Here is a 121896-nt window from a genome sequence, read left to right as displayed (position 1 = left end):
AAAAGAAAACAGAACCAAGTGTAAGCCAGAGACAGAATGGAAGGAACAGAAATTTTAACTGCATATGGGTATTTATGAGGTAAGAAACTTTCTTTCTGCTTGGTTATGACTTCTTCAAGAGCTAGAATCACTTTTTGACTTGTTGCTCACATGTAGTGCCACGCTTTCCAGAAATACTAATGGAGAACTGGTTCCCAGGAAAGTGTCTTCCAGACATATGAAGTCGGTTGTATGGCAAATTGGCAATTTTGGTCAGATACAGGCTGGTTCCGGCCTTCTGAGGAGGCTGATTCTGTCTTTTCTGGAGTATGCTAAGCCAGGCATGTCTGGTGCCTGCCTGCCAGGTAAGCGCCCTCCCATGCCAACTGCCACCTCCATCTCACGGGTGGGTCCTTCCTCCTTCATGGCTCGATGCGGAGGCCTGCTTCCTGAGGACCACTGCACAGCCATGCACAATGAGCCAGGCCTTCCAGTCCCTGTCCTGGCATCTGCCATCATCTCTGCAACAACCGTAGAGTTCATTCGATTCCGGAGGCCAGGCCTTGTCTAATGGAACCAATAAACCGGATGTCTTTAACCAGAATGATCCAAATGCCAAAGTTTTCCAACGTAACTCATCTGCGTTATATGACCTTAGTATTATAATGTTCCATTGAGTATAGTTAGACCTTGTTAAAAATTGAGGCTGTGTGGTGTGAGGAGACAACGTGACTGACATAAAGAAACTGGTAAGGGGATCCCTGGGTGGCTCAGTGGTTTAGCGCCTGCCTTTGGTCCAGGGCGTGATCCTGGAGTCCCGGGATCGAGTCCCGCTCGGGCTCCCTGCATGGAGCCTGCTTCTCCCTCTGCCTGTGTCTCTGCCTCTCTCTCTCTACTTCTATCATGAATAAATAAAATCTTAAAAAAGAAAGAAAGAAAGAAACTCCTAAGAAGGCAGCAGCCTATACAAACAAAAACTCACCCAAGTTCCCTCCTCTGAAGGCTTAACCTGACCTTCTGAATATCACCAGTCTCTGGTGACCTAAACCACATGAAGCTCAGTACATTTGGTCAAATAGAGCTTTCTTTGGAAAAACTTCTAGATTTTTGTTGGTGTTTTATTTTTCACAAGGGTCGGGAAACTCCTTGTTCTGTTTTTGCCATTTAGACCCTGCGGCAGAACCATCCCACAGGGCAGTGGTGCACCATGGCAACAGGCCCCGGTGGAAAGGTCTCACTGGCCATGCCATGCAGAGTTGCCCACCTGCCTCCCAGCCTCTGCTGAGAGCCACTTCTTGCCCCTCCCCCCCCCCGCCAGGCACCACCAGCAGCCAGATACTACAGGAGCCAATCTAGGGCCAACCTGAGGGCCTTCAAGCCCACAGGGCTACTGGAGCCAGGTGGATTTTAACTGGAGCTCTCCACAAGGCCCTTGGCCTCACATCTGTGCAACAAGGTCTCACCAGTTGCAGGTTTTCCTATTTAGTACTCCGGGTCACTTTGTCCTCACTTTGTCCTCCTTTTGGAAGGACAGAAACTCTTCCCAACCTTTGCAGGGGCTTCCCTAGAAAGTCCTATCTGTTGAGCATTTATCTGAAAACAGTTGGTTACTACTTAAAACCCAGAGCGTTGAAATGGGCTAAGTCCCTCTAATTACTTGGTCACGCGAAGTCACCCACCCACCATCCCACAGTGGCTGTGTGTGTGAATGTGGATGATAAGGCCAACTGGGAGAAATGGGAAGGAATCCCATTTGGAAGGCAGGCTGGACTGTGTTCCGGGGCAGAGCCACCTAGAATGACTGTGCTTTACAGGGCCAGGGGATCAGTATCTATTTCTAGTAGTTGGGACTTAACTGAATTTCAGGGCGCCTGGGTGGCTCAAGTCAGTTAAGCATCGGCCTTTGGTTCAGGTCATGATCCCAAGGTCCTGGGATCGAGCCCCAGGTCTGGCTTCTTGCTGAGCAGGGAGTCTGCTTTTTCCCTCTGCCTCTGCCCCTGTTGGTGTGCTTTCTCTCTCTCTGTCAAATAAATAAATAAATAAATAAAATCTTTAAAAAAAGGGAGACTTGACTGAATTTCTTTTTTAAACTGCTCAGAAGCACAGGATGCTAAGGACAGTTTAAGATCATACACACCAAATGATCTAACAAGAAGTTGAGTCTTAAAAGAGTGGCCCGTACTGTTGTCCCTGTCATTGTAAAGAAACTCACATACTAACAAAGAATCAGCATCTAAATAGACTTTTATTTATTTTTTTTACTTATTTAGACAGAAAAGAAAATTCATCAGCTTTCATCAGAGTCTCCCTAAGTGTTGGAAACACATTAGACTCAGAAAGAGTGGACCTTGTAGAAAAGCATCACAAATTAAAAATATATTTCTCCATGTGGTAAAAGTGCTTTCAATCCAATTAAAGGACAGGCAAAGGTGTTCTGAAACACAATTGAAAATGTGGCCTACAATCCGTGGCATCGAATTCAAACCACAGGGCGAGGTGGGATCATCATGAACCTAGGATACAGAAATGACATGGAGTTCGGAGCATGCGGCCAGCAACACTTGGAATTCACTGAGTAGGAACAAGGAAGAAAGTCCCAAAGCCTGAGTAGAATAGATTTTGCCTTTGTGGAAAAAAAAAAATATGAGGGGGCTACATAAATTGGGGTGTGTGTGGGGGGATGGTGTAACTCCGGAAATCACGGTTTCGCGTCAGTGGGGGATGGTCAGAGCAGTGGGCCACCCGGGCCGAGGCCTCCCATGGACACAGGCGGACGGGCGTTCACAAGGGGCCCCCGATGTTGTGGGAAGTGAGCACGTGGCGTGCGGTCCTCAGTCCCCGGGGGAGCGAGCCCCCAGCCCCATGGCAGATCCCCGCCACCGGCCCCTCGCAGGGCTCCCAGGGTCTGGGGGCGCTCGGACAGACACTGCCGGGCCACCACACACGGGCAGGAGAGACTCAGCAAGTGCCGGCCCCAGACCTTTCGCGGTCTGCTCCAGCCACGCTACAGGTTTTTCAAAACAGTAATTCTGCCAATGGTGATGCCTGTGATGAAGCCAAAGGCCCACAGGCCCCCCCTCGATCCTTGATGGGGTGGAACCGCGTTTGTCCTGGAAGCGAGCTGCCCTCTCGGGTCCTGGCACAGTCACAGGCACACCGAACGGTGCTCATGCAAAAAGTCACGGATGGGGGTGGAGGGGATTGGGGGGGGATGGAAGAGAAGGGGCACATTTTCCTTTTACAGAAGATCTTAAGCAACAGTAAGAAAATAACCTGAAGATATATTTAAAAATAAAAAATAGCATCACACATCACTGCGGTTCTGTTGGCATCTTCCCTTGCCCCCACCCCGGCCACCAGCCAGAGAGATGAAACGAGTAGGACGCCTCGGTTACTAAGCAGGATGGCAACCGCTCTCCCGTTTCATCCCTGCATTCTACTGGCACCCAGTTTGTGTCTCTTGTTCCCAGGAGACCCGTTCTAAGCTGCTCACGAGAGGCAAGTGCCGGAGCGCGCTCTGGTCTCCTGTGCACACCTGGACCACCGTAGCGCTACCTGCTTGCTTCTGGTCACCTCTAGACATGGTACGAGATCGAACCAGGTTACAAATGTCTTTGTGTCTTTACAGAGCAGACATTCCTAGCAGAACATGGCCTGGCTCATCCTCTCCCCGGCGCCTCTGGCGGCGACGGCCTTCCCAGGTCCCCTGCGCCGAGGTGAGCTCCATGGGTGTCATGAGGATGCAGCACTCTGGCCTGCATGTGGAGTCTGGGTGCAGCACCCGTCCTGGCACTGGGTGGGTGGCTGCTTCTGGACAGAGGACGTGCTCTTCTTTGAAGGGGAACCGGGACAGCAGCCATCCTCTGACCAGGCCCACCCTGGTCCCTGTGGAGGCCTTGGGCACCCCTCGGGCTGGGCCCACCCCCGGGGCGCCCCAGGGCTCTGGCTGGGCAGGTCCGAACGGCAGGCTCTCTCCCTCCTCCGGCCTCCCGGACCCGGGCCTCACCTAAGCCTGGCCGCCTCGGCGTCAGTGGGCTGGGGAGGCTTCCTCCAGACCCAGCAGCTCCCTCACCAGTCTCTCGCCAAACTGCGCCCGGCTGTACCTCTTCACGTGGTAGGCATCTGACATTTTGTACAGGATGTACGCGTTGTTGATTGCGATGCTGATGGCGAACCAGAACACCTGCTGCCAGGTCTTGTTTGGTTTGTGAGAAATGAAATACCTAGGAGGGCAGAGGAATAAGAAAGGCTGATGCAGGTGGTTCATGGGAGCCCGGGTCAGGGGAGACGGTCCCCAAGGCCACCTCATGGTCGGTGCTGCTGCAGAGGAGCCCTGGGGGGTAGGAATTGGGCTGCGGGCCGGCTCCCGCTGAGGCCCTCTCACGGTGAACTTTACTTAAGACTAAGATGACGAAAACGATTCCTATCAGAGGATCAGGTGGGAGGTGGGTCACTGCTGGAACCAGGGGCCGGGCCCGCCATGGCGAGGTTCAGAAGCTCCAGGGTATAGGGCCTGAAGGGCCGCCCACCCTCCTCACCAAGGGCCCTCCTCAGATGCTGCGTCCCGCACACTGAACTGCTTCCACTTCCCAAGGGCAAGCGCACCTGCAGCTGCAGGCCTCTGCAATGCATCCGCCTCCTCGCCACCCCTCCTTCCCTTTAGATCCGGGACAGATGTCACCTCAGGGAGGCCTCTGTCCTGAGACTGAGGATGGTACCCCTCTAGGGCCAACCCCTGCATTGTGTCCTCCACCTGCATCTTCGTCTCTGCACCCACTGAGGACTGTTTGAGGATCAGTATCCTCACTGCCACCTGCACAGGGTGGACTCTAATGTGTCTACTAAATAAATGCAGATTTCTTTATAGCAACCGCATAGAGCCGCAGGTGCTGAGCACACAGCTGGCAGGCAATGAACATTTGCTCAAGGACTCCCTGTGGCATGGGGCTCCCCTGCGGACCCAGGCTGAGCACTCCAGGAAGAACCGGGTCCTTGGTTTTCTCTCTGCCATGAAGAAGCCCAGCAAATTCCCCTCCAGGTGGGCTGAATAAATGCCCACCTGTCTTTGGGGTTACTCCAACCTTGTTCTAGGTCCTAAGGCTCAACCCTAGCTGTTATTGGTCACACTCAATGTTACTAGCAGTCGCTTCTTGAGTTCCTGCCACGGTGAGTTCGGGTGCACATGGACGTGTGCACACTGCGGAGGCCACAGCCGCTGCAGGCATCCACAGTGCAAAGGATTATGTAACCTGTGCTGGAAAACTGGGCTCCGTGTGACGCCGCCTGGGACTGACGCTGCATGCTCTGCCACAGTGGGGGGACAAAGGGGAGGCTGGTCTGGCCGGGAGACAGAGGGTGCAGGCTCAGAGCCCAGTGAGTGGAAGGAAGGGCACCTCAGGGCAAGGCTGGCAGGGAAGGAGGCAGGGCGCCCAGCGGGGAGGGGGCTGCATGGGCGAGCGCCCAGATTTTGTCTCCCAGGGGCTTGCTCTGTCCCTTCTGTGACTGGGGGACGCGACCACCCCACCCAGCAGCCTGTAGCAGCCTGTAGTCCGCACTGGTGAGACTGCAGGCGCCCTCCTGTGGCTGCGAACTGCCTGTGCACTTACTTGCTGTACTTGTCATCGTATTTGCAGATGTAGCTGAGGTGAGCAGCGAACGCCTCCACGGCCAAGGGGCAGGGGATCTCCCCACTCTTCCTCTTGATGATCACTCCTGCGGAGAAGACAGAAGATCACACCCTGTTCTGAACGAAGGTGCCTATCTCCACCCTGCTTGGCCGTCCTGCCATAAAACGGGGAGCTGGGGGTGGGGAGTGGGGACGCAGAAGGTAGACACCGGTCCCTAAAAGCTTCAGAGGACTTGAGAACATATAGATGAGTGCCCAGGGCGCAGGGGCACTGCGGGCACGCGGGGCGACGACAGGCCCAAAGGTGGCTTTAAGTGGCACTGGGGAGAGTGTTGGACTGGTCAGGCCTTCGGAGAGCAAAGGGGAGACATGGGACTCATTCTCCCCTTCTCCTCCCTCCCCACAGGAAGGCTGCCGCTCAGGGAGTGCAGGGAGTCCTTTCGGCCTCCTTTGCCTGCCTCCATCACAGCCCAAGGGTGGAGTTACAGATGCAGAAGAGCGAGGAGCCACTTTCATGCTTCCCAGGACTTCTGGGGGGCTCTGAGGACCAAGGGATGGAAGGAGCCTTTTGCACTGGGCCACCCCTGAAGCTCTGCCCCCTGCCACCCCATGCTTTTCCTCTACTAAACGCAAACGGGAATGCGTCCAGGGCACTGCCTACTGACGGGTGTGAGGAACAGAAAGTGATGAACCAGCCCTCCTCACCCTGCTGCCCAAACCACTGCGGGACAACCTGTTTTCCAAGACCTGCCTCAGAGACCAAGAGCTGCCTTCCAGAGACGACACAGAAGACTTGGAAGAATGTGTTCTTCCAAGAAGCCTTGTGTGCTCAGGTGTAGTTGGGATTTACTACCATCTCTCACCAGCCTCCCCCTGCAGCATGATGTGATTACGAGAGCACCACCATTTTTTGATTTGTTTTGTTTTGTTTTAGAAGCATCAATCTAAAGAATTGTGAAGTTGGCACTACTTGAATGGATACAGCTGAAGCGCTGTGGCATGTCCCCTGCAAGCACAAGGGGCTCACCTACAGTGTCTCCCACCCTTTCACCGAGGGACCTGCAAGAGACAGGAGTGCAGAGATCCATCTGCACAGACTGAGCCCTGAACTGGGATCTTTCTCTTTCTTTTGGTCCCTGTCCCCAGTCATCCCCCCAGATATTGGGTTTTCACACAAAGAAATACCCTGAGAACTTGAGATTGGCAGGGCCCCAGGTGATGCATTTCCTAAAGCTCTTTGAGAGTCAGAGGACCTTGATGCCCAGGCTGGGGGCTTCCTCCTGTCCAGAGGGTTCTGGGACTCTGCTTGTTTGCGAATCCCCTCTCCATGAAAGATGCTCTACTGTCTGGGGATCCAGCCATACAGGCAGGGTGGGCCCATCCTACAGTCTCCAAGGAGGGCTGTTCCTCTTCAACAGAACCCCTGAGCATGCATGTTTCCAGTCCCTTATCTCAGCCACCCCTACCCCAGTCTAAGACCAATCAGGGAAACATCCTAGTCTCAAATGAGCCCAGGCCTGGGCAGGTTTCTTGGCTCTGCTTAAATTTATCCAAAATTACAGCTTTCTCAGAGTCTAAAGAGGCTCAGGCCCTATTAGGGCTCCATGGAAGCCATGGTGGATATGGGCACATCAGATCATCCCTATACAGAAATAGAGTTCCCAGATGCAGAGTGTGACTCGCTCTGAGTCACCCAGTCTCCAGTGAGTTGGGCTCACGTGTCAAGGACCTCAGAGTCAACCATGTCCCTGGTGCTCCCATAGCCTGCAGCTCTGGCCTCCTGGCCCCAGCACTGCCAAGGCCACAGTTCCTCAACTGCTGTGTCCCGTCTCCCCAACTGTGGGGGTCCTACCCTAGCCCTTCATTTCCTTCCCACCATTCTTATAGTCTTTAACTTACAATGAGGCTTTCTGCTGGACATCTCAGCAGAGTGGCTTCCAAACCTGGGTGTGCACTCACCTGCTTGAGCATTACCCCGATTTTATAAACCAGATCACCCTCCTCCCTGGTGATATTTTGGATTTTGAGATACTATTCCAGCTAGAAAGAGTAAGGTTGCTGCCCTAGAATATCCTTTTCTGAGGACCAAAAAGCTCGGGCACTGGACGTGTTGACAAGAGGTTGTCTGAGCTTTACTGGCTTTGCTGACTTCACCAGGACATGGCCCACAGGCGCCCTGGAAGGACCCTGCACATTTACAGCCATGCAAATCTCCGTGCATAGATGTACTCTATGTACATACCTCTGTGGCGCCATGAAAACTATCTGACCTGGTAGGAGAAACACATGCACTCACGCAGCAGTGGCAGTTCCGCCGACCGCCTCCCCAGGCTACGTGCGGCACGGCTGACATTCTTTCTGCCATCCTGTGAGTCTGAATGAATGAGCCAAGACCTGACCCAGTCCTACACACACATTCTGACGCCCATCAGTCTCAGGGAGTATGCACCCCAATTGGGCAAAGACTCTGGTAGGGAGATGACAGATCCAAGATGGATTTCTGAAGAAAAGCAGCAGGGTTTGGTTCTGCACACAGATGTCCCTGGCTATGTGATAGCAGGTAACTTTTCAGAAGACTGTGCACATGCTCACACTCTCTGAAAGAAGGGGCATCTTTCCTTAGAATCCAGAAGAAATAATAAGCCCATTCCTAAAATGTTCCTCACCAGTTATATATTTTCTAAAATTGGAAATTCTGTTCATCTTTTAGAAGTGTGTGTGTGTGTGTGTGTGTGTGTGTGTGTGTGTATTCACAGCAGGAGAGAGTATCAAGCTCAAAGGCATTCTTTATAGTATTTGAGACTTCATCCTCTGGGTGATATTTAAAATACAAGAAAAAGAAAGAATTTTTCTATAAAGGGTTCAGGCACAGAGACAGGGCTGCTTGGTCAAGCAACTCTTGCCACTTAAAAAAAAGTAAAAATCCAACTGATGGCTGGGGGTACTGTAAAGAGCACAAAAATCACACTGTAAGACAACCAACCAGGTGATCTAACACTCATCCAGCCCCTTGGACAGAACAGGCACTTTCAAAGCTCTTGTAAGAACAAAGAATATGATCGGCAGATCTTCCCATGCAGAATGAAAACCAACTTGTTAAATAAATAAAAGCACAAAAGAAAAACAAATACAGAAAAATACTTGCTATAGGCATAAAATTTGCTTTCAATAAGACAAGTGCCTCAAAGGACAAGGTGAACAAGAAGAAATCACGGAAAGTTGGCCAACAGATACACAAGGAGACACTCAACCTCATCAATAGTCATGCAATTCAGATTTAAAATTTTGTAGCATTTTCACCCACCAGATTGACAAATTTAGAAAAAAAAACAACAACAACAACAACATCTGTGTTGATAAACACAGGAGGAGTAACAGTCCCCTCCTAGCCTGTCATAGTGGTAAGGACGGTCTTTTGGCAACATGTCACTGAAAGCCTTCAAAGTGTTCAGACCCTCCGGGCCAGCCGTTCCACTCTCAGATTTATTTTCAGGAAGTGATCAAAGATGTACCCAAAAGTATGGAAATATTCACTACATCATTATTCATATTATGAAAAAATGGATCATTAATGGGGGGTGGAGGCAGAAAAATTATGACATTTAAAGAAAAATGAAATACTAATAAGGGGTTTTTAAAAATCATGGTTTTGAAATACATTGAAAAGCAAATATCTTCCCCTTCATTAAAAAAAAAAATACTCTGAGATGTGGACTAGTAAAAGGATTTCCCATAGGGATGAGAGGTGGACCACCCAGCCTGGGCTCTCCACACTGCCTCCCTGCCTCCAGGTGCTCCTGCTCCAGAGCAGGTCTGGCTCATGGGTGCCCATACCATCCACCCTGGGGGTACTTTCCAGAGGTGCTGCCAGAGGGGCCAGGGCATACTCCCTGGGGTTTTTAAGGGAGTCTAAGATTTGAGACTTTGTGATTTTTAAAAAAATATTTTATTTATTTGAGAGACAGGGAGAGAATGAGCATGAGCAGGGGTGTAGGGGGGCAGAGGTAGAAGTAGACTGACTGCTAAGCAGGGAACCCAATATGGGGCTCGATTCCAGGACCCTGAAATAGTGACCTGAGCCGAAGGCAGATGCTAACAGACTGAGCCACCCAGGCGCCCCAGGACTTTGTGGTTTATAATAGAGTACTTTAGAAATGGAAACTATAACCGAAGGAAACACAAATACCAAATTTTGGCCTATTTAAAAAAATCAACCCTACCCATTTTCTCTTTCTCATCAATAGCCTCCTTGCTGGTTCCCTTGGTGATGGATTTAAGGCTCCCAACCCTAGAGATTGGGGTTTTAAGGTTTTGCCATCTTAAACTGTATTGCATAATTTACAATTTGTCATGCACAATTTAGTGGGAGGCAGCTCCTACCCGAACAGCTCTTCCCGAACATTCTCCTGTGAATGCTTGCCCAGTCACAAGAGTCTAGAAGTTCATTTCAAACTCTTGCCTTCAGCTTGCAAGGTCAATTCCAAACATTTCTTCTAAGTGCCCTTCACACAGCCCTTCCTTGAGAAACTGGCAGCTTTCTGTAACTCTGTAAACCTAGGTCCCATAGGCTTGCATCCCTGGATTGTCATCTCTACTGACATGTAACATAACTTCAGTGTGTGTGCAGGGGGTCAGGGATGGGAATAAATGAATGGCAGGCATTAATTAAGCACACATTGCCCCCCATACATACACCTCACAGATACACACCACACACCCCAGACACACACACACACCACATATATATACATCACATACCACATGCACCACAGACACCACACACACACACACACACATACATACACACACATTATGCATGTACACACCACACACACACAGCCCATGCCCCACATACATGCCCCCCACACCACTCCCACACAACTGAGCCCCTTGCAATGTTCCTTCAGAAGTAAAGAGGAAAGATGTCCTAATATAAAGGAATAGCAGGGATTTTCAAATACACTATGTAACCGTAAATATTTTTGTAAAGTGCCCCATGGTCATTTCCAGCTCCCTTTTCAGCAGTTTAAAAATGTTTCAGCTGTAGTTGCTTTAACTATAGACTGCTGGCTAAGTAAATCCCTTTCTTAGGAGTGGATTTTAAACCCCAAGGAAAATTAAAGACAGAATCACCTGAACATCCAAAAAAAAAAAAAAAAAAACAATGGTTAACCTCTGAGGAAGACACTGAACTGATAAAACAGGTGACATTTTCCTGTCTTGTCAGAACAGATTCTTCAGGGAATCCTGGGTGATCAAGTGATCGAATACACGCCACTCTCGGCGGCCACGCACAAGCCGGGGCACCTGCCAATCCCGTGGTTGCGGCCTCGGCTGAGGATTCGGGGCTACCCGAGAGGAGAGCCGCACAAACCCCACGGCCCCACCGACACCCCGCGGGGCCCCACCTTGCTGCACGGGCGAGTAGGCATTGGTCAGGAAGCGGAAGTGCCCTTTGTTGTACCAGCAGATCAGAGACATGTTCCCCTTCATCTTGATGCGGTGCTGGCCCCGCGCCGGGGCGGTGGCCGGGTTGCTCAGCATGGACGGGGGCAGGCCGGTGCAGTCACTCTTCCTGGAGCTGAGCAGGCCGCAGCAGTAAATCTCTGCGGGGAGAGGGACACAAAGCTGCGGCCACACCGGCGGGGAGGCCCCGTGCTGAAAGGGTGCTGATGCTTGGGGGATGGGTCCTCTGAAGTCCCTGTAGAAGAGACTGTGGCAGTTTGGGGACCTGGATCCCAGACGTGCCGTCTCTCCCTCCCAGTACTTCCATATGTATCTTTACAATTACACGTGAGACCATCACGTGAGCCATCAGCAGTACCAACAGGGGTCTCGTCCTTAGAGCACCCACTATGTGCCAGGCACAGTGCTCAGCATGGGTACCCATCCTTCTATCTGCTTCTAGATACTTCTGCATTCAGGTCATCCTACCCACATTATAGGAGAGGAAGTGCAGCTCCAATAGGCCCCCAAGCTCACGGCTGGAAGGGCAAAGGCAGGGATTAAGCACAGGTCTGTCTGTTATCCAAGTCTGACCACACCATGACCCCTTAACACTCTTGCCAAGATTCAACCAGCCACGGGTCCAGCCCTCTGCTTGCACCCAGGAGCACCCAGAGGCAGTGTGCAAGACGGAGCCCCTGTCCCCTTGGAGGTAAGTTAAATGCAGAGGCAATAATCATTAAGCAATATGCATCCAGCCAGTGTCCTGCCTTTGAACATAAAGCCTCCCGAGGGAGGAGCAACAGTGTGGCCTTTGATGCACAGGAAGGTTCCGAGGCGGAGCAGGAGGGATGGTGAGCACAGTGTGGACAAGGAGGGCTCAGCAAATTCCACCCTGGGCTCAAGGCCTTTCCTGGTCCTCCCCAGCATGGGCCTGCCCCACTGAGTGGGCCACGGGGAGTCTGTTCCTCCCTGTAGCCAGGTCTGGTCTGGATGCCTGGAGGAGACGCGGAGCGGCACTTCTGCCTGAAGTGGCTGGGGACGGTCTCATCCCCAGGGTCTTGGGTCAAAGACTAAAGCTCACTGGAGACTGACACTGATTCATCATGTAACCTGTGCACATGCTTCCCTCATCCCTGCATCTCCACCCCCCCCAGACACCCTGAGGAGCTGCCTCCCTCAGGAGGTTCCCCTTGCTGCTCAAATGGTGCAGAGCAGGACCCCCTGGGTGGCACGGTCCAGTCTTGCTGCTCAAAATAAGAGCACTCTTGGCCACTCACACCTCTGCAGGAACTCCTCCAGCCACTCCAGTCTTGTTATTTAAAAATAAGAAACTATTTTTAGGGGATCCCTGGGTGGCTCAGCGGTTTGGCGCCTGCCTTTGGCCCGGGGCGTGATCCTGGAGTCCCAGGATCGAGTCCCGCGTCGGGCTCCCACATGGAGCCTGCTTCTCCCTCCTCCTATATCTCTGCCTCTCTTTCTCTCTATGTCTATCATAAATAAATAAATAAATAAATCTTAAAAAAAAAAAAAAAGAAACTATTTTTAAAACAGTGGAGAGGATTAGGCGAACAAGGTAAAGTATGTTTTAAGTCATCCACCCAGGGCTCAGCCATCAATACACATGACCAGCCAAAGAGCAGGTACATTTTTATAAGGGGGAAAAAGAAAATTCAAATAGCATCCAAACTTCATGAATCTGCCCCTTCATGAAAACAGCACTTCTTATATAAATGTCTTTTCTGGATGTCTTACAAAGTAGTCTCTGTACACCCACGGAGGGAGAGCCAGACTCTCCGCTACGATGCCCTTCCTCAATCCTGGCTGCCCATGGGAATCCCCTGGGGGGCATCAACCCACACCAGCGCAGCCAGAGTCCCTAGGGGCTGGTGCAAATAGCGTAGGGACAATTGAGAACCATGGCTCTGCACCCACACCGGGACTTGAATGAGCAGGCGAGTGGGGAAGGGAGCCCTGGCTCTCACCACACCCCCTAACATGGGAACCCATCATTCTCCCAAAGTGGCTGGTTAACACACATTAGCGCCAATTTTTTTCCAACTTGACTTCTACAGCCCCTCTTCATATAGTGTTCTCTCTCCACCCTGAGTTCTCCCCATAATTAAACACCAAGCCCAATGGGGCACTGGACCTTGCAGATGAGTAAGACACAGCAGAGCCAGCAGAGCACAGAGTCCAGGGGCTGCTTCCTCATCACTGTGGCTGAGGTCAAGGTCAGAAGCCCTTGGCTCCCCATTACTTGAGAGGATTCTGTTTTAAGGCCAGATGTCTGATCCGTTGCTAAGCAATAGGTCTGCAATTCCAGTGGCTGACATAGCAGACCAGAAGCTTTTTATGTTTCTCCCGAGTGAACAAGATATAAATCCCCAAAATGTAGGACAAAGCAAAAGATATGCAGCTTGCTCTCGGGCTCCCTGACTCAGTCCACATCTTCTAGAGCCCCCATTTCTGTCTTAGCCAGGCTTCCCAATCTTTCAACTGATGAACAAAGCACCTCAGCACCAAGGGATACTAAGAATTTTCTGAGGCCCGCTGCACTGCAGCCTGTATTCATCTACGTAATTCTCCGTGACATCCATGTCAACTGGAGAGGTCACATTATAGGTCTGAAGACTTCAGAGCCTTAGCAGGAGGAGTGTCTAGGTGCTACAGAGCAAATGTCTGTGTTCCCCTCAAATTCCTCTGCTGAAAGCCTAATGCCCAAGACCATGGGATGAGGAGGTGGGGCCTCTGGGAGGGGCCTGGGTCATAAGGGTGGAGCCCTCATGAATGGGAGCAGAGCCCTTATGGACAGGGACCCCAGAGAGCTCCCTGTAGCTTCTGGCATTTCAGGTCTGCAACCTGGAAGAGGCCCTCACCTGACCTACCTGGCGCCCTGATCTTGACTCCCAGCCTCCAGAGCTCTGAGGAATAAATGTCTGCTGCTGATTATAAGCTGCCCAGGCTATGGTATTTTGTTAGAACAGCCCGAATGGACTTAGCCACTAGAAGGCCCCTTCAATGGCCATGGTCTCTCAACCGTGCCCTGGGTAGAGCTTTGCACCAACATGCCACGCATGCCCCCCAGAGCTCAAGCCGGTGGCAGGTGTCCCTTCTGATCTCCAGTGCCCAGCAGGGTCCAGGCATGTGGCAGGATGAAACCATCATGTTCCCCCCTGGCCAAGCAGCCTATAGTGTGTGCTGGTTGCGATGCACCTGCACCCCCCAGACTCCCCTGCCATCAACTTCTCCAGGGGGCAGGGGCCACACTCAGGACCGGCTCACCACACAACAAACCTTGCTTTTCCAGCTCCTCAAACAAGGTCAGGCTGGTAATGCTGGGCCCCGTGAAGATGATGTAGTTCTTGCCAGCTGCGTTCCGGCACAGGCTTCGGGCCACCATGCTGTGGAGCTGAGGCTTATTCTTCAGTGCATCTAGCCCATCAGGACCCCCGCCTTCCTTCAGGTGGACATAAATCTTGAACAGAAATACAAAGGAATCACATGAGCTCATGGAATGTCAGGCTGGGGCCCGAGGTTTTAGAAAGCACAGGCTGCCCTCGCTGGGCCAATACTGGGTGCAAAAGCCACCTCTCCCATGAGCTGCTGGTTCTGCAGCCCTCCCACCCCATTGCCTCCTCAGCCTGTAGAGGCCATGGGGAACTCCCAAGGCCACCATGGAGCCCAGGCAGCTGGTGGCTTGGCAGAACTTTTCGGTTTAGAAACGTCAAGGTAGAGAAGAAAAGGGTCAAACTATTACAAGTAGCGAATCTGGCAGCTAAGGTCAACACAAACACATCCCCCAGTCTGGAGCTTTAATTTACATTAAATAAAAGTTTAAGGCCACCTCACCTGTAAGCTTGTCCATGTCCTTTCCATTTGAATACAGTTGTTGGTTTTTGGGGGGATGGGAGTGGGAGGAGCAGAGGGAGAGAATCTTAACCAGGCTATAAGCTCAGCACAGAGCCTGACATGGGGCTCGATCCCATGACTCCGAGATCATGACCTGAACTGAAACCAAGAGTTGGGCATTTAACCGACTGAGCCACCCAGACACCCCTGAACACAGCTTTCTAACACACAAAGTGCATCTGTATTTACTGTTGCCCTTTATTATTCAGAGTAGCCTTATACAGGCAGAAGAGAAGTCAGGAGCAGGGATTCAAAACTCCCCTGAGTTGCTAGGACCAGCAAAGAGGTTGTACTGGGATTAGCAAGCAAGTTTTACACTCTTTGTCCCAGGAACACCTTCCAGGAACATCACCAAAAGGGAAATCACCGGAAATGGGAATGGATTTGAGAAGAGTCCGGTCCACCCAATGACTGACCAAGTCGTGAAGAATTTGTCATATGGGTACTAACTACTGTTCTCCTTAAGGGATTGGAGTTCTTCTTGTGGAATGTTTTAGGTGCCTTTACGGCAGCATGTCGCAAGCTAATAGTGCTCGCCTGTGCCTGTCAGATGCCCCAGGGACAACAGACACTGGGTCGGCCATGAGGCTACCCCTGACTGTCCTCTGAGACACAGAACTGCAGGCCTGTCCATGCAGACAGCCAATGATGCTCTGCTGTGAAAAACCAACATGGCCCCGGAGAGGACCCAGGCCTGTCCACAATATCCGTCCTTGGTCAGATTACTTCAATCACATGCTAAATACCGTGTCTGATGTTCCTGAGGCAGATGAAGAATCGGTGAATGGGTCTAATTCCAAAAGCAGCTCATCTTCTGAGGGCTAATCCTGTCCCAAACACTCACCTGAGATGTCCTCAGGGAGGACCCTACTTTCTTGCAGCCTGGCAGGCAATGGCTTAATGATATAGAACATCTTTTACATAACGTGGCAGGACTCCATTTCGTTTTGGGATCTCTGTACCTTTCTCACCTCAATTCTCAGAAGAAATCTCTTTGACAGGGATAGAGAAGCCAAGCTTTGCCTGTGTCACACATCACACGTGATTTTGGCTGAGCCAGGACATTTCTCAGAACCTGTCTTCTCTCCTTCAGCAAAGCCCAATTCTTGTGGCCACTACCATGGGTTTCGCACCTAAGGCTGAGATTCATACCTACCTGAAACCCCATCGTACCCATGCTGGGCACTGTGCAGCCTGATATCCACCTTAGAGACAGTTTTGTCCCATGTGTCATTCAAAAGGAAATCCTCCATCCAAACCCCGGGTTCTCACCGGGGAATGGGGTGTGTGTTGTGGGAACCCCTCAGGCCCCAAACCTTGATGACACCCCAGGTGGTTTCCAAAGTCTTCCCTGAGGTATGGGGGCAGTCACTGGCACACTCAGCCCAAAGCAGGCAAAATTTAACAGGACCACATGTAAAATCCCACAACCAAGTTCAAAAAGTAACTGCGTCTGGTATAAGATGCAAGAAATGGGATTGAGCAAGAATAGTTCTAGAAAACAAACATGAAAGCCTTTGGAGATGGTCACTGGATGCCACGACCAGCCAAGTTAATAGGATCCTGGCTTGTTAATAATATGGGTGGTAGGACACCTGGGTGGCTCAGTTGGTTGGGCGTCTGCCTCTGGCTCAGATCTTGATCCTGGGGTCCTGGGATCGAGCCACACATCGGGCTCCCTGCTTGGTAGGAACCCGGTTTCTCCCTCTATGTGCTTGTTCTCTCTCTCTCTGTCAAATAAATAAATAAATGAAACCTTTAAAAAATAATAATAATCTGAGTGGTGACCATGTTATGCTTCTTTGGCCAAACCATGATCAGTTCTTCTGGATGCTACTCTTTACAAGGCACAAGGAGAGGTGTGCTGGGTTGGTGGAGCAGTCTGCTGGGTGGCCATCACAAACAGAAAGGTACTTGCTCCCAGTTCTGGAGGCTGGAAGTCTGAGATCAAGATGCTGCCAGGGCTGGTTTCCCCTGAGGCCTCTCTCCTTGACCTATAGATGGCTGTCCCTCTGTGTGTGTCTGTGTCCTAATCTCCTCTTCTTGGAAGGACACCAGTCATGTTAGATTAGGGCTGACCCCAATGACATCTTTTTAACCTTAATTAATTATCTCTTTAAAGGCCCTATCCTGTAGTACTGGAGGTTAAGACTAAAACACAAGAATTTAAGGGGCACAATTTGGCCCCTAACAGAGGGAGTGGCACTAAGCCTGGGGAAGGAGCATGGAAGGAGTCCAAGAACCTCTTCTTTTGGCAAGAGAGGTGTCTTGTAAAATGATCATTAAGATCTTCCTAAGGCAGAAGCATAGCGACTACATACAAATGGCTAGAAACACTGCGTTCAAGCATCAGAACCCCCACTAGCCCTCAGCACTACCCACAACTGAATGGGTGGCTCAGAGAGATGCAAGGCCAGGTTGAAGGTCTGCACAGCTAATGAGGGCTCAACAGCCACCAAAGTCCCTGTCAATGCTAAGATTCTGAGAGTTCCTCAACGCACTTTAGTGTTTAGCTGGGTCTGAGCTTCAGATGCAGGGGAAACATGTTGGCATCAGAGAGAACAGAGCTGCACACACGCCAACCTCAGATGCCCCAACAAAGCTGCACAGTAGGCAAGGCCCTCTCCTGAAAAGCGTGCAGCCCTCTTTTTTTTTTTTTTTAAAGATTTATTTATTTATTCATCAGAGACAGAGACAGAGTGAGAGAGACAGACAGACAGACAGACAGGCAGAGACATAGGCAGAGGGAGAAGCAGGCTCCACGCAGGGAGCCCAATGTGGGACTCAATCCTGGGACTCCAGGATCACTCCCCGGGCCAAAGGCAGGTGCTAAACTGCTGAGCCACCCAGGGATCCCCAGCATGCAGCCCTCTATTCGTGATGGGATGAGACTGGCGTGAGCAGGTCTGATCCTATGTCAGAACAACACTGCCCTGCTGCAGTTCTGACAGCAAAGGGTTCAGAAAACACTGACTCTCTCCTGGATCTTATAATAGCCTAGAGAGGATCACATGTTTCTAACAGGTTCTTGCCAGAGTGGCTTCCTGGCTGGAGCACTGCGTGAGCCAAAGACTCATCTATGCATTTTCAGCACTAAAGTTAGCCCTCTGGAAGGTGGATTGCCTGGGTTCCTGGCTAACAGGCTTCAAAGCATGACGCACCTTCAAAATGTCATCTCTTTGATTCCCAGACTAGATTCAGTTGCTCTGACCAACGTGCTCTCCCTTTGCTCTCTGGAAGTGCGCACATCGGTGGGGTGGGCCATGGGGTGGCACGCAGGGGCTGCATGGACCTGTCACAGTCCCCCTGGGGTGACACTCAGAATGGAACTAGAGTGCCTGACCAGGGGACAGAGAATCCCTCACACCTGCTGGAGGAACTGGCCACTTCTATTCATTGTGAGACAAGTACCGAAGCACAGAGGCAAGTAGCTGAAGGCAAGAGAGAACTTCCCAGCTCAGACGACCCCTGCCAGGGCAGACATGGCCAACACAGCAGCTCCCAATCACCAGCGATTTGCAACCCTTCCCAGGAACCAAAGCTCCATCCATTGAGATCACCTCAAAAAGCACCTACCCCACTTTCAGGGCCGCAGGTAAGGTGACGCATGCCACCATCAGTACAAATGTCCACATCCCTAGAAACTAGGTGGGGTCGGGGCTATGTGGGACTCTCATGGGTCGTCTGCTTCTGTGGACCCCTCTTAAATTGCATTCTACCAACTGCACTGTCATAAAGACAAATACATTAACATGATATATTAAAGCACTTTCTTCAACTTGAAAAGTGTTTGGTTTTCTTCTCTTCTGATTTAAAGGAAACAAAATCGTTTTCATAATTTCCCTGAAAGTGAAGTTGGTTTTCAACACTGTTCCTACTTTTAAGGGAGAGGTCAGATTCAGGCAGTAAGGCAAGAAACGGGTTCTAATTTGGAAAGAGGGACAAGAAAAGGCAGTGAGGAGGTGGTACTGGGAGGGGGTAGTGTGGAAAAGACACAAATCCAGCTGGGGCCAGGCTGAGTCTAGGGTGCCTGAGAGACACGCAAGCAGAAGCCACAGAGGAAGACCTATGTCGGCAGAGGTCAGGGATGAGGACACCTGGGTAACAGTCAACTGTACACAGGTGCAGTGCAATCCCCAGAGTGGCTGAGATGGATTCCTGGGGGTCACCAGCATCTGGAGCGTGGCCAGACAAGGAACTCCCAGGGAAATATGGAAAGGAAGGGTCAGGGAGGTAGGAAGAGAATGTGAAGAGAGAGGTAAAGAATAAAATGTGTAAATGATCCAGAAAGTCACACAATCTGGCTGAAAAAACCCTAGATGTGGGGTACCTAGGTGGCTCAGTGGTTGAGTGTCTGCTTTTGGCTCAGGTAGTGATCCCAGGGTCCCAGGATCGAGTACTGCATCAGGCTCCCCTCTGCCTATGTCTCTGCCTCTCTCTGTGTCTCTCATGAATAAATAAAATCTTAAAACAAATCAAACTCAGATCTGTTTTTGCTGCATGTCAGTCACCACGAGCTTAGTGGGTTAAACAAGACCCATTTATTAGCTTCCAGTTCTGTGGCTGGAAGTGCAGAAACGGCATGGGTGAGTTTCCCAAGGCTGCAAAGTGTCGGCAGGCCATGTGTCAGCTGGCGCTCGGGATCCTTTCGGGCTCATTCAAGTTGTTCCCTTCTGGCTGCAGGACTGGGCAGGGACTGTCCTCAGCTCCAAGAGGCCACCTGCGTCCCTTATAGTATGGCCCCTCCACCTCCAAAGTCTGAAGTGGAAACCCTCCCTCAGGTTGAATCCCTCCCTTCTATAGTCTCTTTGCCATGAAGGGCCTGTTCCTTTTAAAGGCTCGCCTAATTATGTCGGACCCACCCAGGAAAATTTCCTTTCTAAGATCAATGGATTTAGGACCATAATTTTACCCACGAAATCAAAATTCCTTTGCGGCAATGCCTGGATTCGTGTTTGAGTGAGTAAGTGGGAGAAGGTGTGTGCATACCAGGGGCAGGAACCTTGTGAGCGTCCTAGAGCCGTGCCTACTGCCTGCATATCGCTTCAACAACAGCATTTCTATGGATCTGAAGAATTCTAACACCATAGCTGATAGGTGGAGTGCTGGTGATGATGTCAGCTTGTTACTCGGAAAACAGACTGTTTTCAATGTACAATGTGTGTGGACCAACAGCAACACCATCTTCCCTCCACCCCAACCTCCCATATTGGTGAAAGTAGTAAGCTGGTATGGTCCTTTTTTTTTTTTGTTTAATATTTTATTTATTTATTCATGAGAGAGACAGAGAGAGAGACAGAGACACAGGCAGAGGGAGAAGCAGGTTCCATGCAAAAAGCCTGATGTGGGACTCGATCCTGGGTCTCCAGGATCACACCCTGGGCTGCAGGTGGCGCTAAACTGCTGTGCCACAGGGGCTGCCCTGGTACGGTGCTTTCTATAGGGCAATTCTGTAGCATGATGGAAATCTTAAACACGTGTATGCTATTGCACTGATGAATTCCACTTTTAGGGATTAAACCTAAGGGAACAATCAGAAATGCACTTAAGACCTCATATTTATATAACCATGTATCTCAGAAGTTCTTTTATAATGGCAAAAAAATTAACAACCACCTGGGGCTCCTGGGTGGCTCAGCTGGTTAGGCGTCCGACTTTTGATTTTGGCTCAGGTCATGATCTCAGGGTCATGAGACAACCCCGTATCAGGGTCCGCACTTGGCAGACTCTGCTTTTCTCCTCTCTCTGCCCCTCCCTGTGTTCTCTCACTCTCTTTCAAATAAATCTTAAAAAAAAAAAAAAATATATATATATATATAGCAGCAACCTAATTACCTCACATGAAAAGGAGGCTGATTAAAATTCCATCATACCTACCTACTTTTAAGTAGTGCAATTTTTTAAAAGATCATGATCTAGAAAAATTATTTAAGAATATAGTAAAAGGTTCACAATATCCTAAGTGCAATAACTGGATTATATATATATATATACATATTTTTTAAAGATTTTATTTATTTATTTATGAGAGACACAGAGAGACAGATATACAGGCAGAGGGAGAAGCAGGCTCCATCCATGCTAATGCATGCAGAGCCCAATGTGGGACTCAATCCCGGGACTCCAGGATCATACCCTAGGCCGAAGGCAGGCGCTAAACCGCTGAGCCATCCAGGGATCCCCAAAATAACTGGATTATAAAATGGTGTGTGTGTGTGTGTGTGTGTGTGTGTGTGTGTGTTTATATAGATAGATATGTTGACTCTATTCCCCAAGTAGCTATCTCTCTACATTGGAATTACAGATGTTTTGAAATGTTTGCTTTCAGATGCTAAACATAATACAATTTCATCACAAAATGACTAAACGTAATTACAAATGACCTTCCTTATCAGGAGTACTCCAGCACAGGTACATTTGGAACTTGCAGTATTTCTTTCCCAAGACAACCCCGATCTATGTAAGTGGCTGTTAAGAGATGCTGTGTTGGGAACACGTGTGCAGAGGATGATCACTCTCAGGAGGGGCCAGCCTCTCACTCTCCTGGGGGATATATGGTTCCCTCCAAGCCAGTGACATGCAGTCCTTACGGAGCCACCCTGGAGTTGCTGAGTCTGTGTGTGCACATGGGCCTGTCTGGGCACTGGCGTTTCCCCAAATTTTGTCCAGTCTCCTCCCAAGGAGAAGGCACTTGGGTCATTCCAGCACAGGAGCGGGGGAGAGGTATGGAATCAAAGGTCTTCACATTCTTATTAGGAAATCTGGAGGAAGACCGAGGCCACAAGTGACAGTCATCAAAGTCCAAGGGCGGTCCAAATTTGGGGCACTTGTTGCTATAAAATAATGAGTTTATTTTACTCTTTTGCTATATGCAATTTCTTAAGATATTTAAAGTACAACTAACATATAATACTACTATAATATTATATGTAACATACTATATATATTAGTTTCAGGTGTAATAATCATCCCAACAAGATGGTGTAGTCACCATCTGTCACCACAAAAAGTTATTGTAATATTTCTAACTATATTCCCTATGCTGTACTTTTTTCATCCCCATGATTTATTTTATAACTGGAAGTTTATACCCTTTATTTTTTATTTTTAAAAAGATTTTATTTATTCATGAGAGACAGAGAGAGAGAGGAAGAGAGACACAGGCAGAGGGAGAAGCAGGCTCCCTGCAGGGAGCCCGATGTGGGACTCGATTCCAGGACCCCGGGATCATGCCCTGCGCTGAAGGCAGATGCTCAACCACTGAGCCACCCAGGTGTCTCAGGTTTGTATCTTTTAATCCCCCTCACCTATTTCTCCTATCCCCCCAGCCCCCTCCCCTCTGGTGTGAGTTTATTTTTAAAGTGAATATAAAATAGGATCTACATTTAAATAAGTAACATAAAAAATTACTTCAAGAGTCCACAACATCAAAAAAAAAAAAAAAAGTCCACAACAAGGGGCACAATTTAGGAGGAACTGTTAGCCGGGCAGTCAGAACCTGGCCAAGGAGGGCTCAGCCTGACAGGTGCTGATGGTCGCCTTGGTCTAATATCCCACTGGTCTGGGTTGGCTTTGACTGAATTAGTTCAGCTGGTCAAAGATGTCAATTTGTACCCCTTAGCTAAATGAATAAATCTATGAATCTATGAATCTATGAAAAAATCATAGCCTCCAATAGAATCTTATCCCAACTCTACCATTGCTACAACTACAGCAGACACACAAACGAATTTTGAAAGCCTGCCCTAGGGATCAGTAATCCGAGAAAGGCAGCATTGCTGGACATTCACACACACGCTCACACTCTGTGCCGCTCACACTCTGTGCCGGGTGCTCTGTAAGAGCCTCAGGAAGACAGTGCTGAAGGAAACACCCTTCCCTTAGATGTGTAATTGCTGGCTGGTGTGCCTTCCAAAAAGTCCTGTCTCACCTTACACATATCTAGAGAGAGCATCCTTGCACTAAAACAGTCCCACAGGGCATCATCCACCCCTGGGGAATATGGAATTTGCTGCAGAAAACTTTACTATCTGAGCCACAAGCTTGTCTGACAAGTGTCTGTAGGGCAGAAAAATGTATCTTTTCATTGCCAAGCTTTACACTTTTCCTTAAAAAAAGTTTTTCTTGCTCCTATGATTTATTAACTTTTAAATATGTAGATTTGGAAGAATAGGAAGGAAAATTAATATACAGCATTACACTTTGCCCCAGAACATTACAATTAATGTTGCATATTTTTTGCTTAAAGATTTCTTATTTATTTATTCATGAGAGACACAGAGAGAGGCAGAGATACAAGCAGAGAGGGAGAAGCAGGCTCCCTGCGGGGAGCCCGATATGGGACTTGATCCCAGGACTCTGGAATCATGACCTGAGCCAATGGCAGACCCTCAACCACTGAGCCCCCCAGGTGCCCCATGTTGCATATTTTATACTGACATGACAACAGAACGTATCTTAGGAAATACAGATTATAATAGTAATCCCTGGGGGGACCTAGGCAACACACGACTATTAAAGCCCATTTCTGCAATGCTCCCAAGACCTGGAGAGGTGGGACCTAGCTCACCTGCCCCGCCCCACCCACCTTCTGGAAAGAACATTGATGACAGCTGCAGTAACGGCCAGATGAAGAACTCTTTAAATGCACCGACAGGGGATCCCTGGGTGGCTCAGCAGTTTAGCGACTGCCTTTGGCCCAGGGCATGATCCTGGAGTCCCGGGATCAACTCCCACGTCAGGCTCCCTGCATGGAGCCTGCTTCTCTGTCTGCCTGTGTCTCTGCCTCTCTCTCTGTGTCTCTCATGAACAAATAAATAAAATCTTAAAAAAAAAAAATGCACCGACAAAGCTGTCTCAAGCTGTCACTAGGGTTTTGGCACTCTTCCTGTCTCGAGGAAAATCAGGTTCAGAGATGCAGGTCTAGACCACTGGACCTACTTCTCTTTCAGAGCAGAATGGAACAGAGAATTTCCCTGTTTCTTTTTTTCTCTTTTTTTTTAATTTCCCTGTTTCTGTTGTGCCCGTCTGAGCAGGGCACCTCTGGGGACGGGGAAGTCACTCATCATCAGGACCTGTGATCCTCAACTCGAAGCAGGTGGACAGTGCAGGAAGCAAGTGGACGGTGGCATCCTCGCAGTGGGGAAGCAATGCGGGAGTGCAGGGTCTGAGCTCCCTGAAATTAGGCAGGTGAGCCCATGGTGATGTGGGAGGCTGTCTGCTAGGGCGTCTCAGGGGCGGCCACTTGTGAGAGCTGTAATGTGTAAGCAACGTTCACCTGCCACAAGAGGAACGGAGTATGCCACAAGGAGATGGTGAAGGCATCACATCGTGCTGGGCTCGGTGCGCGTGGGCTCTGCTGTTCACTAGCCAGTGAGATTTGGGGCAAGTTACTTAATTGCTCTGGGCTGTGGTTTCCTCATTTGCAAGGATCATTATACTCTATGTACCTCACAAGGCCATTGTCTGTGACACCTGTGCATGTAAAGGTGATTTTCTTTTAATAGCAAAGCTCTATGCCTAGGCTGTAGCCTCTAGACACACATGTGGCTGTTTTAATTTAATCAAAATTAAGTAAAATGAAAAATTCAAATCGTCAGTCATACCAGTTATATTTCAACACTTAGCAGTCACATGGGCTAGTGGTAATGGAAAGTTCTGGACACCACTGCTTTATGCCATCCTTGGCTTATGAACCCAATTATTTCCAGCAAAGTCTGCAAACCACCATCTCATCGCCATGCCGACTCCTGCCGCCAATCTTCTTTCACGTTGCCTCTTACCTTGCCCATGGGCCAGGGCAGGCTCATGTGCCATGGCTCTTCTCATCTCTAGCTAAACCTTCAGCAGGACTGACCCTGGCAAGAACCTTGCTTTTTTTCATTCCAAAGTTCCAATCTTGGTGAGGCGCGGCAGAGGGATGGGTGGCAGCATTCTGCGGGCTCTTGGCATCCACTCGCATCACAGCCGTTGTAGATTCTTAGTTCCCTGGGGAGAAGGCCAGGGTTCCATCTGGTCCAGTCAGTGCCTGACTCACTTAATACTTTACTGTCCCCTCTGAATCCCTCCGTGGTAAGGAGGGCTGGACACTTCCACTCTACAGACTGCAGACAGAATTAGTTCTCAGCTACTTGCTCCAAGACACTCAGAGATGATGTGACAGATGTCTTGTACCCCAGCCAACTCTATCCTGTGACATAACCACATCCAACATACCAGGATGGATGCCTGCGTCCCCACCATGTACAATTAAACAGATGGACGAAGGCCCCCCGTCCTGCCCAGGTTTTGACTCCATAAGCAAAATCCACTCTAGTTAATTAATCCCACTCTGATCCTCACATTTCAAGCTAATCCAGTTAGTTCTAGGTCAGGAGCAAAAGATTTCATTCACTTAGAATTTAAAAAAGATTAAAAATCAAATAAGGACAAACACCAGTGCCAATTCCTCAAGTTCTTTCCAACATAAAAAGTAGGTCTCAGATAAGGGAGACTGTGACAACTGGTGCTAAAACATCAATCAAACACCAACCATGATGGGTAAGAAATGGATACGTGGTTTGTCTACAGTGAGGAAAATTTGCTCACACAGCCCGGTGGTTAGGAGGGTGGGCTGTAGGGTGAGAAAGGCTGCATTTCATCCCAGCTCTGTCATGTCACTTTACGGCTGGCACTCTGGCCAGGAGGCTCCCCTCTCTGTGCCTCAGGTCCTCGCAGTGGAAAGGGCAGGAGCATTGCCTCCATCCTAACACTGCAGTGAGGAGAAAATGAGTAACGCATGGGAAATGCCCAAGCATGGAGCCTGGCACATAGCAGGCTCTCCACCGATGCCAATCTCCCTGTTCTGAACCCCAGACAAAGCTGTCGTGAATCCACAGGTCAGGCTGAAAGGAAGTGAGGTGCTTTTAGATCAGGTCCTCCCCCAAAAACATGGGGTGCAGGGACCCCATTTACAGAACCCCTCACAGATGCACACCTGGGCTCTGCCTGGACACACTGAGCGATGTGCAGGGGGTGGGAGCCGGGGGTCCTTTTGGCTGGGGAGTTTCCATCCTGAATTCTGGTTCCCGAAGCCCAACCACCTCCAAGTGAAGGTCAGTTCACTGAGCAGGAAACCAAGCCCTCCTTGGGGCTCTCCCGCCTGCCAACACTCCTCGCTGGGAACCGCAGGTCTCACACTATAGAGGCAGGTGGCCTAGTTCAACACATTCAAATAGGAGAGATCTGCTCCTTGACTAGGTTAGGATATATTTTTTTTAATTAGCAGACCCTCCCTCCACCCCCCAAAGAATCTCAGGGCTCTATGGTCACCATGGGTCAATATAACATCAACTAAACTGCTGGCCATTTTTTTCCCACCAGATTCTCAATCTTTCTGACATAGTAGAGGCAGAACAGTAAGTCTCTATAGAGACAGTCTCTCTCTGACCCCACAGAAATATCACAAGGCTTCCAAAATGAGCAAAGTTAATGTCTCAGACTAAGGAATCCCAACCTGTCAACAACAGGACTTTCCCCAGAAAGTGGAAGTCACATCTTCAGTATAAATCTCTCCTTTCAGTCTTCTCCAGCTGACAAGGGAGACCACAAAAGGCAGAGGTGGATCCGGTCCCCTTGGCTGGCCCCCTTTCTCAGAGGCCCTCTGCAAATGGCATGAGCTAGAGAGTATGTTGGGGCTGGAGACAGTTCTTGGCAGACCTGGGACACAGGACACAGTATATGCTCTTGAGCACACCATAAGCCTCTAATCTACAAACGGCAGTGGTTCTACCAAAAGAAGGCATGAGCTGTGGTCTCACAGGGTACAGAGCATTTAGAACCCAAGAAGTGACTACATCTCAGAATTTTCAGAGCCTCACTTAATATGACTCCCTGCCTGCTTATTCCACTGCTATGAGAGCCTGGGGTCAAAAAGTCCAAAGCCTCAAGATCTTCCATGAGACTGTTGGGAGACTGCTGGGAGTCCATGGCAGGGTGTGGGCACGGAGGGATAAATAGGCCTCCATTAGCCTTGAGGATTTTCTACTGCAGATATAAATATGCCACGATCCCCGATTCTTCTTAAATGGACATTTGAAAGGTGAGTCACAGAAATACTTTCCACGTACATGTCCAAGTCAGAGAGAACACCCCGAGCTGCGTGGTTATTTCTTCCTCCCTTCCTGAGAGGGCCCCAGGGAGCGGGACGCAGGCTACACACAGACCGCAGGACAAGGAGCCCGCTAGCCCTTTGGCCACTGCTTCTGCTCCACGGCCTCTCAGCCATGAGTCTTGGATAAATGACTTACTCTCTGGGAGCTTTGGCTTTTCCCTTGTGTACCGCTTAAAGGATTATACCAGGCTCAGTGGGTGCACCCAGGAGAGTGGGGGAGGGAGATGCTAGCTCCCGTTTCAGTGCCTGCTGCCACAGACGCTTTCTGCAGGGGTGCACCACATGCCCTATTCGGCACGCCTTGGGGAGCCTTTCTTAGCCCCAGGTGCCCTCCTGTGGCCTCATAACACTGTACATGCATTTCTAATGCTGCACCTGTCATACTGTATTTATGAATGGTTTTTAATATATCTGTCTCTCCTACAAGAACATTTACCTCTAAGCCAAATGTGGAGTGCAGGAAAACCTCTGCATAGAACCAACAGGAGGTGTGTGTACACACACACACACACACACACACACAATCACTTCTATCTGGAAGGATAGACATTTATTTTAAGAAATTGGCTCACATGATTATGGAGGCTCAGTAAGTCTAACAGGACAGGCTGGTGGGCTAGAGGCCCAGGAAAGAGTTACAGGTCAAATCCAAAGGCATTTTTCTGACAGATTTCTGTCTTCTTCCAGGTTCATCAGTTTTTTTCCTATTAAGGTCTTCAACTGATTAGATGAGGCCCATCCCTCACCTGCTTTACTCAAAGTCTACGGGTTTGTTAATCTCATCCCCCCCAAAAAACACCTTCATAGAAACATCAAGAATTGCATTTGATCGGGATCCCTGGGTGGCTCAGCAGTTTAGCGCCTGCCTTTGGCCCAGGGAGCAATCCTGGAGTCCCGGGATCGAGACCCACGTCAGGCTCCTGGCATGGAGCCTGCTCCTCCCTCTGCCTGTGTCTCTGCCTCTCTGCCTCTCTCTCTATCATGAATAAATAAATAAATCTTAAAAAAAAAAAAAAAGAATTGCATTTGACCAAATATCTGGGTCCTGTGGTCCAGCCAAACCAATAAACAAAATTAATTATCGCTATCTCGGAGCCTTGCTGATGTCGGAGGAGTGAAACCAGAAAGGCCAAGTCAGGAAGGGAGTCAAGTGGAGGAGGCACTCTCTGGCACCTCACATTCTGCAGAGCTGCCTGATGACAGAGTGCCCCGAGGACAACACAAGTGACTGACACTGCTGTCCCTGCATGGAGTACGAACAGATGGCCATGGGACTGAGGACTGCGAAGCACACCAACATCCTGGTCACTCAACTGTCTGTAACTGGGATTCCAAAGGCCCATGGCTGGAGACTGGGGTAAACCTGACAGTGATGGGGGGTGGGGGGGTGGAGGGAGTGGCACCTGGGTGGTGCAGTTGGTTGAGCACTGGCTCTTGGTTTCAGTTCAGGTCATGATCTCAGAGTCTTGAGATCAAGCCTCACCCCGGGCTTCTAACTTGGCAAGGAGTCTGCTGAAGTTTCTCTCTCCCTCTCCCTTTACCTGTGCTTGCTTGCACACTCTCTAAAATAAATAAATCAATCTAAAAGAAAAGAAAACCCAAAACAAAAAAACCTGACCAAGGAAAGCACGACAACCTTGGAGACAGTGCCAAAGCTCAACCAAACCAAGGTGCCAGGGATCTCACCTCCAAGCTCCAGCAGTATCCGCAGTGTGTGTGCAAAGTGCCTTTGCTCATGGGGAAGTCACTATTTCTACGTGATAGCGTATTATCCCCCAGCTAAGACATATGCTCCCAGATGCATGACACAGTGAAAAAATTCTAGAAATGGACAGTGGTATTGGCTGCACAACACTGTGCACAAACTTCATGCCACTGAACATTGAAAAATGGCTCAAACGGTAAATTTTACAAGCTATGCATATTTTGCCACAATAAAAAAAGATACGCTCCTTATTCCATTACCCACCTTCCTCTTATTACAGTTGACCAGACTGCAAAGACAAAGGGCCTGGGGCCTACAGCTGGCATCACAGAGCCACGTGAACGGGCCCATCGGATTGTCCTGCAGGCCCGAGCGCTGCAGGCCGGCATCTCCACTTGTGGAGTTACGGTCAACCGTTTGGTGCGTAGCACAACACCAAGACAGACATTTTGGACGGATGTTTAAGGTAAGCGGACATGCAGGACATCCACAGATGCCAAGTGGGAGCCCAGGGCCAGTGTTCTGAGGCAAGCCTCTGTAAGAGCTTGCCACAGCAAGGTTCTCAAGAGAGCTCTGAGGACAGACAAGGCAGAGACACTTCACAGCACGGGATGACACTGACAGGAGGGTCCACTGGCTCTCAGCAGCTCCCACAGCTGCTTTCTTCTGGAAGCTTTCACCCCTACCTCCTGCATGCCCAGAAACCCAGAAACGAGTGATATTAACCCTTGAACTTCCAGAATGAGTCAATTTAATCTCTCCTTCTACCTCCCTCCTATCACATCCCTCCCTACAGTCCTTTCCTGAGAAAATAACGAAAAATACCAGAGTTCTTCTAAACAACCACCATTATTATTATTATTTATTATTTTAAAGATTTTATTTATTTGAGAGAGAGAGAAAGTGAGTGCACCACAAATGGGAGGGGTAGAGGGTCTGCTGATCATGGACCCTGACGTGGGTCTCCAACCCACAACCTTGAGATCACAACCTCAGCCAAAACCAAGAGTCAACCGGCTGTGCCATCTGGGTGCCCCTATATTATTATTTCTGTCTAGCCGTCGGCTCCCCCTCCTCACCTAGATGTCCTGTGGAGAGAAACTCACCCCATTTAAGGCCCAGACAGGATGGGCTGGCTGCACTGAGCTCCTGATTCTCTCCCACTAACCTTTCCTGGCACCAGCAGGGAAATCACTCACCACAGTGATCAGTTTTTCCCCTCACTTATGCCTTTAACTACAATGTTTCTAGTGGAGCTAATCCTCAGCCTGACCATGCTTCAGAAGCGTGCAGCCCAGCCAACAAATGCTGAGTCTTGGCAGAATGAAATGGCAAAGCCGAAGCAAGACTGCAGTTTCTTCTAGAAACCCACCTATAAATCCACTGTTCCTTCAAGACATCGGCTCACTCTGTGCCTAAGTGACTAGAATAGAGCAGTCTGGACAGCTCTGCAGGCCCAAGCTGGTAGGCCCAGTTGTCTAGGTCAACATGTAATGAACTGCCATGGAAGCTTAGTGGCATGAGGAAAAGTTCCACAGCTCACGGGTTTTCAGACCTCAGGGATCCGGCCTGGACACTCTCTCATGGGCAGAGCAGATGAACCAAAGCAGAATCACGCACATGTCCCCTCTGATTTATGTATCACATCAGCTTGCATCCCCCACTGGCTGCAGCAAAACATGCAGCTGACCTTGGAAACGGATGGCTGGGCAGACTGCTCCAGAGAGAAAGAACCAGAATGGCCAAGGGCCTTTCATGCCAGAGGCTGGCCACAGTCTTCTGGAGGCTCAGCAGTCGGGCTTCTCTCCTGAAAAGTCACTTTGGAGAAGAATATATCTGACAAGCTAAAACGAAGACCATGTTCTTGGGCATACAAGCCCACACAATGTCTGCAAAGAAGGCACAAAGGTCCTGTGGTGACCTTCCCTGCCCGGCTGCCTGCCACAGGCCCCTTCCTTTTGACCAAGGAACAAAGGAGATAAACTGGGGCAGCCGAGAAAGTTCTTGCTCCACACTGTCATGGGGGAGCCTGTGGCTGAAGGGTAACCACTGCTGTTGTCCAGGCCACGGAATGACCAACCACTTTGGATTGGATCGGGCCAGCTCCGGTTTGGTTTCTAAATACAGACCCTCGTGCTGCAGGAAAGCCTCCTGGAATCACAGAGTTTTAGAAACAAAAGGAAAACTGGGACGCCTGGGTAGCTCAGTGGTTGAGCATCTGCCTTTGGCTCAGGGTGTGATCCTATGGTCCTCAGATCAAGGCCCACATCGGGCTCCCTGTGAGGAGCCTGCTTCTCCCTCTATGTCCCTGCCTCTCTGTTTCTCTCATGAATAAATAAATAAAATCTTAGACAAACAAACAATAGGAAGTTTCAAAATAGATGGGGATTTTACAGATTTTACAAAGTTGGGAAGAACTTGTACCCAAGGAGAGATCTGTGGCCTTGCCAGGTAATGGGCATGGTTTCTAGCTACTCAGTGCTTCCAGTAAAAGGAAGTGGTATAGACACACACAGAACCCACGTGTGAACATCTGTTCACAAGCCACATGGGCAGATGTCTGAGAAGGCAGGACTGTGTTTCTGCCTTCCAGTGCCTGGCACAATGCTTCAGTGAACAGGTACTAGGAAAGTACTTATTCAAAGGAGGACTGAATGTTCCTTAGGAAGGCTCATATAAAGTGAACCTCACCCTGCTGTCTCCAGTGAGTGTCACTGCAAAGGACAGTGGAGGCTGTGAAGGGACAGAGGGGCCCAGGCCTCAGGACCCAGGATTGATCCTGGGTCAATCCTGCTCTGGGAAAGGTCTGCTGTGGCAACTGCCTGAAGCCTGTGCTCAAGCTGACTCAGGTCTGGGGTCCAGCTGGAGCTCCTGGCCCAAGCCCAAGCTGAAGGTCCTACAGGCCTGCAGGGAGAGAATGGGATGGTCCTTCTTAGCAGACATGTTTGCCTGGAGCACATGCACTTCCTTGACTATGGCAAGGAGGTGCACAACCAAATCTTCTCACAACTTCTTCTCTGGCTCAGAGAGAAGGGAGTGCAAACCCCCTGTGCCTCAGATCTGAGGCAGCAGCCAGGCCAGGGCAGTGAGGCAGGGTCGGCTGTGACCGCAGGGCTGGCAGGCCTGACAGTCAGGAGAAGGTGTCCGGCGAGGAAAGCAGGACAAACCAGCCTGGGGCCCGGAGCTGTCACATAAGTGCCACATTGTTTGCCAACCCCCACCTTCTCCTTTTGTGCACTCTGCACCCCAGCTGATCCTGGCAGCTGAACTGACACTTTCCCTGCAGTGGAGCGTGGTCACTTCTGAAATACTCATCTGTGTCTCTTGGAGCAAAGCAGGGCCAGTGAGCAGGTGCCCAGCTGGCTCAGAGGGCTGGACTCCTGACGAAGGCTAACTTAACCAGCTGGCTGTTGGCAGCCTAGGAAGAAGGCTTCCTCGCTACACTATGGTGGGACAGAGACCTGGAAGGTCGGGGTGGGAGGGACCTTTTGGGACCACCACACAGCATGTCCTCAAGAGACATGGTAGTTGCCTCTCGGACCCACTCTTTTGGTAAAGCCTCGGCCAACATGGTCGGGGCCTTGATCGGTGTCTACTGTTGTTACTGAACCAGAAGGGCTGGACAGGACAGGAAGGGCTGGCCAGCTGCCCCAGTGTCCTCATGAGGAGGGAGCAGCTCAGGCCTGCACCTGCTGCAGCTTCTGGGGAAGGCTCAGGGAAAGGGTGAGTGAGCCAGCTCATCAGTTACCAAACGAGCCGAGTCCCTTGGACTGTCCTCCCTTGGCCTCCCTGGGCCCATCCGGGGCTCACCTGGATAATGAAGCCAGTGGAAGAACACTGCCTGACCCACAGGCTGAATTTCCGTTTTTTCCTCTTTCGGAGTTCCCGCTCCGTGCACGTGGCAATGAACACAGGGTCCTCGTCAATCAGGGGTTCGTGTAGCACCTGCCAGGAATGGAAAAAGCAGAGATGCTCATGGAAGGTAGCGTGAGTTTGGGGGGATGGATGTCATCAGATCTCTGCTCCAATGGAGTCTCTGCCTTTGAGCAGCTGTGTGACCTAAGTTACCTTACCTCTCTGATCCTGAGTCTCTTCATCTATAAAGGGTAATATCTATACCAGTGTTTTGGGGAGAATGAATTAAGAAACCGTATGCAAGGCACTTAGCCTGGGCCCTGACATATAGCAGGTATTCAGTAAATAGAAAATTAAAAGGTAATTTTATTTTTATTTTACTCATTTATAAAATACATATTTAATGTAGATACTTATATATTTTAAATATATTTATAGTTATCTCATTACATGTATAATAATTATTATTCTTAGTGGCTCAAGGTCCCCAGAGCAAACTCTCACTTGGTAGAGGGATCTCCAGGAGTCCTGACTTCTAGTAGGACATGCCCACCGTTTTCAGAAAAGACCTTTCTTTTTCTTTTTTTTTAAGATTTTATTTATTTATTCATGAGAGACACAGATAGAGAGGAAGAGACATAGGCAGAGGGAGAAGCAGGCTCCTGTGGGGAGCCCAATGCGGGACTTGATCCCAAGACCCAAGGATCACGATCTGAGCCGAAGGCAGATGCTCAACTACTGAGCCATGCGGGTGCCCCAGAAAAGACCTTTCTGATGGACAGCTCCAACTGCTAAAAAGTTCTTTCCCTCATATTTAATCTGAGCCTATTGATCTAATGTCTGTCCCTGTGAGAAACAAAGAAAAACACATACTATTTCTTTAGGTATTCAAGACTGCTCTCACACTGGTCCTCAACCTTTGTCCCCCAGGGCTGAACGATCTCTCCTTAAAATCCACCCCTGAAATGAACCCGGTGCCTTGTGGCCGTGCCCCATAACCCAGCCTCTGCTTTCTTCCACATTGTGTCCTTCCAGACACGGATTCCCAAGACAAACTGTAAACGTATTTCACCTATTTCAGTTTCTTTATAACATGGTTATAAGATGTTTTCAATGACAAGACTATAAAGTAAAAAGAATTGGCATAAAAAAATGGAGTGGGGGTGGTGGTCAAATTTTGTTTCTTCAAGCTAAAGCTTTTCTGGGGAGACTTTTGGGTAAATTTAGGAATCTGCTACACCTCTCCCCCCAAATCTTTCTCAAGCTTAATTACAAATTGGCATGTGTGTCTGAATTTCATTGAAATGAAGAATGTGGGAAATGATAGGATTCCAAGAACCATACCCAATGCCCTAGATGGGGGACCAGCAAACTGTGGTGGAGTCTGGCTCACCACCTGTTGTAAATAAAGTTTTACTGGGACCTGCCAGGTTCACTCACGTATTCTCAATGGCTGCTCCTGGGCTACAAGAGCACATTGTACAAGATGCAACAGAGACCCTATGGCCTATGAAGCCTACCACTGACCAGCTGGCCACTGACAGAAAGAGTGTGCCAACCCCTGCTCTCCACCAGTGCTTTTGGAACTCTAACAAACCAACCAGTCAGCCAAGATCTCACTAAAAGGTAAATTCTGCTCTAGTAGGTTTGGGGCAGGGCCCGAGCTTCTGCATATCCAACAAGCTCCCACGTGATGTCAGAACACTGTCTGACAAGGGCAGATTCAAGGACGGTACTTACCAGTTGTGATTTAGACAGTATCCTCCCACCCTTCCATTAATGCTACCCTGAATTCCATTAAAACAGCAGCAGCAAAAAAATAAAAAAATAAAAATAAAACAGCAGCAGCCTTGTAATGTTCAGCCTGGTCCCCAGACTGCTCTGCTGGTGGAAGCATGGGGACCTTTTTTTTTTTTTTTAAAGATTTTATTTACTTATTCATGGGAAACACAGAGAGAGCGAGAGAGGCAGAGACACAGGCAGAGGGAGAAGCAGGCTTCTTGCAGGGAGCCCGACATGGGACTCGATTCTGGGCCTCCAGGATCAGGCCCCAGGTGGAAGGCAGGCACTAAACCGCTGAGCCACCCAGGGTTCCCAAGCATGTGGACCTTAAACCTGCCTCCCCCGTCTGATGCTCGTGAAGGGGAGGGCTGGAGAAGTTGCCTAGCCACTGTGCCTTCCCTGGCCCTCATGCCTAGCTGACTCTGTGGATTCCTTATTTTTTTTTTAAATTTTTTAAATTTATTTATTCATGAGAGAGAGAGAGGCAGAGACACAGACAGAGGGCAAAGCAGGCTCCATGCAGGGAGCCCGACATGGGACTCGATCCCAGGTCTCCAGGATCAGGCCCTGAGCTGAAGGTGGCGCTAAACCGCTAAGCCACGGGGGCTGCCGGACTCCGTGGATTCCTAAAACATTCAAAGCCCCATTTGGAACCACTGTAGTCAAATGGGTAAGTCCCACACACTGTGGGGACATGGAGGGGGTGTTGAGGGGAAGATGATAGAAAGAAGCCCTCTGGCTGCCTGCCTGTTCCTGCTCTGCTCCCCCTGCTCAAGAAGCATGTCCTGGGGATCCCTGGGTGGCTCAGCCGTTTAGCGCCTGCCTTTGGCCCAAGGCGCGATCCTGGAGTCCTGGGATCAAGTCCCACATCAGGCTCCCGGCATGGAGCCTGCTTCTCCCTCCTCCTGTCTCTGCCCCTCTCTCTCTCTATGTCTATCATAAATAAATAAATAAATCTTTAAAAAAAGAAAAGAAGCATGTCCTACTCAGGCCCCTGTGAAGCCACAGTACATAAAACTGCCCTCGCTCCCTCATCTCCAGAAAGCCAATGTACCTCTAGTCTGTGTGCATTTACATTTCGTCATACACCTCACCAAAGCAAAACTCTGCATGAAAGCTATGCATGCCAGAAAAGCATTTCCTTCTCCAGGATGCTGGCTGGCCAGCAGCAACCTTACCCAACTCTATTTCCTGAGTCTTTCCTGTAGGACAAGCTCATTTTGGGGCATGGCAGTGGTTATGGTAGAGGAAAGACAAAGCGTCCATTTATTTACTTGTATAATCCCTGTCCGAAAATACTCTTCTAATTAATTGGTTCCCAGTTTTGAGGAAATGCAACATCTCTTCATTTTGCATTTGTGTATAAACACGAGTGTGGGCACACATGACACATGGCTGCGTGGGTTACTGTTAGACCCTGAGAACCATCCGGTTTCTGAAGGCTGTGTGAAAGTTCTAAACTCATCCCAGAGGGTCACATTTGCTGGTACAGAAAGGCTCCAGAAACTGCAGGGCAGAGGGTGTGTGTGGTTTGCGAGGCAAGTGTGCCGTGTGTTTTGAGGGTGGTGTGTGTGTGAGGGAGTGGGATATAGAGTGATGCTGGGGAGCCTGGAGCAGATCCACCCACACATCTGATGGAGAACTGTGCCAACTGTCCTCAGCAGGCAGAGTGAAGACCCTTCACAGGAGCCCTGAGGCTTTGGGGTGGCAGATGGCAACTCCCAAACAAACCCACTACTTGATCCCCTTCTACCCAAATGAATGTTCCAGAGCCCAAACAGGGACTTTTCACAGAAGAGAAAAGCTGGAATACCAGGAAAGCTTTAGAATTTCCTGCTGGGGCCCTGATGGCACAAGGCCAACTCACATAACACCACAAACAGGAGTATAACCCTGGACAAGGCTGGCCTAGTCTAGGGGCTAGAAGGATCATCAGAAGCCTTATCTTTATGCTGTTAAGTATCAATCATCCAAGCAGCTGGCTGTTTGATTCTTGAGAGATACCCAGAGCGAGCCTGCAGCCTCTTCCAGTAGCTGCTCAAACGGCTGGTCCCGACCATGGTCAGAATATCCTTTTCCCCTTGCATCCAGCCAGCATGGCTCTGGTTTGGTTCATTTTCAACCAAGCAAATATTCAGTGAAACAAAAAATAATATGCTCAGCCCTGATCCTGTTTAAAGCAGGGCCCAAAAGATCCTACCTCCTGTCTCGAAGGTAAGAGACTGGGGACAAGAAAGAATGATACTCAGCTGCCCTGTAAATAGTGGGGACATTCGGGAAAGCACAGACCAGCACGGAAATACTGGCCCTGCATTGGGCCCCAGAGACCGGGTAAATCTGTTAAGGCAGAGAGAAGAGGGAAATGCTCTGGGAGTCAGAAAGAGCATCACAAACACCTGGAAATCATAATGAGCCCAGAATATTCACAGAACAGCAGGGGGAACACTTCCAGAGATTGTTTTAAGGCTCCCACAGACCTGAAATAGGGAGATATCTTCCCCCACAAAAATCCGGTGATTTTCAGCTGTGCAGGGAAAGAGGCAAGATAGAGAGTCAGGGAAAGGGAAAACATTAGAAAGAATCTGAGATTTATGAAGAAGGCCCTTTTAAAAAAAAAAAGATTTTATTTATTTATTCATGAGAGACACAGAGAGAGAGGCAGAGACACAGGCAGAGGGAGAAGCAGGCTCCATGCAGGGAACCCGATGTGTGACTCGATCCCAGGTCTCCAGGATCACATCCTGGGCTGAAGGCAGCGCCAAACCGCTGAGCCACCAGGGCTGCCCTGAAGAAGGCCCTTAAGGGAAAAGCACAAGGAAGAGCAGGTGGACTGGTGGCTCTTTAAACACACAAATAAAAATGATGTCAATTTGTGTTTCCACATCAAATGGGTCAAATGGAATTGGGCTCATGTGGGCCAAAAACTTTCGAAAGTTTTGTGTAGAAGCATCCCAGAAATAAGCCACCTCCTCAGTTTGCTAGACCAGTGGAGTAGCTTTGAGGACGACTCTGAAAGTCACATCTCACCACAGCCAAGGGTACTGGCCACATGTCAACACCAGAAGGCTCAGGAGCTGAGAGTAAACGGAGCCTTCCAGAACCAGTTAGGGACGTTGGGAAGGTTTGTCAGGGGGCTGAAGAGCTGGTGTAGGGCTCTATCAGACCCTGGTCCAAAGGCCCTGCCTGTGTCACATGTGCCAGGTGGACCCCAGCACCTGAGTGATCCTGGTGTAGATTTTGGCCTCCTCCCCTCTGCCACCTACAAGGCTTCGGCCCTTTCCTCACCAGCAGGGAAGAACACAGTAAGTTAATATTAGAGGTTCTTAGTAGAAGAAAATTTACATTAGCCTGGAAAACATAGTTTGGAAAGACAGCACCATCAAGAGGAGGGAGGAGTCGGGCAAGGAGGAGGGGAACGGAGTGTCTGAGCTAAACCTGGCTCTGACTTCTCTGTGGTCTGGAGCTGGGGGGGTGGGAGGGAGTACAGGAGAAGAAGGGGTGCCCTGGGGCGAAGGCGGGCTGAGAGGCTGCCACCAGGGAGGGAGGCCCCGCCCACGGGCCTCACCTGGGTTTGGGAAGGCCTGAAGGCAGAGTCGAAGCCGTTCTGCAGGGAGTCGAGGAAGGGCTGGACCTTGTAGAGGCCGTGCGTGGTCTGGCTGGAGCGGAAGGCCACCACGTGGAAGTACTTGAGGATCTTCTCGAAGCGGGCCTGGCTCATGACCAGGGCGAGGCTCCTGTTGCTATAGAAGCCGCCGCTCCAAATGCTGAGGACGGACTCGCAGTGGGAGATGCTGGTGGAGATCATGTAGCCCAGGAACGCCTTCATCTCCGTCAGCGTCACCTCGGCCCACGCGCCGTCGCTGCCGAAGCGCTCCTGGAACTTCTTGGCATACATGTTTGTCTGCACCACCATGTTCTTGAGCACGTTGTCCGGGACAAAAAGCTGGAAGAAGTCCATGGCACTGGCGCCGGGGGGCATCTTTCGGGTTGGACCTGCAACAGAGGTTGGGGGGGGTGTTCGTGGCCGTGAGCACCACACGCAGCCAGATGGGTGCCTGGGCTCCGTGGGGTGCACCTTCCCTGGCACCCTCCCCCTCTGTGGTCGGTCCCGGCTGCGCACCCCCATCCCCCGTGAGCTGGGGTCCCAGGGTCCTCCCTGCACCTGCACCCTGCATTCCCAGCCCACCTGCACGGGCACCACTTTTGCGCCTCCTCTTTCTTGGAAGGGAAGGTGAGTTCTCTAAGTAAGAATGCTTTCACCCCTCGGAGCCTGAAAATGCCCACCCCGGCGAGACTGCAGTCTTTCTGTCCTGGAACTCTCCATGTGGCCACTTGACATTTATTGGTGAATAAATCTGAAGGGGCTCGTTCAGATAATTTCACCAGGGAAATGAAAACCTCACAATTTTTGACTAATGCAGGGACAGCCTTTTGAAACACACACACACACACACACACACACCCACACACTCTTAAGAGATACGACTCTTAAGGGGCACCTGGCTGGCTCAGTGGTTGAGCATCTACTTCAGCTCAGGGCATGATCCAGGGTCCTGGAATTGAGTCCCACATCAGGCTCCCCACAGGGAACCTGCTTCTCCCTTTGCCTGTGTCTCTGCCTCTCTGTGTCTCTTATAAATAAAATGTTAAAAAAAAAAATTCCATATAGTGACTTAAGCCAGGCTAACAGCATGTAGAGATTTGTAGAAGACAAGTTTTTGTTTTTTTAATTTTTTTATGTAATCTCTACGCCCAATTTGGGGCTCGAACTTATGACCCGAGACCCAGAGTCACACACTCCACCAACTGAGCCAGCCAGATACCCCCTCAGGGTATCTTGCAAAAGCTTTGCAATTTCTAGGGAAAGCTGTGCATGTTCAGAATTTTAAACACCCCCAACCTTTCTCTACCACTAATTTAAGCAGTCTCTGAAAAACAAGTTTTTCATGGCAAAATAAGTCAAGGACAAGACAGCGCAGGTTTTAGACTGGATAGATTTGGGAGCCGAAATTTACTTCTAGCTAACTGCAGTCTTAGATAAATATCTTCATCTGTTTCACGTGGAAAATGGAAGAGCTGCTTTGCAAGGCTGTTGTGGAAACTGAGATATCATCAACAGAAATCCCCTGACTTGGCCTAAGAGCTTTAGAATGCTCTAACTACCCTCTTTTTACAGAAAAAACTGCGGCCCAGAGAGCCAAGTTGCCACCATACTCCCTGTCACCAACCATTTTTTGGAAGGGCACCAGGTGGTGCTGCTGCCACTGGCGCCTAACTGTTCCTGGAGGTGGCAACCCTGGCCCTGAGACCCTGAGGCCAGGAGACAGAGGGGCCCCGTGGTAGCGACAACAGCCTGAAGCCCCACACCCACTCTTAGTGGAAATCATTTCATTTTAGCAAAGACTTAGAGCCTCCAGTGGGTGAAGCCATAAATTATTCAGGGGTAGCTCTCAAAGAGGAGGAAAACCAGCATTTTAATTGCTACATCATGCTGAGTAAGCAGAATGAAATTTTCTCTTCCAGAAGTTATCTTTAAAGTAATTTTGCCTCCCAGGCTATTTCAAAATGAATTTGTACAGCAAACTCTGCCCTGGCCAGCTGCTTCATGAAGAAACTGGAAAGTATCTGGTTCCCTGTTATCTGTTTAGTTTGGATTTCTAAGTGTCCTCCACAGCCCCTCTCAGCTTTCGTGACTCTTCCTAGTTGAGAAGTGTTGGCACAGGCTGGCCACTGGGAAGGAGGCAGGAGAGGAGGGGAGGGAGAGCTTGTCATGCAGAAGATTCAGTCTGCATCACCAACTTTGTTATATGACCATTTAATAACACGGCCCTGGGGGTGGACAGCACCCCCAGCCAAGATAAGACTCTTCTACATTTGATTCATTTACAGGAGTTTTTCCAGATATTACCCCATGTGACCTCAGAAGATCCTCGTGGCATCATCCCCTCCTGCAGGTGGGGAACTAGAAGCTCAGAAATATAGGGACACAGCCCCAGATCACTCACTTCTAAGCGCCTAATACAGAAGGGTGATCTTCACCCCACCTGGCCCAGAGCCAGTCCAAGAACACCTACTGCCTGCTGTAACAATTTACACAAGTGGACAAGCTGCTCTCACAAGTGGACAAGCAGAGATGTGGCTTTTCTGGGCAGTGTACACACAACTTAGCCAGGTGCATTGTCTTCAAACCCATCAGCTCCCTCCTCCTCTGCCACACACACACCTATCACAGTGGGTGATATAGGGTTATAATGCACAGCCGGAAGGAACTCTGAAGGGAAAGGGGGAACCTGCATTGCAAGAAATGCAAAGGCAGCATGGGACTGGGAGTTGGGATGGGGGCAAGGTGGCAGGGAGGACCTGGAGGAGGAAAAGCAGGTATGCCCTTGGTGTTTGGGCTTGGGGTACAGGGCTCTGCCCGCGGAGGTGCACTGCCAAGTCATAAACTCATATAATCGTCTCCCTCCTCGCTCCCTTCCCTACACACCATGTCGGCCTTCAAGGCCCCGTCACCATCACCCACCTCGTTCCCTGAGCCTACAGGGGATCACCTGCTCCCTCTGTCCCAGGATACTACAGCAGACCCACAGATCCTGGGTAGCATGAACAAAAAGACCAATTAACAATGGGGCGCCTGGGTGCTCAGTTGCTTGAGTCTGACTCTTGGTTTCAGCTCAGTTCATGATCTCAGGCTGGTGGGAACAAGCCCTGCCTCTGGCTCTCTGCTCAGTGGGGAGTCTGCTTGAGATTTTCTCTCCTTCTGCCCCTCCTCACCCCTGGTCTCTCTAAAAAACAAATATATCTTTAAAAAAAAAAAGAATGGTTCAGTAATAGATCCCCCAGAGAATCCCCCCCACCACCCCAAGCTAGGAACTGACCCACTCTTTTCAGGAGTGATTACAAAAGCAGTTGTCTTGTTTAGACCGTAACACAGGGGCAGTTGGCAGAACCACTTATCCAGTGATCGCCTGAGTGTCATACTGATCCTGGGAAAAGAATGGAGTAAGACCTGATATTCTCTCCCCAGTTCTCGGGTAGTGACAGGAATAGGCGGCAGTCAGTGACCCACTGAGGTCAGGCTTGGGGAGGGGAGGAAGGGCGGTGCCTACAAGAGGGACCCTGAGTCCAGATCCTGGGGAGGTATGGTCTGGGAGGCTCCCTGGAGAGCCACATGAGATGTCTTTAGAGGCAGGAGGCTGTGAAGTCAGCAGCCCCCGTCGAGGGAGGGCAGGGAGGTTACAGAACATCACAGGCAGTGAGAACATCTCCCACAAAGGCCCAGTGACCAGAAAAAAGGCCTAGTGACCAGAGTAAATGCCCTGCGTTTAGCAGACTGTACAAGAGAGAAGACTGGCTGCAGGCGCTGGCAGGCACAGGGCCTGGACTGTTCCCGAAGCCAGTGAGCCCCAGCAGGGACCTAACTGAGGGGTGGCCATGGCTGCTTCCTGTCCTGGCTCCCTCACTTCTGCACACCGCACTGCGGTCCACTTCCCTGTAAGTGTGCTGGGCAGGGGGAACAGACTACAGGTGAGCCGGGTACTGCAGGTGACCCGAAGCCCGGGGCCAGGGCCTCCACTAACGGGTGGCCTCATCCATTTATCATCTCCATCTGTACCAGGACATGAACGAGGCTGGTATCTTAAACCACATGTGTCCAAGACTGAAACTCCAGATCCCTCACTGTCCTCTCCCTTTTTGCTCCTCCCCATCAGCCAGAAGCCTGAACTGCTGTGGATTCCTCTCCTCCCTGCACCCCCACATCCGGCCCATCAGCACGTCCTGCCACTCCACCTCTAGAGTGCGTCATCAGCCACCCACTGTAGCGCTCTGGCCCAGGCGGCCACCACCTCTGGCCTAGAAGACAAAAACGGCCTCCCCCAAATGATTCATAGCAACGAGAAAAATTTTTTTAAAGAATATAAACCAGATCACAAGACTCCCCTGCTTAATTAAAACACTCCTGTGACTTCCCACTGCACTTAAAGCAAATGCACATTCTTTATAAAGGGTCTGCATGCCCTGGACCTACCTACTCCCATCCCAGGCTATTCCCCAAGGAAAGGCAATCAGGTGTGCAGACAAACCTGGGGTCAGGCCCAGGCCTCAAGCTCCTTCCATCCCGGGGCCTGCATCCATGCAGATCCATCTGTAGGATGCAAGCTGTCCTGGGGCTCCAGCTTCATCAAGTGATAAAGCCCACCCAACCACAGGCGGACACCACTGCTGGTCCTGTCAATCTCCCTCTCAAGTAGGCTTCCATCTTTGCATTTATCACAGAGGTGTTTTATTAGGGGCTTACATACTTGTTTTGGTCTACTGTCTCATCCTGTGACCTAATTGAAGTGCAATGGCCAAGGTAAAGGCTGTCATGCTGCTCCCAGCTCACGCTATGTCAGACACACTTGCTGACAAGGTGCATGGAGAGTAGATGAATGGGTAGGGCAGATGCCATGGCCCATTCAGAAGGAAGGACATCTTTGCTGAGATCCATGGGAAGGAGCTGGTGTCTGGGACAGCAGCCCATGTTAACGCCTAGTAAAAAAGACAGCTGGAAACATCAGTGTGGAAGAAGCAGGTTATAGGGCCAGGGTGGGTAAGGCTGAGAGTACAGTACAGTTCAGTGGGTCTCCCCCGGCTAGCTGGGCAGGGTGCCTGGGCATGTAGAGCAGGGGCTTGCATACCTCTGCCCACACCTCCCTAAGGACACAAGTGAGGTCCAGGAAGCCAAGAAGGGCCAACATGGTAAGTCCTGGGGAGGAAGACCACCTGGGAATTTGGAACACTGGATCGGTGGGCAGAACGTGGGGGGGGAGCATCACAGTGACTTCCAGGTCCCCAGCTCAGTTGGGCTGGCTCTGGGTCTTGTTTTTATCTAATTTCCTCCTTCCCTGAACTGGTGGAAACCACTTCAGATCTCTTTCTGGCCATCCTTCCCTGTCTGTGGTTGCTGGTTATGTGACCCTGGGCAGGCCACACCACCTCTCTGCACCTTGGTTTCCTTACCTATCAAGTGAGCACAAGCCACAGGACCTTCACACAGACCATGCACGGCCTGTCCTGGCTAGTCCAGCATGAGTCCCACTAGGTGTGAGGGAGCGTCCTTCAGGAGCAACCCTCCCTTCAGGAGCAACCCTGCCTTCCCTGTGCCCACTTCACAACTACAGCCTGTGGCCCTGATCCCCACCTTCACACTCTCTGGAAGATAAGTATGGCTTCCTAAAGTCCAACCCTCTACAGACAAAAGCATTCGTTTTGAGAGGAGACTGGCGTTTTGCATAAAGTGACATTCGGGGGCATCAATTATCTACAATTTTTTAAAAGATTTTATTTATTTATTCATGAGACACACACACACAGGCAGAGACATAGGCAGAGGGAGAAGCAGGCTCCATGCAGGGAGCCCGATGTGGGACTCGATCCCGGAACTCTGGGATCACGCTCTGAGCCAAAGGCAGACGCTCAACTGCTGAGCCATCCAGGCATCCAACTGTCTGCAGTTTTGTGACACAGATAAGGATCACTTAACATTCTGAATTAAGGGTTTAAAATAATGAAATAATAATCTCCAGGCAAAATCAAGCAGATATAAAAACATAAAAGAACATCCTGCATTATCACAAAAATATTCCTCCAGTTAAGACATAAAAAAAAAAAGAGAAAGAGAGAGAGACGTTGCATTCTGTAAAAGGGTAAGTAGAATAGAGTCAAGCCATTGTGTCCCCGGTGCTGGCAGCAGCTGGGCTTTATCTTCCACTAAACGAATCCTCATTTCTCTCCATTTCCTTCCTCCCCTCCCACCCCCACCCCATGGCTGATGTGCAGGACGAGTGGTCCGTCTGACGAGCTGTGGTGCCCTCCCCGGTCCCGGCTGCAGAATCCAACCACACAGCCACTCCAGAAGTCACAGGCTTCTTCTTTCCTTCTTCAACCTTGTAGCCCCCAGCTAAAGGACTGGTAACAAATCCGATTCGCAGCCAGGGGCGGGAGCCTCGGGCTTGCATCCTGGCCATGCTCCTGACTCCCCTGGGGCTTGGGCCCTCCACCTCTGTGTAGCCGATGGGGTTGCCCACACCTGTCTCACTGGGCAGCTGTGAGCAGCGTCCAGCAACCCCTCCTCTTTTGGCCTGACCCGCAATGCATACCAACCTACCAACGCAGGTTCAGATTAATATCAGCCCTCTAAATGGTGCCTTCCCATGGAGGACACATGAAGCTCCTAACCATTCCTCCAGAGCCCTTAGAAAACATGTAGAAGCTTGGCCAGAAAACCCCAAGTACAGCACCAGTTATTTTCCTGGTTGCAGGGCCTCCCTATCAGCAGCAACGCAGAAGAGTACCCTCTGAGCATGCCCGTGTGTGGTCTTCCTCAAACTAACAGGGCATAGTGGTTGGCAAACGAACTGGTGATACAAAGAAATGATTCTGGAATCTGACCCCTGAGTTGATGCTGTTCAGGGGGAACATGGGCCCCAGCACAGTGATATGTGGTTCTTCCAGAAGAGGGCTAATTTGTTGACTAATGCAGGCATTAAATCTACAACCTCGACCAAGGGTCACGTGACAAAGAGCTGCTTTACAGAGAAGGGTCGGCATGCACCTAAGCCTGACATGTAAAAACTTCTCAAGACAGCTCACCTTCAAGAACATTCACCACACAAGGCACCTATATACATATAAGAAATAGTCTAACTTACATGAAACATACAATTTCGTTCACGTGTGACGTGCCAACTCAAGTACCTGCCACCTGCAGTTGGGGGGATGGGGTGCTCTGGTGGGCAGAGGTGACCCTGACCACCCCCATGTGCAATGAGCCAACAGGGAGCTGCTGAAACAGAAGGGGTCAGCTCTCACTGCCACACGCCTGGGCCTGAGGACGCTCCAGCGTCCTCTCTATGTGGAGCAGTGGGACTCTACATTCCAGGTCCTGTGCTTTGTCCAGGCCAGGACTTTGTTAGCGAACAGAGATCAGGTCACATGTGCTTGTACACACAGAACAAGGAACTTTTACCCCTCCCACCACATCTGGTTTCTATGTAAGCAGCAAGGTGACAACACAGGAAGGGTTATAAACAGAGTGCCTAGCATAGACGTGGCTACAGAGCACGAGCTCAGATGTCAAAGGAATGAATAAACACTGGCAGATACACATCTTCACTGTGACTCTGACTCCCTTAGTGATAGAAGCCTAAAGGCCGGGCAGCCCGGGTGGTTCAGAGGTTTAGCGCTGCCTTCAGCCAGGGCCTGATCCTAGGAACCTAGATTAGTCCCACATCGGGCTCCCTGCATGGAGCCTGCTTCTCCCTCTGCCTGTGTCTCTGCCTCTCTCTCTCTCATGAATTAAAAAAAAAAAAAATCTTAAAAACAACAACAAAAAAGAAGCCTAAAGGCCAGGTGACAGGGCTATTCCATGGCTATTCATGACTCTGTGAGTCCTCGCATGGCTAAGTATGCTCTGGCCTTCTTCAGTCCATGAGGCCCGTGAGAAGAGCTGGTCCAGGCTCAGCCCCATGACCCCATGACCTCATCCACTCCTGTGCCCAGGACCTCACTCATCCCCTGTGCCCTGGACCTCACTCATTCCCTGTGCACAGAACTTCACTTATCTGCTGTGCCCTTTCTCATCCCCTATGCCTTGGACCAGGCTTATCCACTAGGACACTTCCTCTCTAAAACCACAGATTTCACTTTTCCTTAGAGCTGAGCTAGAACACAGCAAAGAGAGGTGTCTGTTAAGGATGAGAGGCAGAGTTACCTGCAGCTGGGGTGGGGAGGGGGCAGGAGCTGGTCTGTTCCTGGTTCATTCACTGTCTAACTAAACCTCTGCAAAACTGCAGTTTCTCTGGGTTTCAGTTTTTCATTGGCAACCTGCCTCATCTCCCTTCGAAGACTAATGAAACAGTAAAGACAATGGTGTAAGTATCCTGAGGAATGTAGAGAATTATATGAAAGTCTTCTATCACAATTTTGAAATCACTGCTGTCCAGCAGTCAAGGACAGGACTGGGCTCCAGCTCCTTGACTCAAGAGGGCAGTGACCTGGGGCAAATTGTTTCATCTCTTAATCTTAGTGCATGTGGAACAGCACAGGCTGAGTAGCTTAAACAGCAGAAATGTATTACCCACGGTTCTGGAGGTGAAGTCCAAGATCAGGGTGTTGATAGACTTGGTGTCTGGTTAAGACCACGCCCTGGTTCACGAAGGGCTGTCTTCTCACTGAGTTTCCACACAGAGGAGGGTCCAGGGAGATCTCAGGGGTCTCTTTTCTAAGACACTAATCCTATCATGAGACCCCCTACCCTCATGATCTAAGCACCTCCCAAGGCCCACCTCCTAATACCTTCACCTTTGGGATTAGGTCTGAGCACATGAATTCTGGAGAAACACACACATCCAGGCTCGAGTACTCATTACATCCCAGTCTCCATGCTGTAAAGTGAAGCTCATAATACCCTGAAGTTCACAGTTGGGGTGCAGATGAAGTGGGAGGTGCCTCACATAGCGCCTGCTGCCAGGTGGGTGTCCAATAATGAGATCTAATCACAGGCCCAACAGCATCCGCTGATCCCGTAGCCCAGGCTTCTGCCCCACTTCCCAGAGCTGACTTACCAGATGGCTATTACAGAACAGCAGCCTTAGCAACCACAGTTTATATTTCATGTAGACACTGTGTCTATTTTTCACAGGAGGCTATATTTTTAAAGCCTCTCCTAGGATACAGAAAGGGCAGCGGGAGCGTGTTTCCCTCTTGGGAAGATGCTGGGGAAGGGACGTGGTGCTAGGGGGCTGCTGGGCCACCGTTTGGGGCCCGTCCACTCTCAAAGGCCCTACTTCGTGCACAGTGACCGGTGGGGATGGGCCACACAGACAATTTGCTCATTTTCTCCATGACTTCACAGCTTTTCCTTGCTCCCTTCTTGCTGCACCAAGCACACCCACTGGAGTTCTTCATCCTTAACCAAACTAGGTTCATGTCCTATTTCTATCTAGGGTGCTGTGCTCTTTCTTCCTCAGGCTCCTTCCCCAGACCTACCTCCTCCTGTGGATTGGGCCTTTGTTGAACCCACTGACTGAGTCCCACCCCAGCTTGCTGCCAGCCCTGGCCTGTTTCCTGTGGCCTGGGACATGCTCCCCAGAACCTCCCAACTCCTTCCTCCAAGACATGCAACAGAGAAAGGGACCATTTCCCAGGCCCTCAGGGAGGATGAACATGAGAAGGATGGGCAGTTACCCCAGGCTTTTTGAGGTATACTCCAAGTATACACCTGTCAGAACAAAAAATTCTGGTGTGTGTGCCTGTTGGAGGGTCTTTGCACCAAGCACTACAATGAGCAAGTATCTGACCATATTTAATTCTCACAGCAGCCAACCAAAGAGGTGCCAGGATGCCCACTTTGCAGCTGTGGAAGCACAGGCTCATGAAGAACCAGCTCCAGGTCACACTAGCTGAGAAATGAAGGAGCTCACATCCTCTCTCCCCAGCCGTGTACATCCCACGCACACGGGAATAAAGACTCCCCAGATGGCTGAGTCCTTCTACCTTTGTGGTTGCTTCCGATTTTCCAAGTGTGTGATGAAGTTCTGACCATCAAAACAGCTGCGAGGTGAGGCAGAGCAGAAGCATTGGAAGGTGGAAAGAGGCTTGGGGAGGGAAGACAAAAGCTGAAAACTGACTATTTAAAAACATACAGACTTGAGAATTGTTTTCTTGCCTGAAATAAATTCTTAGAAAGACCTGCGAGTTGAGGCACTACAGCCCCCCCTGAAAACGAGTGGGGATGGGGACCATTGGGGCCCAGCAGAGCACACACCACCGGTGGGCCTGGCTGCAGGAGTGTAAACTGGAAATCCTGGAGAATTTTGGAGGAAGTCAGGAGGGATTTTATCACTCAGGATAAATTCCTAGGGAGAGGTTACTAGAAGGGGTTGACAAGAGGTCCACCCAGACACAGACTCTTGTCTGTTGGGTTCCCTGCTGTATCTTCACTGCCTAGAGCAGTGTGTGGCCCACTGAGGTACTTAACAGATAGGTCACTGAATGTGCAAAAAGGGAAATGTATTCAAAAGTTCTTTGGATTTCCGGGTCACCAGCAGCACCCCGCAGCTCACAAAGGTTGAGAGCACTGAGGGGCTCATGGGAAAAATGATGAGGGAGAGAAGAGAAGACACAGGGTCAGATTCATGATGCCTGTGCCAAGTCTGAGTCTGCGGACCCCTCCAGGCAGCGTGAGGCATAGCCAGGACCACATCATGTGCATACGTGCATGTGCCTGAAGGGGGGTAGGGGTGTGGGCAGGACCTATGAACCCACACATCACATCCCTTGAGACCCTGGATTTAGGCATCTGTGCTTACCTACAAATGAGATTAAACAGAGAGTTACAGAGTTGCACAGACAGAGCTGGGCATACAAAATGTGTCATTTTTATAATCCAGTCTTAGCACTGAAAAAATACCGGGAGCCCAAAGGAAGCAAACAAACATAAGGCAACTGGCCCAGGCCCATGACGACCTCTGCAATGCCTGGGCCTCAGGCCAGAGACAATGACAGGGTCTGTGGAGAAGCCAGGAGGCTCTGTGAGGCCTGGCCCTCTCCAACCCAAAAGAAAAGGTACAGGTCACGACGCCACCTAAACCTGGTCAGTGTCATTGGAAGGTGGGTCCGGACTTCTGCTCTGGGGCCAGAGAAGCAGCTCCTTGGTAGGTGGTTAGGTGAATGATGCATAGGAGATCAAAGATGACTGCATGGAATTGGGCCTTCAGGCAGGTGCAAGTAGGGACAGCTCTTCCTCTGCTGGCCCCTGGCCTCCCCTCCCAATGTAGTCAGGTTCTGCAGGGTCTATGCACGGAGGGGCAGGGAATGGTACCAGATTCCCTCCCCATACAAACCTATTAGGACACAGGTTGTGGCATCTCCCCTCCTGGCTTGGCATCACTGGTGCAGCCCACTGCTGCCTTTCACAGCCCAGCCCAGGTCTGTGGACCTGGCACTGTGTTCCTTCTCTCTGTTCATCAGGCAGGCAAGATCTCTCTCTTCATCATCAGGCAAGATTGTAGGGGTCAGGAGGGAGGAGGGAGTGCAAAGGCGTGGCTTCTAGGGGAGTTCCCATCTACCCTTCTACTACCCTGGGCCACCCACAGCACCCTGTGCAGGGACAGATGGTACTAGGCCCCAGCTTGGCATAGTTGCTCTAAGAACGAAGGCAAGCTGGAGGGGCTTTACGCCGCCCACTAATTGTATCCTTCTAATTCCTTGCACATCCACCCAAACCCTGGGAGCCGGAATGCGAAATGGGAGGAGGAGGACAAAAGGGAGGTGGGATGGGCAGATTCCAGGGTGACAGTAAGAAAGGAGCACATCCCCATAATGACTGCCCCAGGGTAAGGGAGCTGATGCAGCCCAGGCCTTGGCATCCTCATCCTAAAATGAAGGTAGGGCTGATGCCTGGGCAAAGGCTGAGGACAGAGCTAGCCAGTTAGCACAAGAGAGGGTCTGCATTCACGGAGTCAAGCCCGTGCAAGGAGCACTGGAGGCTGACCCTGTCTCACCAGTCAGTCAACCTGCAGCCCCAGGACAAGTGGCACCACGGTCTTGCTTTCCCAGGAGGAAACAAGGCTATGGTGACCGAGTGGGGGAATTGTGGCATCCAGGCTCCTAGAGCCTTTCCACACATCCGGAGTCCAGCTCCAAGTATTGCTGAGGTAGGGATTTATTTGTCAGTATGTATGAAGAATGTTTATTTTATCTAGCATACACATATACATCACTTAGATTTTATGCGTGTTCTGCTTTATAAATGATTCACTTACTCCTAGATGACAGCTCTGGGAGATCTGTGCCATCATTAATGCCCCACAATGAGTCACAGACAGGTTAAGGGACTTGCCTAAGGTCACACAACTAGCAAGGGGCATAACCAGAATCCATGTCCGATGGCCAGCCTGAGTCCACGCCCTTGACCACCGACTGTGGCACATCTTCCCGGGCATTCCCAGTTCTAATACCCCCAAAGACACACCTAACACACATGGCTAACAGCAGTGGAGGCCTTTACAGAAATGAGGCAGAGGAAGTGAAAGAGCCTCCCCCTACATTGCCCATCTGTGATCTGACCCCATATATTAGCTGGAATGCAAGCCCCACAGATGCAGGAGCTTGTTTTACTTATATTCCAGAAGAGGTGCTCCATAAATGCAGGCCAGCTGAACCACATTTGCTGCTGTCACAGGGACTTTCTTTTCCCTTCTGGTCTGGAGGGGACCAGACACTCACAGACACTGTCCAGAGTCACAGTGCAGCTGAGATCAGCGAGACCTCCAGTAGTCTCCAGTAGCTCACACTTTGAGGCTCACCTGTGCATCCTCTAAACTGTGCCTGATACCTGCTAATACGAAAGCCATTCTAATTGCCCTACCTTGTGGCAATGTTATTTTTCCTAAACTTCAAAGTATACAGCCTCGGGATGAGGTTCTTACAAAAATGCAAGCATCAAGAGGCGAAAAATACCCTTGGAGGAGACCTACCTAGCTCTAGGCAAGAGGGCAGCTTTCATTTGGGACAGCTGGGCTCTTCCTCAATCAATCCTGGGGACCAGCTTCCGGCCAGGGGAAGAACTGGCTGGGACTTGAATTCTAAATAACTCAGGCAAGTTTAAAAAACACCTGCTCTTTTAGGAAGACACAGAGGTGACTGCCACCTACCCCAATGCCACTGCATCAATGAGCTTAAGAGCGGAAACCTAGAGTGTGTTGTTCTATGCACAACAGATTTGTTTAAGTTGGACAAAAGTCAGATTATTCCCTCAGGAAGGAAGCCTCTGCAGTTCATTCTTTCATTCCATGAGGTCCCTAAGTTTGAGGTGTCTAGTGTGGGAAGGAGACACTAGCCTTAATTCAGAGGTGATGATGTACCTATAACACCACCAGGGATTTCTGGACATTGATAGGGATTTCTGGACATTGATACCACATTTCTAAGGGAAGTTTTGCAGATGTAAAAACAGAGGCAAAGAGCTTGGACCACCTGTTCAAGGTCAGAGCTTGGTATGTACCCAAGCTGCTTCCTCCCCGCCATGTGGCTGCCTTATGATGGAAACACACTGCCCAATGCAGCTCCCCAAGTGCCAATCACAGCTATGCGCCAGCTGCCCAAGCATGGAGAATGGGGAAGGAGAAGAGGTAACTGCTTCCCACTGGGAGTCAACCCTAGCCAGCCAAGGCACAGGCCAACTGCCAACAAGTGGGGAGAACTGCCCGGGAAGCACAGGCATTTCCAAGGTCAAAAGTCCCAGGAAGAACAAACTGATGGGGTTTATGATAGAAAAAGCAGGGTCCTTGGCAGCTCAGCACCCACCTTCTGACAAATTATCCACATTAGATTGCAGTGACCATGTTTGGACAGCAGTTTTGTAGCTCTTGGGTTTTTCTAGATTCCCTTCCCGGGCAGGGTGACCCCATGCTAGAAAGGTCAATTGCAAAGCACATACATCACCATTCCTAACCTTCATGCATAAAGACAAAAAAACTAGACTGACTAATCAAAAGTGGAAGCTGTAAGAAGACAGAACACTATACCCTATCAAGCAAATGCCGTAAACCCCTTCCCCACCACCAGCCCACAAATGTTCTCATATTAGATAAAGAGGTCGCTCCCAGACAGTAACCCATGGAAACGCTAAGAACACAGATTGCACCTCTCAACTGAAACCCTTCAAATGAGGGTAGATGTGCAAAGGCTGGCACGCTTCCACAGGAACCTTAATTATTTCACGTCTTTCTTCGAGAGGGATGTTCTCTGCAAAGCACTGTTAGCTAAGCGGTGGTAGAGATGGGAGTTACTATCCCACCCACTCTTGTCCTAACACCAGACCACATTTGCTGGATGGAAGCCAATCGGCACACGTGATGTGTGGGTCCCTTCCAGAGAGTCTCACTGTGGCCAAACAAGATGCCAACTGAGGAGCGGGTAAGGAGGTTTCAGAGCCCAGGAGCAGGTGGCTTTGGTCCTTGGGCCACCTTCTGCTGGCCCAGACTTTCTCCAGGGTACATCCCCAACTGCCCCCAATTACCCAAGCTCTGCAGGCCTGCTAGGATCTTGACTGAGAATTGAAGTACCAGCGGGTAGTGCCTTCAGATATGACCCTTCCCAAGGGAGTTTTCATTTTAATAAAGGCTGCAAGGAGTATCAAAGGCTTTAATTTCCTAAATCACTCCAGTGGTAGAGAACAGAGTAACTACAGGATGACAGTGATCAGGGCAAAGACTGGTAGGTTTTGGCCTCACTCAGATGCCTGTGGAAATCTCACCTATGATGTTTCCCCCCACCCCCATTTCCCCCACATTCACCTCTCCAGGAATGAATAAAACTGAGGACTCTGCACCTCTTCAGAATAGGTGTCAATCTCTGATTCAGAGATGGCAAACACGTTATGGCTCTGGTGTCAATGTGAATGGTCAGTAGCTGCCTGTATATAGGTTAAGGAGGACTGTGAAGCCTGTGGCCAGGGGAAGGGTGGTGCTGTGACTGATGAGCAGTGCCTAGTGTAGGTGAAGGGGACCAGGGTGCAAGGGGCCATGTATCTGCCACATTCAGTAGGGAAGGGCAAAACAAGATGACATTCTCCCCTAAACATCTGAGCATACTTAGGAGACTGGCCCCTGGTATCTTTTAGAACTCACAGAAACATACCGTTTATGCAAGTATAAAATGGCACAAAATTTCTTTTATTTATTTGAGAGACAGAGAGCGTGCACATGTGTGTGCACACACGCAGGGATGGGAGGAGAGGGAGAGGGAATCTGCAGACTCCCCACTGAGCAAGGATCCTGACGCAGGGCTCGATCTTAGGACCCTGAGATCATGACCTAAGCTGAAATCAAGAGTTGGCTACTTAACTGACCAACTGAGCCACCCAAGTACCCCAAAGGCATAAAATTTCTAAGGAGAAACATGCCTTTACAAATCATTCACAAGCTTTGACGTTATTCTAAGGAAACATTCAGAGATGCACATGTGTCTTGTAAAGGAAAACAGTCCAGATAAACTAAACGTCCCCAAATAGGGAACATTCATGACATGCAATTCTCCATACATTAAAAAGGAATGTTCTTGAGGAACATTTAAGGGCTTAAGAAAACTCATGAGACCATCCTTAAAAAGATGAGAAAGCAGTACAAATGGTCCAGACTTTAAAAAGTGTGCCTGTAAACTCTGAATGACTAAAAGGTTTAAGTCAAGGGGGTCACATGATCATCTTGGAGTGGTAAGGTTATAAAGTGATTTCCACTGTTTTCTTTATGCTTCTCTGAATATGATTTCTGGAAACAAATGATATAATTGAATGTACAGTCTCTACAAGTAGATAAAGAACAGAGGATAAAATTGTAAAGAAGGGGGTACTTGAGGTCCTGATGTCTTTCTAACCTCCTTTAAAAGTCAAGGGCAGGGATCCCTGGGTGGCGCAGCGGTTTGGCGCCTGCCTTTGGCCCGGGGCATGATCCTGGAGACCCGGGATCGAATCCCACGTCGGGCTCCCGATGCATGGAGCCTGCTTCTCCCTCTGCCTGTGTCTCTGCCTCTCTGTCTCCCTCTGTGTGACTATCATGAATAAATAAATAAAATCTTTAAAAAAAAAAAATAAATAAATAAAAGTCAAGGGCAGTTTCACTTGAGAGGGATTAGGAGATTTCCAGATCCCTTCCTAGCAGTGATATCCTGGTGTGCTGTGGCCTCGCTGCCTCAAGCATCACTCTCCATTTCTTACACAGGAGGCCACAAGAGCCCACGAGAAGCAGGAGGGACCTCCAGGCCCAGGACTGTTCCAGAGCCTACAACCCCAGCAGCGCGCCAGGAGTGTCCCCTGCCCTACTCGCAGTGGTGAGGGGCCTGCAGTGCAATCTCTCCAGGCAATTCCAAAGGCCTCCAGACCCTTTTTCTTCTTTGGGATTTCCTCCTCCCCCTACTTAAATTTCTAAAAAGGTATAAGTGCAGATGCACAAAAATACCCCAAACTTATGCAGTCTGATAACAGTATAGACCTCGAGATGAATTTTTTATGAGGCTGAAAAAAATAAAAGAATCCCAAAAATGTTAATATGGCAGTCAAATACTTGTTTGTGCTTTCCACTGGTTATAAATATTCCACTCTGTGACCAGAGGTATTGTTTGTCAAGACTCAGGGAAGGAAAAGCAGCTGTTAGCAGCTATTGGAAAAATGCAAGCAGAGACCTTGCCTGGAGGGGTGTGGGTACTAATGAGCCTGCAGAGGCGGGGAGGGGGCAGCTAAAAGCCATAGAGGCAGGGAAGCTCCTCCTATACTCTGTTCCAACTGTGAGTTGGCCCTAAACGCACAGAGCAGGTGGGCCACCTGAAATTTCCTCACTGGATGCTCGAGATGTATCGAGGAAGAAAGCTCCCATCTTCCTAATCCCTTACATGCAAGATAAATAGATGGCCAGGCCAGACTCGGAGTTTTCAAACACACAAGCTCATCTCAGTTCTCCCTCTCGCTCTCAATAAAGGGAAGAACCTCAGTGATAGAAAAATATCCAGGAGGACATGGTCGGATAGCAAGAAGGAGACGCTCTCTTCCCGCCCCAAACATGTACCTGTGTTGGGAGCTGCTATGGACACTTTCACATTATATTTTTGTTGGTTTAAATCCTGCCATCCTACCATGACAACTGGTGGTTAAGAGTGCAGATTCCAGCACCAAGAGTCTGGGTGTGAATGTGCTGCTTGTGCGCTCTGTGATCTTGAGCCTCAGGCTACCTGCCTGGGACAGTGGTTGGGAGGGTTCAGTGAGCTGGGACATACCCAGATGCACTCAGGAATGACGGGATATGCCTGTTGCTGCTGCTTTTATTATTTTGTTGTTATGCACAGCCTCCTGGTTTGACATGGAGTCAACAGAGAGTGCGAAGAGCGCCAGGAGCAGTCCAACTTGAGATGCACACATTCCTTCCTTCCTATGCAGCCACAGTTCCAGAGGAGTATTTCAGAGAGGAGCGGTTTTATGCCATTTTATTAAATTCCAATGGTTCAGGAGGCACTCCCTGTCTCCTACCCAACCCGGAGCTTGTCCAAAGTGTCTCTGAGGAGTCCTATCCTCCTGGACTCTGCTTGCCTGACCTACTCGATCCACTCTCTGGAGTTCTTCTAGAAAGGTCCAGAATGACTACAGAAAACAGAGGGATCATCCAAACCAGCAGCCCCATCGACAAGTGGGCCAACAGAGGCTCTGCCCTTGGTTTCTTATCCCATGGCCCCTGCACTCTATGAACATGCCCCAGGGACTGGCATGGTCCTCATTTACTCTGTTCACATTACCATGACTCAGACTTCACATGCTAACCCCGAGAGTCACAATGAACACATCCTGCAGGGCTGGGTGGGGCCTGATACCATGGCCACTACACGCTGCCCAGGTGGGTGCCCGAGGTGTGCGTAGACACCAGTGGGGCAGAGCAGAGGGTCCAGCAGCAGACAGACAGAGAGGCCCCAGCTTGGCTTCACCACAGATGAGCAGCCTGACACTGGCCAAATGACTTTTTCCCTTGTGGGCTGAATAAAGGAGCTGGACTAAGACTGTCTAAGGCTCTTTCCAGCTCTTTAAAACACACAATTGTCCCCAGTAAAGAAACCAGCCCTAGCAGCACCTGGGTGGCTCATTGGTTGAGTGTCTGCCTTTGGCTCAGGTCGTGATCCTGGAGTCCTGGGATGGAGTACTGCATCAGGCTCCCCGTGGGAAGCCTGCTTCTCCCTCTGCCTATGTCCCTGCCTCTCTCATGAATGGATAAATAAAATGTTAAAAAAAAAGAAAAGGAAAGAAAAGAAAAGAAACCAGCCCTAAATTCATTGCTGCTGCTGCTGCCATATTCTTATGGGCTAAGCTCTCCCACTCACAGGGTAGTCAGAGGAGGTCTGTGATGGTATCTGTACAGTTCTTGGTAGCACCATGCCTGGCGCCCACGAAGTGCTCAAGAATAGCAGCTACAATGACCAGCAGGTAGGAAGGAGAAGGCCCCTTAGCGGAAGGAAGCCTCATTCCTGGAATTCTAAGTGAGGCAAAGAGCTGCCCACCCTTGATGTGAAAGGGAAAACTCCTTCTTGACTCCGAGTGCACTCAGCCTGCAGTGGTCGAAACCCTCAATGCACAGGTATGAGGGATGGGTTTTGATCCCCTTGCAGCAAATCCCCTGAGGTAGTGGTGGGAATGGTGCTTTATCTCCAAAGGTAAAGAGGGACAGAAGTCCCACAGATGACTCAGATTTGATCCCGATGCAGAATCAGAGAGCAGAGACTGCAATAGGCACAAAGAAAAAATGGCATTCCAAAGACATGCTGATGCCAATGGCACCAGGCATGCAGTAAGAAGCCCAGCTGTGAGGACAATGATGCCAGTGTCTACCTGGGAACGGATCACTTGACCCCAGAGCCCCGCCGCGCACTCAGTTGAGCTGAGGCAAAGTCTCTGAGAATGCTCTGCACAGGGAGCGGGGAGTACCAGGGCAGCCGGCCGGCAGATCTGACCCATCCCACTGGTGCCTGGGACAAGGTTCACAACCCCAAACATTAGTTGCCCCATCTGTAATCTGTAAAGAGGAGATGATGACAGTACCTGCCTCAAAGAGCAATCCTGAGGATGAAATGAAATGCTGCATGAAAGCAGAGCGCAGGTACACACCAAACTTGGAACAGCACCTGTTACCATTATTCACAGGGCTGCCAAACGCCCAGGCTCACCGTGTGCCTCCCAAAGCAAACATGGTGATTAGACTTGCAGCCTTTTTCTAAAGACCAGTGAGGCTACATCAAGATACACCTCTGGCTTGATTCTGACTCTGAGGAGGAGGGAAGCTACATTTACAGAGACTAATAAAAAATGTAGACTGTCCTTTGAGATCTAGGACTACTCTTCCCAAGTCCAAGTTCAAGGAGCACAGTCTGCTCAGCAAAAGAACACATCACAGATTAATAAACACCAAATGCATCTTTACTTTTGGAATCAAGAGTGACGGAATTATTTGGGAGATATATTATTCATGCATATTCAACTTTTTTTTTTTAGGGGGGGGGAGAGAGAGAGAGAGAGAGAGAACGCGTGCGGAGGGGAGGGGGAGAGGAAGAAGGATAGAGGGAATCCCAGGCTGACTCCATGCTGAGTGCAGAACCGACAGAGCTCCACCTCACAACCCTGAGATCATGACCTGAGCCGAAATCACCAGTTGGATGCTTAACTGACTGAGCCACCTGGGTGCTGCTCCACACCTCCCACTTCTGATTATCATTTAACACCACCACCTAGGACATGGCATTTCCCTCTGCTCCCACCTTCCACCACCTTTCTGTAGAGACAGGATCTAACACAGCACTAAGGAATCACATCCACTCCTATTCAAGGATTGTAATAAATGGGTCACCAGGTGGTTCTTTCATTAATTTGTTGTCACAATGATGCTGAGTTCCAAGGAGATAAAGTGTCCCTTCACTGCCCAGCTTCCATGGTCATTCCTGCCATTCCTTTTCTCTCTGCATTCACAAACCTCCCAGCCACCTGGAGCCAAATGGGGTTCCTACGTGCTCACCCACATGCCCCCATGCATGCTTGAGAGTCCAGGAAGAAACAGTATTAGGAGTACAGCCTGCAGTCAGTGGAACTGGGTTATCTTTCAACCGTGGACAGTTCCATATGAAGGGGCTGCTTCTCTCTTCACCCCATTTGAACCACCTCCCTGCTCCTTGTCTGCTCTATGTAAACCTTGCAGGGACAAATGTCCCCAGTAAAAGCTCTCTTGGGAGCTGCCACATAGCCCTGAGCATAAGGCCTCCCCTGCAGCCCAGCAGATCCTGGCCTGACCCAGAACTGGGCAAGGCCCACCATATCCATGACAATGAGGGGTCCTCTCACACACCCGCATCCCCTTTCCCTTCTCCCTAACTCTGTGAGTAGGCCCGATTTTATCCTCCTCTCTGGATAAAGACACTGGTGAGAATCGACCCACAACAGCTGATGTCCAGGTTCCTTGGTGACATACGCACAAGATGGGAAGGACCCGAATGCCAAGCCACCAGGGAGTCCTTTTTCTGATGCATAAAGTCACCAAGGACGAGCAGGACCTGAAGGGACCCACATGTTGCCTCACCGCCAACCACAGTCCACGCTCCATGACCTCAACCTCTCACCCTGGCTCCAGCCACCCTTCTGGGCTGACCACCAAGATGTGCACCTCTGGGGAGCACCCCATGGATGACACACTCAACCCTTGTTGCTCCTGCTCTCCCTGCAGGTGACCAGCACCCCATCCCAGCTGCACCAGGGGCCCTCCTTTCAACCTGCCCACCCTCCAGCCGGCATCAGTGGAATCACTCTCCCGGGTGCCAGAAATACTGCCTGGAAGGACTGCTCCCCCTTGAGTGCCATCAACCAGTCTCTCCACCTCCACCCTCACTATTGCCAGAATTAGTCTGTTACAATATGACCCTCGTCATGCCACAGCCCTACTGGAAAGCCTCTGGCCTCACACTGCCTACAGTGTAAAGGATGCCTTCACTCTATGTCCCTATTATTCCAGGAGCCCTCCACACTATCTGCTCTGTGCACTTCAGGCCTCGAGCTCTTGCACTGCTGGCTTCCCCTCGTCCACGTATTCCCACTGCCCCTCAGGACCCCACGGCAGTGACTCCTCCATTTGCCTTCTGCTCCTCCCCTGTGATCAAAAGAGCAGACAGAGGGGATCAAAGGTGCAAACTTCCAGTTACAAAATGAAGAAGTCCTGGGGATGCAATGGACAGCAAGGTGACTATAGTTAGTAACACTGTATTACATGCTGCAAAGCTGCTAAGAAAGTAGATCTTAAAAGTTCTCATGGTGGGACACGTGGGTGGCTCAGCAGTGAGCGTCTGCCTTTGGCTCAGGGCCTGATCCTGGATTCCCAGGATCCAGTCCCACACTGGGTTCCCTGCATAGAGCCTCCTTTTCCTCCCTCTGCCTGTGTCTCTCCCTCTCATGAATAAATAAAATATTAAAAAAAAAAAAGTTCTCGTGGCAAAAAAAAAAAAAAATTGTAACTATGCATGGCAGATGTCCATTACACTTATATGCAAACATCAAATCAGTATCTCGTACACCTGAAACTAATGGTACATGCCAATGATACTTCCATTTTTTAAAAAAGCTAGCAGTTCCTTAGCATCTCTTAATAGTAGCTGGTGCTAAGCACTGATACATATTAGCTCACTTAGTCTTCCTTTTACCCTTTAAGAACTTACTGTCCCCATTTTATAGATGCAAGAAACTGAAACAAGAAACTCCAGACTTGTCCAAGCGGCTGGATCTGAACCCTGAAGGTCCAGTTCCATCGTGCCTCAGTTCTTAATTACTACTTCTATCACACCTAATTGCAATTACGGATCTCCTGTTCATCTGCTACCAGGGCTGGGCAGTCCAGCAGGGCAGGGGGCACGGGCTACCGGACACAGATTCCGGGCCCAGCCAGCGCTTCTCCAGGAGCCTCTGTCCCAGCACAGACAAGAGCCCAGTGCCAGACAGGTGGGTGTGCTTGATGCCTTCCAAGTCAATTAAGCCAAATGGCCCTCCCTTGTAATCAAGGCATGGTAAACAAAGCCCCATGTGGGCACATTCGGAGGAAGCGAGCAGTACTTTCAAGCCATTTTCCTTCACTTAATTATACCGAGAGTTCCTAATTCAGACTCCTGCTGCAAGTTCCTAATTCAGACCAAACCAGTGTCGTGGGCAGTGGCCAGGGGCTGCACCTCCCTATGCTGGGCCCTCAGGATAGCTGAGGTCAGGGCACACCGAGGCCAGGCCTGCACCCTGCAGCACCCGTCCAGGTGGGGAACTCCACCCAGCCCCACCCTACTCCTCCTTTTTTTTTGTTTTTTGCATATTTTTTATTGGAGTTCGATTTGCCAGCATATAGCGTAATACCCAATGCTCATCCCGACATGTGCCCCCTCAGTGCCCCGTCACCCAGTCACCCCATCCCCCCGCCCACCTCCCCTTCCATTACCCCTTGTTCATTTCCCAGAGTTAGGAGTCTCTCATGCTCTGTCACCCTCTCTGATATTTCCCACTCATTTTCTCTCCTTTCTCCTTTATTCCTTTTCACTACTTTTTATATTCCCCAAATGAAGGAGACCATATAACGTTCATCCTTCTCCAATTGACTTACTTCACTCAGCGTAATACCCTCCAGTTCTATCCACGTTGAAGCAAATGGTGGGTATTTGTCATTTCTAATGGCTGAATAATATTCCATTGTGTATATATACATATACATCATCTTTATCCATTCATCTTTCACTGGACACTGAAGCTCCTTCTACAGTTTGGCTATTGTGGACATTGCTGCTATAAACATTGGACCACCCCTCCTTCTTATTCTTGTTGCCAAAGACTTTATACATCAGCAGAAAGGAGAAAGAGGAAATGTCCATGCCCAGTGTGGGTATGGCTTTAGGGTTCCCAAAGACCATTCTGTAAGCAAATGCACACCCAGGGTGGGAGGGAGGCTGTGACGGTCAGCATCCACACCAGTACCCAAGACCCAGAGGCACAGCCTCCGTTTGTACAAAGGGTTTAGCTGTCAGGAAGGAGAGACAGTTTAAGTGGAACAAAGGTGAGAGCACTCAAGTGGCCCACGAGAGCGAAGAGCTGAATCATACCAGGAACAGAAGAAAGAAAAGTAAGAAAGAGCACTAGGCCCCATAGAGGCAGGTGGCTCTGCAGAGCTGCAGGTGGGCAGCTCAGGGGCAGGGAGGTGTCTCCTACCAGAAGAGCCCCTGTGGTGGTCTTGTAGAGGAGAAACAAGGAAAATACTCTGTGTGCACAGTGTGCACAGTGCTTTACAGTTTATATAAACTGCTGTCACACACACTATCATTTCAACTCATCTCCCGTCAGGCTGTGAAGACACTCGGCCATAGTATAATCCTGCTGCTCACAAGTGCTCATAATATACCTCAGGGCCAGTAGATGCCACCAGCCTCCCTGCTGGTGTCCCTGGGGAAAGGCACACATGCTGCTCCAGCCTGGAACCTAGAGCAGCTCCCACCCGTGTCTTTCCTGGTGCTGCTGGGAGGTCACTGCCACCTTCCTGGCAGCCACTGCAGAGGGGTGGCACGTCTCGGGCACACCTTGTCTCTGCACCTCTACACCAGGGAGCTGGCAGTGGATGTGCTGTGTACCCTGAACTCCAAGCAGAGGCCGGGCCCCTGGCAGCCTTCACTGGCCCACACCTCCATGAGCACACTGACTGGCTGGCCTGGATGGAGCAGAGTGTGGTAGGTGCCTTCACCACCACTTACTTCCATATTAACAGCACCCTGACTGGCTGTGGGAGCCCAGGAGCCCTTCTGTGCCAGTCCAAAATCCAGTCACCCTTCAAGACCAGGCCCTTCCTCTGCACCTCTACACCTGGGGCCTCGCCAACCCACAGAGCCCGGCACCTCAGTACGGAGCGCCAGCCACCCCTTCCCACCTCAACCATCTCATTCCCCACCTCTCCTCCACCTTCACCCTCTCCAACCCCAGTGTGAGGAATGGCCCAGGTCTCCAACCCTAGGCCCCTGCCTTGTTTCCTCTGGCTGGAACACCTCTTCGGGCCTCTTCTGTAACCCCCCCCCCCCCCCCGCCTCATCCATTTTCTCCACTGCTTGCAAAATCTGGAAAAAATGGCTCAGCTGGGACCCTCTGCGTAACACTTTTCCTATTGTCTTCATCTTTAAACAAAATGCACTCCTTCCTCCCGATTCCCAAGCGCTCTTATGGCTTGGATAGTATCAGCCTCTGCCCTGCCCACCTCATCCTCAGCATGTCACCAGGAAATGCTCTGAGTCAGCCCTATATGTTGTGGTGCAGAAGGACTCTGGTTGTTCAGGAAGGTGCTGGAAGCACGGCCTGTTCACAGTTGGAAAATACCGCTGAGGGCAGACCTGGCGCAGACCTCCCTTCCTGCCAAAAAGGTGAGCCTCTTTCTCCCCACCAGCCCCCGCGTCAGCCACCTGACCCAAGGGCCCAGCGAGCCCCAGCCGAGCCCCAGCGAGCCGAGCCCCAGCGAGCCGAGCCCCAGCGAGCCGGCCGGCACAGCCTTCTGGCTGCCCTGCACGCCCACTGCCAGCCTGCTGGGCTCTGGGAGGTTACGGCTTCCTCCCCAAGCCCAGGGGCCATCTGGGGCCAGCTTGGATTCTGCCTGTTTTGTCCTTTATTGTAATTCTGAATCTAAACCACACCAGCTCCTTAAAAAGCACCTCAATCAGGGTCAAGAGAGAAAGGTACTTTCAGTAAGGCTAATTTATTGTTGGCTCAGAAATAATGAATCCTGGAAATGAGGTTATAAGTAAGGTCACTTAGAAACATGAATGTCTTCAGAGCACCTTTCTGGTTCATGTCCCTACCCACTCTCCTTTTAGAAATTTTACAATTTTATAGAAATGGCACTCTATAGGCACGGACATATACTACCACCTGTCTGCTAGGCTAAAAGGTTTATTTAAAAAATTAAAAGTTCCTCCAGCTCTGTGTCCTAAAAAAAATCCAGCCTCATGAAATAGAAGAAACTTAGGGCGCCTGGGTGGCTCAGTGGCTGAGCATCCGCCTTCGGCTCAGGGCGTGGTCCCAGAGTCCTGAGATCGAGTCCCACATCCGGCTGCCTTGAGAAGCCTGCTTCTCCCTCTGGCTCTGTCTCTGCCTCTCATGAATAAATAAATAAAATCTCTGAAAAAAAAAATGAAATAGAAGAAACTGAAATTTGTCAAGGTCAGTGAGGTTCTCTGAGCCCCTAGAGCAGCAGGGACAGACCATCCTGGCTTAGATTTGTTCAGTCAGAACCCTGAATTCACTTCTTCCATAAGCCATGATGTCCATATCGGTTTAAGAGGAAAGCTTCTGTAGTTATATTGCATGCATTCTCCCATATCAGGCTTCCTTCCCCAAAATCTCTTCCTGCACTTGCCACATAATCAAATGCTAGGACAAAACACCATGCTGGAAATGCAAAGTATATTTTTAACACATTTCAAAGACATAATATCTAAATATGCCAAGAGTTCTTACCGAATCAAGTAGAAAAATGACAAACCACCTCAAGGAAAACAAAGGATCTAAACAACTTACAAAATCAAAACAAAAGCCTAGGGACACCCGGGTGGCTCAGTGGTTGAGCACCTGCCTTTGGCCCAGGGCATGATCCTGGAGTCCCAGGATCGAGTCCCATGTCAGGCTCCCTGCATGGATCCTGCTTCTCCTTCTGCCTATGTCTCTGCCTCTCTTGGTGTCTCTTGTGAATAAATAAATTAAATAAAATCTTAAAAAAATAAACAAAAGGTTAATAAGTAAATGCATTCATGTTCAACCACACAAGCATCAGACAAATTAACCACTGGTGAGGAGGTACCAATTATTTCTATCAAACTATTAAAGACTTTTTTTTATAAAGGATAACTGCCTGAATCAGCGCGGGAAAATGAACACTCTTACTTCTGATGGGAGGGAAATCTGGCAACTTTCATCAAAGATCTTAAGAGGGGGGTCCTCTTCGACTAATGTATCCCAGCCAGATAATGAGACAAGGAGACAAGGACATTTGGTATAAGGATGTTCATCACATTACTAATTATAAAAGTGAAAATTCATATAAAATCTACGTGTGCAGAGTTATTCCATTTATAAAATAACATAAACATCACTAGGATCTTGTGGAAAATATGGATTCTTGGGCCTGAGAATCTGCATTTCCTATAAGCTCCCAGGTGGTGCTGCTGGTCCAAGGACCACCTTTTGAGCAGTAAGGATGGAGCTGTGTATTTACTGAAGAGCATTTGGTTGCCATATGATATTAAATGGGGGAAAAATCAGCTTATGAAAAAGAGTACAAGCTCATCTTTAAATTAAACACACATACACACAGCATCTAGAAATATGTTTACCAAAATGCAAACAGTGCTGAGCTCAGAGTGAGGGGAAATTTGGGTATTTTTCCTTTTGCTTATTTGTATTTTCTAACTTTCCCACACACACAAAAAAAGAGCCTTCCTTTTGCACCCTTAAAGAGGCAGAGGGAGAAACTGGCTCTGACTCAGCACACTTGTGACACATGGTACCCATCCACCATGGCTCTGACAGCTAAGCTACTCCGACCTTTCCCATCCTGTCATTCACTTCAATGGAATCTCACTCAAGCTTCCTTTTCCAAAACCCCTTGGCCTCAGGACGAGAGGTGGAAGTATTTCAAGGGTTCACTTCATTTTTCCTGTCACATAAAAGCTGTGGGTCTGGCTCTTTAAAATGCTGCTGAAATTTCTCCCTTAAAAAACAAAGCAATTACTTGCCAATCCCCCACAAGGAAGGAAACCTTGTAATTACCAAGCATCTGTCTCTCTATTCAAAGTCAAGGCCCCACAGCCAGAAGACACTGTGATTTCAGCAAGCAGGAGGGTAGAGTAAGCTATGGGGTAATCTGCATCCAAATCCTGAAGTCCCATGTGTGGGAGACTAAAATTTCAAGCCCAAAGCTGGGCATGAATAGACCATGAGAAAAGAGAGAGCCCGTTTCATTCGCAATGCTAGGTTGATGGGCAAAATAAAACGCAGCAATTTTAAGTGTCACCTTTATGAAAAGCCAAATTGAGTCCAGTGACTGAAAACATATGTACTTAACAATAGTCCTTTAACCAGAGTCCTGGAAAAATTATTATTGAGGTATAACTGACATGTAAATTGGTTTCAGGTGTATAACATAATAATTCCACATTTGTATACATTGCAAAACTCTAGCTTCCCTGTTACCATATATCGTATCATTACATAATGTGCAATATGGTATCATCGGCCATAGTCACCATGACATACATTACATCCCCATGACTTATTTATGACTGGAAGTTTGAACTTCTTGACTTCCTTTTCCCATTTTGCGAACCCTCTCCCCAATATCTCCTCCCCTCAGGCAACCACCAATCAGTTCTCTGCATCTAGGAAGCAGACTTTGTTCATTAGAATCCACATATAAGAGAGATCATATAGTATTTGTCCTTCTGACTTATTTCACTCAGAATACCTTAAAGGTCCATCCAAGTTGTTGCAAATGCCAAGATTCCATTGTTCTTTATGGCTGAGTGGTATTCCATTGCATATATACACACCACAACTTATGCATTCATCTATCGATGCACACTGAGGTTGCTTCCCTGTCCTGTGTATTGTAAATAATGCTGCAATGAACATAGGAGTGCATATATCTTCTTAAATTAGTGGTTTCATTTTCCTCAGAAAAATACCTGGAAGTGAAAATGCTAGATTATATGGTAATGGTTATTTTTAGTTTTTTGTGAAACCTCCATACAGTTTCCTACACTGGTAGCACCAATTTATCTTCCCACTAACAGTGCACAACGGTGCCACTTTCTCCACATCCTCACCAACATTTGTTATTTCTGGTCTTTTGATAATACCCATTCTGATAACTGTGAGATGAGACCTCACTGTGGTTTTGACTGGTATTTCCCTGATGACTAGAGATGTTGAACATCTTGGCTTATGCCTGTTGACCATTTGTGGGTCTTTTATGTGTGCCCATTCAGATTCTCTGCCCATTTTTATATCAAATTTGTTTTTGTTATTGATTTCTAAGTGCTCTTTGTATATTTTAAATATTAGCCCCTTATTGGATATATGATTTTCAAATATCTCCTCCCGTTCAGTAAGCTGCCTTTTTGTTTTGTTGATGACTCCCTTTGCTGTGCACACACTTTAGAGTTTGATACAGGCCAGTGTTTGTGCTTGTTGCCATTGCCTCTGGAGTCAGATCCTAAAAAATAGTGCCAAGAACACCATCAAAGAGCTTACTGTCTATGTTTTCTTCTAGGATTTTTATGGTTTCTAGAATTATACTCAAGTCTTTAATCCATTCGTAGTTAATTTTTATGTTTGGGATAGTATTGTGGCCCTATCTTCCCAGCACCATTTATTGAAGGGACTGGACTGTCCTTTCCCTAGTGCACATTCTCAGCAACTTTGTTGTAAATTAATTGCCCATACATGCTTGGATTTTTTTCTGTTCCACTGATCTATACATCTGATTTCATGTCAAAATGATACTCTTTTGATTACTATCACCTTTGCATTACAGTTTGAAATCAGAGTGTGTGATGTCTCCAGCTTTGCTGTTGTTTTTTATGGTCATTTTCACTATTCAGGATCTTTTGCAGTTTCATACAAATCTTGGGTTTGTTCTATTTCTGTGAAGAACGCCATTGGAATTTTGATAGGGACTGCATCAAATGTATAGACTGCTTTGGGTTAATATGGACATTTAACAACATGAATCTCCAAGCCATGAGCATGGAGTATTCTTCCATGTATATGTAACTTCAATTTCTCTCATCAGTTTCCAGTGGTTTGGAGTGCATAGGTCTTTCCTGATTAAATTTATTCCTAGGTATTTTATTCTTTTTGATACAACTGTAAATGGGATAGTTTTCTTAATTTCCCTGATAGTTCATTCTTATTGTACAAAAGTGCAAAAGCTTTTTTGATTTTGTATTCTGCAACTTCACTGAATTTATTAGTTCTACCAGATTGTGGAGTCTTTAAGGTTTTCTTTATATAAAATCATGTTGTAAAAAAAAATAAATAAATAAAATAAAATCATGTTGTGTACAAATACCAACGGTTTTACTTCCTCCTTTCCAAAATGGATGCCTTATATTCCTTTTCTTCCCTAAATACTGTGGCTAAAACTTCCAATACTATGTTGAATAAAAGTGGTAAGAGTGAGCATCTTTGTCTTGTTCTTGACTTTAGTGGAAAGCTTTTAGCTTTTCACCACTGAATGTAATGTTAGTTGTGGGCTTGTCACATATGGCTGTTTTAGGTTGAGGTATATTCCCTCTACACTTGCCTTGTAGACAGTTTTTATCATAGATGGATATTGAACTTTGTCAGATGCTTGCTTGCTCTCTCTTTCTTTTTCCCGAGAGAGCGAGCATGGGTAGGGGCCAGAGGGAGAGGGAAAAAAATCTTAAGCAGACTCCACACTTAGCACAGAGCCCAATGCAGGGCTTGATCTCATGACCCTGAGATCACAACCTGAGCCAAAATCAGGAGTTGGACTCAACTGACTTAGCCATACCCAGGTGCCCCAAGTCATATGCTTTTTCTGATTCTATTGAGATCATCATCTGATTTCTATCCTGCATTTGGTTAATGCATAATATCATGTTGATGGATGTGCAGATACTGAACCATCCTTGCACACCTAGAATAAACCCCTTTTGATCATGGCATAGGATCTTTTTAAGAAGATCCTGTTGCTAAATTCATTTATAATATTTGGGGAAGATTTTTCTTTTGCATTTATGTGCATCAGAGATACTGGCCTGTATTTTTGTTGCTGCTGTCGTGTCCTCATCTGGTTTTGTTTTTTTTGTTTTTGTTTTTTTTTTTAATTATTTATTTATTTATGATAGTCACACACAGAGAGAGAGAGAGAGGCAGAGACACAGGCAGAGGGAGAAGCAGGCTCCATGCACTGGGAGCCCGACGTGGGATTCGATCCCAGGTCTCCAGGATCATGCCCTGGGCCAAAGGCAGGCGCCAAACCGCTGCGCCACCCAGGGATCCCCTCATCTGGTTTTGGTATCAGGGTAATGCCGGCCTTGTAAAATGAGTTTAGAAGCATTCCCTATTTGATTTTTTGGGAAAGTTTGAGAAGGACAGGTATTAAACTTCTGAATGTTTGGTAGAATTGAACAGTGAAGCTGTCTGGTCCTGGACTTCTGTTTGTTGGGAGGTTTTTGATTCAATTGGTGTGTTCAGATTCTCTATTCCTTCATAATTCAGTCCTGAAGATTGCTTCTAGGAATACATCAATTTATTTTCCTAGGCTGCTAAATTTGTTGGCCTATAATTATTCACAGTTCTTTTTTTTTTTTTTTAAGTGGGCTCCACGTTGAGTATCGAGCTTAACATGGGGCTTGAACTCACATCCCTGAGATCAACACATGAACTGAGATCAAGAGTTGGATGCTTAACCAACTGAGCCACCCAGGCATTCCTCATAGTAGTTTCTTATGATCCTTTGTATTTCTCTGGTAGCAGCTATAACTCTCCATCTTTCATTTCTGATTTCATTTATTTGAGCCCTCTTTTTCTCTCAGTGAAACTAACTAAAGGTTTATCAATTTTATCTTTCTAAAAACACTGCTCTCAGTTTCATGGGTGTCTTCTATCACTTTTGTTTCTATTTATCATGCTTTTTTTATTTCCTTCAGGTAAAACACTGGATTGCTTGACATTTTTCTTATTTCTTGAGGTACGCCTGTATTGCCATGAACTTTCCTCTCAGAACTGCTTTTGCCGTACCCCACAGATTTTAAGAATGTTTTATTTTTATTTTCATGTTTCTCAAGGTGTTTTTTAAATTTCTCCTTCAATTTCTTCATTGGTTCACTGTTTAGGAACATGTTGTTTCATCTCCACGTATTTGTGATTTTTCTAGTTTGTTTGTAATTGAGTTCCAGATTCAGGCCACTGTGGTCTGAAAAGATACTTGACATGATTTCAATCTTCTTAAATTTATTGAGACTTGTTTTGTGACCTGACATAGGATTTGTCCTGGAAAATGTTTCTTGTGCACTTGAGAAGAATGCACATTACCCTGCTTTTGAGTGGAAGTTTCTGTGTAAATATCTATTAAAGTCCATTTGGTCTAATATGTCATTTAATGCCAATGTTTCCTTACCGATTTTCTGTGGACAATCTATCCATTGATATAAGTGGAGAAGTGGGGTATTAAAGTCCCCTACTATTATTGTATTGCTCTTGATTTCTCCCTTTAGGTCTGTTAATCTTTGCTTTATAGATTTAAGTGCTCATTATGTTCAGTACATAAATATTTACAAACGGTTATATCTTCTTGCTGGATTAATCCCTTTATCATAAACTGTCCAACTTTGTCTTATATAGTACAATCTTTGTTTTAAAGTTTGTTTTGTCTGATAGAAGTACAGCTGACTTAGCTTTACTTTACAGGTTTCCAGTAGTATGAAATATCTTTTTCTATACCTTCACTTTCTGTCTGTGTGTCCTTACATCTCAAGTGGGTCTCTTGTATGCAGCATACAGATGGGTCTTTGTTTTTTATCTATTCAGACACTCTATGATGTTTAAAGAACTGAGTCCATTTACATTTAAAGCAATTATTGATAGGATTGTACTTAATGCCATTTTGTTCATTGCTTTCTGCCTGTTTTGTAGTTATTCTTTCTACTTCTCTTGTTTTACTTTGTAGTTTGATACTCTTCTTTAGTATTATATTTATATTTGGTTCTCTTCTGTGTATCTAGGTTTCTGTTCTGTGGTTACTACAAGACTTACATGCATCAGCCTAGATATCTATTTCAAATTGACAAGTTAATTTTGAACTCACCTAAAATTCTACATTTTTATTCTCCTTCCCATGTTTTATGTTTTCAATGTCACATTTTACTTTTTACCTTGTGTGTCTTTTAACTGTTGCAGTTAGTTATTTTTATTACTTTTGTCTTTTCACCTTCATGCTAACTTTTTAAGTGATTAGTCTATAACCTTTACTATAACTTCACCAGTGAAATATTTACTTTCATAAGTTGTCTTGTTACCAATTAGTGCCCTTTCTTTTCAGCTTAAAGAAATCGTTTTAACATTTCTTGTAAGGCCAGTTTAGTAGTAGTAATCTCCTTTAGTTTTTGTTTGTCTAGAAAATTCTCTCTCTTCTTCAGTTCTGAATGATAATCTTGCCAGGTAGAGTATTCTTTGTTGGATTTTTTTTGTTGTTTTTTTGCTTTCAGCAACTTGAATATATCATGCTATTCCCTCCTGGCCTACAAAATTTCTAAAAAGTCTGCTGATAGTCTAAGGATAATCCCCTGAATGAAATAAGTTGTTTTGTTCTTGCTGCTTTTAAGATTCCCTCTTTAACTTTTTGACAATTTAATGATAGTGTGTCTTACTGTAGGCTTCTTTGGGTTCCTCTTACTTGGAATTCTCTGGGCTTCCCAGATCTGAATGTTTCTTCCTCAAGTTATGGAAGTTTTTGCCATTATTTCTTCAAGTAAGTTTTCTGCCCTTTCTCTCTCTGTTCTCCTTCTGGGAGAGTTATAATGGAATGTTGTTCCACTTGATCGATCATCGTTCCTATGCTCTCCTCACTTTCTAAAATTCTTTTTTTGTTCTTTCTGCTGCTCTGTTTGGGTGTGTCCCACTGCCCTGCCTTCCAGGTCACTGATCCTTTCTTCTGCTTCATCTAATCTGCTATTGAACCTCTCAAGTGCATTTTGAGTTCATTTTTTTTTTTTTTTTTCAGTTCTGTGGCTTTTGTCTGGTACTTTTTTTTAAAGATTTTATTTATTAAAAAAGAAAAGATTTTATTTATTTACTCATGAAAGAGAGGCAGAGACACAGGCAGAGGGAGAAGCAGGCTGTAATGCAGGAAGCCTGATGTGGGACTCCATCCGGGGACCTCAGGATCATGCCCTGGGCCAAAGGCAGACACACTCAACCGCTGAGCCACCCAGACGTCCGTCTGGTACTTTCTTATGTTTCCTTTTTGTTCATCCATTCTTCTCCCAAGATCAATGAGTTATAACCATTACTTTGAACTCTCTAGGAAGTAAATTATCTCCATTTCATTAAGGGTTTTTATCTTGTTCTTTCATCTGGAACATAATCCTCTGTTTCCTCATTTTGCTTCACTCTCTGTTTGTATATATTAGAAGAAACAGCTCTCTCTCCCAGGTTCAAAAGGGTGGTCACAGAAAGACCAGGGTACGTTTCAGCTGGCTGTCTATGCAGTGTTCTGGGGAAGATGGCCTGTCAAGAATGGCCTCTCCAATTGTTTCCATTCTATGGAGCCCAGAAACACAAGCCCCATGAGCCACATGTTCAAGGGGTGTCCCCTGTGTGGGCTGCATACACACAGGGATGTGGCTCCTTTGGCAGGAATGCAGGGAGCACTGGGCTGGGGCATGCCTGCCTGACAGGTTTAGCAGTGTGAGGCCATAGGAAAGCCCTGGGCCAGGACAAGCAGCATAAGCAGGATAGAAGAAGAGTGTAAAAGTAGTACTCACCAGCACCCCCATCCCCGGAGGAACTTACATCACAGTCCTGCCCCTTTAGCAGATGCTTTAAAATTAGTCAATGAATTTCCTCCACATAGATCTAAGCACTTTTCAATGGGCTCCTTTTGCACTGCATCCCAGGGGTCTGTGCCTGAGCCCTTTAAAGCAGAGTTTCACACAGCTCTGTAGATCTCCTGGGTGTAAGCCCCATTGTTTTTCAAAGCCAGGAGTTCTGGGGGCTCATCTCTCCAGTGCAGGCCAAAAGGGTTAGGGTGCCTGATGTGGGGCTTGAACCCTTCACTCACTCCTCAGGGAAACGATCTGTTGTCTGTGAGATCCCTCCCACCTTTGGATCACTGTGCTGGGGATGAGGTTTTTGGTAAGACTGTGTCTTTGCCTCTCCCAGCCATTTTGATGTGGTCTTTTATCCTCTGTTGTGGAAGAGCTGTTCAGCTAGCTTTCAAGTCTTTTTCAGAGGGAATGTTCCATACATAGCTGTAGATTTGGTGTACTCATGGGAAGAGGTGAGTTCAGGGTCTTCTTATGCCTCCATTTTGAACTGCCCTCCTAGAAACAGTTTTTCAGAGGACTAACCAAGCACTAGAAAGAACAGAAGGGAGATGGGGAAGGAACCTCAGGGTTCTTCTCCCCATGAATTACTTCTTTTTTTTTTTTTTTTAATTTTTTATTTATTTATGATAGTCACAGAGAGAGAGAGAGAGAGGCAGAGATATAGGCAGAGGGAGAAGCAGAGACATAGGCAGAGGGAGAAGCAGGCTCCATGCACTGGGAGCCCGACGTGGGATTCGATCCCGGGTCTCCAGGATCGTGCCCTGGGCCAAAGGCAGGCGCCAAACCGCTGCGCCACCCAGGGATCCCCCATGAATTACTTCTATTCTGAAGACAAAAAAATGATAAATGACCAATGGACTTTGTTCTGCCCTCACCACCTATAAAATGCCGGATGAGTCACTTTTATTCTCTAAGTTTCTGTTTCTTTATTTGTAATATGTACATAAGAGAACCATTTCCCGTATCTGTGAAGCTGAATTGAGGGCATATCTGGTGATTTCCTGGCAGAGTGGCTAGCACACTTGTCTTCAGCAGAGGGAAAGTATTAATAGGAGGGATTATACTCTGCTTGAGGACCCCACATCTGCATGCCAGAGGCAGGATTTGAACTGGGGTCCACCTCTTTCCAGGACCCTGCACACAACCTCACTGCACAATGTGTACAAGCCTGATCAAGTCTCTGAAACATACATCCCTCAGAACTCCTCTCCTTCCCCCACTTCCCACCCACGGAGTCAAAAAACTACATTTCACCACACTATCCAAAGTCAAAACATCCAAAGTATTAACATACTTTCCCTCCCTCGACTACTCTGCCTCTTGTCTTTATTAACATGACATTCAGTAATAATCTTAAATTGGATCTAAGTGGTAGAAATATGTGATCCAATACTTAGCTAGTGGTAATTTCCATTTCTCCAACCCTCTTTCCAAAAAGTATTCCCCAAAGAAATTAGGAATCTCCTGCTCATAAAGCAAACTGGCTCCTTTTAAGTCAGGAACCTTTACAACTGCTTGATTGGACACAAAGGTACTTTTGCCTGGAATGGACAGGTATGCCACCAGTTCCCCAAGCTCCATCACCTCACAGGTAGGCTGAGCCCACTGTGCCCATCTCCATCTTGGCTTCTCTCATCTCTGGGCTTCCACTCCCATCTCTGCTCACCCTGTCAGCCCACAAAGCCCCTTGTCCACAAGACAGGAAGACAGAGTGCCTGTCCCCAGAATATGTTTTGTCTGAGAAGCTGGAAATGGAGGCAAAAGCCAGGAAAAGTCAGCTAATGACTGAGTGCCTACACCTTTGCAAGGGTCTGAGCAGTGGAGCTCTCAAATATCCACAGAGCTCAGACCTCTTCAAAGGCCCACTAGTCCCAGACGCTGCCTCCATGTCATTGCTCTCAAGCACTGTGAGGCTCCCAAGAGACAAGGAGATAGCACAGAAGCACTGGCGAGATAGGACCCCACCATACTCCAATCAGATACATTTTAAACAGAAGGCCAGTATCCTTGCAGTGAGGTAGTACCAACATATGACATTTAAAGAGCCATTAACACCTTGCACATGTCTTCAAAATAGGCACATCTCTCACCCTCTGGTGACCAACCATCCCACTCTGTCTACGACTGAATGGATTTTAGGGCTGCAAGTCCAGCACCCCACAAAACTCCTTTGTCTCGTACAAACCTGGATAGCTGGTTATCCGATCACCTTCAAGGCAATAAATGAATGAATCAACTCCGTGAGATCAGGGGGGTCTGGATTATGAAAGCCAGAGCTTCACCTGGCCATCATCAGCAAGGTCTGTTCAGTCTTGTCCAAATGCCCAGAGGGTAAACTACAAACCTGGCACTTACAACTCTTCTCTTTACCATGAAAAGTTTCTCACCAATAGAAATTCTATCATTAGAATTTCACACCTTTGGGTCAAGATCCCTGGTATCTGGCTGAAAGTTAAAATACCCCAGAGCGCTCAGGTACGGAAATTAATCATTAGCACTAACGCCCTGGCATAATGACTTTATTAGATCTTTCTTAAGTGTCAAGACAAGTTTTCGTAGGGAAAAAGGAGAAAGAATAGCTCATCAGGGTGAGGTCAATATGGGACCCAGGCTCCCAACATAAACCCTACCTTCCTCACAGTGTAATACAATTTTACTTACCACCAGCTTTCAGTGGGATGGCTGAGACAGTCTTCATTTATTTTATGTATGCTGTATTATCTTGAAGAGGCAACAAGAGGAATTTAGGACAGACCATGCCTGTTGCCCAAGAGGGCTGTCGTTTGTCAGATCCATTCCCTTCACTGAACACACAAATGTATGATGAGCGGTGTTACTCCAACTCATATGTGCCTAGAAACCTCTGCGGGACCTCACTATGCTGCTGATGACCCAGTAGGTGTACAGTGGGCCCTGATGTGCCCTAGAGCTGGATTTCCAACCAGCCCAAGGATTCAGCCTCATCCCTGCTACAAAGAAAGGAACTGGTGTCCAGAGGAGGTGGGAGGGTGAGAAAATCAAGCAGAGCCCTAATATTGCTGACAGCCAGGCTGGGATATTCCCACCTGAACTTAGGATGCCCCAGAATGTAACAATCATCAGATGAAGCCACCCTGTAATATTGGGGGTGGGGAACAACACCAGACAGAAGGGCACTCTGCAACTATCAGAGTAACTAACCATCTCTTGCTGCATCTACCACTGGTGGCCACTCCAGGCTCACCCCAATCTGCCACCTTCTACATAAAATGACCAGGATGTTTAATGCAGAACTGGCCTCGTCTTCCTCAAACCTGTCTTAGACTCACCCCAGCAGAAGCCCAAATCCCTGTACAGAGCTCCTCCCAATCCCCTCTTACCAAGCCATCCAGTGAGGCGCACGTTCTCACTGCAACAAACTCAATCAACCCACATTTATTTGACAACAGTTGTGTTCCTGGCTGTCTTTGCTGCTGGGCTTTGACAAGAGTGAGAACGAACCAAGTCTAAGGCTGGGTATCTCACTCAGAGCAGGGATTGGTCTCAGGATTGTCTGAGTGACTGGGCTTACAAATCCACCAGGAAAGCACTGGGGCGCATCGCCAAGGACAGAGTTTGCCCATGTGTGTGAGTGTTGGGCGGTGGGGTGGGGAGCCATTGCCAGCCTGTCAGTCACTGACAGCAAACATCTGGAACGCAGCAGATGGGGGTTAATTTGCAACCACACAAAGTGAGGGTCTCAGACGGGGTCCTGACTCACTCTCTCATTTAGTCATCAAAACATTTAGGCAAGATTCAGAAGAAACTGCATATGGTACTCCAATTTAGCAATTTTCCAATTTTGCCCCCTCATTTCTTCCCCCTAGGAAAAAATGTGTTTGCTCTGTCCTTCCCACAGGGATATAATAGAGGTTTTACCGAGAGACGACTTCTCGAATGGCATTATAAAATGGCATATACCATGGTGCGACCCACATAAGACGCTGGCATCAGCGAAAAGTATAACGCCCTATATAAATGTTGGCCCAAGTGTGTCAGTCACTATATAACGCCCTATATAAATGTTGGCCTCTTCTCCAGGTCAACACCGTTACAACACGCTTTTCTCCTTGTGCTAGAACAGCTTCTGGGACCACACTGTGTGCTCCTGTGAGTACAAAGAGTGGCATCTGGTTGTCCATAGAACACAGTTCCTAGGGTACTTTTGGTGCAAATAAGACAGTGTGCTGTTTCCAAGAAAAATAAACCTCACCCTCACCTTTCTAATAGCCAATAAATAAAATGGGCCTTGCAATTACTAAGCAGCACCAAATGCCTGGCACTGATCTCCGTTATACCATTAGATAAAAACGAAGCCACTAACTGCAGGCCTTTCTTCCAGGCCCAGCAGCAGCCTGAGCCTGGCCCAGAGAAGGGGGCCACAGGGAGCCAGATGCAGGTATCCTGCTGGGCATTCACTCATTTAATGATGTGGTTAGGAAAGAGCAGAGATGAAATGAACTTTTTGCAGGAAAAGGCAGGATTGATGCTTACCAGGACTGTGAAGCTTCATACCCAGATCTCAAAACCCAAATGAATATCTTACTTCCTTTGAATTTTCTCTTTTAAACTGCCCTGGTGAGCTTCGAAGGTGCTGATCTCAGACAAATAGTTGGCCCTCCTGAGGCTTCAGAGAAGTTCCCACGTGGAATGAAGCCAGGAGGCACTAAGCCGCCTGGAGATGGTGAGCAAGCATGTTCCCGATTCTGGCCAAGAGAGGACCCTTCCTGATCAGTGGGAGGCAGGAGGCTGCTGAAGGCATTCGTGTTCATGGGCTTCTCAATTTCACACATGGGTGATGATTTACAAAACAGAAGGGAACACAAAGGGCTCCAAAGATTGTTTGGCTGTGAGTCCCCTCCCCCACCAAACCTCGGTCATGATTTTAACCACTTTAACATTAAAAAAGTAAAAAGAATGGAACCGCAACCAAAAACACATTTAGCTTTATGCATCACGCCAGGGTCCTTATTTTAACTCTGAACTATGGACCCAGAGTAACATCCCCCTCAACCAGCAGGTGGACCAGCGGGTGGACCAGCAGCAGCATGCTTGGGAATCCCCACAGGAAGCCATGCTCACACAGGCGCCCCCCTTCCAGCTACCCTGAGGGGCCTTCTGGACAGCTCACACCCACTCGCAGACCCTGCGGGGAGCTCTACACCTACAGCCTGACCTCTCTGGGCCTCTACTCCCTCCCTCCTAGCTGTAAAATAAGGGGCTTCTTCAACACAATGAATGCTGGACACCTGATTCCAGGCCGGGAAGACAAGCAATAGCTCTGACTGGTGGTGCCCAAATCCCCCCCGGGAGGGCAGGGTGGCACTCTAGCCTGGGTCACCCAACAGATGACTTTCTGGCACAGAGGACCCATATCTGCATCAGCATCAAACACTGTTTCTGCATCTGTCTCCTGCCTCCCTTCACAGGCCCTGGGTCCTGAAAGCTGGAGCAGAGAAGGTAACTGCAACCTACATTTCGACCAGGACCTTCCATCGAAGGGCTCAAGGCATCACTGAGGAAAGTCTACACCTGTAGTGTGTGCTGCCTGCAGGAAGATGGAGAGAAGAGAGAACTCAGAAAGGAGAAAAGACTCACGTTGGACCTGGTCTTGGACTTCCAGTTGACCTCCTGGCCCCCCTTCCATACAGAGGCTGCAATGAGAGGTGCAGAGGGTCCCACATTATGGACAAGTTGGCCCTGAGGAGGAAGCCCCGGGGTATCAGGATGCCTGGGCCCATGTGTGCTTGGCACAGAGTCTCCGGCTGGGACGACTCTGTGGTCTAGCCCACAAAACAAGTGGCTGGGGAAGGCCAAAGCCTAGGCTTTGAGGCAGAAGGCTTTGATGACAGGCCACCACCTGAGCCTGTTTCAAGTTAAAGCTTGGAATGTCTTTTACTTCCAGGCAGTTCTCCCCCCACACCCACCCCCCATCCAAAGTTCAGTTAAAAAGCACCCAGGGCTTTGTCATTCTCTCTCTCACTCCCAGGAGCCCCGGAGGGCAGCACCTGCCAGCATGGTGCCCAGGGCATCCGCCTCAGGACTCAACCCCACAGCCTTTTATCTTCTCATCCATCCTCTCAGAGCTCCTTGGAAACCCATCGTCCACCAGAGCCTTGTCTAGATTCCCTACCACCAACACCTTTGCTCTCTGGCCCCCAGGGCCCTCCCCTCCCACTGGGTCCACATGACTCCTTTTCCCAGCATGAACTATGTCTCCAGGGCCTGAATGGCTCCTCAGCAGCTTCTGTCTCCTGACCATGTTCCCATTCCAGCTTGGGATCTCAACCACAGAAATCCTCCAAAAGTTTTGCCACTCACCCCATGAGGCCCGGGGAGCACCGCACCAGACTTCACTGAGCAGCAGGTGGGTGATGACAGGCAGCTGGACTCTCAGTTTGAAGGCTGGGGGGCGGGGGGGAGGGCGGGAGGTGTGTGGCCAAGAGGGAGGTGACGGTGAAACCGAGGGAGGAGGCAAGGCGCTAGTCCTAGGAAGAGGGCGGTGCTCGGTGCTGAGAAATGAGCGAGGGGTTGGGGACGGAAAGGGAGGAGGGGTATGTGTGCTCTGGGATAGATGTGAGGCCAGTGCTGGGAGAGGGGACATCAGAACTCAGGAGGCCCTGGGGTGGACAGGAGGAAAGGATGGACCCACTCTGTGACATTCCATCCAGGCAGGTCAGTCCATCCTAGGGCATGGCCCACACCTGCTCTGAGAGGCTCTGACCCAATCCTGGAACCCATGACAGGCTACGAACAGAGTTCAGCAAAGAGGAGGGATCTCCCTGGGGCCCCATCCAGTCCACACTCTGCTTAGAAACCCAGGTAGCTTTAAAGGGTTTGCTCTGTCCCCTCACAGGCTCCGGGCTGCAGAGTCCATACCTGCAGTCCCCAGAGTCTGCCCATGGCCCCATCCCCACACTCCTGGCTTCCACCCATTCCTTCCTCTCTTACTCATTCAGTCTCTCACCCTGAATGTAAATCTTCCCATAACCCCAGGCTTTTCTTATTCAAACCCTACCTGCAGCCCCTCAAAACAAGCAGTCCCATATGCTTTATCCAGGTTTTCAACAAAATATGCTACTGTCTCTTTATCTCCCTGGAGACCACCAACCCCTTGGTCAGGACTATTTCCACAGCAGGACAGGTAAGATACTCCTCCCATCCCGCACCTGTGACCTGAGATAGCATGCCTAGTGAACGCTGCCAACCAACCTCACCAAGCCCCACATACTTTCCCATAAAACTTCCCCTGGGTTCAAAAGACCCTATCCTTCCACTGCATTCAGGGGTGAAGTTTCTGAGTGCCAGGAGAGCAGGTGCTCCAACCCCCATCCCTCAGCTCCCAAAGCTCTGGCTCTTCTCCTTCCCACCCCTCCCAAGCTTCCTCTTCCCAACTCCTCTGGTCTCCTCACTCCTCCTCTTCTCTCCACATCCCAAACTCCTGCTCCTATGAAGGTCTCCAGCCTGGTGCTTGTAGAACTGTTTTTTACAATAGGAGGTCATGAGCAGAGCCTGGGTGGCTCAGCTGGTTAAGTATCCGACTCTTGGTTTTGGCTCAGGTCATGATCTCAGGGTTGTGAGATCAAGCCCGAGGCCCATGTGGTCAGGCTCCTGGCTCAGCAGGAAGTCTGTTTCCCTCACTCTCTCTCCCTCTGCCCCTCCTCCTGCTCATGAACACTCTGTCTCAAATAAATAAATAAACATTTAAAAAAATAGAGGGTGGTAAGCCTCCATAGCTAAGGCATGCCTGGGACACCCACAGCAGTACACAGAGCTACTATCGCTCCTCATTCACACTGAGTTGGTAACCTTCCACAAGTACTCCAAGAAGCTCCATGGAGGCAGGGGGCAGCACACGAGGGGTGTCACATAAGACCCTGGGCTGCAAAACCCAGGGTGCCCCTGACTTGCCCGTGGCCTATGTGAGCCTCCATATTTTAAACCAAGAAAGAGCCTTCCCACAGCACTGTTGTGAGGATCAAGCAGATTAGTGTAGCAAGCCTGTTTATAAGGTACTACGTAAAACAATCACTCAGGTTTCAACATTAGTAAATCAGAAGAAGGGTGTCTTGAAAATTCATGTACCAACAGACCATTTCTAGGGGTCGGGAGTCATGTTTGGGGTGTCCTCTTAAGATAGACACATCAGTGCTCTTGGATACAGGGTTCCATTTTGGTTTATGCCAAATTCTCAGCTCTCTGTAGCCCAAAGAGAGAATCTACAGCCACCTGAGCATGCACGCATGCGCACATACACACACACACACACACACACACACACACACAAGCCTGCAGGCTCACATACCCCCCCCCCCCCACCCAGTTATGCTGGCTCAGGCCCCTGTTAAGGCTGGGGTGGGGGTGGGGGTGGGGGTAGGGGGCTTCAAGCTGCACTGATCTGTTGAGTGGAGCTACCATTTGGCTTTGCTCACCAGCTAACTTCTCCAATTTAAGTTCAGGAGATGGTTTCCCTAACTATGGAATCTTAGAGCAACCCCCCCCCCCAATACCACTCACATGGAAAAAGTAGAAATTCTATCATTTAAAGTTCTAGACCATAACAAAAACAGTAACTTAAAATCAAGTTTTGCTGTCCCTCCTCCAATTAATCCAAGTCTTCAAATTCCTAGTTTTGTTTTAAAATTTTTATTTATTCATGAGACACACAGAGAGAGAGAGGCAGAGACATAGGTGAGAAGCAGACTCCCTGCTGAGCAGGGAGCCCAAATGGGGCTCAATCCCAGGACTATTGAGATCATGACCTGAGCCAAAGGCAGACGCTTAACCAACTGAGCCACCTAGGCACCCCTCAAATTCCTAGTTTTTGACTGGGTGGGATGTATTTATGAATTACAATTACTCAAAGATGTCACTGCCATAAAAATAGCTCTAGGATAATATTATTTTCAAAACCTCCTCCAGGAACACATGGGCATATACATATGCAAAAATCCATCGAGCTGTGACTTAAGATCGTACACTCTTCTGCAGGGCTGTTACAGCTAAAACACATAAAGAAGTTAGATCTCGAGGGAGATCAATAGTCTCAAAGCTTCTGAGCTGGCTGACATTTTCCTTATGTGATTTGCCTTCTGTAGAGCTTAAACGAAGATGCTGCTAGCAAGAATCCAGCTCCAAAGCTGTGAGCCATGAAAACACAGAGCTGGCTCTGGGGGCAGAGTCCCCAGCCTGGCACCAGGTCCCTGTGGTCAGGAGCCAGCAATGCCCTAAAGATCTTCCCAGGCCAGGCCAGCACACTGGATAGAAGTCCCTCACCTCCCACAGCTCACCTTCACATCCGACATGGTGCATCTGGTCCTGGGGAATCCCACAAGCTCCTGACAGTCCCCAAGGGCAAGCAAAGCTGAGGCTGCCTCCCCTCAACCCCCGGAGTCCAGCCTGTCTGCCATGGTCATTCCTGTGTCTAACACGCTTCCTTGTAGAATGGTCTACTGTCCGCCGGAGCTGCCATAACAAAGGACCAATGACTGGGGGGCTGAAATAGGAATGTACTGTCTGTCCCCCTGTTCTGGAAGCCAGCAGTCGGAAATCAAACTGTGCACAGGGGTAGTTTCTCCTGAATCCTCTCCTTGGCCTATAGCTGGTTATCTTTTCCCTGTGTCTTTACATGGTCTTCCTTAGATGAATATCTGTACCTGATCTCTTCGTATTGGATTGGGGCCCACCCCAACGACTTCATTTTAACTGAATCATCTCTTTAAAGACCATGTCTCCAAATACAGTCGCATCTGGAAATGCTGGGAATTAGAAATTTAACACACCAATGGGGGGGGAGGGGCACATAACCAGCTCCTAGAGACGGGAGGTGACATCTAGCAGAGGAGTTACTCAGAATAGGACTGGAAGCAGAGGTCTCCCTAGAACAGACCATAAGCCCTGAGAGGACAGAGCCAGCCCAAGGCAACTGTGCTCCTGACAGCGGACTCCACCACTGCAGCTCCCAGTCCAGGGTTGGCAGGGGGTGAAGACCCCTAGCCTAGTTCTCAGCACTGCCTCCCTCCAGGCCAGCCACATCCTCCAAAAGGGCTTAGAACCCAGCACTTTCATCCCCTGGGGCAACTCATTTGGGAAAAACAGAAAAGGAAGGATGGGGGGAGGCACAGGGTCCTCTGATTGAGCTCAGAGCTCAGGACTGAGCTCAGGATGAGGCCCTGACTCAGCCCAGACAATGGAGACTGAGCCTGAGGGAACCCACTACAACCTTTTCCCCACAAGATTAATCGCCGCTTTCAAAGTCAAGTCTCGTTACCTGGCAACCCTGACAGGTTACTAAGGTGGCAGACTCAGTCTCAGGTGCAGCCCATCAATTAGCAAGAATGCACCAAGAGAAAGTGGCCAGATTAAGCAAAATAAAATACAGGATGCCTAGCTCAAAGTGAATTTCCAATAAACAACAAACAGCCTTTTATATGGATATGCCCACTAAGACGGTATTTATTATTATTTCAAATTCACATTGAATTGGCATCCTATATTCTATCTAGCAACCCTAATCCCATAAAAACATTCCTCCCAGTCTCGCTGATGCCCACCTGGTGTCTCCTCAGGGAGACAACTACTCAATGAGCAGAAGGTTTTGCCTGGAGGCGCCCAGGGGAGCCCTTCTCAGGAGAGGTCCATCAGCAGAGCTGATCCTTCTCCCTGGCCCCCCCTTCCAGAGCCCTCGCACTGGTCCAGAGACTCCAACAAGCACTCTCTTAGAGATGAAAGCGGTTAGACCCACCTCTTCGATGCCTAGGAACTCAGCCATACTGCGCACTGCCCAGCCGGCCTTCTACTCTGCTGCCCAGACACCGCTGTCAGTAGGGCTACCACTATCACCTGCAGGAGGCAGAGGGTACCAGACTGCACGGTGTCAGGAAGATGCTGCTGGCAGCATCTCCACTTGATCCTAATCCAAACTTTTAGCAAAATCATGCATATTTCTTCTGTCAAGGTTGGTGGAGATTCCTCCAACACGCGGTGCCCAAGGTCGAATCGTCTGATCCACGCGAGTGCCCCTCCGGATCTAGTCTCACCACACATCCGGAAGCTGCACACCTCACAGCATCCATTCCTCCACCACCTCCTGTCAGACTGTGGCAGGGGTCAGATCCCATGCTTGCCCTCCTCTACTCTGGTCTCAACCCCGCATGCTTGGAGTAGCTCCTCAAAAGTTACACTGGGCCACATTAATCTTTGTTTAAAAACACTCCAGAGGCTCCCATTTCATTCAAAGGAAAAGCCATGCCCTTAAGATGGGCTGGTCCCCTATGATCCACCTCCACCCTTTACCCAGGTGACCTCTTCCTCCTCCCCCTCCCTCACTTCCTCCTCAGCAACCTGCTCCTGCTGTCACGAACCCTTCAGGCACACTTCCACCTTGGGCCTTACCCGCTGGCCACTGCCCCCCCCGGCCGGACGGGAGGAATGCCCACTTCCCAGATGTCCACTTGGCCAACTCCCTCCAGTCCTGAAAGCCTTCCCGCAGGTCCTAGCTTCTCAGTGGGGCCCATCTTGTCTGCCCCTTTCTAATTCCATAACTGAACCTCCTTCCCTGCTCCATCCTCTCCAAGCCCCGGCCCAGTCCTGTCTACTGTTCCATTCCTCTGAAACACCTCCACTCTAATATGTCATCTGTTTGTCCTGATTATTGCTTGCTGTCTTCTTCTCCCTCCAGAAGACAATAACCAGCTTTGTTCACTGATGTATTCCAAGGGCCCAGAACCATTCCTAAACAGAATAAGTGCTCAGTGAACACATTAGTTCACCGTCTACTGCATGGATACAGAACAGTAACACTGAAAGTGCCTGCCCTGAGTACCTCGTATGTGCCAGGCACTAGGAAAGGGACTCTGTATATGTTAGACACATTAATTCTCTTAACCATCCTCTGAGTTAAGTTGATATCTCTACACTTTATAAATGAGAAAATGGACTCAGAGAGGTCACCCAGCTATGAGGTCCCAGGGTCAGGGTTCTGACACAACCATTAAAGCCTTGGTGATTTTATCACGACCCTGAGAAACATATGTACTGTGTACAGTTACCTTGGAAGCACCACTGCCCCCTTCAATATGCTCTCCCTCCATCCCGATTCCTGGCATCTACCAGTAGAGGTTGCTCTATGCAGACTGTCAGGGAATGGGTTGTGCTTTTAAGGAGATTGTGTGGTCAGAGGAAAGGACACTGACACCGCCCGAATCACAGGAGCTTCCGGGGTCACAGACACCCCAGGTAGTAAACACCTTTGGTTGTGGGTGCCCATCTTGGCTCCATCCCTCACCCACTGTGGGGTGCAGATGATGCTTATTACAAACAGCGATGCTTATAGCCAGTGGGGGATGTGAAGGTGTGCGAAGGTGTGCGATGGTGTATGAAGGCATGTGGTGGTGTGTGATGGCATGTGGTGGTGTGTGAAGGTGTGTGGTGGCGTGTGGTGGCGTGTGAAGTCGTGTGATAGCACTTAGCATGCAGAAGTGCTCAGTGGCTGCTGTTGACACCGAGGTGGCTCTTCTTACAGGGAACTCCTGACAGTTCCACCAAGGACCTCAGGGCCAAAGGCTGGCCACTGGGGCAAGAGAGAAGGCGAGTAGCACAGCACACTGAAGGGTGCTCCAAGAGTGCATGGAGAGCAGACCCTGTCACACGGCCAGCTCAAAGGGCGGAGCGCAGCTGCAGTGCGGGAAGGACTGACCCAGAGCCAGTGGGCCCCGCTGTGGTCAGGCTGGGGAGCTGCCCACGGGGATAGCACAAGGTACTTCCTTCTGGAAGGTGGCAGCTGGATCCACAAGGAAAAACCACTGCTCTCCTCTCATTTCCAGAAGGTAAAAGAAACTGAAAACACGTTGGCATTAATAAGCAATCAGGTTGCACACTTCCAGGATCTCCACTGCCTGGCATCTCCCAAACTGGAGACCTTAGGCCTCCAGCCACAGCTGTTGCTGCTAGCCACCAGCATCTCACCCCTGCACCGGGGCCCCACTGCATGCGGGCTGGTGCAGGGCCACAGGTCCGGTGTGCTCCCTTCACCCCTGCTGCACGGCTTGAACACCTGCCAGCCCCCCAGCAAGACCTGGACAGGAACATGATGCAGAGAGAGCTGAAGTGGGTGGCCCACAGGCTTCCAAACCAGCTCACACCATAAGACAGCAGGACCCCAGCCCCTAAAGCCCCTGCCAGGAGCTAATGGAGGTAGGGCCATCTGCCTTTGGGTCCTGCTAAAACCTCTGATCTCTCAGACTTCCCGAGTCTTTCCTTGAAAAAAGAAATGATTAATGCCAAACATTTCTAATCAAATTCCATAACCAAAACCTCACGAGGGAGGATGAACACATTTATAGATAATGATCTATCATAGGTGATAGACTTGAGGAAATCATAATTCTATTAGATTTCATCTGAATATTTATAATTAGTTATTGAATGCATTTATTCAAGTAACATTAAGATAGCCTACACTGAGCAAGGCACATAAGGAAATTCCTATACTATAGACCAGTTCTTAGTAAAGAAAAATCTCATTTTACCACAGAAAGGGAAAGAAGAGAGAAAGAGAACAACTGAACTAGCACACACAAGGATGAGAAAGGAAAGGCTTTCACTATACTAAGAAATAATGATTAGTTAGTGGAGTTTAGCAGTCAACCATTCTAAAGATTTAGAATTCTTTAGTGCTTTATAAGTATGTAGAACTTGAAGATCGTGAAGGCAACTATAGTAAAACTTTTATAGCAAAACAGTATAGATGAGTAAAAATACTAAAGGCCAACAGTATAACAATATAGGATTGCACAGGAGTTCATTTGCTACGGAAATGTTTTTTTGTTTTCTCATACTATAACTCTTACATGTTTCTCTAAGTGGAATGCTCTTGAAAAGATTACAAGAAAGAGAGTGGAGTAAATCTCTAAAATTTGTAAGTCTGTAAAAACAGACCTTTTTTTAAGATTTTATTTATTTATTCATCATAGAGAGAGAGAGAGAGAGGCAGAGACACAGGCAGAGGGAGAAGCAGGCTCCATGCCAGGAACCTGAAGCAGGATTCGATCCCCAGACCCCAGGACCACGCCCCGGGCCAAAGGCAGACACTAAACCACCAAGCTACCCAGGATCCCCTGTAAAAACAGATCCTAAGTGATGCTGATGTCCATGTATATGCATGAGCCATCACCTCAAAGGCAGTGAGCCTGGGGCGCTCACCGACCAAGCAAGCCCCGTACAAACTGTTTACATGACCCAGCATCTCTCTCCTTTACCCCAAGAAAAGCCCAGAAGGGTTCAAGCAGCAGACCGAAGTGAAAGAGAGGGACTAATGTTCATGTAGGAAATGCTACGGGCTTGACATTACACATGCTTTACCGTGTGATCCCTTCCAAAAATACAGTGAGGTAGCTACTATTCCCTCATTTTACAGATTAGAAAACCAAGGCTCAGGTTACTTTGCCAAGGAAATCGGTAGAGACTGGGAAGTAGGAGAATTCAAGGATTTGGCTGGATTCAAAGGAGATTCAGGAATTTTGACTCAAAAGTCTATTGTTCTTTATACTTTCAAACTTAACCCAACATTACATAAGAAACTGTTCAGGTGCCCTTAGGTCTGGCACCAGCTAAGCTATTTGGCAGATGCTGACACGGGCTGGGCAAAGGTCTCAGAACCTGGCTGAGCCTGCACCAGAAAACCAGGCTTACCTCCTCTTGGCTCTGAGGATCTGGTCTTTTAATCTCCAGGTAGAAAGTGAAGAAAATAGGTCAAGCTATCCTAAAAGACCAAAACCAAAGCCTTTCGTGATAGCAATAGCAACATTTTAATATGCCCAAATTATGTAATATTCGGCCTAAGCAGAATACATGCAACCCCCTGCCAATGGCAGCTTCAAGCATCTGCTTTTTTTTTTAAGATTTTATTTATTTATTCATGAGAGAAACAGAGAGAAAGAGAGAGAGATAGAGAAAGAGAGGGAGAGACACAGGAAGAGGGAGAAGCAAGCTCCATGCAGGGAGCCGGATGTGGGACTTGATCCCGGGTCTCCAGGATCACACCCTGGGCTGAAGGTAGCACTAAACCACTGGGCCACCAGGGCTCCCCCAAGCATCTGCTTAACATGGTCTTTGCATCTGCTGAGAATAAGGTTCTTCAGGGTGACTTCTGCCCTCAATGGCCTCTTGTATTCATCCAAGCAACTAACTACCAGACCAAGTCCTGGTTAAAAAATTTGAATAATGGAAGCTCTGAACATAAATCCACAGGAAAGAAACCTCTCACTCTAGCATTTTCCCCATAGCACCCACAGGTGTATAACTGTGAGGACAGCAGAGTGCCACAAAGCAGCAAGAGCTAACTTTAAACACTTCCTGCAGGCCAGGCGCCTCCTGGCCTCTCCCCCTCAGAAAGGGATACGGGGAGCAGAAACACAGCACAGCGGGTTCACCTCCTGGTTCCACCACTATGACTTCCTGGGGCAATCACTTAATCTCCCAGGCTCCTTCACTGGTAGAGTGGGGACAACAATACTTATTTAAGTGCAAAATCAAGTAATTTCAGCAATGTGCTACCCAATAAACCTTTATTCCTTTCCTTGAGATCAAGTCTTTCGCATTTCTCTTTGAAAGAAGATGGTGACCCTAGCATTGCCTTTCTGTCCACTCCTGCCTGGACTCTGCCTCTCCAGCCCTGAGGACCACAGGTGCCTGGGTGCACAGCCTGTGGCTCTAGGCAGGAAGGACAGCAGGCTTTTTCTGCCTGGAGCTGGAGGGAGCAGCCCTGGAGCCCCAGGACCAGAAGGCCTGAAGCCACCTGTGGATGCAGCAGGTAGGTGAGTGCTTACCTGTGTGCTGTCTAGACTCCCAGGCTCTAGAGGTAGAGAAACAGCTGAGAGAAGATTTCCTCCCCCTGAGCCTCAGAGGATGAGCAGGGAGGAGCACCAGAAGGGTTCTGCTGGTTATCAGCTGGTGACACAGGGAGGCCCGCTCTCTCTCTCACCCTCAAATACTCCCCAGCCCCATGGGCCCACAAAGAAAGATAAGCCCCTTCCCAAGGGTCTCAGAGCAGAACGTGGCATGGCTCAGAAAACACAACACACATCCAAGAAGAGAGTACTATGGACAACTTCAATTTGAAGAAATAATAATAGTCCTCAGAGATTCAATTGCAACACATACAGGAAAAAAAAAAGATTTCCTGCCTCTTAAAAAACAAAAACAAACAAACAAACAAAAAACAGAAAAAACACAGACTTCCAAATAACCTCTTCACATAAAGAGAAGGTGGAGGTAGTCACGAGTGATTTTTGAATCAGAAGATCAAGTCAAGAAAGCACAAAGCAAGATTACAAGTGTGAAGAGATGGAAATCTTAAAGGAGAAGACAGGGGACTTTAAGGCTGTATCCTAAGACTGAGAGAAATGGGCCAGATGAAGAAGGAGCAATAAAGGGCACCTACTCTGGACAGAAGTGATAAGAAAAGACACACAGAGGCAAATGCTAGTAACCTTTCTGAACCTAAGGATAAAAGGGGGCAGGGGGAAAGACAGCCCTTCAGGAAGAATGAACTCATACCCGAGATGGAAAGGCACACAAACAGGCTAAGAACAACACCGCAATACTGTTGGAGCAGCCCTGGATAGTGAGAGAGCTCTGGGTACCAGGTTCCCCAGGCAAGATCTCATTCTGCTGCCAAGAAAAAAAGAAAATTCACAGTGTCTACTACTAGGCACATCACATCACAGCAGAGAAAATTAAGAAAAGGCTCTACCAGGGATCCCTGGGTGGCTCAGCAGTTTAGTGCCTGCCTTTGGCCCAGGGCGTGATCCTGGAGTCCTGGGATCGACTCCCGTGTCAAGCTCCCTGCATGGAGCCTGCTTTTCCCTCTGCCTGTGTCTCCGCCTCTCTCTCCCTCTCTCTGTGTATCAAACAAACAAACAAACAAACAAACTTAAAAAAAAAAAAAAAGAAAAGGCTCTATCAAAATACAAACCAAAACCAAGACCCCATGGACAGAAAACTGATGGCCAATGACCAAGGCTGAACGGCTGATGCCAACCTCAATGTCATTTCTGATGCTCCAGAATGATGGCTGATCATGTAGGTTCCCACCATGCCTAAGCAGCATTACTACCTTAAGTGATAGATGCACAAGACCTGTAATTCAGATTTGTTATGAATATCTGAGCATTCATTTGCACATTCAATTCTGTATTCTAGGCATAACTCAGGCTGAAAAGATAACCTCATGTGCTTTCTATGTTGAAATTCTATAAGTTAAAATACAAATGTGTAATTGTTATGGTAAGGGTAAAATGTTGCAATAAAGACTGAAAAAGCAGGGGGCGCCTGGGTGACTCAGTGGTTGAGCATCTGCCTTCAGCTCAGGTCTATCATCCCGGAGACCCGGATCAAGTCCTGCACCAGGCTCCCCATGGGGAGCCTGCTTCTCCCCCTTGCTTATGTCTCTATCTCTCTCATGAATAAACAAATAAAATCTTAAAAAAAAAAGTGACAGCGATAGGCAGTCCAAGATGGACTCAGAGGACAACCATGAACTTATCTCCTCCCACAGACACTCTGGATCTACAGCTAGGTATAAAACAAATCCTTCCAAAAAAAGACCTGAAAACTAGCTCTTCCACAGGAAGATGGGTAGGAGAGGCAGAGACATGGTTTTGCCCCAAACCCTAACCCAGTGCAGTAACCCACAATCAGAAGGCCTCTCACAAAGGAGCTTTCTCCCTTGGCACCTGTACCAGAGAGATGAGCCCCCAAAATGTCTGGCTTTGAAAAACAATAGGGCTTAAGTCTAGGAGACCCAAAGCGCTGTAGAGGACAGAGACTACACTCTTGAATAGCTTGTGCACAGACTCACTCAACCTTGGGACTGGAACAAAAGCAGCAGTTTGAAAAGTGCCTAGATTATTTGTGCAAAAGATATTTTTTTTTAATATTTTATTTATTATTTGAGAGCGAGCGAGCACGAGAGCACATGCAAGCGTGTGCAAGTGGGGGAGAAGCAGAGGGAGAGGGACAAGCAGACTCCATGCTGAGTGTGGAGCCTGACCCAGGGCTCAGTCTCATGACCCTGAGATCATGACCTAAGCAGAAATCAAAAGGTGGATGTACAACTGACTGAGCCACCCAGGTACCCTGTGAAAAAGATGTTTGCTCACCTTACAGTCTGCCAGAGGGGCAGGGGCCTATTGGGACTCTCTCCTGGAAGGAGGCACTGGTGAGCACCATTCCTACACTCTCCTTCTGCCCTGCTAGCGCTGCTAGTTTAGGCAGGTGTGTGTAGTCCCTGCACCTCCCTCGGCCCTGCCAAAGTGGGGGGTGCACTCAGCCCCTGAGATCTCCCGTGGCTGTACTAAACTAGAGGTGTACACAGTTCTTGCAATCTCCTACTGCCCTGCCAAAACTAGGGGGCATGTCTACCCCTGCACTGTCCAACTGCTTCACTAAAGCCAGGGAGTGAGCACAGACCAAACAGGGGACTCTCCTTGATCACTTGGCTCCAGTGGCAGGCAGGGGCTTATATTCCTGACTCCCTCCCATACTGAAACAATCAGAGAGATGGTTCTTGGCAGGCCACCAACCCCAGGGCACTGCAGAGACCGCTGACTTAAACACATCCCCAGATTTCCTGTGAAAAAAAGCCTTTTCCTTGTCCTAGAGCTTCAACCTCAGAGGCCAACTTCAGGTCTGCTACATGTCTGGAGGCTATGAAAGTGCTCCAAGGGAACAGAGGCCAGGAGATACCATCTTTGCACTCTCCCTAGGCCTTGCTATGTAGTTCACCAGTACCTCCCAAGAAGGAGCGGATACATTCATCCGGAGTCCTGATGTTTGCAACTGCTGCCCAGAGTCTGTTTGCAGGTCCCAAGGGCTGGGATGCCTGCTTTGGGGTGCAAACCCCTTACTCCTCAGGGAGAAGCTCATGCTTGGTAAACCTCCAGACTGCCTAGCAGGGTTTACAATCGCAGTCCCACAAGACTGTCTAGACAAAAAGCAATAATACTGGGGCACCCAGGCGGTTCAGTTGGTTAAGCATCCAGCTCTTAGTTTCAGCTCAGGTCATGATCTTGGAGTCATGAGATTGAGCCCATGTTGGGCTCCACATTCAGCAGGAGTCTGCTCCGTTCCCTCTCCTTCTTCCCCTCCCCACGTTCACATCCCTGCTCTCTCTCTCCCTCTCTAAAATAAATAAAACTTTAAAAAGAATGGATGAACACAGTGAGAACTTCAATAAGGAGATAGAAAATACAAGAAAGTACCAAATAGAAGTCACGAACTAACGAAAACAATAAGTCAACTGAAAAATACACAAGAATGTTCAACAGCAGACTAGATGAAGCAGAAAGAAGGATCAGTGACCTGGAAGACAGGCGGTGGAACTCACCCACAGAGCAGCAAAAATAAAAAATAATCTTAAAAAGTGCAGATAGGTTGAGAGACTGATGGGGCAACATCACATGGAATAATAATGTTCACATAATAGGGGTCCCCGAGGGAAAAGAGAAAGGAAAGGGGGCAGGAAACTGATTTGAAAAAAAAATAATAGCTAAACAATTCCCTAAGCTCAGAAAAGAAATAGACATCCAGATTCAGGAAGCTTAGAGAGGTCCAAAAAGAGAACTACATCAAGACATGTTATAATTAAAATGTCAGAAGTTAGAACTGACAGAAAATTTAAGTAACGATACAAGGCAGAGTAACAGAGGTTGGATAACATCGTAATTATAATCTTTGTAGAATTATATCATGTATTAGCCTAAGTCATACTAAAGCAAACAGCCCTGAGGAATTTAATGTTATAGTCATTTAATTAATTCAGGCTAGGAGTATTTCAAGAAAAAGTCCTATTTGGGAATTCTTCATCTAGTGATGATAAACTAAAGTCAGAAAGTCAACTCTGTCCCCTTTAAACTTCAGGAACAGAAAAAAAGTCCACAATCATGTCTAACACCATCCACAATAAATCACTTTCAATCCAGTCCTGAAAACTAATATATAGATTAGGAAGAAAGCATTACAGAAAAATTTCATTTTCATTAATCAAGTTTTAAAATATAACAGGCCTTACAAAAATGCCCTTTAGAAAGACAATTCCTTGAAGTTTTAAGTCAATGGAAACTAATGCTACCCTCAAAATACATGTTGAAACGATTACTGTAGATTACCACTTTCCATCCTCAGATGAAAAATTGTCAAGAGTCGCCCACACTGTGAATCCTAAAGAGAACTAACATGCTCTTTCTGTATCTTGTACAGCAGACATGTGGATGTGCAAACACATCCAGAAGGCCTTTGAGGGCTGACAGCCTGCTGGAGTAATAAGGAATTCATCAGTGTTTCTGGCTTTCTGGTGGGCCCAGAGAATTCTAGGTAACCAAGCTGATGTGTCATGAGAGTACAAGTGTTCCCTATGATGATACAAAGACGATACGTATCACCTCCTCAGGGCAGACACCAAAATCCATGTTCGTATACCAAAATCTGAGACACATACATATATTAAGAAATGATTTTGTTATCTTGAAAGAAAAACACATTGTTCCAATGCCACGTTCCTAGTTTTTCCTCAAGTGACTATAGGTAGTAGCAACTGCAGTCAGAAATATCAGAAATAAAAAAGTGAGGGCAACATCTGAAGTTTACTCCTGCAAATATTTAGAGAACATCTGTGAGCAATACACATGGGATTACATCAACAAAATTGCACCATCTCACATACCAGTCAAATCCTCAAGTCTAAGAGATGGAGGAAGTTTTGACCTTCCAGAGCTACTATTAAGGAAGAAGGTGGAGACAACACTGATATAAGTTCCTACGTTGGCACAAGAGCCAAAAATACCTTGCTTCTCCATAACCCCAACTGAAAGTAAACCTCTCACTTCATAAATGTGCAGTACAGTGACTATAAGTACAATATTGCCTATAGCAGTATGAGAAATTATTCCTGTACTATATATTGTCAACCTTTTGAATTCTGACACCTAAAATGTTTAATAATAAATGCTTTTTTTAAAAGAACAAAAACTTCAGGCTGTATCTTTATTCTAGAAGTTCACCCTACAACTGGCTTCAGTCTTAGGCAAACATTTAGCAATTTGGAAAAAATCTACATTTGGTGCTTTGTGTGTGTATAAAACAAAAGCACAGTAATAAATCTTTAAAAGTGAAATAAGGATTCTTGATACAAAAGATTTTGTTCTGGGGAAAACAGCTGGGAGAACAGTGTGTTGTTTTCAAATGATGGTGGAGGAATATGCATTTAATTATGAGAGAGGGAAAGAGAATGAGACAAAATACTATTAAAATAGAAATAAATTATAATTAATTGATATTCAACAAGGGTATCAAACAATTACATGGGGAAAGAATAGTATTTTCAACAAGTGGTGCTGAAACAACTCAATATTCACATACAAATGAAATTGGAACCCTACCTCACACCATATAGAAAAAATAATTCAAAATACATCAAAGACATAAATATAAGATTAAAATGATAAGTTCTTAGAAGAAAACAGAGGTAAATGTTAGTAGTCTTGAACTTGTCACTGCCTCCTCAGCTATGACCCCAAAGCACAAGCAACAACAACAACAACAACAAAATATATATACATATACATATATAAATGGAACTCCATCAAAATGTCAAAGTTTTGTGCTTTCAAGGACACTATCAATAAAGTCAAAAGACGAGCCACTAAACGGGAAAAAATATTTGCAAATCATATACCTTATAAGAAACACATATCCAGATTGTATAAAGAATTCTTACAACTCAAACAGACAACCCAATTAAGAAATGGACAAATGACCTAAATACACATTTCTTAATATGCAAATATATATATATTATATATATGCATATATAATATATATATATAGCCAATAAGCACATGAAAATATGCTCAACATCACTAATCATTAGGGAAATACAAATCAAAACCACAATGAAATACCATCTCCTACCCACGTGGATGGCTACTATCAAAAATCCCTAAAACAACAAGTGTTGGCAGGGATGTGGAGAAATTGAAACCACTGTACACTGTTGGTGGGCTTGTAAAAATGGTGCAACCACATTAGAAACAGGTAATACCTCAAAATGTTCAACACATAGTTATCATATGACCCACCAATATCACTCCTGCATATATACCCAAGAAAAATGAAAACTATGCCCACACAAAAACTAGTTTATTCATAACAGCATAAAGACAACAACCCAAATGTTCATCAACTGATGAACAAATTAAAAAAACAAACAAACATGATCTATCCAATCAATGGAATATTATTCAGCCTTAAAAAGGAATGGAATTGTGATACACACAACAACACAGATGAGCCTTGAACACATTCTGCTAATTGAAAGAAGCCAGTCACAAAAGACCACATGTTGCATAATTTAATTTATATGGAATTTCCAGAATAGATAAATCTAGGGAGACTGAAAGTAGATTAGTGGTTGCCTAGGGCTGGTGGTGATGGCTAAGTTTCTTTTAGACATAACAAAAATGTGCTAATGGGTTAGAATAGTATAGTTAATGATACTTAAGGCCATTAAATTGTACACATTAAATGAGTGACTGGTATAGCCTGTGAATTATATTTCATTAAGCTGTTATCACAAAGATGCAAAGAAAAGAACTTCTGCATTCATCAAGTAGAAAAAGCATGAACTTGATTAATACATCAAAAATGGGGAAAAGAAAAAAGCAAAATAAAGATGGAAGGAATAAATCATGCCTGTTTTTTATTATTTTAAACATATACAGACTGACTTCTCCAACTAAATCAAAAGTGCCATCAGGTGATGGTAAAAATACATGCTCATGCTGTTCAAGAAATATACTTAAAATGGCAAAAAAGGGTTGAAAAAAATTTACCCGGCGTGGAGATACTAGGCATGAAGAGGAAGCAGGAATGGCAAAATTAATAGCAGATAAGCTGGATATCAGGTTATAGGTACTAAGATGACATGATTAAAGGTACAGTTTGGAAAGACAATATTAAAGGTCTAAGTATGTATACACCTAACAATATGAAACCTAACAACTCTAAAAATGCAAGAACATGGTAAAATTTTAGCTCTTCAAATGGGAGTACCTACTAGAGAGAAAAAAACAGAGGTGCCTGGGTGGTTCAGTGGTTGAGCATCTGCCTTTGGCTCAGGTCATGATCCTGGGGTTCTAGGATTGAGTCCCGCATCAGGCTCCATGCAGACAGCCTGCTTCTTCTCCCTCTGCCTATGTCTCTGCCTCTCCCTCTGTGTCTCTCATGAATGAATGAATGAATGAATAAATCTTTAAAAAAAGACACAGAAAATAGACACCCTTTCTTCCATCAAAAAAACATACATTTTTTCTTACACCTATAAAATGCCACATTTATAAAGATTAACTGCATATATGGCAACAAAGAAAACCTTTACAAGCCTTCCAAATTAAAGATTTAAAGGACAGTTCTTTGATCACAATCCAGTGAAATCTGAATTAAATCATTAGGTAACAAAAAATGGTAACCACATAGAAATTAAATATACTCTTCAATAAAGAAAAAATCAAGAAAAAAAAAAAAGACTAAAGAAAATCCTGAAAGCAATGGAAAGGAGGATACACTCTAAGGAGATTTTAGTGTCAAACGCTTTCAATTTTAAACATTGTTTTTAAGAAAAGAAACGCTGTATTCATTTAAACCCATCAGAAAAGGACAGCTCAATAAATCAAAAAAGAGAGACATAATTATAATAAAGATAAAATTTTAAACTAATAAAAAACATAAGAGGGGCAAATAAACTCAAAGTTGGTTCTTTGAAAAGACTAATAAAACAATAAAAGACCTCAAATGCCCTATTAAGGATAAGAGGGAAGACAGGGAGTGGGGGGGGGGTTCAGGGAGTGGGGGGAAAAGAGGAAGAGACAGAGAGAGAGAGATGCAAAACAGATAAGGAATTTGAACAGAGATATAAAAGCAAATGTGTAATATAAAAGCAAATAGAAGAATCATTAAACTGCAAGACATTTTATGGTAACAAATTTGATAACCTAGGAGAAATGATTTCCTCAGAAAACAAAATCATCCAAATGATTCAAGAAGTGGAAAATTAAAAAAAAAAAAGTACCAAGACCAGGCAGTTTTGCTGCTGAATAACCCATCATTCTACTGTTAAATGGCAATAGGCAATTAAAAAATAATAAGCCAATTCACTTTATGAAGCTGAGCATGATTTTAATACCCAAACCTGGGAGGGATGAGAGGAGAAACTATTAACGAATCTGGCTTATGACAGATTAGTTACAGAAACTGAACTAATGTTAGCAAATAACAGAAGTCATCCATCTATCAAAGGGATACATCCTGAGACCAACTTGGATTTATTCCAGGAAATTAAAGGAAGCTCAAGACCAGAAAAATCAATAAAATTTACCTCATCCCTAAATTAACTCTAAAAAACTCTAAGACCATAGCAATAAATGCATCTGATAAAAATGAAGGCATTTGATAAAAGTTTAGCAGCCATTTCTTACAAAAATTAAGATAAGAACAGAAGGAAGTTATTCATGAAGTATTATTAAACAAGAAGTGCTGCTTGATCAAGAGGCAGATAAAACAATGACAAAACCTCCACACGTGCATGGGTAGGTACAAATGGGTTCCTGGATGAGAGCACCAAGTTGCCAACAGGACCAGAAGCAGAGGTGAGGAGAGGAGATTTTTAACAGATAAGAAGGGAAAATCATGTAGGATATCAATGCAATAAGATGCAAATGAGATTGGATGCATTCACATCTCTAATTGTAAAACACTACATGCAATCAGCACTACCGAGAAAAAAGGTACTCTTGTTTTCAACCCCATAGCCTTCACGTACTTTCCCAGTACCAGAGTACAAGGGAAGATACTCTGTTGTAGACATTACAATTCATCGTACTCCTTTTTAAGTTTTTTTTTTAATTTATTCATGAGAGACAGAGAGAGAGAGGCAGAGATAGGCAGAGGGAGAAGCAGACGCAGGACTTGACCCCAGGATTCTGGGATCACGACCCAAGCCGAAGGCACGGAGTCACCCAAGCACTCCATTTTTTAAAGATTTTTAAAATTTATTTTGTCGTAGTCCTTACTGAAAATGTGAATCAGAGCATGAGCTGCAGGTCAAAACTCGGGCACAGCGATGCCACCCCAAGTCAAGCCAAACTCCTGGCTTGCTGAGCTCTGATTCAGTCTCTCACAGGGGCACTTGGAGCTGTTAATAAGGAGCAGGAATTTGAGCAGTCCTTTGGTTTTCCCTAGAGCCATCTGCACCCATCATGTTTACCAAGGCTCTAGCAAAGTGTTGGTGCTGGCACCCTCCCCGCCCCCCCCCCCCACCTCGGGTGCCCTGTTAGCTCCGAGAACATCCTTCTTATGATAGCACCTATTACTTGGCATCACGATGATCTGAGGACCACCTGCGCTCATCACTAGGCTCTATGCTGGCTGAGGGCTAGAACCTTTCCTTGTTACTTCTCAAGTCAGAGTTTCTAATGTAGCACCTGGCACGTCGGAAGTACTGTCAGTATCTGCCAAATGAATGAAATGTACTCAAAACATGAAGTCTGCATTCAGAAACTTCTTTCTGGAGCCATTTGCTTTAATTTCCCGGGCAATTTAAAACATTTCCAATCTTGCTGCCAGTAAGCTGATGGGGGGTGAAGGAATGCTGGCATACCCCACGGACCACATGACTCTGGTTGGTCCTTTGGCAGTAGGGATGTTGAGGGCATTGCTATCGCCCTTAGGAACTCACCAAGATGGGGGAAGGGGTACTTTGCTGAGTGCCTACTGTGTCTGACCCTGTGTGAAGTCACCTGGGACCTGCAGCTGCCCTCTGGGAGGTGTCGCTTGAGAGACAGGGCTGAGATGGGCACCCGGGTATGTGTCTGTCTCCAGAGCTCTGGGAACCACATCACCATGCCTTCCCGAGAAGCAGAATCAGACAGCTGCAGATCTTCATTCCTTCCCACCGAAGTATCTCATACACCATCTTCAGAAGTTTAGGCCATACTCTTTAGCCACTCCAGCTTCCCTGAAGTAATCAGCCATCTCCCTGAATTTACCTGCATCTTTTCCAGGATCTATTACTTATCTGCCAGCCTTCTTGAAGATAATGAGTCTATAAATTTTTTTACAGATACTATGAACTTACACTTGCTAATATTTGCATAACATGCACCTCTTTCAATCTTTTTTTCTTTTTTAAAGATTCTTTTTTTTTTAATTTTTTTACTTATTTATGATAGTCACAGAGAGAGAGAGAGAGGCAGAGACACAGGCAGAGGGAGAAGCAGGCTCCATGCACCAGGGAGCCCGACATGGGATTCGATCCCGGGTCTCCAGGATTGCGCCCTGAGCCAAAGGCAGGTGCCAAACCGCTGCGCCACCCAGGGATCCCCCACCTCTTTCAATCTTAAGGAGAAGCTTCTCACTGCGATGGTCTCCAATTTCCCAATTAGGTTTTGTGCCAAGATCCCACTGGAATTCTGCGTGCACGTCCCCTAAGATGCCATAAATTGTGGTTCAGTTTCCCAGCCAGCAGAAGAAAACGAAAACATAATGGAAATCCTGCTGAAATACTACTCAAAGAGCAAACCAAAGGGAACGTATTTATTTGCCTCGAATGCTAGGACCTAAGAAAAGCAAGTTTCATTAGAGGCAAATGAGGAGGGAGGTATCAACTTTCCTACGTGGGCTGTGGAGTGGAGCTCTGCTCACTCACAGCAGCTCAGAATCTTTACGCAGTATACCCCCTCTCCCACCTGCCAAATTCAGCTGTGGATTCTCAGAAAAACTGAAATTTGAGATGTTATGGATTCTCCACCTTCCCCAAATGCAGGAGGAACATCTATAAAAAAGACTCTTAACACACTCCTTAGACAATTCCACTTATTTACATTTTTTCTTCTCAGAATATCATCCTTTATCCCGATCCCTGATCTTCTCTAACAGTTTCCTAAACAAGAAAACAGGTGTCCTCCCACTCCAGTTCCATCCAAAATAACTTTTTAATTGCTTTTGCCATGGGTGCTTTTTGGCAGCTTTGAAACATCAGAATTGCATCAACCTACCAGTCTCTTCACCATCTCGGAAAGAATGGGGGCACTTCTCAGAGGCCCCTGTCACCTGCTCTGGGGTCTGTCCCCTTCTGACCCAGCTGGAGGGCCTTGACAGAAGAGTGTGAGGTAGATTCTCAGACTGTGCCTGGTGATGCCTTACAGGGCACCTCAGGAACTGAGGGGCTGCCAGCGGAGGGGAGGGTCTGGGCTCAGGGACCCTACAACTAACAACTTCAAAGACAGCGCTTGTTTTCCACTGGTTCTTCTATGTAGCCTGGTTTCTCCTCTCTAAGGTTCCTGATTGCCAAAAAGTTTTGAAAATCTAAGTAGCACAATATCCATTGTGGGCCTTTTGGCCACATGGGACAAAAGGAGTTTAAAGGAATAAAGATAAAGCTACCTGCAAGGACGCACCAGCTCTGTGCTTCCCCACACATCTTACTGATTCTCACAACCCTGGGAAGGAGCTCCTGCAGGGAAGGCAGATTCCACTGAGCCCCTTGCCCAAAATCACAGGGTGAGCACATGGCACAGCCCAGGCCTCCTGCCCCCGGGTCCTCTCCAGCCATAAACCTACTACCTTTTCAAAACATCTACAGCTTCAAACCATCGATGTCCAATTAAACAACTCCATCTAGAGCAGCCTATGCACATTGCTTACCTGCAGGATCTTACCTGTCCACTTCCAAAGTTACTGTGGGAATCTCCCAGAGAGAAGACAAAGAATTCATTTTTATTCCCTGGGTTGTTTTCCATCATTTCCCCCTTGTGAATCCTCACACAATGAGTCGACATGTGGCCCTACTAATCTGAACCTGCTTTTCCATCAATCCTCTTTTCTTTAGGGACTGTGCTACTTAAGCAGGCTGTTGTAACAACCCCTCATGAAATGTATGATTAATCAAACAATAAAGAAGTTCATTTCTTGCCGACATAAATTAGTCCATGACAAATATGACTGATGTGTGAGTGGCTTTTCTCCAAAGGGTGGTTTAGATACAAGGTCCTTTCATCTACTGGCCCCCAACATCTCTGACGCCTGGCTCAGAAGAGCTTCCATGTGGCCAGGCCTAAGAGTGGGGTCCACACTTTGGCTCACTTTCCACTGCCCTGAATCCAGGCAGTGGTCTGTCTCACTGCAAGGGATGCTGGGAACTGGGGTGCAGCCACTGCCTGAAAAGAGAGGCAACAGGTGAGAGAGATTTGGAGAATGACACTGGTCTTCAAGAGCCCCTTGCAAGGGACTATCATTAATTAATTGATAGGACCAGCATATACTGTGTTCCACACTTATGCTCTCAATATGATGCTTCCTTGACCCTTAATCAAGGGAACTAGTTCAACTAGGTCACTTAACCTGTGACTCAGTTTCCTTATGTTAAAAACAGGGATGATAATGCCTCACGAGATTGTTTTGAGGATCACATACATTATAAAGTGCTTAGGGGCATCTGGTTGGCTCATCAGTCAGTTAAGAATCTGATTTCAGCTCAGATCATGATCTCGGGGTTCTGGGATAGGGCCCTAAGTCAGGCTCCGTGCTCAGTGAGGAGTCAGCTTGTCCCTCTCCCCCTGCCCTTCTCCCTGCTGGTACAGGGTCTTTCCCTCACAAATAGATAAAATAAAAAGAAAAAAAAAAAAAAAGAAAAAAGAAAAGAAAAGTGCTTAGAACACTATCTGGCACATAGAGCGCGATGAACAAGCACTTGTTAAACAGATGAGGGGATACAAGAACCTGGTTCCCCTGCAAATTTCCTTTTTTTTTTTAAAGATTTTATTTACTTATTCATAAGAGACACAGAGAAAGAGGCAGAGACATAGGCAGAGGGAGAAGTAGGGTTCCCGCAGGGAGCCCGATGCGGAACTCGATCCCAGAACCCCAGGATCACAACCTGAGCCAAAGGCAGACACTCAGCCACTGAGCCACCCCCTGCAGGTGCCCCTCCCCTGCAGACTCTGCAAATTTCTAACAGACTCCTGTCATGGGGGTTTCTAGCTCTTAGGAAGTGGGCAGGCGGCAGAAGCCCAAGTGTTGATGAGTTCCTCAGCAGCCAAATTCAGTTTCCTATGCAAGACATAAAACCCTGTAAAATACATCCCAGGCCTACTACAGAACCTTCCTAGTAAGGAATCCATTCCCTCAAGAGCTGCCCCAACCTCTCTTCCACTACTTGGGATGTAGAAAATGCTTAGCTCCTTGTAGACATTTCTTCATTGGTGCTGATTTCCAAACCATCTAGTTCTATGTCCATTCATTCTTTTGTTCATTTCTTTATTCAACAAACATTGAGGACTTACCATGTTCTAATGTGACCAAGACATCTGAGGTCTCAGCACACGTGGGCAATGTTTTAGCTTACATGAGGCTGCGAAGAGGGACAGCAGGAAGGCAGTGATTTTATATTCTGGACACAATGACATCTGAACCAAGACCAAACTAACAAGCAAGGGCTACTATGAAGAACATTCCAGGTATGGGCTCTGCAGGCATGAAGGCTCTGAGATGGGTACATTTTGTGTCGATGGCAGGACAGGTGACCAAAGGGACACTGGAAAGGAAAGCTATGGAACACCTAAGGGTGTTGGAGGCCTTGCAAAGGATTCTGGGATTTCCTTTAGCTTCAACTGGAAGCCACTGGAAGGTTTAAGCAGAAGAGTCAGTAGATGAGCTTGTTTGTAAAAGAGCGCTCTTCTTCCACAGAAGGAATGGGGAGAGGGTGGGGTGTCAAGACTGGAAGCTGGAAATCCAAGCAGATGAAGTTTCCAATATCCTGGCCAAGGAGTGATGCTGTCCCAGTTAGAGTGTAAAAATTTGTAGTTCTAAACTTTTTAGTACAGTGATTTATTAAATATGCAGCTAAATATGGCCAGGGATTCATACTTCTGTAATAACAAAGGAGAGAGGGGCTCTTCATACCATGTGCCCGTCGAGACAGAACAGCATCTTCACATTACAGGATGTTTTAGGTAGCCTAGGAGTCTCTTAGTAGAACATCCCTCCCACCCCGAGATAATACCGCACTTCCTCCCGCCAGTACAGACTTTACCACAGCACCTTGAGTGGTCTCTTTCCCTCTTCCTTCCTGCGGGGGAAGATCACAGGGCTTGTCCACAGATTCCATCCTCTCTAAGTTCGGACTTCTCACCAAACCTGCCCAGGCCCCCACCCCATGGGCTCCCTCCAGCACTTGTAGGTAACACTTAGATTGGTCTCTGAACTAGGGAGCTCAGATTCCAGCTACAGTTACTTGCAATATGGTAACAACTACATAATGTCAAACTGCAGGACAGTCACTGAGAAGGCCCCAGGTCAAGATGCTCGGTTTAGGAGAAGATGGGGCCGCTCAGGGGCACAGTGGCGTACCTTCTCTCCCCTCCCAGCCATTGCCAGAGTTTGAGATGCTCTTTTCCTTCCTCTTCACCTGACTAATCTTTATCAGTTCTTCAAGATGCAGCTTAGGGGCTGCCTCCATCAGAGGTGCCACTTCCCCAAACCGACTGAATTAGGGGGTGTGTCTCCCAAATCCCATCTAAATCCATGTTTACCTTGATGACACTGTTCACCAGAAACTCTTCCTCCTTTTCTTCACCTTGGCTCTCTTGCTGGACCCCAGGAGACATGTCTTGTCATTTTTTTTAAAAGATTTTATTTATTTATTCATGAGAGACACACAGAGAGAGAGGCAGAGACACAGGCAGAGAAGAAGCAAGCTCCATGCAGGAAGCCCAATGTGGGACTTGATCCCAGAACTCCGGGATCATGCCCTGAGCTAAAGGCAGATACTCAACTGCTGAGCCACCCAGGCATCCCAAGACATGTCTTATTTATATTTTATCCCAGTAGGGTTCAAAATGCTTGCTGAATTAATAGATGGCACATCTTGCAGGTTGCCAGTGGGTGTATAAACTGGAAAACTGTTTGGCAGGATGTACTAAAGCAGTGGTTCTTGGGGTGCCTGGGTGGCTCAGCGGTTGAGCATCTGTCTTCAGCTCAGGGCATGATCCCGCAGTCCCGGATTGAGTCCCACACTGGGCTCCCTGCATGGAGCCTGCTTCTCCCTCTGTCTTGTCTCTGCCTTTCTCTCTGTCCCTCTCATGAATAAATAAATAAAATCTTTAAAAAAAAAAAAAAAAAAAGCAGTGGTTCTTAAGGCACCTGGGTGGCTGGGTGGCTCAGCCAGTTAAGCCTTTGCCTTCAGCTCAGGTCACGATCTTGGATCCTGGGATCGAGCCCCGCATTGAGCTCCCCACTCAGTGGAGAGACTCTCTCCTTCTGCCCCTCCCCCTGCTCATGTTCTCTGTCTCCCTGTCTCATGTTTTTACTCTCTCTCAAATAAATAAAATCTTTAAACAAATGGGGGTGCCTGGGTGGCTCAGCCAGTTGGTTGGGCATCTGCCTTCAGCTCAGGTCATGATCTCCAGCCCATGCTGGTCTCTCTGCTTAGCAGGGAATCTGCTTCTCCCTCTCTGTGTGTGCTCGCTCGCTCTCTCAAATAAAAAAATAAAATCTTTAATTAATTAAAAAGATAAATACATACATACATAAATAAAATAAAGCAGTGATTCTCAACTACAGGTGATTTTGCTTCCCAGGAGACATATGACAATGTCTGGAGAAATGTTTGGCTGTCGTAACTAGTGGAAAGGGTGCCACTGGCCCTTCAGTGGGTAGGGGCCAGGGATGCTGCTAAACATCTGGCAATGCACAAGACAGGCCTTCTCAACAAAGAATTATCCAGCCCATAAGGTCAATAGTTCTGAGATTGAGATATGCATCTAACCTGTGACCCAACATACCTACTCCTAAGGTTTATGTGCCCAAGGGAAATGACCTATATGTCCATCAGAAACACAAGAATGTCTGAAGCAGCTATACCCACAGAAGCCTCAAACTGGATACAATGTAAAAAACCATTAATAGGATAACAGAAAACAAACTATTTATATGATGCAATACTACATGCAATGTGAAATTAAAGACTGCAATGTACAATAAGAACTGAATAACCAGACCAAAGTAACAGGCAAAATTAATCGATGGTGATAGAATAGAAGCTGGAATAATGATTACCCCTGGAGGCAGGGGGCTACTGACTGGGAAGGAGCAGGGAAATCTCTGGGGTGCTGGGAACATTCTGGACTTCACTTAGGTTATAGTTACACACACTGTGCTGTGGACTACGACTCATGCACTGTATGTGTGTTACACCTCAACAAGCCTTACTCAATGCAATGGTTCTCTAAGAGCACCCTACCAGCAGGAACACGCTCCGGTGTACTGTCCTCTCTACACAAGATCTTCTAACAGCCTTTCTGGTATACTGCAGGCAGGAGTGTGGTAGGTGCATCTCGGGGAGGCTGTTTCACCAGATATCAAAAACCTTACATGTCCTTAATTCAATTCTGTTTTGATCATTTTGTGCTAAGGAATGTGCTAATAAGGATGTGCACACAAACTTAAGCCTCAAGAATATTTATCATCACATAATAAATAAGAGGGGGAGGGGTCAATGAATTCAATGCCCACCCAGAGGGAACTGTGTAATATTACAGACTCATTAAAACTGACATTCTAAAATTTAAATGGAGAACATTTACGATATATTAATTAGAAGTAAAAAGCAGATTGCCCAATAAGATGTAACTTAAGATAGATGAAGGATACACTCAATATGTTTAACTATGATCATCTAAGGTAATGAGAAATAATGGGATTTCTTAAAATTTTATCGTTCCCCCCCCTTAAGATGTACATATATGGTTAATAAATATATAATCATAGTTCTTAAAAGTAAAGGTGAGTTTTGAACTTTAAAACTGAGTACCTGACTTCACAAAACCCCCAGACTGCCAATGTATTCAATGCCCTGCTACCTGCAGAAACACTCTAAACTCTCATCACAATGGCTGAGGCATAGCAGGGATTAAATAGATAAATTTCAGATTTTCTGTCCCCTATCTGACTGTGGAGATTGGTTACACAAATCCATACAGGCATTAAACCTCACAGAACTGCGTATCGCCCCCACCCAAAAAAGGTTAAAAGCAATTCTGTGTAAAAATATGAAAGTAAATACTTCTGACTGAACAAGGCTTTAGAAGCTGCAAAGAAAAAAATAAAAAGCTACAACCATCCCTGAATGCTCAAGTCTACCTAGTTAGAAGGCTAGCATTCCACCAGGTAATCTCATCGCCCCAGACCCTGCCTACAACACCCCATCTGTGTTTCTCTGTGAAGCAGAGGTGATGCTTGTTCTCTGAGTACTTGGGAAGGTTCAGGGTGATGATGAAAAAGCATCAGGGGGACTGCCGGTGATGATCAGTGTCATCCCCACTACCGAAGAGAACCTCTCTCCAGGCAGCTCCTTCTCTGAATTCTCCCTGGTGGTGGCACATGTTTGGTTATTATGGAGCACTCATAAGATGTACCTGGTAGCTCACCCAGACTCAGAGTTCCTCCCGGAGCCACAGAATGTGGTACAGACCTGAACGTGGGAGCAGCTGCTCCTGGACACCACTGACAGGGGCCCAGGTACCTGAGCTCATAAATCCATTATGAAAGGCTCCGTTTAATTCTGGTTCAAGAGAGAGATTTTCCTCCTCTTACTTGTTAGAAAAAAAGATTTTAAGCCAAACAAGCCAACAACAAACCCTAGGATAAAACATTTAACAATGTTAATTTTCAAAGCCCTGTGGTCCTCACCAGCTTCTCAAGGTCATACCTCCCTACTGAATGATTACAGAAGGCTGCTGACATGGTACATGGCAAAAACGCTCCTATGAAGTCCAACCTCTAATATAAAAAGCAAACAGCTCAGATCCCAGCCAGCCACGACAAAGGACCCACAAAGCCGCACACACAGGAGCCCCAGAGCATCTGTGAATCTGTCTGTTCCTTCGCCTCCTCAGAGAGAAGGAATCACAAGACTGCTCAGAATAAGAAACCAAAAGGGCAGAAGCCCAAAAGGCAGCCGGGCCTGAATTTCATGCTGTCTCCAAAGAGTGAGCTCACATGCTGTGTCGGTTATTTGCACAGTGGGCAGGCCAGGCTGACAGCTTGAGGGGGATATTTTAGAGAGATAACTGCAAGTCTGATTTGCAGAGGGTTCTCAGGGCCTTGCGCTCCCAGTAAGCATTTCCAACTCCCAGGCTGACCCTCCACTCACACAGGGGTTAAGAGCCTGCAGCCAGCTCCCAAAACCTGGTCTTTGTATTTAAATCATCTCAAGGGGACACGTATCTCCAGGCACAATCAGAACCTGGGGAGGAGGGGGTGGGGGGGGAGGAGGGAGGGGACCTTTCCACCCATAATTGCTGGCTGCACTTCTGGAGCACCTGATCCAGGAAGCTAAATACGTGGAAAAAAACAGAAGAGTCTGGGAAGCCTAGAACACTCTGAAGAGCAGCTAGCGGAGTCTCCACTTTAACCCCAGAAATGCCTCTGCCTCCCTTCCCCTCCTCCCCTCAGCTGGGCACCAAGTGTCTCCCTACTGGGTACACTGCAAATGTAAATCAAAATTCAATGGTGCCCGGTGCCCACGCCTCTCTCATGCACAGGGACTCTAGGCCACCAGAGGGTTCCCAGACAGCAGTTGTAATCTCTTTCTAATTAAAAACAAAAACCGAAAAAACCCTAACTGGCCCAAACCAGCAATATGTATTTACATATAAGACACAGTTGCACACATACACGTTCACACACGTCCCTATTTACATACATAAACACGATTTTACAGCAGAAGGTAAGCAAGCCTGTTCCCTAAGTCTAAAACCCTTTGCTTTCCTCACCTGATTCTAGCAGCAACAGCCATTTATGCCACAAATTTTCTTATGAGGGCTGATTACAGATCAAAACACCACCCTCCTGGCTTGCCTCCCTATCCTACCCTACCAGCCCAGTGAGATCTGTTAACAAACCAAGATCAAAGATGGAAGAAAGGCCCAAACTGCATTCCTTGAAAGTAGGGTTAGGGATCCCTGGGTGGCGCAGCGGTTTGGCGCCTGCCTTTGGCCCAGGGCGCGATCCTGGAGACCCTGGATCGAATCCCATGTCGGGCTCCCGGCGCATGGAGCCTGCTTCTCCCTCTGCCTGTGTCTCTGCCTCTCTCTCTCTCTCTCTCTCTCTCTGTGACTATCATAAATAAATAAATAAAAATTAAAAAAAAAAAAAAAGAAAGTAGAGTTAGATTCTATACTTTGATAAACCTCAGAGCCTGAACCTCTTTGCTCTCAGAGCGACCAGGGTGCAGCTCTCAGCCTCTAATAAACATGTCCATCTCCACGCCCCCCCCCCCGCCCCCTGCCACTAGGCACAAGGGTTTTCTCTGCCCAGTGCCTATTTTCAGCTCCCATAAATCATATCATATTGTTTCAGGCAATCTGAACTCATGCTTAATAAACCATCAACCTCACCCCTCCACCACCACCACTCCAAATTTCCCTCAGGGAAAGACTGTTTCAAGGAGGAAAGGAAATTCTTCATTAGGGCTGGATTTTAAAAGCAAGCTTCCACACAAAACCGGAAAACAAAATTGGGTATAAATACCATCAAATAACCACTAATGTCTTTGGTTAAAACGCTTGCCTGGGATTCTCAGGTCTAGGTGTGAGTTCAGTGAACATCCAAACGAAGCAGAGTTTGAACCTAATACTAAATGACACATGATCCTGCACTTCAGGACCATTTAAGTGCTGCAGTAGCTAGATTAAATTGCTCTGATGCAGAATTTCTCTATAGTATAGGTTACTAAGAAACATGATATTGCTTTAAAATTTATTTAGGTGTGTTCATCCTTTCCACACCCACACACTCACGGATCTTCTTCATAACCAGGCCTAACCTAACACAATTCCCCTGTTTTCCCCTGGAGATGTTAGGGAAACAAGAGGACATGTGTCTCAAGTTCCAAGATCAAAAAACTGGATCACAGCACTCACAGCATCAAGTCTGCCAAACCAGAGCTCTGGGTACATACAATTCTTAAAGAGCTAATTTAACGGAAAACAGGCGTCTGGGGCTGCAAGCCCTTAGGACATTCTGGAAAATGTAGGGGGTTTCAAAGGATTATGCAGAGTGACATGACTTTGAACACGCCCAAACTCTTAACCAAAGCCTAAACGAGAACATTTTGTTAAATTTACCCATTCCAAAACACTGCACAGTTAACTGGGACCCTGCAAAGCTCAGTGCGTCCACACTGCAGCCTGCCTGCTGGAGGTTTGCACACCACTCCCTGCTGAGAGTCCAGCCAACCCAACCAGCCTAGCAGCAGGCTGCAGCAATGATGTCCAGATCCAAGCCCAGGCACTGGCCAGGGGTCCCTTGGGTCCGTCCTCCTATGCACTGTATTCCTGACTGGTTGAACAATCCTCAGGCAGAGCCCCAAGAAAAGCCGCATCATGCCGGGTCTGGCCACTCCCTGGTCCTCAACACCACCGGTTGCACACCCTTCCACACAAAAATGGTGTGCAGAAACAAGGCTCTGCCACAGAAGGCTGCTGAGCAAGGCACGAAGGCATCCCGGGACGGGTGGGAACAGCTGGTTGGTCTCTACCTCTCCCAGAGGGCAGAGGCCACAGAGCTTCTGCAGGGTGAGATGTTTTAAAACCAACTCTCGAAAAAGGAGGCAGTAAAAGAGGACCTCAAGCAGCCCCAGCTGCCAGCACTCCTGCGACCTCCAGGTATCAGGGGCTTGACCAAGACGACGGTGGTCGGCAGAACACAAATGGAGGTGTGTTCTGGCCCAAGAGCATACGTACACCTTAACGCTGCTAAACTTGTCGTTTCACTCTTCTCTGCTCTTAGCAAGTGATCCTGAAAGGCAGGGACAAAGTTTTTCAGGATAACTGGAGAAAACACAAGCCAGTGAGGACGTCCTGGGGCCTCTCCCGAGGCTCTCACCGCGCCTCCCTCCAACTGGCACCGGTCCCGCCCCTGGCACCTGGGTAAGGCTGCTCTGGGGCCGTCAGTACAAAGTGACCACACACACACACACACACACACACACGCAGCGTCAGGTCTTCAGAGTCCCTCCAACGAGTAAAGCCCAACTCAAACGCAGCCCTCAAGCGCGACCCCACAGGTGTTAGGGGCTCGGACGCTCCCCGCAAGTGAGGGGAGGCGCCCCTCCAGGTGCTGGCCGGCGGCGGGGCGTCCTGCGCGCCGCGGGAGCTCGGGGCCCTACGCAGGCAGCTGCACTCCGGCCCCCCAGCCCCGCCGCGCTGGCCCCGAGGCGCCCCGACACGCACAGCTGCCGCGGAGCAGCCGCCCGGGCGTCGGGAGGCGTCGGGAGTCCCCGGGCCGCCCCCGCCCGCCCCCGCCCGCCCCCGCCCCCGCCCCCGCCGCGCCTCACCTCCCGTGTCCTCGAAGCGCGGGGGCGGGCGGTCCCGCAGCGCGGCGGTCCAGCCCGCGCCAGCCTCGTCCTCCTCCGGCTCCGGGGCGGCGGCGGCGGCGGCGGCGGCGGGCGGCGGCGGCCCGGGGCGCTCGTGTTCGTCGTCCGACGAGGCGGCCGAGGAGGAGCGCGAGGCGGCCGACGTGCTGTAGAAGGGGTTCCCGCCGCTGTCCGGGCCCGACTCGCCGAACACGTCGTCCGAGATGTGCAGGCTCTCGTAGCGCGCGCGGGCCGCCTCGAGCAGCGCCGGCGCCCTCCTCCGCGCGCCCCCGCCGCCCTCGGCCATCGCCCCGGCCGCCGCCCGCGCGCCCGCCCCCCACAGCGCCTCCCAGCCGCACGCGCCGGGCCCCGGGCCCGCGCCGCGGCCCGCCGCCCCCCACCAGCGCAGCCCGCAGCACAGCGCCCGCCGCCCCGCGCCCGGCCGGCCCGCCGTCTTGGCCGCCTCGGGCCCGGCGCCCGGGGAAGCGCCCTCGGAGCTGGGGCGCCGCAGGCTGCGGGCCGCGGCGGGACGAGGGGCGCGCGGGCGGGAGGCACACGGGCTGCGGCCGGGCCCAGGCGCCGCCGCCGCTGCCGCCGCTGCCGCCGCTGCCGCCGCCGCCGCCGCCGCCGCTGCGTCTCCTCGGCGCCCGCCGCGTCCCCGCGCGCCCTCCCGCGGCACCCGGCGCTCCCCGGCCGACCTTCCCGGGCGCGAGCCGCCAGGCGGGCCCCGCCTCCTCGCACCTCCGGCCCGCGGGCCAATGGGGAGCCGGGGCGGGGCGGGGCCGGCGCGGGGCGGGGGCGGGGGCGGGGGCGGGGGCGGGGCCGGCGCGGGGCGGGGCGAGGGGCGGCGGCGGCGGCGGGGAGGGGGAGGGGGAGGGGGAGGGCGGCCGGCGGCTCCCTCGCCTGCGGGGACGTGTGCCCGGGACCGCTACGCGCAGGGGGAAGGGAGGACCCGCGTGGGTGCCGGAGGGGGGCGGCGGGGGAGGGGACCCGGCCAGTTCTTCCTGCCGCCCGAGCCGGCTCGCCGAGCGCGAACCCCGCGCGCCGTCCCCCCGGCAGGCGGCGCCTGGCGCCGGGGAGCTGTCCGCCCCGGTGGTTCTGAACCAGGCGCTGCTGAGACTCCAGGTAGGCGGCGGGCCCGAGGGTCGCGCGCGGCGGCCGCTGCTGCGGCGGATGCTCCTGGCGGCGGGCCACAGCCGGCTGCGCCCCGAGCTTCTCTAAGCACAAGGGCTCTCTGGCTTCCGGGAATCTTGCTCTAATAAGGAGCCGGCCTCGCCGGTCCATTTCTGGGGTCAGATGCTAACTCAGTCTTGCTTCAATACCCCGGTAATTTGAGGGTGGCAGGATCTGGTCTTAGTCATTCCCCTCGTCTTTGACGTTTGACACCTTTCAAACTCAAAATATTCGTTACATCCCAAATATTCATTACTCTACCACCACTGTTGCAACATCTTTACTCATACGTTTGATACTCTCGTCTAATAAAATATAGCACAATCACCCAGGCTTCAGTTCTCGGATAAACAATAGAACAGAAAGGTATCATCCACCCGTCTTCCTTGGCCAGGAGTGTGTGGCGCTCATTCTCTTGATGGCGATGCATAGGTTCGGTCCTCTTGCTCCTATCTCCCTCCCACAAATAGTGCAATAATTCATAATGATGGTAATTGGGCCATAAAGTCACTTGCACTCTGAAATAAAATAAATCCACAGAGATGTGAAGGGCTTACAAATCCTACTGGGTATTAACTAAATAATGATTACATAAAAGGAAAAGGCATGTTGCTATTTCTGAGCATGCATAAAGGATGAAGATGCTGGGACCACCAACTAAGGTCAGTTCTAACAGCAGGTGGCCAGCTTCTGCTCTTGCCCTCCCCTCTCAAGCCCCTGTTTCCTCCTCCCGAAGCAGAGCCCATGTAGGGGCATGAATTCATGATAACTACTGAAAGACAATATATAAAAAGGAAGGGATTCACATGACATTGCTTTCTATATGGATTGGCTGATGTATTGTGAAATTGTTTGCAAAGCATTTCAACTCCGTTGGAAGAATTATGCCACAGAAATGAGCTGGTTTCCAGCATATCATCAACTGTGCTAACCAGCAAAAGATTTTGAAGAGATTATATACAAGGTAATCAGACTTCAAAAGGTCAATGATGCATAGATTGAAGATGCAAAGTAAAACTCCAAAGCTCAAGTTCAAATTCTGCAGTTGGGAATTCTGTAACACTTCTGTAAGAGCTAATGTGATCTATAAAAAATATAATTGAATGGGATCTAGACAGTGAAATCTATAGGCAAGAATTCCTTCTCTCTCCAGGTAGCCAATGAAAAAGCAGCTAAAGTGAGTGTGTATTTTAAAAACAATGGCTTGCTTTGCTACCCAGAGGAAGCACAAAATAGAGCAATTAACAGTTACAAGGATGGACACAGTCTTCCATTGTCCCAAATTTGCATTTGCATGGTGCTAATCCCAAAGAAACCATAGAGCCTTTGTGTTTATTGAGCTCACAAGTGCTTGTAGCTCACACAGCACGCAACATTGGGGAGAGGATTATATGGTTACAAAAGAAACAGACTGGGAAATCAAATTGTTATCCAAAAACTTGCCAAACAAAAATTAGATGTCTATGTCAGTTTAGAATGAAGTGTTTAGCAACCAAGTGTTACTTTGTTTAAGCAAGTGTTTCCAACCAAGAAAAGTAAAAATATTTCAGACTTTTAAAGACAGGTGGCTGATTCTCCTTGTGGAAGGAAACAAGGAAAGGGAAGAAAACAATTGGAAAACAAAAACCAAAGAACATTCCCATCTGCTTGGCAACCTCCTACTTGATGCTACCATCATGATTCTACATCATTAACTTTTATAAGTAATGTTATCTGTGAGGATAATTATAGAAGCCGTATTATACTGAGATCTTTTAACTTTGAGTCCTTTACATCTTCCAAGTAATATAACTTTACATAACTATAAGTAATGTAATTAAATAATTTTCTATTAATATTCAGCTTTTGGTTTATAGTCTGCACAAAAGGCTCCAGAGTAGTAAGAGCAATCCATTTGTGCAGTAGATTCCTTAGGTTTTGATAAGCCAGGGATTCATGCTTTTACATAATTGGGGCTAAAGCCATATTTCATTGAGTCTTGGCCTCATTTACTGGTATGTTTTAAGAAGAAAGGAAAAAAAATGCTACCTTTCAAACTATGATACAATGTTTTCTTTTCATTAATATTTCAATTTAAATGTATTGAAAAAGCTCTTTGATAAGTATTTAGACAGATTTTTTTTTATCATGTATCGCCTTAGTGCATACATAAAAATAAAAGTTAAGATAGCTGGTTCATGTTTTTCCAGAGCTTCACATTCAGGATCTCACTATTCTTATTTACTTTCTAACTGAGAGTTTTCAATGCCCAGATTTTTCCCACAATATGTTCCTCCAATCCACAGAACTTCTGTCATGCTACACTTAAAAAATTTTTATTATTGACATATAGCTGACATTCAATGTTAAATTAGTTTCAGGTGTAGAATATAGTGATTTGACAATTCTATTACTCAGTGCTCGCCACAATTAAGCGTATCATCACCTCTTGTCATACAAACGTATACAATAGTATCGACTATATTCCCAATGCTTTATTTTCCATCTCCCGATGAGAACAGGAAATTATTTTATTTTATAACAGGAAATTTGTACCACTTAATACCCTTCACCTATTTCACCCATCCTCCCATCCACTTCCCCTCCAACGACCACAAGTTTGTTCGTTGTATTCAAGAGTCTGTTTCTGGTTTTTTTGTTGTTTGTTTGTTCATTTGTTTCATTTTTTAGATTCCACATAGAAATGAAATCATATGGTATTTGCCTTTCTCTATCTGACTTATTTCACTTAGCATAATATCCTTTAGGTCTACCATATTGTCACAAACAGCAAGATCTCATTCATTTTTATAGCTGGGCCATATTCCATTGCATACATATACCATATCTTTACCCATTCATCCATCAATGGACACTTGGATTGCTTCCATATCTTGGCTATTGTAAATAATGCTGCAATAAACCTAGGAGTGTATATATCTTTTTGAATCAGTGTTTGTATTTCCTTTGAATAAATACCAAGTAGTAGAATTACTGAAGCGTATGGTAATTCTATGTTTAGTTTTCTGAGGAACCTCCATACTGTTTTCCACAGTGGTTGCACCAGTTTACATTCCCAGTAACAGTGCAGAAGGGTTCCTTTTTCTTTTCCTCCTGGCCAACACTTGTTCTTTCTTGTCTTTTTAATACTAGCCATTCTGATGGGTATAAGATGATAAATCTCATTGTGGTTCTGATTTTATTTTCCTGATGATAGTGATGTTGAGCATCTTTTCATGTGTGTGTTGGGCATCTGCATGTATTTTTTTGGAAAAATGTCTATTTAGGTCCTCTGCCCAGTTTTTCAATTGGATTGTTTGTAGGATTTCTTTTTTTTTTTTTTTTTTTTGGTGTTCTTTACATATTTTGACTATTAATCTTTTATGAGATTTATCATTCACTACTATCTTCTCCCATTCTGTAGGTTCCTTTTTGGTTTTGTTGTTGGTTTCCTTTACTGTGCAAAAGTTTTGTTTGTTTGTTTGTTTTTAATTTTAATGTAGTCCCAATGGTTTATTTTGCTTTTGTTGTCCTTCACTGAGCAGACATACCCAAAAATATGTTGCTAAAGCCAATCTCCAAGAGATTACTGCTTGTTCTCTTTTAGGAGTTTTATGGTTTCAGGTCTCACATTTATTTTCTTAAGTAAGCTCTTTGCCCAATGTGGGACTTGGACTCACAACCCAAGATCAGGAGTTGCATGCTGTATGGACTGAGCCTGCCACCCCTCAGATCTCACATTTGGATCTTTTTTTTTTTTTTTAAAGAGTTTATTTATTTATTCATTAAAGACACACGGAGAGAGAGGCAGAGACACAGGCAGAGGGAGAAGCAGGCTCCCTGCAAGGAGCCCAATGTGGGACTTGATCCTGGATCCTGGGATCATGCTCTGAGCCGAAGGCAGACGCTCAACCACTGAGCCACTCAGGCACCCCTCACATTTAGATCTTTAATCAATGTTGAACTTCTTTATGTGTATGGTGAAAGAATGTGGTCTAGTTTCATTCTTTTGCATGTAGCTGTCCAGTTCTCCCAACACTGTTTTTGAAAAGACTGCGTTTTTCCCATTACATATTATTGCCTCCTTTGTCAAAGATTAATTGACCATATTGACCATTAATTGACTGTGGATGTATTTCTGGGCTCTATGTTCTGTTTCCATTGATTTATGTCTCTATTTTTCTGCCAACATCCTACTGTTTTGATAACTATAGCTCTGTAGTATATATTGAAATCTGATATAGTGATACCTCCAGCTTTGTTCTTCTTTCTCAAGATTAATTTGCATGCCACGTTTCTTATAAAAGTACTCTGAGGTCATCCAAGTTGCCACCTCTCCATTCTGCATGGTTTGATGCTGGTGGGGTTTTGTATTTATTTTTTTACATTATCCAAGATTTTCATATAATAACCTTTTTATTTTCCTTCTTCAAATGGTCCTAAAAAGGCCTGTGGCCTGGCATGCCAAAGGATATAGATGGTCAGGCATGCCCTAGGAATTGTAACCAAGGTGGTACAGGCTCAGGCTGTGGTGACTTTATTTTTTAAAATATTTATTTATTTATTCATGACAGACACAGAGAGAGAGGCAGAGACACAGGCAGAGGGAGCAGCAGGCTCCATGCATGGAGCCCGATGTGGGACTCAATCCCGGATCCTGGAATCATGCCCTGAGCAGAAGGCAGCCACCCAGGTGTCCTGCTGTGGTGACTTTATAGGGACTTTCACCCTCTCAGCACCAACTATAAGACAATTCATGATGTTGGAGATGTGAAAGAAAATGGGAGGCGGGGCATCTTAGAATCCATAAAATATGGTGTATTGCCGCCTGTTGGTACTTTTACAGTTTTTGATTTTGCAAATGGACAAGTTGCTGCAAGGGAACAAAAGTGCTAAGGTGGCAGAGACTGACCTGACCAGCCCCATACTGCACAGGCTGTGTTGCTGGGTCACTATGAATGGAGAAGCAGAGGTGAGTCAGGGCAGCTGCTGCTTCTCCCCACATTGCCTTCATTACCCACAAAGAGGAGCCAGAGCCAAGGAGAATCTCCTGGAACTGAGATTGGGGGAGGGGAGAGCCACAGCTGCTGAATCATGACCAACATATGGGGGAGAAGGTTGGAGGCAAATGTGCATGGCACAGTGTGACATTTGGAATCGTATCTGACATAGAAGCTTAAGGACCCAACCTTGCTCAAAATGATTTTACATGCTGAATTTATCTACTAGTTAATATAGAGATGCAGAGAATGAAATATGGTAGTGCTATAGAAAACTCTTGGGGAAAATCTTTCTTAGGTTTGAGATACCCTGACATTTCCATTGATTGATTAATTCATTCATTCATTCAACAAATATGTACTGAGTACCTATTACATGTCAAATTCTCTTCTGAGCACTGAGAATAAATCAGGAAAAAAACACAAATACTGTTTTTATAGCATCTGCATTCAAGTAGAGGAGAGAAAATAGACAAAAAAAATAAATATGCAAGATGTCAGTTGTTGATAAGGGGTAAAAAGTAGAGGGACAGAAATTATGTTGGTTTTGTTGGTGGTGGTACTGGTGCTGGTTGCATATATGGTCAGGGGAAGTTATTCTGATAAGAAGACATTGGTAGATCCTTGAGTAGATTCAGAGAGCAGGACAGGTTCATTTAAGAAGAGGAAACAAGGGCAGCCCAGGTGGCTCAGAGGTTTAGTGCTGCCTTCAGCTCAGGGTGTGATCCTGGAGACCTGGGATAGAGTCCCGTGTCAGGCTCCCTGCATGGAGCCTGCTTCTCCCTCTGCCTGTGTCTCTGCCTCTCTCTCTCTCTCTCTCTCTCTCTCTCTCATGAATAAATAAATAAAATCTTAAAAAAAAAAAAAAAGAGGAAACAAGTGCAAACCCCCCATGGGAGGCTCACACTAGCTATCTTCTATAAACACTAAAGAAGCTAGTGAGCTGAGCCAGAGAGAGCTGAGTGAAGTGGTAGATGAATTGTGAAGGAAGCTGAGTGTTAAATTTTGTAAGACTGGATTTTATATTGAGTGAAGTAGGGAGCCACTGGAGATCTTAGAGCAGAGAAATAACAAAATCTGACTTGTGTCTTAAATGGATTGCTTTAACTCTGAGTAGAAAGTAAACTAAAACAGAGCAAAGATGGAATCCAGAAGACTAGATAGGATACTGTTACAATAAGTCAGGCTATAAAAGATGGTGCTTTGGACCAGAGTGGAAATAACTGAAGTGATGAGAACTGGTCAGATTTAGAATATATTTTGAAGGTAGAATCCACAGCATTTACCAAAGAATTAAATGTGGGCAGTGAGAGAAAGGGATGAATCAATAATAACTGTATAGTTTTCTCTTTGAGCTACTGTAAGAGCAGCAGGGTTGGAGAAGAATAAGAGCTTGGTTTTGAACATGTTCACTTTAACATATCTAGGTGGATGTGGAAAGCAGACAGTGGAAGAAAGTTCAAGATCCAGGTCTGGACTGGAGGTAGAGGGGAGAAGTTATCAGCTGATAGATGGTAGAAAATGGATAGTCACCAAGGACTGAGTATAGAGAAAAGGTCTGAGGATGGATCCTGGAGTATATTCATATTTAGAGATAAGGGAAATGAAGTTGAAGACCTGAGACAATGAGTTTTAGAGGCTAAGAAAGTATTTCAAGGAGGGAGTAACTGTGTTGAATGCTGCTGAGAGATCTAGTACAATGAGGGCTGAGAAGTAACCACTTAGTTTGGCAAAAGGGGGATGAAAATATGATTGGAGTTAAAGAAAATGGGAGAAGAAATGAGGGTATTGAGTCAAGACAAATTTTGAGGAGTTTTGCTACAAAAGGGAGGAGAGAAAAGGGAAGTGCCAGATATGGGTTTGAGGTTGGGAAGAGATTTCTGAAGATCAGGAGATGTTTGAATGCTTGTGGGATGATTCAGTAGGGAGGGTATAAGAGAGATGCTGGACAGAGAAGAAACAGTTCCTAAAACAAGGTCCTTGGTTGCTTGAATGGCAATAGATACGAGTGTACAGATGGAAGGGCTTGTCCTCACTCAGATGGGATTGGAATAAAGGGTTCATGCAGATAAATTTAGGGGGAGTCCGTGGATCTTCTTTCCTTACTGATTTAATTTTCTTTCTTTTTAAGGTATATTTATTCTAAAGGGAGAGAGAGCACGGGTGTGGGGGGTAGGGGAGAGGGAGAGAGAGAACCTTAAGCAGACTCCCCACTGAGTGCAGAGACTGACAGGATTCAGCGCTCAACTCCTTGACCCTGAGCTCATGACTTAAGCTGAAACCAAGAATCAGACACACAAGCACTGAGCCACCAGGTACCCTCCAGTTTGCTTTTCTCAATGAAGTCATCAGTAGGGGCATCAGCTGTATCTGAGGAAGGGTTCAGTTCTCACTCTGAACAAAATGGTTGTACATCAGAATCACCTGGAGAATTTTAAAAGCACACTCATATCCAGGCCCTGTTCTACCCAATTAAATCAGATTCTCTGGAGGTGGGCCTGGGCACTGCTGTGTTTTATATATATATATATATATATATATATATATATATATATATATATATATATATGATAGTCACACAGAGAGAGAGAGAGAGAGAGAGACAGAGACAGACACAGGCAGAGGGAGAAGCAGGCTCCATGCACTGGGAGCCCAACGTGGGATTCGATCCCGGGTCTCCAGGATCGCGCCCTGGGCCAAAGGCAGGCGCCAAACCGCTGCGCCACCCAGGGATCCCCACTACTGTGTTTTAAAGGCTTCCAGGTGATTCAAAAGTGTGGCCAGAGTTGAGAATCCCTGGGTTAGGAGTTTGAGGAAAGAAGATGTGAAATAGTCAAAATATTTCATGAGGAGAGTAGAGTCACAGTGAGTTAGAGAAACATACTTGGATTTGTGGTTGAGAATTTAATATGAAACCTGCCGGTATGATTGCATTTTTCTCCAACTATGTTCAGCTGCCAGGGGCAGACATGGAGTAGACAGAGGGTTGGGTTTTCCCAAGGCAGGGTTTTATCAGGTGCTTATGATGAAGGTGAGAGTAGCAGACAGTGATTGTAATGATGGGAGTGTACTCTGTGCCAGCTAAGGAGGCATGTAAGAATTCAGGAGAAGGATTAAGGGCCGTTGAAAAGGAAGTCAATAAATGGCTTATTCTGCGTAGCTTAGATAATTAATATTTCCTTGAAATAATTTAGTGCAGCCAGATCCCTGCAAAGCAGCACAAACAACTCTGATTAGTGCTTCAACCTACCTTTTCTTCCCAGGGTTTCAATCAATTGCCTTCAACACATGAACATTGTGAGCTATTTAGAGCAAAGAAAAAAATATTAGCTTTTTACGTTCTTAGAAAACAGGATTTTGTATATTTGTGTCCTTTTTCTGTCCCCTTGGGGACATTCTCCCTCTTGAAGCACGCCCAATCCCCCACTCCACTGTTCTCCTGTAAAAGAAAGGGATCTGAGTTTACTCACATTTAAAGGAGAAACAGGGATGCCTGGGTGGCTCAGCGGTTAAGTGTCTTCAGCCCAGGGCGTGATCCTGGAGACCTGGGATGGAGTCCCGCATCGGGCTCCCTGCATGGAGCCTGCTTCTCCCTCTGCCTGTGTCTCTGCCTCTCTCTGTGTCTCTCATGAATAAATAAATAAAATGTTTTTAAAAATTAAAAAAAAATAAAGGAGAAACAGCCCCGGGCAGTTAAGACTTTACACAAAAGAATGGATTGCTCTGTGGTGGAAACTGAGGTATTCTATGAAATGCAGAGAGATGTTCCCTGCTAGAAGAGGGACCTTCTCAGTGTTCCTAAATTCATATACCTGTAGATGGCACTGACAAAAATGAAAGTATCCATTAGACTTTCAGGATTGAGTTTTATGGAGATTGTTGAGCTGATATCTTGTAGGCTTAGTGTCAAGCCACATCTGTCCCCTAGTTTTCTTACAGTGACAGTGATGGTTCTTACGAGATTGTCTGTGAAAGGCCAAGCACCAAAAAAAACCACGCAACATACCTGAGCCATCACATAAATAGAATGTAATCTGCACTCCAACTCCAACATCACCTAAATAGAATATAATCTGCAGGAGAAAAAAATAGGGAATCACAAGAAGAAACACTCATTATCAGGGCTTCCATCAAAGTTAGCACAACCTGTCACCATGTATCTTCATTTGCAGTAATTTTTTATAAACATTAATGTTGAAATGCCCTTGGTTACGACAAGCAACTCAATTATCAAAACATTAGTCTCTAACATTTGTTCTAATTACCAAAGCAGAAGAGTTGACGGAGTTTAGAAAATTTTCAACAAGGTTTAAACAAGAAGGATTTTCCACCTTATTCTAATCAGGTCAACATAGAGACCACTTTTCCGTAACAAAGTTAAGTAGTTGGTATTTTTCAGAGATATCATTTGGTTCTTTATAGAAGGCTAAAAATTGGAGGTCCATAAAAATTATAATCAACTTTTATGTATGCCTTCTATATGCCAGGAACTATGCTAAATGGACAATATCTAATTTAATTCTCAAAACAAGCCCTGTGAGGTCAGTGTTACTCACTGTTCTCACTCTAAGGTGGCAAAGCTGATGCTTCAAGAGGTGAGTTCAGTTTTCCAAGTTCATACAGCTAGTATATGATGGAATCAGGACTCAAACTCAGTCTAATGTCAGGTAGACTCTTAATGGGCAGTTAAGGCCCATAGTTTTTTGACTGTCATCTGCTTCCCCTCCCATCTCACTCTCATTTAGGGATAATCGGCAATACCTAAAGCACAGTGGCTGTACATGAAGGGTGGCTACTCGCTTTAATTATTTATATCCAGGGAGAAAGGGCTGCCTCATACATTCTGCTTCAGCTCTTTTCCCTACCCAGGAAAGTATCCATCGTTCAAACCATCAGTATTAATTGTTGTTCAGGGATGAATTAAGCTGCAGGGGTCACAGACAGTTTACTGTGTCATCCATATTTCTTTCAGAAAACCAAAGTACCGTTCACTTGGAGATAAGAAGGAATGATGGAGGGATGTTAAGAAGGACTCCCAGAAATATTTCTGGACCAATAATGATCACTAGCTCTTATGTTACGCTTGGAGTCATTTTACTGGTTCTTGAAATGTGTGAATTTGCCCTAGGATGACTTGGCCCTTCATAATAATCAAAAGCTCCTAGGATGGACCAATATGTTACTTCATTTGCTATGATTCTGTAGGTTGAATGTATTTATCAGCCATTTCCTGAGAGCGTAATCATGGGGCAGGAGTAGGGGAATGACTAGTGGACAGAAATTTATCAGGTGAGAGGGTGCCTATGACATTTGTATGAAGGAGAAGCCAATTCTCCCTGATGATGGAACATATCTTCTGCTCTTAGATTCCTGCCCAGCCAAGACCAATGGGGGTGCCTCCTCCTTTGGGCAACAGGACTCTTTCTAAATCCTCTTTTTTGGGCCAAAAAGAAAGACTAATCATGACTTCCTTCTTTTCATCTTTCAGCTTTGTCTGCCTGGCCAAAGACACTCACCCCCTCCCAACCACGTGGTGGCAATTTGGGCTGCTAGACTGTGGCAGGCGGCCACACACTGGGTGTATGACCTCAGGCACAGTGGTTGGATTTCACTGAACCTTAATCCTAACATCTGAAAGGTGGAGATGTTGTGAGGATTAACTAAAACGATGTTAAATTGTTATGGAGTTAAGGAAAATATTTTGAACGAAACGTGTTCCATCTTACCAAACTAGAGGGCAAAACAGCATCTCAAATAATATTTTTATTTTATAGGTATATATGTAAACATAGAATTCAATGTATACACATAAATATAATAAATAAATACATTTGATGTGTTATTTATATTTTTCCTAAGATGCAGCAGTACTCTCCTGAGCAGTGCAGGGAGGGTGGGTTTTTTCAGAGAATCACCAAACAGCTTGACCCAATTGGAAGGCCAGCCTTGCATTGCTTTTTATGAGAAAGCCTTGAGTTGGGAGAGGTTCGACAAATACTGAGAAAAACCAGTCAATTAATATTGAAAAAATGCTATCCAACCACAGCTATAAACCAATTAGACATATTTAGTTTTAACTTTAGTCTCCAAAGCCTGAAAGTCCCTGGGGAAAGAGCGGAGGGAGAGGCAGGGCCAGCTTTGCAGTTGAGTACAGCCTGGCCAGCAGAGGAACTGCTCTCCTCCAGGCCCCCCAACCCCAGTCCCAGAAGACCCCACCCCCAGAAGGGCCCCATCCCAGAAGGCCCAGCACTCAGAAGACTCCCCAAAAGCCCCACCGATGGGAGACCCCTCCCCCAGAAGGTCTCACCCACGGAAGACCCTGCCCCCAAAGGCTCCACCCTTAGAAGGGCCCCAAGATGAATTTAATGCTCTAACGTTACTATCTGATATTTCTTCAATTTTATTTTGTGAATTTGTGTTTTGCCAGTAAAGTGGATGGGACAGTGGATGTGCATGAGCAGAGGAAATGGCCCAAGATGCGTGTCCACCATTCCTGGCCTCCTCATTTTTTTATACCGCTTACCCTGTCTGGTGAGCACAGAGTTCAAGTGGACACCCCATGCGTGGGGTTCAGCAAACCTGCTGAGCACGTGACATCTATGCCTGAGTCAACAAAAG

The 121896-nt window shown here is 47.6% G+C and overlaps 1 protein-coding gene across 2 annotated transcripts; it reads right to left on the bottom strand.

The window, feature by feature from the left end:
* Positions 1-2205: 2205 nt before the first annotated feature.
* Positions 2206-109436, bottom strand: PGBD5 (piggyBac transposable element derived 5). 2 transcript variants are annotated; one of them, XM_072823112.1, is made up of 8 exons: positions 109109-109436; positions 38021-38448; positions 32629-32763; positions 14348-14528; positions 11014-11211; positions 5586-5691; positions 3986-4202; positions 2206-3789 (listed from the first exon to the last, which is right to left on the bottom strand). In XM_072823112.1, the coding sequence occupies exons 1-7, from the start codon at positions 109431-109433 to the stop codon at positions 4007-4009; spliced, it is 1569 nt and encodes a 522-aa protein (XP_072679213.1). In that variant the 5' UTR covers positions 109434-109436; the 3' UTR covers positions 2206-3789; positions 3986-4006. The 2 variants fall into 2 exon arrangements, with proteins under 2 accessions (XP_072679213.1, XP_072679212.1); XM_072823111.1 differs by having other exon boundaries at positions 2206-4202.
* Between the last annotated feature and the right edge of the window lie 12460 nt (positions 109437-121896).

Source organism: Canis lupus, chromosome 4 (genome assembly GCF_048164855.1).
Source record: "Canis lupus baileyi chromosome 4, mCanLup2.hap1, whole genome shotgun sequence".
In the NCBI taxonomy this organism is placed as follows: domain Eukaryota; kingdom Metazoa; phylum Chordata; class Mammalia; order Carnivora; family Canidae; genus Canis; species Canis lupus.
This window is presented reverse-complemented; position numbering and strand designations above follow the sequence as displayed.

Bases quoted from the DNA above. Each gene is read 5' to 3' on its own strand.
- PGBD5 (XM_072823111.1), bottom strand. From the start codon at position 109,433: ATGGCCGAGGGCGGCGGGGGCGCGCGGAGGAGGGCGCCGGCGCTGCTC. The intron at 38,449-109,108 runs GTGAGGCGCGGC...CCTCTGTTGCAG, and splicing joins GCGCTTCGAGGACACGGGAG to GTCCAACCCGAAAGATGCCC. The intron at 32,764-38,020 runs GTGAGGCCCGTG...CATTCCTGGCAG, and splicing joins TCAGGCCTTCCCAAACCCAG to GTGCTACACGAACCCCTGAT.